This window comes from Dipodomys merriami, unplaced genomic scaffold (assembly GCF_024711535.1).
Source record: "Dipodomys merriami isolate MVZ:Mamm:240054 unplaced genomic scaffold, mDipMer1.0.p SCAF_6, whole genome shotgun sequence".
Lineage (NCBI taxonomy): Eukaryota > Metazoa > Chordata > Mammalia > Rodentia > Heteromyidae > Dipodomys > Dipodomys merriami.
In genome coordinates this window covers 11603760-11746649 of record NW_027206179.1, presented here as the reverse complement: position 1 = coordinate 11746649, position 142890 = coordinate 11603760, and the positions used below count along the sequence as shown (strand labels likewise).

The following is a 142890-nucleotide window of genomic DNA, read 5'->3' as shown; positions in this document are numbered from 1 at the left end:
CTCACTCCTATTGATTAGTGTCAACTGCCCATTACAAGCTTGCCTTTACTGATTACCTGCCCGGGCCCCTCCCAGTTCTGAATGGGGCTGTAGCCTCGGGTGCCACATGTCCAGTGTGTATTCTGGTGACGCTTGGCAGAGCCGGGAGAGGCCCACAGCAACTGTCTGTCCTTACATCGGGGAAGAACAAATGTGGCCTTTTCATCTTCAAGTCCAGGCTCGTGACAATGTGAAGGGCTGAGCACTTCCCAGCTCTCGTTAATGGAGGAAGCAGAAAGCAGGTAGAGCCAGTTCCTGGAATATTCTAGAGGGCAGAGTGTCCTCTGGCACAGATAAAGAGGGTGGCAGGGTCATGGCACGTGGCTGGACTCCACAGCCCTGCTCTTCAAGGACATTGAATGGCCTTGACAGACCTTTTAGTAGCTATCTTTCCTATGAGCAAACGTGATTTGCCCCTTTATTGGGAAATATCTGTGGATTGACATTAGCTGGTAGACTCAGGGTTAAAATTCATGGCAAAAAGCTAATGAACGTGCACTGGCCGATGGGAAAGTCCCGGGGGTGGGAGGCGAGGAGCGGCGGGTTAGGAGGGACACACCTGCCTCCTGGAGGCTTTCTTGACAGTCCTCATGCCCATCACAAACTACGTTTTGGACACGTGGTGGTTTACAAGAGCCTGATCTGTATTCTGAATGAAGGGCCGAACCCACAATTCTAGACAAGACTGTTTACAGAACAATCTCCTCACAACAGAACTCCTGATTTACAAGCCTTAGAGCTCAGTAATCCATTTGGTAGGTTCAAGCATGGTGAGTTTGGACAGTCCCTTGGGGCCCCTCCACTTATCATGAAATTCCTGGTTAGAAAAAATAATAATCCTGCTGATAGCTCTGTTGGAGACCAAGGCAGACACAAATAACACCTTTAAAACAAAACACTTGTGGTAGGATGTCCAGGACAAGTTGACTGGGTCAAGATCTCAGGCCCCTGGACAGAGAGCCTTTAGGTGGGCACACCGCTATGATGTGTCCATGCCGTTTTCTTGTTTGTGGAGAATGAGAGAGGAGGAGCGAGCAGCTTCCGGTCACTCCACCTCCTGCCTTGCTGTGAGCACCTCACCCCTCGAGTCTGGTTCCATGCTGGGATCTTTCCTTCCAAGGTTTTGCAGCTGGAAGTCAAATGGACCTGTGGTCCAGGCCGAGTCCGTGTGGACTTCAGAAGCAGAGTGTTCTCTTGGGGGAGACCCCCTCCTCCCTGCACCCTGGGGCCCCAAAGCTCATGGAACCCAGGGAGCGGCACTTCCAGTGTGCGAATGGAGCTGTCCTGAGCACTTGAAAATGCAGAGCAGGTATGGCTGGGATGCTGAACTTCCTGTCCATTTTGGTGCTACAGTCTGTCCTGGCTTGAGCAGCCAGCACCAGCGAACAGGTTGACCGTAGGCTGTGCATCCTGGCAGGAGCCAGGACATGTCCTCCTTGCCTGGGTGCCTACAGTGATCATTCTTGATGATCTGAGTCTTCATGGGAGGGGATGACAGGCACTGGTGGGCAGAACCGGGCCACAGGCTTTCCTCCCTTCTAAGAGGCGTCCACAGCCTCTGCCACACCACCAAAGAGGGGCGGCCTGAGGGCTGAAAGAGCAGCAGGCTAGGGGATCAGACGTGTGACCACATAGGGCGGCTACTCCAGAAACCTGCATCTCTGACCAGCATCAGAAACAAATTCAGCTGGGTGCCGGTGGCTCACGCCTGTAATCCTAGCTACACAGGAGGCTGAGATCAGAGGACCACAGTTCAAAGCCAGCCCAGGCAGAAAAGTCTGTGAGATTCTTATTTCCAATTAACCACCAAAAAGCCAGAAGTAGATCTATAGCTCAAGTGGTCGAGCAAAATAAAGCTGTGAGCAAAATAAAGCTAAGGTACAGAACCCCCGGCCCCGAGTTCAAGCTCCAGGACCAACACAAAAAACACAAACAGGAAACATTCTTTCTCCCAGAGGACTGTGTTTGGGACCTTTCCCACTGCCCCTGACCAGTTTGGTGACAGGGCAGGGGAAGGAGTCCAGAGGCTCTGAGCTGCTGCTGGTAGACCACGGGGCACCGGACACCCCAGCTTGCTCCTGCAGCAAGCTGCTGGGCCTGTCCTGCCAGCTGGCTGGCTCAGGAGAGCACTTTAGCCTGGGTCTGTGCTCCTCCAGCCTCCACCCCGCACTGCCATGATGCAGCAAGGCTGGCTCTGGACACATTGCAGAGTGTGAGTGAGGTCGTGTCCGTCGGCAGGAGATGCAGAAACCAGAGCTGCATCCTGACCAGTCTCGGGCCCGATGCTTCCTGTTTCTGTACTGAGTCTGGGATAAGCTGTCAGAGGACCTTAGTCCAAGGACGTGTGACCAAGGACGACTGTCACACTGCTGGGTGCAGCAGAGGAAAGCAGGGCAGTTTCCACAAAAAGCCATAAAGACTTTAAAGCTTGTTTCACACTGCAGGCGAGGTTTTTACAGCTGTGATGGCCTGAGCCCGTGGTGGTCCTGGGACTGAGTCCTACGAACAACCCACAGCTCAGCAGCTGCACGCTCTGGGGTGACTCTAGGAAAACAAAATGGTGAATGGGTAAAGCAAAAACAAGCAGCTCCCAAGAGCGGTTCCAACAACTCCAAGCAATGAATGGGGTTTACTTCTGAATGGGAAAGATCAACTAAGAGGAAGAGGCCTAAAAACTCAAGCAGGCATCTGGGCCTCTGTGGTGGATGGGCTGGACAAGAGTCCAGCCAGAGCTCCAGGCAGGCCTGGAAGCTGGCTATGTCATGGAGACAACTTCAGACATGAGTTGCAGGAGGCTCAGCCTTCTTGTGGTCAGCCCAGTCAGACTCTTGCTGAGATTCCCTTTTGCCTAGATGTGAAGCAGAAGTGCTCTGAGGTACGGCTCATCCGGGAGGCCTGAACTCCGGTTCCAAAGCTCCCAGATCCCAGAGCACGGATGCATCATTGTTAATTGGTCCCCAGGCCCCAGCAAGGCAAGACTGCTTTCTCAAAACCACCCAGGCTCTCACCGGAGGAAGATGAAAACTGCTCTGCTGAGACAAGAAACGCGGGCGGAACCCAGCTCCACTCCCAGCCTGCCTCAAAGCTAGCACTGAAGATCAGAATCTGACCTCACCCACAGGAAGCCCTTCGCCCAGCCCTCCACACCCAGGCCCTTCTCACCACCCACATCTTTGCAGAACCTTAGGGTTATTTCAGGAAAAAGAGTGTACCAAGCTCACAGTCTACCTAGTGGCAGTAAATCCTGAAAATCAAGCCCAAGCTTCCAGAAAGAAAGGCACAATATGATCATGCGTCTCTCATGGCTGATTGTCTATTCTGTGTGAATGGACCTGCAGCAGGTACCAGGGCTGAGCTGCACCGGAATGGCTGCGCTCTGGGCTCTTCCATCAGGAAGGCAGGACCCCTTACCGCCTCCTAGATGTTCCACTGGCCGGAGTGCCTGAGTCTTTCCTGGGCCTTTCCTTGCCCTGGGCAGGACCTCGGGAGCAGACGAGCTGCGATGGGGCACTTGAACCCTTCTTCCCCCTCCTCCAGTCCCAGGTAGTGGGAACTGAGGACTCAGAACAGGACCAGGCCCTGGCCTGTACTGAAACGCCATGCCTTCAACTTCCAGGGGATTTTAATCTTCCGAGAAGGTAAACAAACTTCCCCAACGACAACACAACAGAACTGTCATTGGTGGTGAATATGTCCTCTTTAGGGAAAGCACCGCACCCCTGTGCGACCGGTGATGTGCTTGCCAGGAGTCCCGAGGGCTGTCTCCCCAACCTTCTGCTCTGGGAATTGATCCAAGGAAAGAATCTGAAGTGTGGAAAGAAGCCCTGCTGACTCCAAATATCCACTCCAGTTCAGTATTGCTGGTCTTGGGGAAGAATGTAAACAAGCCAGTGGCCAGCAGGAGGTTAAGACTGTGGGAAATTCCCTGTGGGTAACCATAAAAAAGTGAAAAGCAATGATTATCAAGCATCAGTGTACATGTATCTATCCATGTGTATGGTAGTGTGGTCTGTGAGGTAACTCCAAAAGATATAAAATTGTGTATACATACATAAAAATGACTATTGTTTGACCTACAAGATACTCAAAAATATGGCAAAAAATCTCATGGTTTCTTTGAGCCACGTAATTCTAATGACTCTCCCCTCCCCTCCCCTTAGCTCCCCTTCTCTCCCCTCCCCTCCTGTTCTCCCTCTTCCCCTTGCCTATCTTTTTCTCCCTCTTTTTTTTTTTTTGATTTTTTTTTTTGTCGGTTGTGGGGCTTGAACTCTGGGCCTGGGCGCTGTCCCTCAGCTCTTCAGCTCAAGGCGAGTGCTCTACCACTTGAGCTATAGCGCCACTTCTGGTTTTCTGGTGGTTTATTGGAGATGGGAGTCTCGGGGTCTTTCCTGCCCCGGCTGGCTTTGAACCGCGATCCTCAGATCTCAGCCTCCTGAGTAGCTAGGATTACAGGCGTGAGCCACCAGCGCCCGGCTTTTTTCTCCCTCTTTTGTCCCCTCCCCTCCTTCTTCCTCCCCTTGCCTCTCCTTTTCTCCCCTCCCCTCTTTTCTAGCCCTCCTTGCCTTGTTCCCTCTTCGCCTTCCTTTTTCCAAATCCTATAATGAGCATATTATAATGACAACTCTTCTAAGGTACTGGCTTCCTTGTGCTCATGGCCTTCTGCTTTATCCTGTTGAATTCCATCATCCCATGTGTTGTTCTATATAGCAAGACCAAATTACTGCGCGAGCCTCACACAGACAGGAGAGACAGGAAGGTCTCTGTGCCGAGCACCGGTCTAGCTGTGGCTCCTCCTTGTGATTCCACCGGGTGAAATCTCTGTTCTTTCTGACCATCGTGCAGTTCCTAGGAGCATTGTCCACACATCTGGTCACACCCTGGAGATGGCCATGGGGCCACTTGCTGTAAGCACAGCATCAGGAATCTCTGAGCCTTGGTGCTGAGCAGCTTTGGCCATGGCCAAAATCAGACCTTTACAACATGGGTGCCTTTCTCCCCATGTGAGCACTTCCTAGGACATTCATCCACCATGGCTTCAACCTCCGGCCTGGGAGAGCGTGACACACCCATGCACCCATGTGGGTGGCAGGAAGTGGCAGGGGGACAGAGCCCAGGAGTCGAAGGGCACATGAGGGAGGAACCCAGCCAGGAACCCCGGATTTAGTACATCCACGAACAGGACTACAGGGAGGCATGAGGCCTGCACCGGACCCCAGTGTCTCACGGCAGCGACAAGCGCTATCCCGCTACCCTCTGGTCTATACTGAGAGCGAAAGTACCTGCTCGCCCACGGATGGGACAGGCGGATGCAACCAGGATGCCAGCCACATAAAGACATGTGCAAGAACCAGGCTCAGGGGCCCTGCCGGCCAGTGCTCTCAGTGAGCAGAGACCATGTACAGAGCCTCCCGGGCATGCAGAGACCAGGCACGGAGGCCCCTGGGCATGCAAGACGCTGGAGGGTGTGGTAGGAGGGCTGTGGTGGAAATGCAAAGGGCAGATGCAACAAGGACCCACTGCCCATGAGCAGGCGGACGGCCAGATTACCCCCACGGCGGTGTCTTCTGCCCCCACTTTCTCACAGCACCCAGAGCTACAGACATCTGGGCAGCAAGCATGTAGATCCAGAAGCCAAGGTTGGACGAGGTTGACTTGCAAAGGCTGAATGATGGACCAAGACAAGGGCTGGTGGCTCTCACCTGTAATCCTAGCTCCTGGGAACCAGTATTTCCAGTCATGGGTGCTTCTGTGGCATGCAGTGGCATATCCCAGTGGGGTTCTGGCTGCACTGTGAAAATGTTTCCCTGCACTGCCCAGGCTGGCCTCAGACTGGTGGTCCTCCTACCCCAGCCTCTGAGATTACAGGTGTGAGCCACCATATCTGGCCTACTGAGATTACAGGCGTGAGCGACGTACTGATATTTGACTTGCAGTTTTTCATCACAAGTGTGACTGACCATTTTTATGTGTTTATTTAGCATTTCTCTTTTATGACTATTCAAATCATTTGCCCCCTTCTTTACCGTGTTCATGGCCATCTTGTTATTGATCTATGAGCATTCTTCACCTAGACACAGATGCAGAGCTACCTACAAGTGTTTTCTCCACACCCATAAGTTCTCTAGTATGTTGTTTTTTTTTTTGTTCACTTGATGGTGTTTTTCCCAAAGCAAAAGTTTTACATTTATTAGGTTTTCCTTTTCTGATTTATACTATTTTGTCTTGTTTGGCTCATTAATATTATGGAATAACCTTAATTGATATGTCAGTATTGAAGCAGCCTTGTTTTCATAATGAATTCCACTTGGTAATAGCATGTAATCTTTTTAATATACATGTCAAGTTATAATGCTTTATTTTTTTGTGGTGCCAAGGACTGAACCTAAAACCTCACACTGATAGGTGAGCACTACCACTGAGCCACACCTTTGTATGAAGGGTTCGACTTTGCAACTTTCTTTTCCTCAGTATAATCTTTGAATGTGTTGATGTTCCATTACAGATTTCTGGCATGGTTCTATTATAGTCTGTGTTTTTTTTGGTTCTCACAGGCCTGCTGAGACTTGCTTCACAGCCTGGGGTGTGTGCCATTTGGGTAGTATCATTCGAGTGGGTTTGGTGGGTATCCTGCAAGTGTCCATTGGATTCTGTTTGTTGAGAGTGTCTTTGATGCCCTGGCTTGTTATTTTATCAACTTGTGAGAGAGGGGTTTTAAGCCTTCAGCTATAACTGTAGAGCTGACTACATTTCTTCCAGTTCTGTCCATTTTTAACACATGCATTTGTTAGCTCTGTTGTTAGATGTGTAGACATTAAGGGTTTCTGTGTCACAGTGGTCAGTTGACATTTGCATTGCTACGTGAAGTCCTTCTGTCTCTGGCAATTTTTTCTGGTCTAGAATCACTGTTATCTGATGTAATATAAGCACTTCTGGTTTCTTTTGGTTACTATTTCTGTGCTCATAGTGTACAACAGAGTGAGTTTCTTATAGCTACTCCATAGTTGGGGCATTGTTTTTAGTCCACTCCTACAATTGTCATATTCTAATTCTATTTAGGTTGCTTACATGTAATGTAGTTGCTGATATATTAGGACTTATGTCTTCCGTCTGACTTTTTATAGGTTTGTATCTTATTTTTATTTTGTTTCTTCTCTCTGATTTACTGCCTTTGTAGGCAATTTTTAGAATTCTGTTTTTGTGTTGTCTGTAGAGTCGTGTGTGTGTGTGTGTGTGTGTGTGTGTGTGTGTGTGTGTGTGTGTGTGTGTATCCTTATGGCTTTCTTGGTGGTTGCTATAGGCACAGTTAACCTTGACTTACCATGGCCCAGCAGGAGGGTTTCATGTAAAACTTGCTAAGGATCATGGAAGAAGAATTTGAGGGAAAGGTTTGGCAGTGGGAAGTGGCTGGGAGACAGATGTTACTTAGTGGTCATTTTCTAGGTCTCACCCCTTTGTCCTGAGTTCTCTCCTGAATGGTTCTTCCTGTCCCTTGCTGAGTCTTCTCCATGGCTCTGTCAGTTCCTGGCCAGATTTCCTCGTATCCTTGGATTCAAGCCCACTGTGCAGGGCACCCTCCCAGCAGTGATGAACCATGGCGTCTCTCTTCCCAAAATAAAGACAGGCCATCTGGCCCGAGTTGCTTAGTGCTGCTAACCTCTGGCATTTTGGTGGTGGACATATCATATGGCATAAAAGAATGCTTTCCCTCTAAGTTGTTCTGAGTTGGGGAAAATCCTCTCTGGACAAGTCTAGAGCACATTTCTCTATCTCATATGAATGTCGCGTCTTCTGTTCCAGAGTGCATGGGATCACAGCCTCTGCATAAGAGACTTCAGACAGCGATGTCAACATTTTTTCTGAGCCTGTCCACCTCAGGTTTGGACCCCTGACCCTGGTGCCCTGCACAGGTCTGGAAAGCAGGTCTAATAGACCTTTCTCCAAGCAGCCACACCCCAAGGAGGTCTGAGTCTGATGAGGACTTTGAAGCTACTGTTCATCCGCTGGGCAGATTACAAGGAACAGAGCTGGCTTTATCCTTCCATTTTGTCATCGTAGAGTCTTGACATATCAAAAATCTGAAGAGATCAGCTTTGAGGACCATAAAACCAACACTGTAGATTTTTCTTAATCCCTTTTTACCAGGTCTGTGCAAAGTGTGCTGATTGTGTTTGATGGAAGAAGTCAGGCTGGGTTCATGGAACTCTTAGTTGGGAAGAAGACGTCTCCATAGGGCCGGCTGCCATACTGATGGGCTGTCTGTCTGGGTGTGGCAGGACCCATCCCTCTGCAGCCACAGAGCTCCTCATGCCCAGAGCTGTGCTGCAGGCCAGGCCTGGGACTGTGTGGAGATTTGGGCACAGTGCCTCATGCTCCTAAGAGGCAGAATTACAGTTAAACAAGGTGATGTCACACAAACTTCAGAATGTGGGCCTGAGAGACTTTGGCTGTTCCTGCTTTTAAAAAAGCACTCATAAGCCGGGCGCTGGTGGCTCACGCCTGTAATCCTAGCTATCAGGAGGCTGAGATCTGAGGATCGCGGTTCAAAGCCAGCCCGGGCAGGAGAGACCATGAGACTCCTATCTCCAATAAACCACCAGAAAACCGGAAGTGGCGCTGTAGCTCAAGTGGTAGAGCGCTCGCCTTGAGCTGAAGAGCTGAGGGACAGCTCCCAGGCCCAGAGTTGAAGCCCCACGACCGACAAAAAAAAAAAAAAGCACTCATAATTTTGAAAATGGGATGTGAATTTCTCACCTTGCCCAGGAGGCTCAGACAGCCCCTCTTGCGCCTCTCTGTACACACCTGTGAACTCTAGTGTCAAAATCCTGGAGCCCCAAGCTCTGAAATCACACATAGGTGTAACAACTGCTGAGCGGTGGCCACTGCATGTGCTGGCCATGGTGTGTGCTGATGACTATGCGCTGATGACTGTAGGTTCTGGTGATGGCATGTGCTGGAGATGGCATGTGCTGGTGACAATGTGTGCTGCTGATGGTGTGTGCTGGTGATGGTGTGTGCCGGTGATAGTATATGCAAGTGACGGTGTGTGCTGGTGTGGATGTATGCTGGTGGCGGTGTGTGCTAGTGATGGTGTGTGCTGGTGATGGTGTATTCTGGTGACGGTGTGTGCTGGTGACGGTGTGTGCTGGTGACGGTGTGTGCTGGTGATGGTGTGTGCTGGTGACGGTGTGTGCTGGTGATGGTGTATGCTGGTGATGGGTATTCTGGTGACGGTGTGTGCTAGTGAGTGTGTGTGCTGGTGATGGTGTGTGCTAGTCATCCTGGGATGAAAATATTGTAAATCAGAAAGAACATGTACTACATCTAACCTATTAACCCTCAGAGCTTCACCTAGCCCACTTTAAATGTTAGATCACAACTGACAGCCATCTTACACAGCCTGTGTGCAACTGTTTGGATGATGCACTGGAGGTGAAAAGTGGAACATTGTAAAGGTGCACTGTCCTACATCTGAAACAGAAAACCCTACCTCAAACCGTCTCTAGCCAGGGACTGTCTTGGTATAGCCCTCCTTAGTTCCCAGTTTCTGACAAGAGAGATTCCAACCCCTCCTCCTCCATCCCCACCCCTTGTAGACCAAGGAAGTGATGGAGAGCTGGAGCCCACCCAAGATGCCCCGGGAAGGTTCTGGGCCCTGAAAGACCATAGCATGACCAACAGTCAGGGGGGTTAGGACCCCATCTTGGGAGGGCACAGGACACAGATAGAAAGTTGAGGACCAAGTTAATCACCAATGGCCAGATAGCTGCCTTGGAGTCACTCAAGACCCAGAACCTTCCAGGTGGGTGTGCCAACTGTCAGGAAGGTAGTCCTTCTGCTCTACGCTGGCCCTATGGGACGGGCCCAGCCTCACCCCATGGACCTCTTGGGTGGCCTTTCTGTGTCTTTGGTGGTAAACCAGGAAATGTGAGTGATGCTTCTGAATCTGTAAGCCATTCTAGTGAACGACTGGTGGACTGCAGGCACAGGTGCAGGGACAGAGACCCAGGCACTAGAAACAAGGCCTTGGTGCGACCCAGCACTTACACTCCCAGCAGACACAACTCCAGGGATTTAGTGCCGAATCGTACTGAACAAAGGAGAGTCAGAAAACTGGTTGTCATGGGAGAAAGAAAAAGCCTTCTATGGATGGTGTCATAAAGGTTGTAAGTGGAGAAATAGAACGGCAGAAAGAGAGGGTTGGTGGTAAGAGAGTGGAGGAGGGAGGGATTTGAGAAACAAGAGAGGAGGTCTTTGGTGTCTCTTGGGCCCCACTCTGATGATCTCATCAACACTTCTCTTCAGAGGAGAGTATGCGCACCTCCACCGTGAAGCTGGGAAGGGCGTCATTCCATCACAGCAGCGAGCATGCTGAACAGTGCTTGGGTTCCCATGGCTCCTTCTTCCTGCCTCAGCTTTGCCTCGGTGCTGGCTGCAGGGCTGTGAGGCTCACTCAAGTCCACTGCTTAAAGGCCACAGGCTGTCAGTAAGCCCCCACTTGTCCCCACTCAGGTGACAAGCATTCGCAGAGTGTGGTCTGGCCCCTGCCCAACCCAGGCCGCACAGGGCATGGGGGGACTGTGGCCATGGAGGCTTTTCCTGATGTAGTTATGCCCCATAGTGCCCAGACTGTAGGGAGGCCTATCATCCCCAGCCTGTCCAATATGACAGTGGTCCTGTGAGAGCTCAGAGATTTTTCTTAAGGATCATCACAGGGTGAGTGTGTAAAACAGCTTTCATTCTGAGGCCAGTTCAGAATGTGTTATCAGACTTGTTTCCATGGTCCGCTCTGGGATTCCCCGAAAGTGGTTATTAACCTTTGGGAGATAGATGAATCCTTTGCAGTGTCCGCCTCAGTCCTTGGTGGGGCTGCAGAGCTGCAGAGCTCACTCCCTGACTACAGTAGAAGCCTGAATAAACAAATTGCTCAATCCAACTCTACCTACAGGGCTGAGAATGTGGCCTAGTGGCAGAGTGCTTGCCCAACATGTGTGAGGCCCTGGGTTCGATTCCTCAGTACCACATAAACAAACAAACGAACAAAAAACCAAGCTACCAACAAGTAGCTGAATAAACAAATTGCTCAATTCAAACTCTACCAACCAATAGCTGTGTAAACACATTGTGTGATGGAATATCATTTCTCTATTTAAAAAAAGGAATAAATTCCTGCTACTAGTTACAACTCTGATGAACTTTGGGAACACTACACTATGCTCACTGAAGGAAGACGCTAGACACCAAAGTTCACATGTTGTACAATCCTATTTATAGGAAATGTACGAAACAGCCAAACCCACAGAGATGCACAACGGTGGTGGCTGGTGGCTAGAGAAGGAGTGGAAAGCGGTGGCCGAACGGTGTTCTCCTGAGGGGATGAGAATGTCTGGAGACTGGAGAGAGGCTGGTGGCCCCGGGAGCACACAACCATGTCTGGTCCTTGCACTGGAGGTGTTTACTTGGTGGTGTGCACATCACCCTGGGAAATGAGTAAGAAGCGGCGTCTCTGGGTGAGCCAGCCCCGTCCGCCCTGGGTGCCCAGCATTGCTTCTGACTGCAAAGCAAGCTGCCAGCCTCCCCTCTGCACTGCCTGCACTCTTGCTCTGCTGCCTTGCCTGGGAGCTTACAGACAGGGCCTCGGACAAACTTACCTTCCTGATCCGACCTGAGACTCGTCAGGGCACCTTCCTCTCTACATCTCCTCCAGCCTTCACCCTGCAGGCCTGTACACCACTGGCTTTTGGGGCTTGCAAGGGCCTGACTGACAAAGTGCAGCTCTACCTGCCCTGGAGGACCATGTGACCCCAGGGGCCGTATTCAATAGGACATCCAGAGAGAATCACCTGGCTTGTGGCTTGGGGCTCCGGGTGCCAAGGACAGCACCCACCAGAGCTCCTCATCAGACCTCTCTGTGGTGGGCCAATCAGTACCTGAAAGTAGACCCGTCAGGCCACCAGGCAGCAAATAGGGTCTGGAGGCCACTTCACCCATCCTCCTTCCCTCTCCAGACCCAGAGGGCAGCCCTTGCTTCTCTCTTCTGCCTTTGTCTTTGGGAGCCGCTCACAGGAAATGCTTGTTACCCGTGCCAGAAGCCAGGCTTCCCTACTAGGACCCACCTGTCCCCAGCCCTCAGTGGGTGGAGTGCTCATGCAGGCATCCATGCACGTCAGCAAAAGCAGAATAGTTAACGACTGTGACTCAGTTAGAAGGCTCAGTCATGTCTGGATCTGCCAGACTTTCCAGCTCACTGGCCAAGTGTGAGATGAGCTGCCTGGCTCACGTCTGTCTCCCTGGGGCCGGCTGTCCGTGGGCTTTGGATAGACACAGCCACTCCGGATTTTCAACTGTCAGTACCCCAGGCCATCTTTCAACACGTCTCCTCACGCACACTCACAGCCTGGAGCGAGGAGAGCCTCGCGGAGTGAGCGGTCCCTTTCTCTCTGTTGATAAAAGAATGTGGTGTGCAGGCAGTGACCCACAAAACCCCACTAGATTCTTGGAAGAGAAAACATTGTGTTCCTCCAGATGTGTTGAAACATTAACTCTAAAAGTAGCCAAAGTATTTTGGAAGGAGAGGGAGTTTTTGTTTTTCCTTTCAGGCAACAGTTATTCGCTGTGCCAGTTCCAGAACGAGTAGGGCAGGGGTCCTGCCCCAGGCTTGGGGCACAGACTCAGCCATCTGAGGAGGCGATTGCACTCCAGAGGTGTGAGGCTGGGCGTTTGTTCTGTGGGCTCTGTAGAAGCCAAGAAGAACTCTTTTCGTGGATTTAAACTGAGGTGCCAGAGGCGTGGGTGGGGCCGACTCATACTGGGACCGTGGCCCACCATCCTGTGGAGAGGCTTCACGGTGGCCTCCGGCCTCCACAGAGGCCTCAGGCGAGCTGGAACCTCACGGGACACCAAGGCACGAGCCTGAACTGCTCACGGGACACCGAGGCACGAGCCTGTCCCACTCACGATGGACAGGGTAGAGTCAGGGGGAAAGGATTGAAGCCCAAGAAGAGACAGGAAGCTCCTAGATGCCCCCAAGGGGGGCTGCACCTGCATCTTCAGGGTGCATCTGTCCCCCCCGCCCCCAGGTGATTTCACATCACCGCAGCCACAGTGCTCCACGGCAGCCTTTGTGTCCCCTCTGTGATGTGGAGTGGAAAGCAGAGCTACGCCACCCGGGGCGCCCCGGGAAGGCAGAGCCACACTGCCCGGCATGCCCCATGAAGCCAACCACCTGGGGTGTCCCATGAAGCGGTGCTGCCCGGCACGCTCTGAAGTACTCCTGGCACAGAAGGAGCACCACCCTCTCTGGCAAGCTGTTTTCATGCTAATCAGTCAGTTTCCTTTTAAGCCTTCACACATCTTCAGTACCCGGGGAAGGCCTGTTGCCAACTCTGACACCAAGCTCTCTGCCCCCTTTGCGCAGCCCAGCATGGGGCAGGCCACGCTCTTGCTCAGAGCAGCAGCTTTGAAGGATGGGATTCATCCTTGGCTGTTCTAGCTGGATCCACGGGCTTCGGACACCAGGTACCTGCAGCAGGGCTGCAGATCTGGGGGAAGCCTGACCCCGCGCGCAGGGGGGCCTATCCTGCAGCCAGGCCCCTCAGCCGTCTCGCATGGGGCTGTCAAACAGGGTGCACTGAGGGCACCTGACCCTGAGTGTCTGGGCAGTGGTAAGCAGGCCTCGAGAGAGGTGAACCTTCCTGCTCTGTCCATTGCATTCCCAGGCTGCCCACCTCCCAGCAAAGCACTGGGAAGGGCACTCACTCAGATGACTGGCCATGTGGCTCCGGAACTGGCTGGCTATCCACATCCCAGTTCTATCTGCACAGTCCCTGGTATCGCATACAACCACCCACCTTGTGCAGGGGCTCCTGCTGCCTGCCCGTGTCTCCCCACACGGGGAGAGGCACTTGGGCTACAGCCACTGTGCGGGGTTACCTCTTCCTCACCAGGTGCCCGTGGGTGTCCAGGAGGGCAGGAACCTGCCCGGAAGGCTGAGCTCAGCCCTGCTCCGGGGCAGAGGTCTGTGTGCTCCATCTGTTGGCTGCCAGATGTCTACATAGAGCAACCCAGGTGGTTCTCTGTGTGACATCCATGTGAGATGGGTCTTAGTGAGTCTTTGCCTCTGAGTCAGGATGCCCATGTCCCAGGGATGAGTCCCTGGAAAGCCCAGGCCTGGCCAGAGCGGCCTGGGAACCTGCCTTCCACTCATGTCTCCATGACCTGCTCAGTGCTAAGGACCTGCAAAACAGGCTCAGGGAGCCGGGATTGGACATGGTGATCCCGGGGTTTTTCTTCAGCAGCTGGCGTATGAGACTGGTGACTTGGGAGCCCAGTCAGCTGTTTGTGTTCTGGACAGAAGGGTCGGGTTCTAGGCAGGGGCTGGAGTCCTACGTGCACTGATCATGGGTCCTAGGCAGGGGTGGAGCCCTGTGTGCACTGATCATGGGTTCTAGGCAGGGGTGGAGTCCTGGGTGTACTGACCATGGGATCTAGGCAGGGGTAGAGTCCTGGGTGCACTGATCATGGGTTCTAGTCAGGGGTAGAGTCCTGGGTGCACTGATCATGGGTTCTAGGCAGGGACTGGAGTCTTGTGTGCACTGACCGTGGGTTCTAGGCAGGGGTGGAGCCCTGTGTGTACTGATTATGGGTTGTAGGCAGGGGTGGAGTCCTGGGTGCACTGACCATGGGTTCTAGGCAGGGACTGGAGTCTTGTGTGCACTGACCATGGATTCTAGGCAGGGGTAGAGCCCTGTGTGCACTGATCATGGGTTCTAGGCAGGGGTGGAGTCCTGGGTGCAGTGACCATGGGATCTAGGCAGGGGCTGGAATCCTGCATGTGCTGTCTACCCATGAGGAGGCATGGTGGTTGTTGTACCTTAGGGCCTGTCTTCAGTCATCTGAGAGAGGTGGAGGCTACACTCGTTCCCTTGTGTGTATTACCCGGGGTCTGTACTGATATGTCGCATAGGCACTGCTGACCAGCTCCATTAATGAAGATCTAGACTGAGATGGACCCCAGCTCCCTGGCCTTCTTAGGGGTAACCTAAATGCCAGGCTCTTGTGGACTCCCTTGCCCGTTCTAGACCCTGGGATAAATGGAACTGCAGTGAGGAGGTGCCTGCCACAGTTCCCTCTGGATAATGTAGCAAGATTCGAAACACCTTTCCTCAGTCGTGCACTCTAAATACTCCAGGTGAGGCATTGTGGCCATGACCTCCACAATGCGTGGAGGGGTGAGATGAAACAACTGTTTAGTAGGAGAATTCACTCAGGTGTGTGTGTGTGTGTGTGTGTGTGTGTGTGAGCGCGCGCACACTCTCGTGTGTCTCTGTGAACCACAGTCCACTGTGTGAAGGGTGTGTCCACTAATCACCACTGTCCTCCTCAGGGGACTCGAGCAGCGAGGGGTTAGCACTATGACAAGCAAACTCTAGTTCAGCATATTTTCCCAAGCAATGCCACGGACCCAGCCTGTCACTCTGCCAACCCAAGTCTGTCTCAGTTCGCTGATACCACTGGCTGTGCTTTGCACCTGTTTCCATATTTGGCACACAATGAAATGCCTGTGAGGTATGGTAACCATCATGGTCAAGATCATGACGTGTCTGCCATCTACAGAACTTCCTCTCCCTGGCTCCTTTCCTGTCCCTATTTCCTTTCTGTCACTTCAGAGCAATTCACAGGCTCTGGAATTCGATAAGAATGGCAGAGTACTTTCACTTCCTGACCTTGTCCATGCACTATCATTTTGAGATTCATTTAGTAATGTATTCCTGTTAACTGCTGCTGGATGAGCCACTTGTAACTTTAACCACTAGCCCGACACTGGACATTCTGGTTGCTTCCAGATTTTGGCACAGTAAAGCTTCTGGGAATATTTGTGTTCCAGTCTCTGTGTGGGCAAACCCAGAAAAGGAATGTGTAAGAGGAGAGCTCGTGTTCACCTTGTTAAAAAAAAACTTCCAAGTGATTTTCCAAGTGGTTGTTGCTTCACCCCCGGCCAACATCCTGGTCAACACTTACATGGTCTTGTTTGCAACTTCAGTCCTTTGGTCAATTTGCAATTCTCGTAATAGTTTTCCTTTGCATTTCCCTAATGACTAAATGACACTCGGCATTGTTTGTGTTTCATTGCTATCTACACATCCTCCCTGTTTCCTGCTTCTTCACAGAGCAACCTACCTTATTATTGGGTTGTAAGACTTCATATTTTAGATCAAAGTCCTTATTAGGGACATTCTACAAATATGTCCCCATGCAACTGCTGGCTTTTCTTTTTTTCTTTTTTTTAAAGAGTCTCTTGAAAGACCAAAGACTTAAGTTAGCCGGGCGCTGGTGGCTCACGCCTGTAATCCTAGCTACTAAGGAGGCTGAGATCTGAGGATCACGGTTCAAAGCCAGCCTGGGCAGGAAAATCCGTGAGACTCTTATCTCCAATAAACCACTAGAAAGCCAGAAGTGGTGCTCTAGCTCAAGCGGTAGAGCACTCACCTTGAGCTGAAGAGCTGAGAGATAGTGCCCAAGCCCAGACTTCAAGATCCATGACTGACAAAAACAAAAACAAAGGCTTAAGTTAATGAAATTCAGCTTACTGGGTTTTTCCATGTTTTACAAGCTGAAAGTCACTATGATTTTAGCTTATATTCATTTTAGGAGTTATATAAGCCATATGCTCAGATTACGCTCACTTCAAGTTGATCTTCACATTGAGAATGGGGATGTCTCAGTGGTCCAGCCTCTCCTGATTAATCAACTGCTCTTCCTTTTAAACTGCCAAGTCCCCCGGCCATGCACAGACGGTTCTGTTCCTGGGCTCTTTTTCTTCCTTTGTTTCTGTTGCAGTTCTGTGGATGGAATCCAAGACCTCACACGTGCTAGGCCAGCACTTCCTATGAGTCACATCCCAATCCTAGCTCTGTCTCTGATAAGCTTTAAAATCAAGGACAGTAGACTCTTGCTATCCATAGTATTTACATAGTTACAGGAGTCTGCCACTGAGGGAAAAAAAAAAAAAACCATGCTCAGGACACAGAGTTCATTCTGTATTTTGGTGATTGATTCATTTTTCCAAATAGCCCCAACTTCTGCTAAAGATATACCACCCATCAACAAACCTAAAATGTTCACTTCGGCATTTAAATGGGTGCCCTTTGCTCACTGGGAGCATTACCATAGTTTTGTTGGCAGATTTTCACAAAATGAAGGGCAGGGAAGCACTTGGCGGCTTCCCCAATAACATGAACACAGCTGATAGCACCTGATCGATTGAGACTGCCCAGCACATGTGTGGGGAGATTTGTTTGGAAATTCCTTTTTACCTATTTTTGCCATGCTTGGTCAGAACCATATGAAGTCTGTGAATAAGTTGTACTCGTGTATGTTCTTCAGCTCTGTTCTTCATGCTTGCTGAGTCACCCTAAGCCCTTCCCAGTTTTAGATAAATCTTGGAATAGCCCATCACTTTCCACAAGGCCTGCTGGGATCTGGGTTGGAATTGTGTTGTTCAGAGATCAACTTGGAAAGATTTGGTGCCTTCATAACTCAAGTTTTCATCTTGAACATGGTATGGCTTTCTTCTTACTTCTCAGCTAGCCTTTCAGTTCTTAGTGTGTGGATTTTGTGAATCTTCTCTCAAATATACTTCCAAGTGTTTTTTTTCTTTCTTTCTTCTTTATGGTGCTGGTATTGGAGCTTGAACTCAGGGCTTGGGCAGTGTCCTTGAGATCTTTTTCTTGAGGCTACTGTTCTACCACTTGAGCCACAGCTCCACTTCTGGCTTTTCTGGTGATTAGTTGGATGTAAGAGTCTCATGGATTTTTCCTGCCTGAGCTGGTTTCAAATTGTGATCCTCAGACCTCAGCCTCCAGGGTAGCTAGGATTACAGGTGTGAGCCACTGGTGCCTGGCTCCAAGTGTTTTTAACTCTGTATTTTTCACTAGTGACCTCATGGAAGTGGTAGGATGTTCCAGACAGGTGCAGTACCCCTGCACCCTGTCCCATGCAGCTTCCTGACAGGGCCTCACGTAGCACAACTGGCGAGAGGTCTTCCCGGAACACAGACTGGACGGCACACTCCTATCTCACCAGGACTGTGTATGCTTTCTGTGTTTATAGAGTCTCTGACACTGTACTTTGTGTGTGGGTTCCTGGAGCTGGGGCACAAGGCTGGACAGTATAGAGCACATGCCTATAATATCAGCTAAAAAGAAGTGTAGGTAGGACAACTTTGGCCTGAGATCACTCAGCAAAAATATGAGATCCCATCTGAAAAACAGGGCTGAGGCGTGACCCAAGTGGTAGAACACCTGTGTAGAAAGTGCAAGGCCCCGAGTTCAATCTCCAGTAATGTCAGCGGTGGAGGCCAACACCCCCCAGTCCTGGATGTCGGGCAACACAGCCCATCCCCCATCTTCTCCTGGGCCATTGACAAGGTCAGAGTTCCTTGTTTTCACTGGTCACCCAAGGCCTGTGAAGTCTGGCAGCCTCCGGGTTCTACCCAGGAGTTGGACAGCTCTGCAGGAGACCCTCCCGCCCAGCAGCCAGCCGGCTCCCCACGCTGTGCTCCCTGCAGAGCACCTCATCCCTGTCCTGGTCAGGGTCAGCGGCGCCTTATCTTCCCCGACACCCGGCAGAGACGTCTAGGAGACGCCTGCCACGGACGAGAGCCACCACAGTCCTGACGGGCCACAGCATTGCAGTGAGGTCCCACTCCAGGCCACAGTGGCTGGGGTCTCTAGGAGACAGGAAAGGTGTCACAGAAAGGGGACCTGTGTCCCCAGAGGGACCTTGCACTCCGTGTAGGACAGGGCACCGCATGAGTCGACATGCCGGATGCCTTTGAGGAAAGCAGGCTTTCCACACGGTCCTCCTGGATTCCAGGGAGTCACTCCGAAAAGCCACTTTCAGGAACAGGCCTCTGGTCCTGGCTGTTATTTTTGTGTGAGCAAACTTGGCAGACACTATTAAACCAAAAATGTTTGGCCTCTTCACCCCCTGCTGTGAAAGGCTGGGCTGGAGATCCAGGGCAGACAGCCACGGACTGGCCTCCCACGGGGCAGCCACCCGACTCCGCCAGCCCCAAGTCCTGCTGCGCTTCAAAGGTCCTTACTGGTGTCCCTCCCCCCCACCAGTTTCCCCTCCCTCCCCACCCCACCAGTGTCCTCCCCCCTCCCCAGACCCCAGGCTCTTTCCCTGCGATAGAGGCAGGGCATCTGCCTCCTCCTGTCTCACTGCAGGGTGGCAGTAGCAGCTAGCAGCACCTCAGGCTTCCTGTTACCCTTGGAAACCGCTGTTTGGGTAAATTGTGTCCAAGCCCTGGGGCTGGCGACAGCGTCCAGCTGGAGCGGGTCATGTGCTCTTGCCCTTCCTCCCTCTGCTCTGACCCCCAGCCTGTGGGAGCTGCTGTGTGGCTTTGAAATGGTCACATCTCCTACCTGCCACCTAGTGTCAAAAGCCTGAGACAACAACTCTGAAGCTTTGGGGGCAGGGGACACTTGTGATCCCACCCCTCCAGAGGCCGCAGGAGCATCATAAACTACATGGAGAGGTCTTAACCAACCAACCCACCCTGAAAAGGCAACTCTAAGCCACTGTCACAGACAAGCCTGGTGGTGTGTGACCTGGGCAATGCTGGGCTGAGTGTTGTCTCAGAGTTCAGAGGTGAGCATGGCTGAGCTGCCGGATCACTGGAACTCAAAGGCACTCACAGCTCACAGGGCTGGATGGGGGGTGCTCACCAGTTCACACCCAATGGAGACAAAAACATGCAAAGTAAAAACGAAGAGTTGACTTGGTATCTGGCTGCTTCCAGAAGCAGGAAGACCTCTGAAGGTACACAGGACTCCCGTCCTCATCTGTGGGACTTGGTAGGGGGTTCACATGACCTTCCAGGCACCAAGGTTCTCAGAGGGCAAACAGTAGGCATCAGGGCTCCTGAGGGCTGCCTCGGAGGGCTGTCTCGGCAGAAAGCCAGGCCCGTGCACTGCTGGGGGTAGGGGGTGCTCTTTGGAATTCCCAAGAGGCTGTGTGGTTCTCAAAGGTACATTCCCATTTTGCTCATACGTTACACAGACCTGATGCTCATAGAGGAAGCAGGCCAGACCCTCAGTGAGGCATGCAGGCAAACCACACAAGAGTTCATCCATCTGTCCCCCATCCAGTGGTGAAGCAGCTCGGGAGAAGAGCCTTCCAGCTGCTGTTCCTGGCTTCAAAGTCAAAAGCTGAGGGATAAAGCTGGAGGAGATGGGATATGTATGTAGTAGAAAAGAAGTTTCTCTCTTAACTGCACGATCAGGAGCACTGAATCTGGGGCTCTGGGAACGTGTATTTCCTGCATGACAGGTGCTGTCACAACCAACATGAAGGCCGTATTAGTCTACCCAATGAGGTGATGCTGGGGACCTGGGAATGCTCAGGATGGCTTCCAGGGGACCCAGCCTGAGCCCCCTGTGGCTCTGACAGCTGCTGCTGTCTGTAGCAGACACTTCCCTGAGTGCTGCGAGTTTAGTGAACCTGAGCTCACAAACTTTGAAGTCACTGGAAAGCAGCATGGGGTTATGGGGCTGTTTTTGCATGTTCGGTGTGAGTGGGACAGAGTCCCAAGCTTCTGGGTCTGTGGTGACAGCAGGCTGTGTGGAAACCAGCTCGGCTAAGGCTGGTGAGGCTCTGGTGGAGGCCCCAAGTGTCGAGAGCTGGTAGTCCCATGGTTCTCTCTCCTCAGCAGGTCCAGCATCGGCCTGTGTCCTTGGCTGTACACGCTCTGACTAGCCTTTCCAGGGGCCTCTGGGGTTTAGGCAAGGTTGGGGGCATTCCTGGCTACATTCATGGGTCTGTGCTGGTTACTGGTTTACCTTTTATGATGAAAAGGTCCTCTTCCTGTGCCCAGCCTGGGAACTGGGAGGATCACATTCTCCTTAGGAAACCATGCTGACAAGTAGAGCAGAGCCTCAAGACTCACACCCTGCAGAGCTGTCTGACAGATAAGAGCCCAGCCCCACAGCAGCTGACTCTAGCCTGGCAGGATCCAGGCTCTAGGCTGCCCCGGTGCATTCCACCTGTTCTTCCGAGACTGAGGCTCAAGCAGCTCCCTGGAGTCCAAGGGTTTCCATCTCAGGCAGCAAACTCAGATAGCAGCATGTGGGTTCCCTACCCCTCAGTCCTCAGACTCCAGAGGAGGTGGCCTGGGAGATTCTAGGAGGATCCTGGGCATGCCAGGGCCTGTCCTGCAAGTTTCTGTTGACCTCCAGAACTTCCCTAGTCCCTGAACACTTTTTTCGTTTTCTTTTTTTGCCAGTCCTGGAACTTGAACTCAGGGCCTAAGCTCTGTCTCTGACAAGGCCTCATGTACACCTGGCTTGGGCTAACAACCCAGCATCCCAAGTGTTTGCTCAGAGGTGAGGCAGGAGAGGCCTTTCCGATCTCACGCAGCCTGGTGCTGTGTCTGGCCTCAAGACTCAGTGGTCTCAGTCTAGTGAAGGCCACCAGATCTCAGAGATACCACTTCCACTCCCAGGAGGATGAAAATATCTGCTTGGGTCTAATAGTCCCTGCTTCCTGCCTGGGCACTTCAGTTTCCTCTTCTGTGAAGTAGGGAGCCCGACTGACACCTCAAACTTTGCTAGAACCAAACAGTTTGGCTGAACCTAGGGGTTCACTGTAGGTCAGCCTCCCACCCCCTGCACATGACTGCTCACCCCACCAAGCACCACATTCCAGGTCCTTTTATCAGAACTCCATGTAGCTGTGATATTCACTGAATCCCAAAAATGGGTCCCAAAGCTTGCACAGCAGACAGACCCTGAGATGCCCCTGCAGGTCATCTTGGGATCATCTCTTCCTGTTGTCCTCCCCAGTTAAGGCCAAGGTCTTTCCCTATACAGGCCTTGGTCCCATTCTGTCATCCCACAAGAGCCATAGACTGTCCTTGTGCCCAACATGCCTCCTAACAACCATGTACATCTCAAGGCCTTCAGCCCCAGGGCTGTCTTTGGCTCTGGGCCCTCTACACCCACACCCACCCTGGAACCTCAGGTATCCACATGTAAAGTTTTTTTTGTATTTTTTTTTTTGCTTTTTGTTCTGTGGGGTTCATGCGGGAAAGTGCTTTGGGGGCCCCTTACCACCAAGCACCGTCTGAGGAAAGGAGTGCCCAGATGAGAGTCTGCATCCCTCAGGGCTCGGAGGGATGCACAGTGGAGTCGTTGGCTGCCCTGAGCCCCAGCTGCAGCCCAGCGCATGGTCATTGATGGCTCAGCAAACACGTGTCACATTCTAGCTTGTCCTCTAGTGAATAATTCGCTGAAGAGTTGAAGTTCTGTGATTGTGACCACGAAGCTCCAGCCACCGACGTCCTGGATGGTCTATTCCTAGGACTGAAGAGAGGTTTGGGTAATCCTGACCACCAGGTGGCATTGTCGGACCAGCTGGGACCGGCTGGGAGTGTGCACTGAATGTGCAGAAGTGCTCCCTCCCAGAACTGCAGGAAAGACTAACTCAGAGCACGTGTCCTCACTCCATGAGCACCCAGGGGAACAGCTGACATGCAGACATGCAAGGCCTCTGTGGCTTCTAAGTCCCGAGGGTCTCATCACCTACATGCATGTGTGTATGGACTGTATAATTGTGGTAATGCATGAGAGCTGTGTATTTGAACCTGTCACTATGCACATGCCAACATGTACATGTTCACACATGCACACACATATTGCTGTACTCATGTGTCCACACATAATTGTGGACATACATGAGATCATGTATGCATACCCGTAAGTACAGATGTGTGGGTTCTATGTGAGTTGTGTGGCTGTGTGGCTGTGTGGCTGTGTGGCTGTGTGGCTGTGTGTGTGTGTGTGTGTGTGTGTGTGTGTCACACCACCGTCTGCCCTGTTCCCTCTTCCTCTGGGCCTTTTCCATGGGACATGGGAACCTGGGATCCCAGGCAGAGGGCTTTTAGGAAAGAACAGGGCCTGGCCAACCCTGTGCCCTGCCCCTATGCCCCACCCCTGCCCTCTCTGACCCCATCCCTGTGCCCTGCCCCTGTATCCCGCCCCTGTCCTCCACCCCTGTGCTCCACCCCAGTCCAGCCCTGTGCCCCGCCCCTGTGCTCCACCCCTGGCCCTCCCCCGCCCCCCCTCTAGATGCTGAGTACCTTCTCCGGGGCTGCTGTGCTGTCTCGCGCCCTCCTCCTCATGGGGTATGGGATGCAGCACACCCAGCTGGTCCTTGTCCTGGAGGCCGAGAGTGCAGGGGTGAGTAAGGCTGCCTGGGCGTCATTCCAGGGATCTCACCAGCACCCCAGGGCACCCTCCACCAGGGCTTCTCCTACTTCTGCCAAACCTACTCCAGCCCCAGAGCGTGAGGCTTGCCCACAGAGAGCCTAGGCGTTGTAGATTTCTCCAGAGTCAGCCAGACTTCTCTTGTCCTTTGTCCTTGTTCTCTGGCCAGAAGAAACCCTGGAAACACTAGCAACCAATGGAGCAAGCCCATTCCTGAAGCCCCAGAGCCTCAAGTGCAGGTGGTGAAGCACTGGAAACATGGTAGGCCCATGCTAGACCACTCTGAGTGGTGGCTCCTGGTTGTCTTCACAGTGCTCACCCTAGCTCGGGCAGAACCCGCCTGAGCGGGCACATAGCTGCAGCGCCTACCATCTGAACAGGCCTAGCTGGTAAAGTTGAAGACAAGAGAGCACATGGTGGTCAGGGTAGAGCAGATGAACCAGTCCCGTCTGTCCAGGCACAGACCATCCAGGTGCCTTCAGGGGACAAGGACATCTCCTGCCCCACCACACCGGACAGCTCTTTGCAGGAGCAAGCCCTGAGCAAACTCCAGGCCAATACTGAATATCGGCTTGTCTAGCCTCTGCAGTAGAAGGCAAGCTGCCCAAGCTGTACGCCCTGTGGCCAAATACAGCCAAGAAACAATGTGAAACATGCTTATTTGGAAGAGGCCTGCCAATCAGGTCTTGATCTGGAGACAGTCTTGATATCCGGTAAAAGCTAATGTGACCTGGTCAAATGCAGGAGGCCACAGAGACAGAGGCCTTCTGAGTGAAGATGGAACTGGGTTTCCCCACTGACTTGCTCAATGATCATACAAAAGTCTGAAGCAAGGTAATAAAAACAGTAATAATGTCTCAATAGTGAGCAGAATGCCAACCCTCCCGAGGCACCAGCACCATGGGCATCCCAACATCTAGAAGGCATTTCAGACATGGAGGAGAATGCACCCCATTTGTTTCTAATAAGTGGATTTGGGGGTGATTCCCAAACATTCCCTTTGTTGTGGTACTTCCTACAGCTTGAGTTCCCTCAAGATTATGTATCAGTTTTGCAAACCCAATAGAGCAAGTTTTCTTCTGCAAAAATGTATAAGACAAACTACTAATATAGCTATTAGCTCTCAGCTACTCATTTGGATAATCGCAATTTGCTCCTTTGTATGTATATTGTTGGAAATGAAACAAAACCTATCCATGGGCCTTTCTTTGTGGCCAAGGCCCTTGTCCTCAGGAAGTCTTGGGGTATTGCTAGTACATCAGGGTCTGCTTCAAAGGGGTGTGGGTGTTCAGCACCAACATATTCTCCTACCTTCAAATCTGAGGCCTCTTCCAGAGGGCCTGGGCACCAGGCCTGCCTTCCACAGCCTCTGGGCTGCAGCTAAAATCCCAAACTAAAGATGCAAGTACCACACACACAGTCCCCTTGGCTCATTCTCTGTCTCCTTCCCCGTCTGGTCATTTGCTGGCTGAGGATGTGGGGAGATGGAATGGTATGGGGCCCCTGGAGAATGTCCCTGGAACCCACAGAAGCTCTGCTTCCCCTCTGCCCCCAGCCCTTCAGCCCCCATCCAAGCTTGGTCTCTGCCCACACCCAGGGACCAGTGGAAGCTCAGCATCACTTACTCATCCTCCGACAAGTCCCCCGTGTCCACTTCAGGCCGCTTCTCTTCTGCTACGTCACAGACGAGCTCCTGTTGGGAGGGGGCAGGAGAGGTTCAGGGGGATGAAGGTGCCAATCTGTGCGATCTGCCCAGGTAACAGGTGGAGACACAGATGAGGTATGGACTTTATTTGGTCCCAGGCATCCCCCCACCACATAGGCTCTGCTGAGCATGAGGGTACCCTCACTGGGCACTCTGAGAGGAACTAACATTTGTGTAGGCCTCCAACTCTGCCACTGGCTGATGTCCTGGGGTCCTAAGAACTCAGAGCCATCCTGAGTAAGGCCTAGGGAAACTTAGTACGTCTTCTCAAGGGTCTGGTCTGAGGGCAAACCTGGATAAAAGGTATAATCTGAAAAATAACCAGCCCTTGGGTGAGAGCTTAAAATCACCCATAGATCAGGTCAAGAGGTTTGCAGGGCTGTGGTTGTTCACTACAGTGTGGATTAGAGGAAGCTCACAGCTAACTATGCTGGACGGGTCCAGACAGATGTGCAGTCAGCCTTATTTTTAGATAGTCATGATGGTAGTGATGGTGGTAGTGGTGTGATGATAGCCATTGTGATGGGGATGGTTGTGGTACTGTGCTTGTGCTGCTGCTGCTAGAAGTAGCAATGAGGGCAGCGAGGATGGTGATATCAATGGCGTGGTGATGATGTGATGTGATGGCAGTTCTGGTCATGGTGGAGATTATGGTAATGGTGATGCTGATGTAGTGATGATAGTGATGATGGTGATACGTAACACTAAGGCTTTCTGGGCAGAGCAGTGTTCTGAGAAGTCTATGCAATAACCCTGGGCTATGGGTACTGTGAGCTCCATTCTGCAGGGAAACAGCCAGGCAGGGGCAGTACACAAGTTTGTAAGCAGTTACTGACGGCGCTGACAGCTCCACCTCTGTCAAAGCCTGCTCTCCAGTAACCCAGTATACTTTGTCCTCCATCCCAGCACGATCCCACAGAGACCCAGGCTGGCCCGACATCTCTGCCAGGATGCACCTGCCTGTGTGGGGGCCTCTGGCCCAGCCCAGACAGTGCGGTGATCTGACTTTTTTCTCTGGGGTTTTGTCCGTACCTCCTCGACATGGTCTTCCAGGTCAATCTCCACAAACACTGATGGTTTCTGTGGGTGGAAACAAAACATGTGAATGAGAAGGAGGAAAAGACGTCTCGGGAGGGCCTGTCGACCCATGGCCTGTGGAAAGCCAGGTTCTAGCAGCTACCAAGGGGCCCACCAGGTGCTAGTGCTAGCAGGGGGGCGGGAAGGAGGAGGGGGAACAGGAAGACTGGTGAAAAGTCCATGGCAGCATGCAGGAGGTATCCATGGGGTCTGCTCTGGAGAAGAGCAAGAGAAAAACACAGCCTTCCCATTCCTCCCTATTCCTATTCACTGGAAGCAGTGTATCCCTGAGACCAGTCTCCATCATCAACTTCTGAGTGCAAGGCCTCCAGGAGACAAGGCAATGCTGAGACCAGAAGGAGCCTCACCTGCTCGGGCCTGCTCCAAGGAAAGCACTTAAGATTCTGCCTCTACACACCTTCCTGAAGCCACTTGGCATCAAGGTGGTGGAGACCCATGCTGGTTTGGGACAGACCTTGGCAGGCGGGCTTCCCTGTGGTTTCCATCTGGGCATCATCACTGACCCAGAACCACAAGGGCCCCCTGTTGTAAGCACTGGTGAACAGTATGCCCAGCTGTCTCCACCCACTATACTGTCTGAGAGGAAGAGTCAGAGCCACATTCCCTTGTGAGATGCTGTGGGAACTCCTATCATGGTGCTGGTGTGAGGCATCTGTGGCCAGCACACAGGTGAGCTGCTCTGGGGTATCCAGCTTCATAGGATGGTGCCTGCTCAGATGACACCCTGACTGCCTGAGAGAGGCCTGCTTAGCAGTCCTATGCATCTTCCTCCTGATACTAAAGAAAGCAGCTCTTGCTTCCTTTTCCAGAAGGCTGCTCTGCCTCCCAGACTCTGAATCTTGCTCCTCTAAGTCAAAGAAGATACCCACAGGTGAGCAGAGGGGACCCGTGCAGGAAGACAGAATTCAGAGCTGAGGGTGGGCCTGACCTCAGCCTCTGGGGTGCGTCTTCCCTTGAACTCTCCATCCTGCTCCTCCTTGGCGCTGGCTTCAGAATCACTCTTCTCACTCTCTGGCTCTGTTTTCCCACTCTTATGGTCTGGCTCCAGCTTTCCCCGTGTATCTAGACTTTTTTCTTTCTTGTCTTCCTCTAGGCTTGCCTGGCTGTGGGGGAAATATAGAAGGAGTGGTTTGGAGCAGATGGCACAGACAGAGAAAAGACTTGGAGCAGGGCTGGGAAGGTGGCTCAGTGGTAGAGTGCTTGCCTTGCGTGCTCGAGGCCCTGGGTTCGATTACTCAGCACCACATAAGCAAAAAGAAAAAAGTGGCGCTGTGGCTCAAGTGGTAGAGCGCTAGCCTTGAGCTGAAGAGCTGAGGGACAGCGCCCAGGCCCAGAGTTCAGGCCCCACGACTGGACCCCCCCCCCCATTAAAAAAAAAAGACTTGGAGCAGATGACACAGACAGAGGAATGGGCTGGAGCAGATGACACAGACAGAGAAGAGACTTGGAGCAGATGACACAGACAGGGGAGTGGTTTGGAGCAGATGACACAGACAGAGGAGAGACTTGGAGCAGATGACAGACAGCTTCAGGCTAACAACTGCTCTCCGTCTCCATCTTGGGCTCCTTCCTTAGTGTTTTGGGGAGTGGATGAACCTGAGGCTGTTGTGGAGATAGAGAAGGACCCTCTGGGAATAGAATAGCCTGGTCTTCCTAGCTCCCTCTGATGACCCATCTTGGCCACAGACACCCTGAACTCCCCATTTTTGTACTGCCAACAACATAATGGTTCACTGGGGCTTATTGCTCAACTGCCTATATGGTGAGCAAAGACACGGCTGCTCACCAGCAGCTGTGTCGCTCTCCACATGGAGACCTCTGGCCCTGGAGGGGGCAGACTGGAACAGGCCTGTCTGAGTGATTATTCTCCATGCGTGCGCGTGCGCACGTGCTTCATTGGTAAGGCCAAGACCAGAGGAACGTGGGGGGTGAGAAAGGCGGGACTTCCCCACCCAGCAACAGGGGTGTGACTTCTGACTTGGTGGAGGTGGACAGATACCTCTTCCCTTGGCCAGCCAGGGAGGATGCTCACATGATGTGCGGGTACCTAGTACAGCAGCCAACAGCGTCTCTGGTGGTGCTTCATGGCTCAGACACTCAAGAAGGACCACTTGTGAGGGCTGTGGCCCTGTCTTGTCTGTGGTTGGGGTGAATGGGATTCTAGTATCTGAGAAAAGCCCGTGTGTAATTCAGTGATTTCTAGCTTCTTGGTGGCAGGGTGAGTAGGTGGCTCCCATCTGGGGCTGCTCTTCCTTCTAACCTTTGTATGAGTATGGCAACTCAGCCTGGTCTAGCTGGGGATGAGAACTACACTGGACGGATGGGGTTGCCTGAGAGAGGGTGTGTCCTGAGATGCAACCAGGGGGCCTCTGTTTCTCTAACAAGTCTCCCCCAGGGTCCTCAGGCACCTTCCTCGGGGGCTCTGCTCCCTGGTCTGTGTGTGTTGAGCCACCGCTCCTGCTTACCAGATGATGTCCTCTACTCCACTTCTTGGGTCCTTCCCCAGGTCTTCAGACTCTGAGAGGCAAACACAGCTGGTCAGTCCCATCGGCACCCCAGGCCGTGCCAGTTCAGCCCCCACACTTACTCTGAGCTATACCACTCACCACCCCCTAGTGCACTGCAGGGCCCTGCAGCCACCCAGGTGGCCTACAGCAAGCCTCAAGGGAGTGGGAGCAGCACAGGGGTTTCTTCCCTCAGCCACTTGGTACCCTTAGCTCATGCACCTTTGTTTTTGCAGGTCCATCACCTTTCACACACAGGCTAGAGCCACTCAGCCAGCAGCACAGACCCACCCCTAGCTCTTCATTCTCTCTGCAGAATTCAGATGAGCTATCCACTGCATCTAATAGTGTGTCCAAGACCCCAAGGTCACAAATGCCCTCAGTCCATCACAGCTGACCCAGAAGCAGAGCAGGGTGTGGGGAAAAGGGACACGTTCCTGATCCTTCTCCATACACAGACAGAGGGGATGGCTCCCTGAGGAGCATCTCACAGTCCTCTTGTCCTAGGGGGCAGGAGGAAACCTGAACCAACTGCCCAAGGGTGAGGGCATCCTGCATGCACAGCAAGAAGCACAGGACATGAAGGTAAAGGATGCCTCCGTGGTAATCCTGGGAGACAGCAGTCTCTCTAGTCCCGTGGCTCCTCAGGGTGCTGCTTCTGCCTGCTCAGAGCACAGCAGCTGTGATTCAGCCCAACAGCTCTGAAGAGACAGGTGACTCCAGGATCTGTGGGGATCCCTGGGGGTTCTCCCAGGCTGGAACTCAGAACCTCTCCTGTGCCCCTGCTGCCGCCTGGGCCAGATCTGAGTCTAGAACTGCTGGTGTCACCTGCTACCTGCAGCAGCCCTGGCATTCAAATCGAACCTGGGGGTTCCAGAGCTTTCAACGAGGCTTTCATGGTTTAAATGGAGGAGCCTGAGCAGGAAAGGAGCCTTCCTGCGAGAACTGGCCAGGCCTTCTGTCAGCCTGGGACATGGTCAGCACTCGCCTGCTCTCCAGTCTACCGCTTGTGGAGAAGCACATCTCACGCTCCACACTTCACCTGGGCTGTGCATTTGTCCCCTTTCCCATGCAACCCACTGCTGATCTATCTGCTTACTGTAGTGTTGGACTCGCTTGTGGACCCCTGGCGGGTGGTAGCTTCTAGCCCACAGAGAACACAGGAGGCCCAAGTTGTTTGCTGGGGCCGTTAGGGGACTTTCACTACTCTACAAAGTAGCTTTAGACCTTGGTAGCTCTCAAAGGAGAGCTCCAAAAAGAAAAGGCAAGTTGCAGTCCAGTCTCCGCCTCATGTAAGCCCCTTCCAAGCAACAAGAAGCAACCAGCTTGTGTGTGCACATGTGTGGATGTGTCCTAAAACTCCTGAGTGGTCCCCAGGCTGATCTTCATAAGTACATCTGGTAAGGAGTGGGGTTGTCAGGACTGCAGACAGGGCTATGGCTCAGGCACTCCTGGAATCAGCAGCTACCCACCTACTCTTTGCTGGGATGCAGTGCCCATGGGCTCTGTCCCTCCCTGGCAGGGCTGGGCCTTCTGCCTGCCCTCCTGGCTCTCCAAGTATAAGTCCCTTACCTGGCTCTCTGCGCAGCTTCCTGACGTGGCTTGGAGGGTCCCCCTTCTGGTGCAGGCCACCCATGCTCCTGCTCCTGTGGAGCTCTGCCCCATCGCTGGCTGCCTTGAGATGTCCGGGGACCATTCCTGGGGGCAGGGCCCCGGGGCCAGGCCGGTGCCTCCTATGCGTGGTGGTATCCTTCTCCATCCTGACCCCACGTGGAGGAAGGCACTGCCAGGGTACCACCTCAGACCAAGGGCATCGCGGCCAGCCTCTCCTCACCTTGTCTCTTCTAGAATGTGCTCCAGGCCTCCGTTGCCATGGCACAGCTATGACGTCACCTCAGGCTTGAGGGTCAAAGGCTGGCCGCCCTGAGGCCCCTGCAGCTCAAGGGTTGGGGTCTCTTCTACTTGGGAGTCTCTCTTTTACTTCCCCACACTTACTGGTTTTTCAACTAGACAAAGGTTCCCAGGCCAAGTCCAGGCTGGGGTTTTCCATCAGAAACAGCCTCACGACTGCGTTCCTACCCAGAAGCTCTGCACTGTACCTTCATTCTTGAAGGAATTAGTGCTAGGGATAAAACTCAGAAAAAACAAATGATGGAGGCAGCCATCAGACTCTGGACCTAATCTAGCACTGTGCAGGGACAAAACAAGCAGGGGGGGGGGGCGGGGGGGGAACGGCTCTGGAGGAAGCCTTTTGGGAAGATGTGCATTGTCCAGCCACGAGAACCAGTCCATGGAGGACCATAGCTGGCTGGTCTACACCCGGGGTGTCTCGGGGGTCAGCTCCTCTCTTGGCCGCTCAGCATGTAGAGAGCATCTTCCCTATGTCCTTGCATGGTCACCCTGGCATCTGGGCCTAATCTTGTGGACACTGGCCACAGGGAGTCAGGCCCCCCCTAATGATCTCGTTTGCTTCATACCACCTTAAAGCCTCTCCCTTACCCCCAGCAGTGACCTTCTGTGATGGAAGGACTACAGTGTATGATCTGGGGTACAATTTAACTCCTAACAGAATATTCCCATCTACTGCTCTGAATTCTACCTTTACCCTCTAGGGTTTTGACTGGGGAGAGAGCTAAACTGACCTAAACAGCAGGCGAAAGTTGATACAAATTTAGTTTTTCTTAGGCACAGAAGCCTCATAAGGAATGTGGCTCAAAGTGACAAAATAAATGCTTGTCTTCCAGGTGGAGGAAAGCTTTGGACGATTGCACAACAGGTGTGTGTATGGGGCTGGGGTAGTGTGTGTCCATCCTCAGTGACAAGGCCATTCTTCTCCTGAACAGGCAGGGTGGTGGTCGGTGTGTGTGTGTGTGTGTGTGTGTGTGTGTGTGTGTGTGTGTGTGTGTGTGTGTGTGTGTGTGTGTGTGTGTGTGTGTGTGTGTGTGTGTGTGTGTGTGTGTGTGTGTGTGTGTGTGTGTGTGTGTGAAATTCCTCTGCTGGAAAGGACAGGGGCAGGTGAGAACTCTCCACATGCCTGCTGGTTTTTCCAGTGCCTTTGCTAAAAAAAAGCCTTTTTGCCAAAAGAGGTTTATTTCAGAGTGTGGAGGGCTGTTCTGTCCCTTCAGGGTACCTACTGGTGTGTGTGTGTGTGTCTCATTTCCTGACAGCAGTTTGTCCTGAGTGGACTCAAGAACACTCACAGAGAGGCAGGGTGGCCCCAGACATAGCCTTCTCTCCTTTTTGGTTGTTTTCTTGGAGTGGCTCTAGCATCTAGGCAGGGGCTGGCTAAAGCACCCAGCCAGCAGTGTTGGGTGGCAACCCCAACCCACATCCAGATGTACAGAGGGTGGGAGCCCAGGACGAAAGCCAGAGGTGGTGTGTGGAGACAGCTTCCTCGGTTCAAAGAAAAACAGGCTGTGTGTAGAACAAGAGGATGCATCACTCACCACTGTGACTGCTCACTGGAGGTCTGCATTCCCTAGTATTACCCTTTTTGCCTGTGTGCCTCTTACCTCCATGGGCTGGGCTCACCAGGCTCCCAGTTCCTGGGCTCCCATGTGCCCTGCTCCCTTGTGAACTCAGTGTTAACTAGGCCTGCTAAAATGTGAGCGGAGTTAACCAGGCATGCTCCAGTGAGATTTCAGTGTAACTAGGCCCACTCCCCTGTATGCTGCAGTCTAAGTTGAGTATTAACTTGTTATGCTTCATTGTGAGCTAGGTATTAAATTGGCATGCTGCAATGTATCCTGGTGAACTTACCCTCTGTGGTGTGATCTCAATACTGTCTGTGCATGCTTCAGTGTGACTTGAGTGTTAACTAGGCCTGGGACAGTGAGTCGAACGTTAAGTAGGCCTGCTCCCCCTCTGCTCAGTGCCAACTTCTTTTGCTCCAATGAATCCTCTGGCCCTGGGGCTGCCAGAGCTTTCATGGCTGCTTGGGTCTAAGTGCCTTGAGTGGCTCAGGACAGGTATCCGTGGGCAGAGCAGCCATCTGCTACTCACCTCTTCATTTGAACCACAGACCAGGAGGTGGGTATAACCTTCCCTGCCCTGCTCCCTGCCCTTCTGTGATGGAGGCTGGTGAGGGGCCCACTCCATTCATCTTACCTGGTACAGCTTGTGTGCCTGAGACTTTTCCTTGGTATGATTCTAGAAATGCTTACTTTGGTGTTAAAATCAAACCCCAGGCTTTCCTCCTATTGAGGCTAGTAGCTCTAGATGGAATTAAAAAAGAAAAAAAAGTGTAAACCAAATGGAAGACACTGTGAAAAACACTAAAGAAACGTCAGAGTGACATCACCTACATCAGAGAGATGCTGTCACCAGAGATGATGTCACCTGTAAGAGGTCATTAGTTATCAAAATACAGCCACCCATATTCCTACGTGTGCCCTCCTGTACAAGGACACCCCCAGCCCCTCCTGTGTAATTCCAAACACACCCCTCTAGAAAACAATCCAGCCATCACAAAGAATAAAACATCTGTTTTAATTGGCCAGTAAAATACATCGCAAATCATTAGTATTTTATAAACAGAGACATTAAGTTACAAATCCATGTTAAAAATTGCAGCTCAGTGCAGCAAATAGCTGTGTATCCAAAAGTGTGTTTTTCGCACTTCCACTTCCGCAGTGATGACAAGTACTGTTACTATATGCCATCTCCAGACTACAAGTCTGGACTGTAGTCCAAATAGGAGCAGAGACACGGGTACCAGGACCAGTGGAGTGTCTTCCGAGTGCCTTCAGGCTCTGCCCCGCGGGGAGACCATGTAGGATGAGGTTCCAGAAGCAGTGTGTGACTCAGCTGAAGTGGTCTGCTTGCCCCTTTTAGGACCCTCCTCCCCCCAATAAAAAGTGACCCAGCCGTCGCCCTGACCGGCCTCCTGGGGCTGAGGTGTAGGTGGACACAGCCTCAAACCCAGGTCCCTCCTTCTGAGGACTGCAGTCAGTCTGCTGGTGAGACACACCATTCCCTTTGTATTTGTTCTCTGCAGCATCTCCTTTCATGAGTACATTAAAGAGCTAGTTAAAAACGGTCCTTTAAAAACATTACAAAAAACAGCCTGAAAAATGAACATTTCTAGTTAAAAAGTCCTCCCCAAATTTCCATCCTAGTAGCTTAACATCTAGATTCTAGTTTTAAAGACACCGTGTGCTCCAGCTGGGGGGTTAATGGTCACCTAGAGATAACTAGACCTGCTCCCCCAGCTAGGGACTCTGCAGAAAGGGCTTCATTTCCCTGAAGACCAAATTTGAACTTCTCTGCCATTCTGTGTATCCATGCCATAAAACTGACCCTTCAGCCAAGAACAAAACCAACACAAGCCGAATGGAGAGGCTACCTGCTCAGGGCAGCAGAGACAGCAGGCTTGAAAAATACTGCTCTTGAGGTTCCAAATACAGTGAAACAGGGTGAGGGACAGAAGGCCACATAGGTGCAGGCCAGGCCAAAGGGCAACAGCAGGGAACAGAAGTGCACACACTGCAGAACGCACAGGGCTATGACTGGGCCGGCTCTGTTACCCAAGGAAGGGCAAGGCGGGGTTACTCGAAAGCCCACGCCGCCCCATCAGTCCATGGATCTCTGGATCCCCATGAAGCCAAAGTGAGTAAGAAGATAAATGACCGCATGTTCCCAAATGGCTCATATGGCCTGCCTCTGGCAGATGGGTGAAGTAAGTAAGGTGTAGGCCTCAGCAAGGGTTCTTGTGGGGGAAGGTTTCGCCCGGCTCACAGATGGCCCGCTGGGGCCTGCACAAAGGGACAAATGTGGAGCCCCTCGGTCCTCTCTTCTCTGCTCCCAGTGCCGTGGGTTTCCTGAAGCATCTGGTGGCACCAGAGACTTTAAATGGAATGGGTGGAGACCTCGGACTGTTGCCTGATGTAGTTCTGGAAGCTCTTGTCTCCAATGGGGTGCTCTCTGGAAAAGCAAGGGAGTGCAAGTGTCACGCAACACCTGAAGTGTCCACTTGTGCTTCAAAGGGCACTCTTACTTACTTGTAAGTATGTGATAAATATGGAAAACAGGTAATTTTTTACAAAAGAACTAAGCACAAAGCCTTCTATGGAAGTATCTGCTACAACTGTGATCTCTCATGCACACAATTACACATGGCATGTTGCACTATGTGTGCACATACATGCATGTAATGCACACACATATAAATGTGTATAAACTGCAACCCATGTGTTGCAGCCATGCATAGATAATGTGTGCATATATTGAAATACTTACATATGCAAATGTGTAGGCTATGTACACATGTATATGGGTTGTGCCTGTGTGTGCTACAGGGACTATATAACAATGACAGTGTGCACACTCCCAGAGGGCATGGTTCTGTCCTCCTGTGTGCTGCTGAGGCTCTGCACTGAGGGCAGCAGCTGGTGAGTCACAGCACCCAACTGCTGGTTTGGGACTATAAAGCTGACAAGTGTTTAATATCACAATGCAAGGTTTTTACAAGGAATCTAGGTTCCCCAGTTAGAGGCAGTCCAAAGGGACCTGCTGTGCTGCTGTGGTGGTCAGGAGCAGGGACAGGTGGGTCTAGGTTTTAGCGTTGTCCTGAAGCTCAGTCCTAGGAATGACCTGGTACAGTTGGGACGAAGGCCTCTCCACACCCTTCCGTGGGCAGATGTAGTGGACATGTGAGCCTTTCTCAGGCTATGCCACAGCTCTGTCATGGTGGTCCTGGGCATCTGCTAGATGGGGCCAAGGCCCCGCCACCTACTAACTTGGTACCAAGGCTGTTCTAGTTTCTTTGTAGAAATCCACCTTAATTTCCCCACATTCTTCCCCCTGTGTAGGCTGGCCTGCCCGAGGCCACAGTCTAGAGGTGGTAGTGGCTGGGAAGGCCCCACCTGGCTCGAGTCCCAATCTTTGCACACCCTGCATTTCTTTCTCATAGGACAAGTGTGCCGCCAGTCCAGGGCTGGCCTTGCTGTTGGCACCTTGGGCAGCCTGAGGAAAACAGCAAGGAGCATGTGACACCAAAGCAGACAGGGCGTGGCTCTGAGCCACCACGGATGCTGAAAGTCCAGAAACATTGGAGTGTGGAAAGGGACCACTTCCCAGGACCCTGGCTAGTGAGCCGCTTGTCCTAAAGGGGAGAGCAAGGTCTAACCTTGGCGGTCACACAGCACGATCAGGCCTCCAGCTGGGCTCCACTGGCACCCTCCTCTGCAGGACGGTGGCCACACAGGGAGGGAGGCCTGGGGGCCTGGCCCTGGGGGAATCGCCCACATCACACCCTGCTCCCACAGCCCTTGGCTTCACAGCACTCACTGGCTGCCATATCTCGTCTTCTTGAACTTATCCCTCCGGTACTGGGCATGCTCCTGTTCCAGGGTTCCCACCCCGGCAATGACCTGCTTCAGCGTCTTGTAGGTCTCCTGGGGGTCATCAATAATGAAGGTGGAGTACTCCTCCTGCTCTGGGCCATCATACACAGACTTGCTCCCACAGGCCTCTGCAGTACAAGGTAAGGGTCAGTGTGGGGAGGGGCCCAGGCTCCAGTGCCTCAGCCCTGATTTTGGTCATCTGTCCAGCTCACCCGCAGCACTCCCCACATCAGCCCTTTCCTGAAAGGGCTGCAGACAGAAACAGAAGCCACTCCATGGGCAAGTTCTGCCCAAACGGACCCTAGGAGTGCCTCAGGGAGGCGGGCAGCCAGAGCCCTGCCAACCAACCTCCTGAGGGCCTAAAGGCCCAAGCCGCAGCCCTTCCCCCAGCTACACGTCTCAAAGGTGCCTCATGCATCTGTCTAGAACCAGGAGAGAGGACTCTACACTTACATGTTAGGCTGGGCTAGCTCGAGGGCCCCAGTCCAAGTGGGAACCCAAGTGGGACAATCATCTATCCTACAAAGGGCAAATTGGCACTCTTACCCACCTACCTTTGGGTATGTTCATGGCCAGGACACACTTGCTCTGGGGACAGAAGGTCAGACAGATAACCTAGTAGTTTCACACCTATATCCTTACCCCATCCAACTCTGGAGGACATCACTGCTGGGGAAGGCTGTGCTGTGGTCTCTTGCCACTCACACAGCCCATTCAGCATGCCAGGAGCTGCCACAACCTGTCCCTCAACACCTGACCAAAGCTCCCCCCCCCACCCCTGGTCCCCAGGCATCTCAGCAGCTGCCACCTGCTCCCAAACACTGCCAGGAGCTGCTCATGGGGCCCATCATGTACCTAGGCTCCAGAACCCAGGCCTTGCAATTCTGAACATGCTGTAAATGGAACATTTCACCCCAAATCCACATACTGATTACCTCAAATCCACATACTGAAATCTTAATTCCCCAGGTATTGTAGTTAGGCGGCACACACTAATGCATTTGTCCATATGCACACGCAGACACAACACACTCACCATCACATGTTCACATGCATTCTCACAATGTAGACACACAGTGACATGATACACATGTGCACCTGTTTATACTTAACCATGGACATACATGAACATATGTGCCCACATAATGCTCATGTGTCCATCCCTGTGCATACTCACATTTGCCTACATGCTCACATATACTCACAGAACACACTCACACATGCCCACTCACACGGGTGTATATATATACACATGCATATGTATACATGTATGTATATGTATACATATACATACATATATACATATATGCATGTATATATACATATATGACATACATTCATAAAAGTGCCCCATGCACCCATGTGCCTCCTATACATGTACACAAATTTCCACACTTATACTCACACAATGACCACTCACATAATTCATGTTCAACACATGCCTACAACCACACAAGTGTCCACACATACTCATGTCCATGCGTATACATACATACACTCACACATGCACCATACAAAGCATGCTCAATGACATATACATATACATATATATTTACACACCTGCTCACTCATATCTACTCCAACAAAATGCACATTCATGAACAACAGAACATTATGAATCATGTGCACATCCACACATACATACCCCAGGCATGTGCTTAAACATATATATATATATATACCTGCAAACATGCACATGAAATACACACATGTCCACCTTACTCATTTGTGTACCCCTCCCACATACACACATCCACAAGATGCCCACATACATGTATATACATGTGTGGACATCCCCCACGCATAGCCATACCCACACATATCTACACATACATGTACACTCACACATCTCTCTATGAAACAAGAAAATCCTGTCTGTAGTATAAAAAGTTATTAAGAGTCTTTGAAAGAATTTGGCAGCTCAGAGAATGAAAGTTACATTTCACCTAAAACATCAATATAATAACATGTTGTCAAACTGCTTTTCTCCCAGTTGATGGCCTGTGTGAAACTTCCCTTCAGTGGTATACCAGACTCCTGCAGGGGCTACAGGGCCCCAAAGCTCTGGGCAGTATCTTTACTATTCTACGTCCCAGGACCTTTTCAGAAGCCATGGCTGCAGCTCCCAGGTGCAGGGTCTGGGCTGCACTCACCCTGCATCTTCTCCAGCTTGCTCATGTACAGGTTGAAGAGGGAATAGATACGTTCTGTCTCTCGGTCCCCGTCAATGTCCAGCTGGATGTTTGCAGGGAGGCCACTGTCCAAATACAGCAGGAACAGAAAGATAAAAACAGTTGCTTAAGCTTTTAATTATGTTGTTTAAAAGAGAATCACTGAAGAGAGAAAGTAGAGAGACCTTAATTAAGACCTCACCCCAAGCTGAATGCCAGTGGGCTCACTCCTACAATCTTAGCTATTCATGGTTCCAAGCCAGCCCAGGCAGAGTAATCTGTAATTAACTAGCAAAAAGCCAGAAAAGGAGGAGTGACTCAAGTGACAGCATCAGCCATGACTCTGGAATCATCCTCAGGCATAGGTCACTGACAGGCTGGCTGTCCCAGGGGACAGGAGGCCATGGGCTCCAGCTTCTGTGCCAGTTTGATAGAGGGGCCCTTGATCCTTTCCTAGCTTGACAGGCAGCTTCTCTTAAGCTTTGGCTTCTGTGCCAAAGAAGCTGGGTACAAAAGCGGCATCTCCTCAGGTTTGTGACAGAGCCTGAGAGATGGATGACTGTTGACACGCATGAGGGTGTTACCACTGCTGTCATGTACACAGTCACATGAGGTCTAACAAGGGCACCCCAAACCCCAGGGTATCCAGTGAGGCTTGGGCACCTGGTCACCTTCCGAGACTGGTAGAAACGACAGAATCTCAGTGACTGCAGCATGTCAGCTGGCAACAGGGCCAGGAGATAGGAGCTGCCTCAGTCTCTGAGGGGGGTAGGATCGAAGCAGTGCAAGGGAGGAAACCAGGTGTCTGTAAGCAGATGGCACTCCCAGGAATCGGTGCCATGTGTCCAGGCTCTCCTTGGAAGAACGGCCTCTGACCTGGGTCCCACTTGGCACCAAGCCCCTTCCTCCCTCCCATCACCAAGGACAGCCATGCTCCGGGAGGACCTGCTAACCTAGCAAAAGCTTTAGAGAGAGCCTGACCTAAGGTTTCCTAGGTGGGACTACTTACCAAACAGCAGGAGTCTGGGCTACATTCAGAATGCATATAGCTCTTGGCTGAACCTCCCTTTCAGTGCACAGTTCAGGTGACTGTGGCTGGTGAACAGGGACTGCAGAAACACTTACCCAGTGCAGGGTGTGCAGCCAGGGGCTGTGTCGGAGGAAGCCCGGCAGCACAGCCAATGACCATTCAGGTAGGCAGATGGGTGGAAGACAGTGAGGCGCTTCTGGTTACACTGGCTCACTTTGGTAAGGGTGTCGATCCAGTCCTTGGCCTCCACACAGTTGTTGGCCTGAATGTACAATGCACGCTCGGGCTGGATCACCTGGAACATCTGAATACACAGGATGGGCTCAGGGGACCACAGGGACCTCCTGCTGGACTAGAGTCCAGCAGGTGCCAGGCCATCAAGGATGCCGTCAGAGGGGCTTCCCAGAATTCTGAAGCTGATGCAGGCCAGGTTGGCCTGGGTCACAGCCTGGCACTGGCTTGATGTTCTGCAGCTCTGAGCACAGGAGAGGCAGCCATGGGTGCCGAGGGTTTATGCACCCTTAAACTGAGGGCTGAGCGGGACGGAGGAGGTAAAAAGCAGTCTCGGGGTTAGGATGGCCAGGGAACTTCCTATCCTACACCTCACAGGTCTCCATCAACATGTTCCAGAGGACCTCACACCATCTGAGCTCTTACAGATAGCCACAGGTGTTAGTAACATAGCGTATGCCTGAGTCTTCTTGTGTAAGCCATCAGGAGGCACTGGGGCCTAAGCGCCCACCTCCACAGCCTCAGAGCCCAGGCACACAATACTCTCACCATACAGCAGCTCTTCTTCCCCCCAGATTAGCCAGAGTCTTCCTCATACCAGGTGTAACTTCCTCATAAGGCCTCTTAGGGAATGCATTGCCTTTGCCATTTGTTGTTCATGCAACAAACGTTGCTGAGGGCCAGGTACTGTCCTAGGTCTTGAGGACAGTATGGATCAGAACCTTTGTCCTTTGAACTTCCAGACAGCAGGAAGACAAAAGTGAACAGAAAGCACAAGTGGCTGTGTAGGGGTAAAAGCCTAATGGGGCTAGGGGTAAAAAAAGACAGTCCTGTAGCCAAGCTAATATGGGGAACTAAAAATTAAGTATGTAGAACATGGGAAGTAGGTGATGGAAGGTGTCCAGGCAGAAGAGAGTCCTGGGGCCAGAGAGGTAAAGTAATTGGGAGGAGCAGGCTGGGCTGCACACAGCAGAGCAGGCCTAGTGGAAGCCAGAGCCTGGGAAAGACACAGATCACACTGCCCAGAAATCAGGGAGTAGCCAGGAGTGAGGACTTCTACAGTTGATTTGAGGGGCTCAGACTCCAACTCCCTCGGGAAATAGCTGGGGCCTCACCTACAGGCCCCAGGTGCCTCCCTGAACAGCCCAGCAGGCCACAAGGCCCAGAGAGTGGTGCAGGGCAGTTACAGGCTGGGAACAGAGAAGTACCACATGCAGCCTGTGCCTGCTCGTGTGACTGCAATGCAGGGAGCTGCACAGGGTGGGTGGACATTCACCTGGTCAGAAGGTATGGACGATGCAACGGCATTGTGGTTCTAAAAAGAATGCCTTTGTTTTAGGAATGTGCCTGAAAGGACACAGAGATCACATACTGGGGGCATGGAGGGGCCTGCTAGCTCAAGCCAAGGGGACAGAAAGGAAGGGTCTTGACTGCAGAAAGCTGCCAGGGAGGCCCCAAGTGCTTGGGCCTGGCTTAGGGCCTGGGCAGGGTATGAGGCTTGGATGGACAGCACCTAGACACCAAGGAGATTCAATTTGGAGACGCAGGGTGGCTGGAGGGCTATGCTCGCAGCCCATGCAGAATGGAGTGTGAGGACGGTTGCCCAGAACAAGCAGGGCCATACTCACGTTTTTCATTCTGAAGGACTCCTCCTCCAGCCGCTCCACAGCCAGGATGTTCTCAATGGGGATGCTGCAGAGGGGCTGGTCTCCTGCCGCAGAGAGGGTATGAAACTGCACTTGGCTGCAAGCTGTCCTGTGTGCTGGGCTCTCCACAGCATGGGCCCCATCACTACCACTGGCCCAGGAGGTGTGCCTCCTGGGTGCATGGGGAAACTGATTTCCTAAGACAGTCTTCCTCACTCAGGAAAGGTAGAGGGAAGAGAATAAGGTCCCTGGGCGGCCCAGCTCACAGGGCCTGCTTGTCCCCTGCTCCTGGGGCTGCAGCTGGCCTGAGCTAGCACTTGGAGACAAACACCTTTTCTGGCATTCCTCAGAAAGCGGAACTCCCCCCAGAGCTGGACGGGGCTCTTGACCCTCTGAGTGAGGCAGCATGAGGGGCCCATTACCTTTGCTTTTCTGGTAGGTGAACTCATGGTTTGTCAGGCGAAACCATCTCTTCTTGAAATTCTTCATCCCAAAGCGTTTTCTTCCTTGTGCCCTCTTAATCATAAACCTGCCATGAAGGGCACATGGACCAGTGAGTGTCCTCAGCTCAGGGTACAAAACCCTCTCCTCCTGCCCCAGAGGCAAGATCACATGCTTCTCTTTTGTGCGTGTAATCCTAGGGTGGGTGGGGGTGCTCAACCTCTTCTTGTTTTTTCTTTTTGTCAATCCTGGGGCTTGAACTCTGGGCCTGGGCACTGTCCCTAAGCCTCTCTGCTCAAGGCTAGCACTACCACTTTAGTCACAATGCCACTTCTGGCCTTTTCTGTATATGTAGTACTGAGGAAATGAACCCAGGGTTTCATACATGCTAGGCAAGCACTCTACCACTAGGCCACATTCCCAGCCCCTCTTGTTTTATTTTCTAATGACAAGAGAAAACTTGAAGGACACATGCTCTGCTTGGAGAAGTATGGCCTCCTATAGGTGCCCACCTTACACTACCAGAGGACTGACATGGGCTTCGGCAGACATGTCTCCCTTGCCCTGGGTGCCAACAGAGCAATGTAGAAAACACCAGCAGACACACTCAGGAGGATGTGGTACCGCAACTCACAGAGCATGAGGGCTTGTACTGGGAACTAGAAAGGTGGGCCGGCCGAGAACAGGGAAGACATGGCACGGCTTGGGAGGCAGGGGGATAGGAAACAAGAATGCAGCCCAGCTGGGGGTGGGGGGGGTGTCAGCTCAAAGGCTTGTCACATGCTAAGAAGCTGGTGCACCCCTTTATCCAACCCACCTGGGCTGCTACTACCAGACCTGGTCCCCCCTACTCAGGAGATCAGAACTACTCCTTAAGATCCATGGAGAATGAAACTCCAGTTCATCATCGTTAGTGTGGGATCTTTAATTGATCTAGTATGTTGAGCAGAAAAAGAAGAAAAGAGGAATAAAAAAGAAAAGCAAAAGCAACAGAGAGCAGGGGACAGGTAGAAGGGAACAGAAAAGCAAGGTTGCAGATGAATGTTCTGCTGGGAGGAATGTGGATGTGGAAAACCATGCTAAGGAACTGAAAGGAAAGTTCTAGAAGGAAGCAACCGGGCCTCACAATACAGGCTGTAGAACATCTTTTCCCTATACTCCCAAGGGCCACAGAGCAAGCCAGGAGTAGCACTCCCAGCCACTGTTGGGGACTCAGCTTATGGCCAGCACAGATGGAAAGCTGCATGTCCCCCCACACACATGGGCAACCTGGTTGTGGTGAGGCTGGCAGCTGAAAGCCCAGCCTGGAGGCGTTACCTTCAAAAGCCAGAAAACACTTACGGAGATTCTGGATCATGCAACAGCTGAGTTAGTAGGTGGAGAGTCCTAAATGTTTTGACTACGATTTCTTGGAAAAACAATTTTTTTTACAACTGTATGTACAGTTGTACATACAGTACAATACTCATACATACTGTATGTACATGAGGCCTTGTAAATTCTAACTGTACACACTGCAAACTCTGCATTACTAGGAATTCTAGTCCGGTGCACAGGGAGGAACTGCTGTAGTGTAGTTACATATAGAGGATTTGGAGCTCTCTAGAAAAGGGATTTATGAGAATTCATTTGCTCAAGACCTGGCTCAGGCCCAGTCACTCACTCATTAATGACTTGTTTCTATCATCACCCTTCACCAATGGGAAAGAGGAGGTAGGAGTGCGGGGCTGGGGCAGAGCACCTCTGGCTGCAAATAAGGCATTCTGATCCCATGTTCACAGAATGGCTGAGCCTGACACACATGCTAAGCTCTGTGGCTCTGTGTCTTGCCAAGTGTGTGTGTATCTTGGGACATAAGCACCTCTACAAACATCATCAGCACCCTGAGTAAACCTGGATGATCAGGTAGGATATGGTGATCCCTCAGAGCCAAGATGACAGATCTGTTTTCAAGATGCCCTTCAGGTTGCCCCCGCTGGGCTGATCATAGCTAGGGACACAGATGGGAGGCAGAGGAAGAATCAGCAGATCAATGTGAGGAAGAGGCTCAAAAGTATAAATGCCCAGGACGCCAGCAGGAATGGCATGTGGTGCCACTATTTGGAAAACCAGTAGGATCTCAGCTGTGTTGGCAAGGGCCCAGGAGAAACCACAGTCCCATGCTGGCCAGTCGTCTGCCATGTATCGCTGCATGCATGTCCATAATTCTCTATACCCATAGGTGATCTGAGCCAGGTCCAATGACTCATGCCTGTGTTCCTAGCTACTGAGATCTGAGGATCGCAGTCTGAAGCCAACCCATTCAGGAAAGTCTGTGAACCTCTTACCTCCAACTAATTACCAAATAAAGCTGGATGTGAAGCTATAGCTTAAGTGGTAGAGTGCTAGCCTTGAGCAAAGCAGCTCAGGGATAGCACCCAGGCCCCAAGTTCAAGCCCCAGGACTGGCACCCCCCCCTCCAAAAAAAAGCAGATGGTTAGGGCAATCTAGTGCTGAGCCAGGAAGGTCTACTGGGGCCCTAGAGGAACGCTGGCTAAGCTGAGTGAGCAGAGCCCTGCTGGAAGATGGGAACAGGGCCAGGGACAGGACTGGCAGTCATTGATATTCAGACAAGGGGCAGATTATTCTGATGTTCTGGAAGGAAACCCCAGTGCTCAGAGGCAGGACACGGAGTGGTCACAGCGCATGGACTGCCCACCAACAAGGCCACCAAGGTTCAGTGGAAGACCTCAGGGTGCAGGAACCTAGGCGTGGTTTCCATTGCCGGGTAAGTCTCTGACCCTGGCTGGCCACCAGTATGACTCACCATCCCCACTGTCTTTCCCCATCCAGCAGGACTCGCTGCTTACCCTTCTTTAAGCAGGATTGGCTGCTCTATGCTCTTGGGGTCCCTTCTTCCCGAAGATGAAATCAAATCCAAGAACTGAAATGGAAAAAGGCCAGACTCAGGTGGGAAGCATATAGGTCCCTTTGTTCTGATAGAAACAAGATGCTAATGCCCCTCTCTGACACAGTGGAGAGAATGTGGGGATGTAGGGACCTGAGTCCTGTAAGAGCTATAATTTGAAGTCCTCATCTCTACCCAACAGCCCACCCAAGCCCAGTCCTACCAAATCTCTATCGCCCAGGACCTCCTGAGGTGCTGGCAGTGCCAGACAGGACTTCATAGGGAGCCCATGTTGGCCTCTGCTGGCGCAGCCAAGGTCAGGAGGGGAGGGGACTGATCCCGCCAGCTCTCCAGGGTCACAGCTGTTCCTTTCTTGGGCTCTCTGGCTTGGCCCAGGACTCTCCCACTCTAACCGACTGTCTCGAGACTTCTTTGGATCCTCCTGTCAGTGAAAGGCTACTCCGAACTCCAGTCCCTTCCTTCTCTTCCTTTCAGTGCTTTTCCAGTTTCTGAGAGAAATAGTGGGGACTGCTTCTGATCCGTAGAGATCAGACTCTCCCCATGCACAACCCTAATGTAGGGCACAGAGAGGGTGTTTGGGACAACCACTGGGTACCCAAGACACAGCAGGGCTGCTAGGACTGGAGCAGCACACGTGGGCCTAAGGCCGTGGCCACAGAGGACTGAGGAGGAGAAAGCCTTCAGACACCGACTCCAAAAGGAGCCACATCCTAGGGGCACAAACAGGGTTGGGTTTGAAGCAGGCTTCTGGGATCAGAGAAGTTGTCTAACAATACAAACTAGGTGATGAAGTTCTGGGAAAAGTGCACTGACAGTCTCATACTTACATTTTTTACAGCATCAGCATACTTCTGCTCATTGAAGAATTCGTAAAATGTTGCCATATATGACTCCTTAAAACTTGCCTAAAATGAAACAAGTCACTGATGATGGACAACTGGGCCTGAAAGTGCTAGTGTATATGGGGGAAGACAGACCCAGTGCACAACAAATGAGGAGACCCTAGTTCTTGTGGATAAGCTAGAAGATGCAGGCCCATCCCAGGGCTTAGCCTGAGCCTCTGAACACTGCACACTACAGGATGCCATTAGAGGTTCAGAATGGACATTTCCTTTGGTACAAAGGACCCAACATGTCCCTGTATGTCACCAACATCCGAGCTCCAGGTTTACAGAACCACATACAGCCAGCCTACAGATGTTGACTAGGGTCTGGGGCCATGAGCCTGGCCAGGGCTGACACAGAGCCCTGGGAGTGGCTGGGAGGGTGGTGCCCCAGGGGATGCCTGGCCTACATACACACCAACAGAGTTGGATGATAATGAAGAGGAAATGAAGATCCCTTCCCCAGCATCCCAGCACAGACACTGGAGGCTGCACACAGATGAACTGCTGGTTGCCTTCTGGCACTATGGACATACCCTGGGACGATCAAGTGCCCCCCTGGCTGTCTGTGGTTAGGAGTTCCTGGAGCAAAGGCAGCTTAGGACACTCCTGAGGAGACATGGCCACCCTCTTCATCCACTGAAAGAAAGTCAGGTTGGCCAGTATCCCACCACAGGGAACAGCATGATCTGTGCTCTTCCCAGAGCAGAAGCAGCTGGGAGATGCTTGAATGACCTGTGTCTGTAGCCAATTGGTTTATCGTTAGACATGTGTTGAATACACACTTCAGAGTTTCTGAAGAGATCTATAAAAATCAGTGTTACTAAAAAAGACAATGAGAACAGACTTACTGACTTTGACTTGGACAAGCTTCCAAGAGTCTGGATTGTTTTTGAGATAAGTGTCAGGGTTCTGGATGTCTGTGGATCCTAGAAGATGAGAAAAAGAGCAATACTGGACTTGATTCAGTCCTACAGGGATGCTGTAACAATTCCAGGGTCACAGGTGACAAGACAAACAACATCATCTAAAGCTGTCACAGTGTGAGCACTCGGAAAAAGAGTAAGTAGGATTCTGGAAGGTCCTTGGGGCCAGACCCTACCCGACTGGCCCGTAACAGAGAGACTCCAGGCTCTGCTCAAAGTGAGCAAATTGCTGCCCAGCTCAGCCTTCCAGCTGACACACAAAGGCACAACTCAAAATGAGAGGCATCTTGCAGGGCCACAGCGGAGACCCTACCCAGGCTATTAGAGAGCTGGGAAATTTAAACTAGAACCAAGGAAAACACAAGTATGCCATCCTGCATGCATATGCAGACACCCTTACCAAGGGCGATTTCTCTCCAAGGGGGCTCTTGCTGGCATACCTATCGGGGATAAGGTGCTCTGTTAGCCTAGCAGAGCTCTAGCCTCACAGGCCTGGCCTGTGGCAGGTGCTAGACAATATTTTTCCATGAATAGACAAATAACCAAAACAGGATGAGCACATTGCTTTTCTCATGTAATCAGCCACTTAGGCCCTGGTCAAGCCATTCATATAGCCTTTAAAAATAGTATGCTGGGTACTGGTGGCTCACGCCTATAATCCTAGCTACTCAGGAGGCTGAGATCTAAGGATCACAATTCAAAGCCAGCCTGAGCAGGAAAATCCAAGACTCTTATCTCCAATAAGCTGCTTGGAAAAAGCCAGAACTGACACTGTGGCTCAAGGGAGTAGAGTGCTAGCATTGAGCGCAAAAAGGCGTAGGCATGGTATCCAGGCCCTGAGTTCAAGCCCCAGGACACATATACACACAAAGTATAGTTTAGTATGGATTAGTATAATAACTTAGCTGAGGGGCTGGGAAGGTGGCTCAGTGGTAGAGCACTTGCCTTGCATGCATGAGGCCCTGGGTTCGATTCCTCAGCACCACATAAGCAAAAAGAAAAAAAAAGCCGGAAGTGGCGCTGTGGCTCAAGTGGTATAGCGCTAGCCTTGAGCTGAAGAGCTGAGGGAGAGCACCCAGGCCCAGAGTTCAGGCCTCATGACCGGACCCCCCCCCCAAAAAAAAATAACCTAGCTGAAAGAACAGAAAGGCTAATGAACCAAAGTGAACAGAGAAGGGCCGTGCTGGCATGTTCAGGACTGGCTGGCCGGGTCACTTACCGTGTGGTGAGGTGTCAGCTGGAAGAGGTTTGGGGACAAAATAGCAGGAGCAAAGAATCTCAGGAAGATGAAGCTACTCACAGCAGTGTACCTCACATCCAGGTCATCTGCAAGTAGATAGAGGATTCATTTCCACTAGGAATTTCAGTGCTAATGTATGGGAGCTCCCAACCTTACCCCGCTGCTCCTTGGGGCCTCATAGAGAAGTGGGGTTCTGGTTTTGCCTGCCTCCCTCTCCCTGCCTTCCCTCTCCCCCATCTGCTTTTCCCTGGTTCTGTTTCTCTATACATGCCTACATGTCTTCTTATGTCTCTCTCTGTGTATTTTCTTCTATTTCTTTGACAGTATTTCTCCATCTCTCTGTCTTCAATTTTTAAAAAATGTTTATTCTTTGGAGGTACTGAAGTTTAAAGTTGGGCTTTTTCTTGCTAGCCGGGTGCTATACTGTTTTGTGCTGTTTCTTTGTTGTTGCTGTTGTTTTGGTCCAACACTGAGGCACTGGTGCCTGAGCACTGTCCCTGAGCTTTTTTTTTTTTTATCCAGTTGTTTGGTGATTAACTGGAAATGTAGAGTCTCACGGATTTTCCTGCCTGGACTGGCTTCCAACTGTAATCCTCCGATCTCAGCCTCCCAAGTAGGTATGATTACAAGCATGAGCCATCGGCACCCAGCTTGCTCTGGTTAGTTTTAAGAAAGCGTCTCTTCTTACCTAGGCTTTCTTGGTCCACAATCGTCCTATTTTAAGCTTTCCTCCATAACTGGGATGACAGGCACAGATTACCATGCCTGGGTTCTATGCTGAGATTAGGGTCTCAAGAACTTTTTGTCCTGGCTGGCCTTAGACCACCTTTTCTACCTCAGTCTCCAGAGGACCTAGAATGATAGGTATGAGCTGTTAGCTGCTGACCCTCACTTTATTGTCACCGCAGGGCACACTGTCTAGTGGCTTGGGTCACAGAACTCTGGGTCTGTCTAGGGACTCATTATGGAGTGGCCTGGTCTCAGCTGGGTTAAGATGACAGTTTTATCATTTGTTTCCTTCCAGTGTTTCCCTTGGGAACTGCATTCTTGACCCTCTGTACTTGCTGATCCAAGGCTCTGGGGACAGGGCTGTCCTGGGGCTGGCAGGTTCACATCAACCCAGACTGCTAAGCCTGGGAGCAAGGAGCCTGCTCTGCCTGAGAAGTGACTCTAGCCTGAGTGAGTTGATCAAACTTGTGCCCTGCTCAGCAGGACGTCTGTACGGGGTGGGATGTCTGCTCAGTGGGATGTCTCTACAGGGTAGGGGATCCAGGGCTGGGAGGTCTGTGTGTAGTGAGGTCCTGGAAGTCAGGAAATCCCATGAGGTTGGACCTTGCACCCCTAGGAGCCACAGGAAGCCCTCCTTTCCTAGCCCTCTAAGGTTCGAGTCACTTGGTGGGGGAAAGCTTCCCTTAGAAGGAAAGGTCTGTTAAAATGGCTCATTTTGACAAACATGGCACAGTGTTCGTAACCCTGAAAAAGGAGCTTCAGGGGAACAGGCCCACACCAGGGGACTGATGTTCCTCCCACGAAGCTGGCAACTCTGGAGCAGGGCGGTGCCCTCTGTGGCCTGGCGGCTGCGTGCCAACTTGGGCCCTGGCAAGGGGCTCACCTTGGAAGCGCTTGGCAGCTGCCTCCCTCAAGGAGAAGAAGATGTCACACATGACAGTGGGGCAGCTCACCCCTGACTTGGTGATGACGGTGAAGATGCGGTCCACATACTGCCGAAGGCTCTCCTGTAATGGGTGTATAGTTGGTCTGGAGTCTCCTGAAGGCCACAGCAGTGCCAGCGAGCAGATAACCCTCCGTGACATTTTTTTTTTTGTTGTTGGTCGTGGGGTTTGAACTCTGGGCCTAAGCACTATCCTTCAGCTCTTCAGCTCAAGGCAAGCGCTCTACCACTTGAGCTACAGGACCACTTTGGTTTTCTGGTGGTTTATTGGAGATAAGAGTTTCACGGCCCATGTAATTGTAACTCCTCTGTATGGTAGTCTCACAATAAAAAAATAATAATAATAAAAAAGAGTTTCACAGACTTTCCTGTCCTGGCTGGCTTTGAACCGCGATCCTCAGATCTCAGCCTCCTGAGTAGCTAGGATTACAGGCGTGAGCCACTGGCACATGGCTCCTCCGTGACATTTATAAACAACCTCCCTTTAAAAATGCCTGTACAGGGCCTGGAAGGTGGCTCAGTGGTAGAATGCTCGCTTTGCATGCACAAAGCTCTGGGTTTGATTCCTCAGTACCACATACACAGAAAAAGCCAGAAGTGGTGCTGTGGCTCAAGTGGTAGAGTGCTAGCTCAGGGTCAGTGCGCAGGCCCTGACCTTAAGCCCCAGGACTGGCAAAAAAAATAACAAATGCATTGAACAACTCATAGTGAAATAATCATTGCCTTGTCTAGAGGCATGGGCCCCTCTCCTTGGACAGCACAGAGTGGACTGAAGTCCACAAGGGTGCACCTCTGAGGGTTAGAATCTGCCTGTTTACAAGCACGACCCAAATAGAGTCTGAGCTGCACGAGGGTACCACAGGAAGAGATGAAAATGCTAGCTTTGTGATCCCAGCTCCGAGCAGCCCGAGTGCCTGTGCTTTTCCTGAGAAGGAAGCTGCTGGGCACACTGGCCAGGTCAAACTTTGGGAGGGCAGCAGGAACTGATGGAACTAGGAGGTGAGCGAGGATACAGGCAAGCGTGACAAGTGTGTTCAGGGCTGTGCACAAGGCCAAGGGTCAGGAAAGCAACTTGGTGCCCAGTAGTCCTCCCCTTCCCCCTGCCCCCACCCCCACCCCAGATCTCAGAACAGCGTCCCAGGGGCTGCTGGTGGAAGCCAGCTGGAAATTAGCTTTGAGAAGGGGCCTCACCATGTTGTTCTCAAGATTTTCGCCATCTCGCAACTTGACTGGGTCGATTTCACAGGACCTGTGGCTCTGGCAAATCTGGAAGGTGTGATGGAGATGGCATTGCATACATTGCACACAGCGCAGAACAGAGCCCCAGGGTTCTTGAGAGAGCAGGCTTGTTTAGAAGTGTCTGCCAGCAGACTGTCCAGCCAAGGGCACTGTGTGTGTGTGTGTGTGTGTGTGCGCAGACTGTCCAGCCAAGGGCACTGTGTGTGTGTGTGTGTGTATGTGTGTGTGTGTGTGTGTGTCCCAGCTAAGAATCCAGCAGTCTAAGGAAGGCCCTGCCTCACGCAACACAACGCAGCAACGCAGCAAGAGACAGCTGGTCACCTCTTTCCAGATGGCTGAGAGGAACCCAAAAATGTGGACAAAAGCCAGGGAGTGCAGCACTGTATCACAGCCAGTGAGCTTAGGACCTTTGGACACACAGAGTATAGAAAAGGGTCCCTGGGAAGACCTGGGTTCTCTTGAATGTCCTTTCATCTTTGGCAGAGTAAGGGATTTTCTTGAGTATTTTTTCCCTTTGAGAAAGTTAAGATTTTGGCGCTCATGTAGAATATTCCCTCTACAAATCTAATAAAGGGAGTCCCCATAGAGGGACCTTTGCCCACTTCCCTTATTTGTCTTGCACAGAAACACCAGCCACCACACGGCGATGACAGACTGTCTCACCTCTTCTATGGTGGACTTCAAGGTGACATGTAGGTAGTGCATGCCTGCCAGCTTCATTGTCTCATCTATGCACTTGGATGTCAGTGAGTTTCCTCGGAAGATTGTGTTGGGGTCTCTGGAAAATACCATCAGGGAAAGTATTTATCTCCTAGAGGCACTAAGGGAGCAGAGCCTCCCCCGAGCGTCCACTCACCAGATGGAGACTCGAGTCCCCAGTGTCTATTTCTCTGAGTGTCCACTCATCAGATGAGGACTCGAGTCTCCAGTGTGTCTATTTCCCTGAGTGTCCACTCATCAGATGAGGACTCGAGTCTCCAGTGTGTCTATTTCCCTGAGTGTCCACTCACCAGATGGAGACTCGAGTCCCCAGTGTCTATTTCCCTGAGTGTCCACTCATCAGATGAGGACTCGAGTCTCCAGTGTGTCTATTTCCCTGAGTGTCCACTCATCAGATGAGGACTCAAGTCCCCAGTGTGTCTATTTCCCTGAGTGTCCACTCATCAGATGAGGACTCGAGTCCCCAGTGTGTCTACTTCCCTGAGTGTCCACTCATCAGATGAGGACTCGAATCTCCAGTGTGCCTATTTCCTTGAGCATCCACTCATCTTATGAGGACTCGAGTCTCCAGTGGGTCTATTTCCCTGACTGTCCACTCATCAGATGAGGACTCCAATCTCTAGTGTGTCTATTTCCCTGAGCATCCACTCATCAGATGCAGACTTGAGTTTCCAGTGTATCTTAAACAGAACCCAAGGTACAGGACTGTGCTGTGAAAATAACCCTGTCCCAACAGTGTACTACTGTGCCATGGGTCACCCCCAAGCTGTCTCTGCCCTCTGCAGGGTGGCTTCTTCACACCCCAGCCTTAAGCAGAAGGAACAGTGTCCCCTTGTGCTGGTCACCATAGGAGCTCTCACTCCTGACTTCCTGACCATCAGGCATTAATGTGGAGGAAGCAGCACCCACAATCCATTTGTGCTGTAGAGATGTGGGCTCTGGAGACCTGGAGTTCTCTAGAGCTGGCAGGGTCAGTCCCTAAGCCCCAGAGCCTGTTCCCTTTCCCTATTTCTCCTTTGATCTCTGGAGAAATAGTACTTTCTGACAGAACCCGTATCTGTATCTGTGCAAAGGCAGCAGGAATCTACAGCGCCCCCAGAGAGCCCCATCGTTTCCACGGACTCTATACTTGGTTGTGGTTTTGGAGGGAAACATGCTACCCTGACAGCCCTGCTCCTGAGGTCCAGCTTCCCATTGTGGTAGGGGAACAGCAGGAAGAAAAGGGAGAAGCATGGGGGTGGGGGGTGTGGTGGGGGGCAGAACAGGAACAGAGACACAGGGAGCAGGGCTGTGAAAGATGTGCAGCGGAGACAGGCACAGAGGGAGGGGAGACAGCAGCAGGGTAGGGTGTAGTCATGAGAGACAGACTCAGTGAGAAGGGGCACTGCAGGTGGGCGTGGGCCCAGCAGGGTAGGGTTGAGGCATACTCACTGGGTCCTCTTCACCTCTGCACTGGCGATGGCGCTGATGAAGGGAACCACCTTGCCATAATGCAGCAGCAGCCGCACCAGGGGGATGGCTGCCTCCTGCTTCTCTCTGCACACCTCACCCAGGATGTGAGCGGCTGAGGCTGAGACAGGCTGGGGAAGAACAGGGTGAGGGTCAGCACCCTGGGCACTGCTCCACTCCTGGGGTGGGGGTGGGGGTTGGGGCAGAGGTGTCCACTGTGAGGGCCAGCACCCTTGGCACTACTCTACTCCGGGTGGTGTCCAGTGTAAGTGGGGCACAGCAGGGTTACCTGCCAACCATGCTAAACAATGCACAGTTCTCTGCATTTTTTTTTTTTTTTTTTGGTCATGGGGCTTGAACTCTGGGCCTGGGCGCTGTCCTTCAGCTCTTCAGGTCAAGGCTAGTGCTTTACCACTTGAGCCACAGCACCACTTCTGGCTTTTTCTGTTTATGTGGTGCTGAGGAATCAAACCCAGGGCCTCATGTGTGCAAGGCAAACATTCTACCACCAAGCCACCTTCCCAGCCCAGCTCTCTAAGACAGGGAAATACGACTTTATGAATGCCTACACCAAGACCTCCAATGTGTACCCTGTCCATCCATGCCTTAGGGTGGGGCTTTTGCTTCCTCCTGTCAACCCCAAAATCCAGCAGTTCTGAGGCACCTGGCAGACAGTCCCATGATGCTGAGCCACAGCCAATCACAATGAGAGGTCTGAGAAGGCCAGGTTCCCATGGCCCTAAACTGCATGGGGCAGGGTGTCCTTGCCCAGCAAAGGGCAGCAAGCTTGGCAGGAAAGGCTCCAGGGAATATCACCAAGGCATTCAGGGGCCACTAGCAGGTAGACAAGGCCTGGACAGGTATCAGGAGAGTGAGTGGTACTAGGGTGGATGACTGAGTGTGGTCTGACAGGTGAGTGGGCCTGATAGGTGTCTCAGAAGCTAAGTGAGCAGAGCAGGTGGGCCTGGACCCCCATGACACCTCCCCCCACTGTAAATGGTGAGTGTGATTCCCACAGACACCTCCACATTTGCAGACTTTAACAGCAGGTCCCGCAGGGGGCTGTAGTAGTCGGAAGAGAAGACGTGGTCCTCGGTGTAAACTACATTCAGCCTCAAGGAGCCCAGGTCATCAGGCTTTAGGCTCTTGCTGCCATTGTCCCGTGGCTGGAGGAAATACCTGGCATGGAGGGAACACAGGGAGAACTGAGAATAGTACCATCCACAGGCATTTCAGGGCATCTTCAGAGCAGTGGAGCACCTGTGCTCAGTTACCCTGCCTCATTACTGTCATGTGGAAAAAGGCCGGGACAGCAGGGCCATTCCACAAGACACTCCAAGGTGTGACCACCTTGGCATTCACAGAGCCACAGACTAGGAAGCCAGTTGATGAAAGAGGGATAAGAAGTAGGTTAAAAAAAAAAAGAGCAAAATGAACCTAGGAAGAAAGATGGGTTAGAAGGCTAGGGAAACTCTGCTGTCGATGTGATTAGTTCCGGACCACAGCACCCATCAGCTCAAAATCTGAGCAGCTCTGACAAGTGTGGGGCAGGTTGGCTTGTACAGATGCCCAGTGGTCACTGTGTTCTGAGTGGAACTCTTCCCTCCTCCCGTCCAGTCTGGTCATCCCTCTCCACCAGATATTCCTATCCAGGAGGCTAGGGCAGAGCCTCCTCCGAGGCCCTGGACATGGTGCTCTCTGATGATTTTCAGAGACTGCCTCTGACAAGTATCACGGCTTGTAAGCACTGCCGGAAGATGGATCTAGAGGAAAGCCTGAGGGGGTACCACCCTTGTAAATGGGGAAATGAGTGACACAAGAGTGACACAACAGCACGCTGGGCCATTGACCAGACACTCAGCACCATGCACCTGTGCTGTGAAGAAAATGTATGGACTAACCACGAAGTACAATTACATTTCCTCTGCCAGATGCAAAATCTGGAGAAAAATTAAGGTGCAAGTTTCTCCTGCACTCCAGTGGGCCCCAAGGCAGAGAGAGGCTGCACACAAGGCAAGCCTAGGATGCAAGAATGGACAATCTACCCTGCCAGGGACTCAAGAACTAAGGTGAAGACCATCCACAGGGCCTACCCTGATGATAGCTGGGGAGACCCAGCTCTGTCCAATCTTAGTCTGGTGTTTATCACTCTCCTGTGTTTCTCTTAAAGCTCTGAGTGTCATATCCCTTGCTCTCAATGTGCTTGCCTGTCACCTTCCCTCATCTGCTGTTTCTCATGTGCTGCGAGAGCAGAGACTTGATCAACAAGCTCAAATAAGCCCAAACTACCAACCAAGTAGAAGCAGGTGGAGCCAGGTGGGGCCTCGGCCAGTGTAGAAGTGTCGTCCTGTGGCTCAAGACCACCTGTGGATACTCTGTCCCCATCATGTGCACCTACCATGCTTCATAGGAACTAGACTGTCGCAGCACTTTGAGCGGGATCCTTAGCTCCCCTAAAAATTCGTCTCCAAACTTCAGGTTGCTGGCATTCCAGAGGTCAACTCTGAAAAAGATAAGTGTACTCCAGTCAGCCTGATGAAGGAAGGACTTGGACTGTGCCAGCCTCCAGGTTGGGGAGGGGGAGGGGGAAGGGACACAGCAGAGTCCTCCGGTCAGGCCATGTCTGGTCATTGGATAGGTGGTAAGAGACAGGGCTCTACATCTGGGTCTGGGGAATGGCAACAGGGACACAAATGGCCTGGTAGTAGAGAAAACTACTTAGCATGCCATGCACAAAGGAGACAATGCTGCCCCCACTCTTGGCTATGGTGGCTTGGGTTCCTTTACCCAAAAGAAATCAATGGTCTCCACGTGGACAGGGGTCAGGGATGCACACGGGGGCTCTGGGTGCCTCAGCTCTGCTGTAGCACACAAGCCTGGCTCTTTAGTGTGGGCTCAGCATGGTGGATGGGGAAAAAAAAATCTCAACCCCAGCAGCTCCCTTGCATGAAGCTGCTGTGTGGCAGGGATGGCTGCCACACTCGCTATGTTTGACACACGTAAGAGGACCAGTGGGTTACTGTGATGTTCCTGCCGGGACACTGAGCCCTGCTTCCCCTGGCTCTGGGATTGACCTGCTGGGGTGATCGCAATCCTCGGGCATTGCCCATGGGTAGGCCAACTGCAGCTGAGTTCCAAAGAGCCAGATGCACCTAGTTGGTGGCATCTGCACAGTCCAGCCCTTGCCAGCAGGATAGGGCCATGCATTTGATGCTTTTCCCAAGGGGAATGTCTAGTACTCTCACATGTGGGGCCATAGAATTATCTGCATCTGGCAGTGACATATGCTGTCTGTCAATGGTAGGAAGTGCTGTGCAGGTTCTACCACTCTGGCTGTCAAAGCATCAGTCAGTCTAGAAGCCTCCGATGGCCCTCCTGAGGCTGTTCTTCCTCATCAGAGTGTAACACTCCACTAGGAAGAGAGGCCTATCTGGGGATAGAGATGGCTGCTGCATCTTCTCCTGATCATTTCCATACTGAGGAGCTTGATCATGTGATGACTAGCACATTCTCTAACAACAGACTAGGGTCAGGCCACAAACCAGGCATGGAGAGAGGCCAAGACATAGATGTCCAACATGCTCGCTGATGCGTCCATCCTGTCCTTTCTCCTTTCTCCAGTCCTATTCCTTTCCTTTCCTCTTTCACATCCTCTTCATAGTGAGTGGGAGGCTTAGACCTGAGCCTACCCCATGTCATTGTCCTACAGATCCAGCTTCTGGGATCTAGGATGTCACATAGCAGGGCAGAGTGCAGGGGAAGGCTTAGGAGGATAAGATAGGAAAGACCCACACAGAACCTGCAGCACGGGACAGGACAGGAGCTGTGCTGAGAAATCCAGCCCCCTGGAGGCCTGGCTTCATGGACATAGGAGGAGCTGTGAGGAACAGACCTGCCAGTTCTCAGTAGGAGCCCCCAGGGACAGTACTAGTGGTAAAATGACTTGATGGTTTCAAAACTAATCCTGGATCTTTGATAATGACAAACCCAGGGTACACACTAAGGGTTTCAGGAGACCCCAAACCACCCATGGCTATAATGTGCTAAGGCCACCACTTTGACAGTTTGGGTTGATAAGGATGGAGTCTCATAGATGCCAAATTATAATCTCCTAATGCTCACCTCTTAGATGGTGCAAAGTGAACCATGATGCTACACTGGCCCCAACATTTAAGTGTGCAGGAGTTCATAACACAGAACATTCTGTTCTAATTGTTACCAATTCTGGTGCTGAACTAGTCAAGAAAAGGACATTCATCTCTATCTGTACCTCTACTTTGAGAACAAGACAAAAAAGCAGATAACAAAAGCTTGAGTTCAGATTCAAACTGTTCAGTGGGAAGCATGGGTCCTGACTGCTCACTCACCGAATTTCAAGTTTGTCTACATCTTCCTCTTCAAAGTCAAAATGGGACTTCTTGCTGTAGCTGCAGGGTCTGGTGACCTGGAGTGAGACAAAAGCTGGGTCAAAGGGCCACAGGGAGAGGGTGGGCTACAGGCCCATGGGGGTCTGACAAGTACACCACATCATAGCTCTAGTAATTATCTAGGGCCTTAATCAAGGGAGTTGGGACCACTTCCTTGGCAAGTGAATAGACATGTACCATACAGAAACACGGCCTCCCTCGTGAAACAAACAGGCAAAAACAGATGGAGGCATCCAGCCAAAGAGAGGCCTGTGTCTCATTGCTTGCTGTGTTCAAACAGCATGGGAGGGAGATCAATGGAAGAGGTAACACTGATCAAGATTCACTGACGCTGGTCAAGATAAACTGATATGCTGAATTAAACCCCTTTGTGCAACTACTTAAAGATGATAAAAATACAAATAAAAGTTAAAAACAGGGATCCTCTGGCCTGAAGCACTCCGTAGCCCACACAGGAAGATGTTGCTGGTTTGATTCACCTTTCCTACTCAAGCATTCTCACATTTTCTGACCATGGGGACTTTCCTGTTTTGGAGATACTTGAGGTTAGAGTGAAGCCCAGCTGCTTCCTGCCTGTTTCTGATCTATGAAACCTTCATCTCTGCTTGGCTATTAAGGACTTTCACAGCTGCCCAGGGCACAGCTCCTTCCTGTAGTATCGGTGAGCCTTCTCTGAAGACCTGCCTCCAGACCTATCAGCTGTCTCTCCCTTGACCTGACCCATGATCTCTCCCTTCCATAGTGCCTGTGGTCACCCACAGGCTAACCACAGGGCCTTCACAGCGGACACACACCTGTACTGCATCCTTCCCTCTTCAACATGTCAGCATGAGACGAGGCCTTAAGCCACTGGTGCTTGTGGCTTTCTCTCCCTGTACAGGGCATGTTCTGAGGAGGGGAGCTGAGGTCTTGCCCACATTCCCTCCCAGTGCACATGGTCATTAGGAAGAGCTAAGGCCCAGAAGGAACCTGGCTGCCTGTATCACAAGCTCGTGGCTGTGTAACCACAGTCTACCCCACTGTCTCCAGCCTCACCCACCTGACTAATGCCGGCTCCACGTTGTACCAGGCAGCCAGGGGACTTCTGAATCATTTCCCCCTGTGTTCAAACCCTCATTTCCAGTGAAAGGAGCCTCTCCCTGCTCAGGGACGCTGGGGTGAATAGCCAGAAAAACAATCCGAAAACCTCTAGCACAGAGCCCCTGTCTAGTGGTTTGGATGACCCTGGCTCCCCATCTCCCCATGCAGTTGGAGAAGTATCCTTTCTCTCCAAGGAGGAAAACCCTGGGGAACTGGCTTCCTGTAGATCCCCGCAATGGGGGTTGGAGGGGGAGCATGAGTTGGTTCAGATGGAGACTCTGACCAAGCCTTGGTGCTGTGTTCTAGCATCACCACTCAACAGCACCAACCTCAAAATAAAACACCTCATCAAACTGGGGGTTGTTGGTCTTCTTCTTCACTTTTGTCTTCTTGGCTTCCGACCTTTAGTCAAGAGAGGAAAGGTTAGGGTTAAAAACAACCATTGGCTCCAGAGCTGTTGGAAAATGGAGCTATCTCAGCACAGTGGTTTATTGCCTTATTTATCTTATAAGTATTCCTGCTTGTCTCCTCCTCCAGATGGTATGCAAATGAGGAAATGTTATGGAGGCCCAGACAACCCAGTGAAGACCAAAATGCTTTGTTTCACAAAGCAATTTTAGAGCAATAAAGGAAACAAACAGGAGCTACAAAGCGCATCCCAGCCCAGCCCACATTGTCCACACCCCAAAGGGCTGCCGGCCTCTCGGCTCACAGGGCTCTGAGCTTGGCCTGGAGAATCCTGTGCCTCAGAACAGATGCGAAACCCCACAGGACAGGACGGGAGGGTAACTTGCCTGAAGGGTCCGGCCAGGGTCACTGTGGCATAGGGGTCACACTGCCCGTTCACAATGGGCAGTCCTTGGCACTCGAAGATGCTGAGGGATAAAGGAGCATCGTGAGGTGCAAAACACATGGGCTAAGGTAACCCAGCACAAGCCTGCTTCTAGTTGTTCATCTAGAAGAGCTGGAGAGGGATGGGCCACCACAGGCACGACTCCCCACAACACCCTGGCTGACTGCAGTGATGCCTCACTACTACAGCCCCTCATATACACATCTCCTGCTGATTCCCTAACTGCTGCAGTCAGAACCCATGTTGAGGCTCATAGCTGCCCTACATTCTGGAACAGTCCCTCCTGCTACCCGCCATGCTTTCCAGTTCAGATCATGTCCCAGCTGACTCTGCTGGTTTTAGGTCACACTTCCCACTTGTTGGCATGAGGTATGGGCAATTACTGGATACTGTGAACTTTGTCTCCCACTGCCATTTGTTGCTGTCTAGTAAACAATAAAGATGACAGGAGAAGCCTGTCGGCTGGACCACAGGAAAGGTTTCAGCTAAGCATATCAATTCTTGTTTTAAAGGATTTTCTCATACAGGGATAGTCTAGCCCTACTACAAAGCTGTGCCCTGTGCCCTGCATGCCCTGGCTGATAACAAGGCTCTCGCTGTATAGGGGGATCCAAGGGGCCCTTTGGTATTCCACATCCACTTGAGCTTTCTCCTCTGGAACTTACCCCAATGCTGCAGACCCCCTGAACCCTGGCCAGCCTGCTAAACCTCTTCCTGGCAGGAAGAAGAAGACCTAAGAGGAGCGACGTCACTTCCCAGAGGGGCCAGAGCCCTGCCCAGGGAGTCTACAGCTGAAATGGTGTGTGCACATGGAATGTTCTTGCCAGTAAGGGTCTAGTGCGGTGACTCCATCACTTGGAAGCAGGAACTTCAACCCTCAAACTGGTGTTCTGAGCTTACCATCATTCCTATCAGCTTCATCCTGTACTATTCAACTGTTTCCTCTGATCTCTGGAGCAAGTCTGCTTATCTTCCACACTGCCTAAGTATCTTTGATAACCTTCTATCCCTTCGTTAGTTTATTTACTAGACAATTTCACTTGTCCCCTAACACACCCATTGGAGACGTATCTGTCCAGCTCTTTCATCTCTAGGCTACACTGGGAAGAAAACATAGCAGAGCTGGTCAAAGCCAGCTCTGTAAAGTTCATGTCTGCTTGGCTACCATGCTAAATGTGAGACAGTTGTAAACATCACAAGGTTATCCACGTTGCCACACAGAACTGTGTGTAATAAGCACAAGGAAGGAAACAAACTCAACAGCAACATGGTGGCCAACCTCTCAGGGTGGCTGAGACCTCTGAAGGAGAGGAGGTCCAGGGTGAGTCCCTCCCAGTAGGTCAATCTGACACAATGTTTAGTGAGACTCAGCTGGGGGCAAGTCTTGGGCAGTAGGCATGTGTGAATTTGATGTCCTGGGAGGGAGTGGCCTCACACCCCTCGGCATGGACAGCACCACTCAGCTCTCATGTGACCTGTGCAATGCTAGCATCCAGGTGTGTGTGGTTGCTACAGAGAGCCCAGGCACCGATCTCTTCTCTAGTCCAGTAGATTCTTCTGCAATGGCTGCACAGACATGAGACATGTCAGAGCAGACAGAGAACCTCTGGCAGAGTGCAACTGAATAGCATCTGTGCTGGCCTCCTGCACTTTGGTTGCATGATGCCAGGCAATAGCCTCTGCCTTGCAGCTGTGCAGCCCTCGAAGATGAGCACTGGGGTCACTTGAAATCACAGAGAGCCAAGTTTAATCACTTGAAAACAGGGATAGTCACTTATAACACTACATGAAATAAGTTCCATGAACAGAAAGGCTGACAAATGCGCAAACAAGGGAGTAAAAGGTCTACACTACGTTTCTTCTCAAGCAGCAGCTGATGCCCAGGAACTCTGGAACACATCAAGTCATTGAATCTGGACTCTGAAGTACAAATATAACATTTTGTATTTAAAAGTTTTGATATTCAGCCCCAAGACAAGGTTTTGTTTCCTGGCCAGGTCAAGAGCTGCGGCTGCTGTGTGGTTAGGGAGTCCTGATTAAACTTCCTTCCTTTCCTCTTCCACGAGTCTGTGCTGGTCTTTCCCTGCCTGCCACCAGGACAACATGCTGGAGCCTCCTGAACCGGGATCTGGAGCCCAGGGCCAGTAAGTACATGCTGTGTGAAACAATGATACCACCTGATACCTCTCCCATCACTGCCCCTCCCCTTGTCCTGTGAGAGTCTCCAGAGGGTTCAGAAGGGCAGTCACAAAGCCTTAGCACTCATTCTCTTCAGAACTGCTAATAGCAGGAAACAAGCATTATTTGGTTGCAAGTCTGAAAAGGGACTTCTTATTTTGTCTCCTCTTCACTTGTACTCAACTCTGGTGCTCTCAGAAGCACTCTGTTCTCTAGCTCAAACCCTAAGACTGCTTTCTCTGGGCCTGGGAGGAGAGCCTGGTGATGGCCAGGGGTTAGCTCTATGACTCAGGATTGCCCCCAAGACTCTCTCGCCTACAGGTCAAGCTTGCACTGAAAAGACAGCAGAGCTTGGTCCACAACAAAGTGGATCAGGATGTCATGAGAAAGACCAAGCCAAAGGTGATAATAGAAGCTTGTTCTCCAAGTCCTCGTCCCAAGCAGGTGGAATGTACACTGCTATCTGTTTCTCACACACAAAATCACTTGATAATGGACCCCTAGGCTTGTAGCAGTGTTTATAAATAAAATCCCTGTTATCATTAGCCTAAGGTTCTTTTGTTAAATTGGAAAGAGATATCAGAAATAGGCAAATATAACCTGGATGGGGCTTTACTGGGGTTTATACTTGTACACAGGGAGACAGCACAGTAGACAGTTCTCAGTCAGACAAAGAAGAAAGCTGTGTAGTCTCAGGTGTTCACTGTCACCACCAAGAATAGTCAAGAGCTGGACATTCTTTATGTTAAAGGAAACAGGTTAAATAAACAGGGGATTGGGGGGAGGGAAAATGATGGAGGGGGTAACAAGTTTGACAAGAAATGTACTCACACCTTACATATGTAATTGTAACCCCTCTGAATATCATCTTGACAACAAAATTAAATTAAAAGTAAGTAAATAAACAAGGCCATCCTAGGATAGATAATCTACCTTTTTTTTTTAGAAAGACAAAAACATAATTGAGAAATGAACCTTTCTATGTCCTCTTCTTGTACCTTCATTCAGGCAAGTGGCCAAAGACAGATATGTGCATTGAGCCAAAAAGTGATTGTCACCTGCAAATGACTACCTCATTCAAACCCAAGCCACTGGCTTCTCTGTGTCTGGAAGCCACCACCCTGCAGACTTTCCTGATAATTTCCTCAACTAACATCCAGAGTGATACATCTATGTGCAGGCCCAGTATGAACATTAGCTCCAGGAGGGTTAGCATGTGGTAAGGTTCATTAAGGGGCTGGGTTTGCTCAGCCAGGAAAGCAACAATGATCCTCCTGAGTCTATCCCTTAGTCCCTTCCCCTTGCGTAACCTCATCTTATAGCATAGACTCTGCCCTCTCTCCACTATATGTTTTAATGTTATAAAAGTTGCCTCTAGCTGGGCACTGGTGGCTCATGCCTATAATCTTAGCTACTCAAGAGGCAGGATTGTGGTTCAAAGCCAGCCTGGGCAGTAAAACCTATGAGACCCTTATCTCCAATTAATCACCAGAAAACCAGAAGTAGAGCTGTGGCTCAAAGTGGTAGAGCACTAGCCTCAAGAAGAAAAGCTGGAACAGGAACAGCACCTATGCCCTGAGTTCAAGTCTTAGGATCAACCAAAAAAAAAAAGTTAACTCACTCCTGAGATAATGTCCCAGTTGCTCACACTTACACATTGTGCCTGCTGCAAAGGCCCCAGGCCAGAGTTCTCAGCTTAGCTCATATCTGCATCAGCCAAGCTCTTGTTCTATAAGGACCCCAGCCAAGTCCAGGGACTAGCACTCACACTGACCGTGTGTTCCTGGAGGAATCCTGAGAGTTACCAATGTGAAGTGCCATGGTTGGGGTGTTCAGCAGGTATTTATTAATGAACACATGAGATGTCTGACCTCTGGAATATGCGGTCATTGCTGATCACCTCCTAAAGATGGCATCCTGTCATATCAGCATGTACATACACACACACATGGACCATGTGGAGGGACAGAGCCATTGAGAACTGAAAGATGACAAGGCAGCTCCGAATGGTACAAACAACCTGCCCGGCACATTTGAGGTCACAGCCCAGAGGTCAGGGCCAACCCACATCATGTGCAAAATAGAGTAGAGGCATCAGCACTATCCTAGGGCCCACAGCTCCCACCAGATTATTACAGGGGCCTGTACACAAGGGGGCCAGAGACCTGAAGTGAACTCTTGGAACTAACTTTAGCCAGGTGTAGCACATGACCAGGCATTTCGCCTGCGTGGAAGGCCTAAGTTCCAGCCTCCGGGTCCCTCTTCTCTAACACCTGAAGTAGTACCCACCTCTGCGGAAGTGTGGCATGACTAACTGGGCATCTGTGAGAGTCACACGCCACCCGAGGTAGGACTTACCGTGCTGCAAGCTTATGGCAAACAATGCCTGTGTCAGTGATGACCTCACTCAGCCTCAGCTCCAGATGGACCTTGCCCTGCAAGGCACAATGACAGTCTCATGAGATACGGAACCTGGAAGACTTACCTGGTCTTAAAGGTGTTCAGCATGTCCAGAGCATTAGGCTCCAAACTGGCCTCAAGCACCATGAGGGCCTCCTTCAGGAGACCTGCCATGCTTCACCGGCCTGGCCCACTTCAGAGGTAGGTACCAATGTGTTAGCGAATGATACTGGATACACTAGTGTCTACTCACAACACCATGGCCAGGCGTGTTCACCTATAGCCTCAGCAGGGAAAAGTCTTCTGCAAGGTTTCCTATAACCTGAATTCATGTCCTGCTTGGAAGGTCAGAGGCCTGGATTCTGTTCCTCAGCCAGGAAGTTGACTACCACAGATGCATCTAGAAGAGCAACAGATGAACACAGCCTCCAAAGTCCTGCTGAGTTCAGATAGCAACTGAGTTCAGAAAGGCAGCAAACAATGAAGGGCTCAGCCTGTAGGTAGGACACAGAGGGGCCTTAGAGCCCATGAGGGACTGGGTACATGTTCATAGTAAGATATCTGTTACTAGAAAGGGGAGACGGAACTGGAAAATCTGAGTTCCCTTCCAACTAAAAACCCTAGACCCTCCCACTGCAGGCCTTCAAACACAGCCTGCATAGGAAAATCAAGGACCTGAGGGAACCACCAGGGAAGAGGCACAGGCCTGTTTATAGTAAATGACAACCAGGTCGAGCAATGCCTGCAAAGAAAGGCTGGGCAAATGGCCCACTATCTAGAGACTCCAAACCCATAATGACACTGTAGCAATGCTGGCACTTCAGGGAAGGAGGCTGCCTTCAGAAATGTGTTATGACTGAAGGGCGGCAGACCTGGGCTACATCAACCTGACCTTAGGAGAGAGAAAACTCAAGCCCTCAGCCTCTTCAGAAAGTAGATGCCACATCAGGTTTGGTGCTGAACCTGGTATGTGGTACTAAAGCAAGGACTGTAGCAAGGCCTGTCCAGTTCTGATCTAAATGCACCTCCTCTTTCAGTGTTATCCTAAGGCCACTGTGCCTTTCAGCATCTCCTTTTCTGCCCCATGCAAATTAAAGCCCTAGAAAGCAGAGGAAAAGAAAGAGTAAATTGAGACCAGAAGTCAGTGAAACCACAAACAGGAAATCAGAGAAAAATCAAAAACCCAAATCAGATTGTCTGATAAGATCAGTGAAAATGATCAGTCCCTTAGCCAGGCTGATCAAGACCAAAACAGAAAAGACTCAGCTTTCTACAGCCCTGGCCCTGAGGCTGAGCCTGGTGAGTCAACAGCCAGCTCCCACACAACACTGAGGGCAAATCTGAGGCAACTGGATAGGATCCCAGGAGTTGCAAACTTGGCTCTGCTCAATTTCCCTAAAAATGTAAAACCCTCAAAAAGTATAGCTTATTAATTAAAACAAAAACCCCAGGTGGTCCCTATCTATTTCTCAGAAGGTCATTCCACCAATACTACCTGCAGAGCCGAGAACATGCCTCCAAGAGTGCAGGTGAGAATAAGCAGCATCCCTGACCTGCCCCGACTAGAGTACCAACACGTCTGAGAAGCCACATGGTCAGGGTAGGCCAGAGAGGAGTCTGGATCCAGTAGCAGAGGAGACAAAGTAGAGGAAAAAGAAGACAAGTAGAGGAAAACTGAAGACAAGAATGGCAGGTAGACAGGCAGGCAAGGAGGGAAGAAACCCACCTATAATTCCGCTTCTGAGACACTGTAAACCTTCCAAAATCTGAATACCAGGCCCTTGGTCACAGAATACACACATACACACACACACACACACACACACACACACACACACACACACACACACACACACACACACACACACACACACATATACACAGACACCCCACACACCCTGGGAGCTGTGTGACAAATGGGTCTGTCCTCTGCCCTGAATACAGCATGCATTTCACAACCAGCTTACAAACAGCTTCCTGGAGGGGAAGAGAAGCCAGGATACAGATCCCCTCCACATTCAGAGCCATAAGACCCTGAAGACTTCAGAGACTGGGCAACCCCAGCCCCTACCTCCTGGGTGGGCCCTCCTTGTATCCAATCATTGTGCCAAGTAAAGTGCAGAGGCAACTGACTGTACATAATAAACGGGCTTACCAGAGCCCTTTAAAATCATTCATTCCAAGCCGGGCACCGGTGGCTCATGCCTGTAATCCTAGCTACGCAGGAGGCTGAGATCTGAGAATCACAGTTCAAAGCCAGCAGGGGCAGGAAAGTCTGTAAGACTCTTACCTCCAATTAACCTCCAGAGAACTGGAAGTGGTGCTGTGGCTCAAGTGGCAGAGCACTTGCCTTGAGCTGAAGAGCTCAGGGACAGCGCCCAGGCCCAGAGTTCAAGCCCCAGGACTGACAAAAAAAAAATCATCAGTCCCAGGGGTCAACAGTGGCTCATACTTACAATTATAGCTACTCAGAAGGCTAAGATTTGAGAATGATGGTTCAAAGCCAGCCTGGGCAAGAAAGTCCATACGACTCTTATCTCCAATTAACTACCAAAAAACTCTGGAAGTGGAGGTGAGGCTCAAGTGGAAGAGGCCCTTGAGAAAAAAAAGCCCAGGGACAGCACCCAGGCCCTGAGTTCAAGACCCCAGACAGGCATAAAAGCAAAATAAAATAAAACAAAAAACACATCAGTTCCAGAAGAAAGCTAAATGCTTCTAAACTGTTTTTTCTCCACTTCTATAATACAAATTTTCTCAAGTGGGCCCTGTTTGCAATGCTCTTTCCTGATATATGTCAATTTCAGAGCCAACTACAGAACAGGTAGATCTCGGAAGCCACATGCTGACCTCTGCCCTTCCAAAAAACTGTAAATATGACATTTCAAAATGTATAGCAACTATGGAGCAAAGATGGTGGTTGAAAGACGAGGGTCAGACTGGAGGGGGACACTGCCTCCCTGTCTCAACCACTTTGTAGATGAGAAACTTCCAGAGCTATGCACACCAGAACGGAGCTAAGTACAGTGCCCACTGGGGCCACAGGCATCGTAAACTCTCCTTCCTCAGCCTTTTAACAGCAACTTCATTTCTTTCACAATCTACATTCCCAGGAGGCCGGACAGAATCTGGGGTCAGAATCTATACTCACAGACATGAAAGTCACACTGCTCCAGGGAGGGACTCACCCCTACACTAGCTGCCTTCCGGCATTAGTTAGGAAATTCCCCTCCAGCTGTGAGATTCACATGTGCATTCTTACTTATAGCTTTGTGGTGACAGAAGTTTTGAATCTTGATAATGGTTACACAAATTTAAACATGGGATCAAGTTGCAAAGAATATCCAACAGCCAAACGGCAGTAACTGTTACTCAGCTTTATGAAGGTGGAGAAGCCTGACACATGCCAAATACCGCGCTCAGTGAAATGAGTACCCTCTGGTACTTTTTCCGCTTCCATCAGACATGGGAAGACATAGGTCTCAGGGTGTGCTCCTGAGGTCCTAAGAGTAGCACTCTGAGACAGCGCATGTAATGGGGATGGAGCTCCAGTTGGAGAAGATGAAAGAGTTCTAGAGCTGCCTCACAGCAGGGTGGAGGCGTGGAGGGCCTCTGGACTGTACTTGCCAGTGGTTAAGATGGCATTCTTTGGAAATGTACATTTCTTCACAAAAAAACATGAGCTTGTGTGCGTGTAAGCTGGTGAGATTGGAGTCTGCCAGGTACAACGAGAACATACGAACTTTCTGATCTCTATTCCCCAAGAAATAAAAATCAAGTAAAAATATAAATGAAAATGCAAAGGCTATGCAATGAAATGAATAAAATCCCAATAAAATCAAACAAACCCACAAAACAAAACCAGAAGAGATCTAGGTGGTCTCTCTCAGGGAGCTGGGAGGAACAGATTATAGGTCTGCAATCAATGCCGCACACCCTCCTGCCTCTTCTCAGAGGAGCCAGGGGAGGGAGGGTGTGTGGTGCTGCTGTGCTAAGGTGACCTCTGGCGCAGGCTCTGCTCTCCTAGCTGGTTGCTTATACTTCTTCTGCCAGTGGTTACAGCATCTCCTTAATTCTCACAGCACCAGGGGCTCCAGGAGGCTGAGGTAATCTGTAGGGAGGGCAGTTAGATGCTTCCCTCTAGGCCCAGGGAGGCCCCATCCTGGCTCAGGCTCCACATATCTCCAGAGCCAGGCACACCTCAGCAGGGGGAAATTCTGAAGCTCCGACCTGTGTCCACCCTGATGAGGAGGAGCTTAAGGGAATGATGTAGGCAGGCCTAACAGCCTACTGCCTAAAAGTGCCTGGACATAAGGCATGGAGTTCCATCAGGGGCCCAGCTGTGGAAGAGCTTTTCTGATCTCAGGTCCTATGCTCCTGGGGTGCCTACTGTGAGGAGCATGCCCCAGATGTGATTAACACACAGCAGTAATTCCCCCCACCCCATCAGGTACACCTTGCTTCTTCTTATGTATACTTCTTCCCAGCCTGCTGGAGGCTCACATAACAAAGGGGCAAACAGGCATGGGAGGGGAGCCTCACTGCTGCCCAGCTCACCACTGTTCTCGCTCACCTCTCTACGGCCCAGCTCACAGCTATGCTCACCTCTCTACTCTAGACATCACTGCTGCGCTCACCTCTCTACTCCTGATTTTACTGCTGCGCTCACCTCTCTACTCCAGACCTCACTGCTGCGCTCACCTCTCTACTCTAGACCTCACTGCTGTGCTCACTCACCTCTCTACTCCAAAACTCACTGCTGTGCTCACCTCTCTACTGCCCAGCTCACTGCTGGGCTCACACATCTTACAGTCATTACCTCAATGCCCTTCCCTATCTTTTGCATTTTTAAAGCTGCTTCCATATGCTTGAAAAAGTATAGCAATAACCAAAAGAATGGACTATAATTGTAATTTGGGCAAGAGTAAGTAAGCATGTTTGCTAGGCCTCCTTCCCTGCTGAGGCCCCAGGACACCGTGATTGTGCCCTGTCCAGGACCAGACCTGCCTGGTGCCCGAGCCTCACCTGCACCTCTGAGTCCGCATCTACATGCTGCAGCTGGAACCACGTGTCCCTGTTGTGGTACTTCTGCAGGTCCTCCTTCTGGATGGCCACCTTCCCTGCGACAAAGGCAAAGCAGGTACACACATCATGGAGACAGGTTCACAGACCCAGCAGACACCACTCAATGAGGTAAAGATGTCATACTCTACACTCCAGGGCTGACTGAGATCAGGAACCAGCCTGCCTGCACAGGAGGGGCTGCCTAGCATGGTGGATGCATACGAGACCCCATCTTCACAAACATGCCCTTTCCTGCCTCACAGGTTATCTGAGGCTGCTGTGGAGGTCAAACAGAAGGGGTCAGCTTTGTCTTCTGTGGCCAGAGGCTCAGGATCTGAGTGGCACAGCAGTCAAGTCCTCTTTGCTGCTCTCTCCTTTCCACAAACTATAACAGATAGTGTCAGAACTCACTTTGTAGATTCAGGGGTTTTGGTGACATGTGAATTTAGCTAGGAGATTTAGTAAGGAGCACATGTTCAGCTTCAGTTCATATGATACATGTGTCTGTGCGGGTGCAGTGGCTTTAAAGGCTCATGTGGGCATCCAGTTTATTCAGAGAAAGGCAGTGAAAGTCAGCTGGAGCAAACTACCTTCTCACCATGGTTGTGTTTGGATCCATGCCTCACCAAGTGCTTGGCCCCAAGGGTCCTTGGGATAGTAGGCCAGTGTGCCCACTATGCAAGGAAAGACAGCAGCAAGGGCTGATGTCCACTGAGGGGAACGTGTGCCACAGGGCTGTGGCCTCGAATAGAACAGCTGCACAATCAGGATGTGGGCGGGCACACCTGAATATGAACACATATCACAGGATTTCTTATACCTCAAAACAGAATGAAGAAAATATGTTTGCAGTTCTGGCACTTTCTATCTGCACCCAACGACTTCTGCCTTCTGCAGGATCACATCTACAGCAAGAAACCCTGCGTCCTTCCAGCCTGCTTCCCTCTGAGTGTGGCCCTGGCTCTTACACCAGCAGCCACCCTGTAACTCCGGCATGCCAAGAGTTCTCTTTTCAAAAGAAGGTTTTTTATTAATGCTTCAGAAGTCTCAAGCCTTCACAGACCCATCTGCCCAAGCCCAGCAGCCCCAGTGTGGCCTGTCTCTCTCTCCAGCCTGTTCTGTAGTTTCTAGAACATTCTACCTGCCATCTCCTAACATCCTTCAGTGGTCCTGGATGGGCAGAGGTTATTATACAAACACCCCAGTGAAGAAATAGTGGCTGAGTGTGGAGAGGTCTCCGCTGCCTCTTTCCACACATTATCTTACAGTGATGCCCCTCTGGTTCCTGGAGGGCAGCACGGGGCGCAGACCCCTCTGCCCCAAAGGCTGACAGGTGTGAGCTGCACAGAGGCTCGCTGTCTGTCCCTCCACAGTCAGCTTCCACCATGTCTGAGGACTTGACTGGTCTTGTGACAGCCCTCTGTTCTGGCTTCAGACCCCAGAGGTTTCCCTGTTAGGAGGGGCCTCATGCCTATGTGGCATGGGGGAGGTCTGGAGGGTGAAACGAAGTGCAAGTAATAAGCTTCCCAAATACCTGAGGGTGGCCCAGATGAAGCACCTGCCTTCAGGCTTTGTGTACTGACATTTGTGCCACTGTTCACCACCTCATTCTCATTCTGGTTTATTCTGGTATAGTGTAGAGAGGCAGCTAGGCCTCATACGTCTTCACTGGGAAAAACTCTAGAACAACCTCTTGTCTCAGAGATTCTAAGATTCATGGCTTAGGCAAGGGTAGCCATTTCACATGCCTATTCCACTTGGTTCAACACAAGGGGCATCACAATCGGCCATGGTAAGCCTGTGGCTCAGCTGCTGTCTGTCACATGCAGACTCTGGGGCATGGAACTCTGACAATCACAGCTATTAATGAATCCACCAGGCCCCTGAGAGCTGTCACAACTTGTGGGAGAGCTGAGTGTGAAGCAGAAGCAAGATGCAGGTAGGAGAAAGACACCATCACACCCATACAAGCCCACTCACCCACCGTACCTCGTTTTCTCCAAACGGAATCATACAAGGGCCAAACTCCCCCATGGCTCCTCTCCTCTCCTCCCACCCTACTTTCTCTACTGGGTATTCCTTGTATTTCTCCATCATTGGGCTCCATGACCTTTCACCACCATCCAAGCTATTCCAGAAGGCACAGAGCAATCCCTCCTCCCCACAAATAGCCACATGGCTTTTGCAAAACAGACCTTACCCCCAGTGGGACACAACTTTTGAGCCTCTCAGGAACAAGATGACTTGAAACAAGTTTCTTAAGACTGAGCTGGGTAATATACTTCTGTGAAAAGGGATAAGGAAACCTCTGAGTGCTGGGATTCATTTGCTGAACTGGAGGGTTGCCTTTTCTAATGGAAACGCTATTTGCAATGCTGTTGTTTGTGTTTTCAGTGGCACATAGCAGACATACAGTGAATATTCATGTGAATCTAGCACCTTACACACCTCGGCCATCTTTAGTTTCAGAAGTTCTTCGTTTAACTTTTAGACAGGCCATACAGAAACAATGAACAAAATTCAAAACATTCAGAAGTGTAAAACACAGCTGAGCATGAGCCTTTCCTCCTGGCCTGGTTCCCAGCTGTTGCCCAGCTCCGCTTGTCCGCCTCGAGGTCTCTTGGAGGGTGCCTCTGAAGGGAGCAGAGTCCCCCACGTGGGATGGCTGTATGGCGAGGTGCCCATGTGACTGGGCTCATGTGCCCCATCTACACATAACTCATTCAGCTCCCTGCCATGCTGTAAGGCAGCCAGGGCTTCAGCAAAGCCAGCACCCTGCAGCTCGGACTCTCCACCTCTTCACTTATATGTTCCTATCACAGGTTTTTGGTTATAGAACCAAAAATGAGCCAGAGCATGACACCAGCACTGATGATCTGGGCAGCAGAAGCAATGTAGTGATTTGGGAACAAATAACTCTACAATACCAAATGCAGCTAATTAAACATCTAACTGAAGCTCCACAGATGGCAAGACCAGCCAAAGATCTGGCATTTTTTGGTTTGTATTCTCTCTTGTCAGCTTCAGAGGATATTTGCTTGACTTGTTAAGAGTCATGTGGAAGGTCTCACACTTTTGCCCAGCTGGCCTGGACTGCCGTCCTGCAGTCTTCCATAGAGCTGAAATGCTCAGCTTATGCCAGCATGACAACCTTATTGGTTGAGATGGGATCTCTCTAACTTTTTTCCTGGGCGGGACTTGAAATACAATCCTCCTGATCTCTCTTCTCCAAAGTAGCTGCGATTACAGGTGTGAGCCACTGCACCTGGCCTACAATTTCATTTTTAGGCTTTAGCAGTTCTGGCATTCCTGACATGTGTTCCTGTGGCATTAGAGGTTTTATTTTGTCAGGTATGTTCTTTTATACTCTTCCTTTGTAAGGTATGGCTTGTTTATACTCTTACTGTGTCGGATGTAGAGATGTATGTGTGTGCATGTGCACACACTGGTCCTAGAGCTACATTCAAGCCCTGGGCACTGTTCCTGAGATTTTTAGCTCAAGGATAGCACTCTACTACTTGAGCTGCATCTCCACATCCAGATTTTTGGTGAATAATTGGAGATAAGAGTTTCACAGACTTTCCTGCCTGGGCTGGCTTCAAACTATGTTCCTCAGATTTCAGTCTCCTGAGCAGTATAACAGGCGTGAACCAGCCACTGGCACCCTGCAGGTATGCCCTTTTTTTTCCTCTTCCTTTATCAGAAATGTCCTTTCTTCTTCTTCCTTTGTCAGGTGTGTCCTTTCTTCCTCTTCCTTTGTCAGGTATGTCCTTTCTTCCTCTTCCTCTGAAGCTTCTGCTACGAGATCTTGCATATCACTTCTAGAATGCAACTGAACATACACGGAGCCTCTGCTGTGACCAGACTAGGCTCCACAGGCTCTTCCCACTAAGCTCTCTAACAGATGAATAGACATAGTCTGTGCAAGTGAGACATGTTCAGTCCTCACAGCCAAGGGAAGTCAAACCAGATCCAGGGGCAGCCTGCTCAGATAGCAGTCAACCACATTTTTTTTTTATACACTTGAGTGGCATGAACTGACACTGTGCAGCAGCTAGTGACAGAACCAACATCCAAGATGGGCCTCCTTCTCCCCAGGACTCTCTCCTTAATGCTGGCACCACTGTGAGAGCACCCTAGAACCTTAGACAGCACCTTGAATACTCCACGTACCACTAAATCCTGAGGTGGGAAGCCCTAGTACCTTAGGACCTCTAGACCTCAGAGATATCCCCTAAATCCTACAACAGCACTCCATTTGATTAGGGGCTAGGCCTGACAATAGTAGTCCAAGCTTTGTATATCACCAAGAACAGCTGGAAGGAACTGGTCATCCAAGTGCTGATGCCCATACTTAGGAGGGTGGCTTACTTTGCTGCCCACTAGACTTGGGTCTAGACCATGTGCCCAGTGGAAGAGTCACCTGGACTTTTCACTCAATTATCACAAGAATCTCCTTGAAGCTGGAGGGAAATGGAGGCTCAGGGACCTAAGGGGATCCACTGATCTGGGTGCAAGTCTTCTTGGCCCCAACACCTCTCATAGCTCTTCTGTCTTTACAATCACTGGCTGGAGTCAGGGACAAGAGCAGCCTGGAGGCAAAGAGGAGAAGCTTCTCCTTGAGGGACCCTGGAAGGAATCCATCTCAAAGGTTGTCTGGAAAAGGTGTGGGACATGCTATGCTCCAGCCTTGAAATGCTGCTTAGAAACTGTTCTGAACTCTCTGATATGAAATCTTGGTAGAAGCCAAGATTCAGGAAGACATGGGAGGCCACACACACTAAGACAAGATGACAGGCACCACCATACTCCTGCCAGGGGCTACTCGACTCCACATGCTCACCCTAAAGGCTCCAGACTAATACTGACAGTCCCTCTAGGCATAAGAGTAGAGGGTACTTGGAAGAATATAGAAGAACAAGAGGAGAAAAACAATGAAGGAAACAGCCATTTAAGTACCTACCTATGATGGAATCCCTCCGGAAAACGTCTCTATCGAAAATGTAAAACGAGAGGTGACGAAAACTCCGAGGAATTTCACAGTAAAAGTCTTCTCCATAAAAGGGACTAGACAAACAAACAAAACAAGCATTGTTAGAACCCATGCTGCAGTCAGCTTGTGTTGGCTGAGCAGCAGCCCGGCCTCCCTCCTGGCCAGCCCTGCTCTCAGGAACACATCAGCAGTCCTATTTTCACATGTGCCATGGGAACAACCATTCTGAGTTCCACTTGTGAGATATGAAACTGGCTCAGAAAAACAGACTGCCCCAAACCCTGGTGGGGTGGCTGAGCATTCCTCTCAAAGAATGAACCTCTGTACTTGGTTTAAATAATCGAGCTCAAGAATCACAGTTCAGGAATCAAGAGCTCAGTGTGGATCCTGGCCTTTAACAAAGTGCCCATGCTCAGTGCAGATCCTCAAGACAGTTACAATGTTTTAAAGGCAAATGATTTAGGTAAAGGGTAGCAGTACTCAATTACACATTTAAAGGAAAAAAACATACAATTCCAGTCTCAGGCACACTTCTCTTTCCCTTCCCCCCATCAAGATCTAGTGCAAAATCTACCCAAAGCACTGTCTTTGATTCTGATGGGGAAAGGTCCCTACTGCTCTTGTGGCTCACAGCCTATGTGTGAGTCATTCCACAGCTGTGGCAGCCTTACACTTAAAATAAATGAAAGCTCTAATCAAGGGGCAGAAAGCCAGTGGGCTGTCACTAAACAAACCTCCCTATTGTCTTGGAGGGGTACTTGGAAATATCAGCTCTTGACATCACAAAGACACCAGTGGACCTGGTGAGCTGCTTAGGAAACCAAATGACCACTTCAGTACAGACACTGATCTAAGTTGCCATTAGATGCTTCATGTACATTTCTGGCTAAATTCCAAAACAGGAAGCTTGATTATTCAAGGAGGAAGTAAAGCAACGTGTCATGTTCTGAGGCAGAAGCAGGAAGGCACCCAGCACTGGGCCTTGTCGGGTGTCTGTGTGAGATAGCCAGAAGCTGGCCACTGTCATAAACAGAACTAACTCAAAACAGATCACACACCACACGTGAAGGCTGGAATCATAATGCTCTCAGAAGATGGATAAATCTGTAACCTGGAGTCTTATAAAGTTAAGCCAGATGTCATCAAACTTTAAAATATAAAACACTTTTTGGGGGGGGTTCCAGTCATGGGGCCTGAACTCTGGGCCTGGGTGCTGTCCCTCAGCTCTTCAGCTCAAGGCTAGCGCTCTACCACTTGAGCCACAACACCACTTCTGGCTTTTTTCTTTTTGCTTATGTGGTGCTGAGGAATCGAGCCCAGGGCCTCATGCATGCAAGGCAAGCGCTCTACCACTGAGCCACCTTCCCCAGCCCAATATAAAACACTTCTATATTTTAAACAACACCAATAAGAAAGTAAAGACAGACTTGGGAAAAATATTTGCTAGTCAGTAATCTGTCCAGAGTATACAAAGGACCTTAACAACTCAGTGAGAGCACATAATTTTAAAATGGGCAAAAGATTTGAACAGACGCATTACCTAAGAGGATAAACGGGCAAGCATATAAAAAGTGTATGAGTGTTGGATGCCTTTGGCTCCTGCCTATTAGCCTAGTGACAAAGTAGACTGGGATCTGAGAACCATGGTTTCAAGCTAGCCTAGGCAGATAAACCCAGAAGACTCTGATCTTCAATTACCAAAAAACTGGAGCCGGATCCATGGTTTAAGTGGTAGAACTCCAGTCATTAGTGAAAAAGCTGAACAGCAGCATCTGAGTGAAAGAGTTAAACAAGAGCATAAGACTCAAGCCATGTACACACACACACACAGTGCATGAACATATACTGTGGACACAGCTGTGATTCCATGTGTGTACAAACATATACATGTATGTGCATAAGAACATGTGTGTGGGTTTGTGCAGGTATCTTGAATGTGTTTGTGTGTACACAAACCAGCTAGTGTGCAAATGCCACAGACACGTTTATATGTGAGTGTGTATGAATATTTGGAGCCAGAACTATGATTCAAATGTAGGAGGTTGGTGAGCTGCTCCTGGTCACTCAGGCGTGATTAAATGAAATGGGCGAGACCCCTTAATTAATTAATTCTTAGAATACCTGTTTGTACCTGCAAACAGACAGCCATTCTGATATCTGCCTAAAGGACTAGGGTGAGCATCACCAAGATACCACAAGACCTTAGTTGTGGCCCTGGCTCTGGGGGCATCATTATTATCCACACACCTATAGAAAACTGGGCTTGAAGAGGTTGCTCACTGCTTACTGTCTTCCCACTCTGCCTGCCAAACAGGTCACAAACTAGACTTCCCACCCCTGCCTGGGCACCAACACACAGCTACCAGCCATGCTTGGCCATGGCTGGGATCTGGGTTGAGCTCCCTGTGTTGGAATTTGATCCTCATTGTGGGAAATTAGGAGGGCAGAAATTTAATTCAACTCTCATGTTTGGAAGGGTGCCTTTGGATGGTGACTAGGGTTAGATAAAGTAAACGAGGCTCCATGGCTCATGTCTGTAATCTCTGTTACTTGAGAGGCTGAGATGGGCAGACTGAGAACTAAGGATATCCTGGGCTACAGAGAGAGACCCTATACCTCCCAAAATTTAGTTCAGGTTCTCAGGATAGACATCCATGGCCAAGGCTTGGGTACAGGCACAACAGCCAGTAAACATACACATGTGCTCACACACATGGATGCTTATTACAGTCATAAATGTGATGTCACATACCTATACATCCTTATACACATGTACACATGCTCCATTCTATCCCTAACATGATACATATACCACAAGATAGCTATCAGCAGATGTGGCTCTCGGCCTTGGACCAGAATGACAGTCTGCCTTAAGTATTTCATAAAACACAGTGTAGCTACTTCATTCTAAAGTGATTAAAATTAATTCTATTCAAAATTCAGTTCCTCAGTTTCACCCACCCACATGTGACAAGGGGCTAGCAGAGTATACAGAACAGGTAGAAGCTGTGTCCAGATTTGTGTAAAGTTCTGTAGAATCTGCTGGCCCTAGAGCAAAGGGGCTGTGTGTTTATTTGAGGTACAGACCCAATTCTACCCTGAGGAGAAGAGTGGCTCCTTCTCTCTCAGGGTGATTTGAACCCTTGCCTTAGTGTGAAAACAATATTCTCCTTCTGCAGGCCCTGCCAGGGAATGGCAGGCAGGCCCAGACCTATCTGGCCACTCTTCCTAGTTCTATCAATAATCTGCATCTCAACCACACAACCGTGGTACTAGAAGCAACCTTGGTGCCCATACACAGATTAGGCCCTAACAATGGGGTTGCAGGTGGAAGAAGAGTCACTGTTCTAAGCTTTGGGGAAATGCCATAGAACCCTCCAGAAATCTGAACGGATTCACATCTCACCCCAATGAGCCTCACCAATATGATAAATGTACTTGGCTGGGAATGGCTCAATGGTGGACCATTTGCCTAACGTGCAAGAGTACCTGTGTTCTACCCCCACCACCACCAGCACCACAGCTAAATAAATAGACTTTGCTATATGGACATCAGGGAAGGATGAAAGGAAGAAAGAAGAAAGGGAGGAAGAAAGGGAGGAAAAGAGAGAAGGGAGAGAGACAGGGAGGAAAATGTTCTTAGCTTGCCATGTTTAAGTTGAATCCTAGTACTACCAGTATTGTGTGTCTACAAGCTTGTTAAAGCTTTGCATTCTATTGAAATGCCTGGGCTGTCTTCTATTAGCACGACCACTCTTCTCACACTCAGGATATTAATCCCCTGGGAATTGTGTGATACAATTGGAAAGAGGACAATTTACAGGGCTTAAGGAACCTTTTCACACCATAAACTCCACACATTTGTTCAGTTACCCTCACCAGCAGGCAAGCCTATACAAGGGATCCCTAGATTCTGAAATAGCTCCCTGTGTTGGACGAGAGCCCCTGCACCTGATAGGCCAGGATGTCCAAACTGACCATAGCGCCGCCCCTCTGGGCAAGGTGGCCACTGGGACCAGCCAAACATCATGCACACGCAAGGGAACAGCAGGGTGTGGCCGCAGCACAACAGTGGAAGTTGGGAAGAACCCTTCCAGGCTAAGGAGGACAGGACACCAGGTCTTCTCCTCAGCAAGGACTGGGGCAGGTCCAGAGCGGGAGGATGCAGGCACACGGCCAGCCCCAGCTCCACACCTTGTGTCCTTGTGTCCTATCATCACAGAAACTCTGCAAGTGTCTCTTACTAGGCAGCAGAGGGCAAGTATTTTCGCACAGAAAAATGGAAACCAGCTCAACATGAAGACATTTCTCCCCCTTGTCCTTCCCTCTCACTTCAGGCTGCCCTGCAAACAATGACCCCTTTTTGCAGAGCTCCACGGGACATACAGAACCACACTCTCCTTCCCAGAGCAGCTCAGCCCCGGGTGTGTCCAGCACAGGCAGGCTTTGTCCAGACTGCAGCCAAGGGCAGTAGATGCATGAGTAATGGGGTGGACAGGCGGCCCCCACCAGCAGCCAGAGGGCTCCAGAACCCTCTTCCAAAACAAGAAAGTCTGCAGGGAAGGGCTTGGCTCCTCTCAAATACTGCTGTTTCACAAGAGGAAATGAATGCAGCCTCTGCCCAAGGTTGCCAGGGTGGCAGATGAGCTCTTTTCACTTTGTATAAAGAAGCCAGTGGAGGCTCAAATGAAGCTTCACAGAATCAATCAAAACCTTCATAAAGAAAAAAGAAATCCTCTTAGAAAACAGTCATCTTCTTTAAGTGATACTTTCGGTACCCCTAGTTTTCTCTTCCTGCCTCTCATCCTCGGCCCCTCCTATAGCCCTCTGAATCCCTCTTCCTTCTCCTCCCTCCCTTTCCTCCTCTAGAGCCTTCTGAATCTCCCCCCCCCTCCTGCTTTTCCCATGAGAGCCTTTGAACCCCTCCCTCCTCTTTCCCCACCCATTGCCCACAGAGTTCAAGCCCCACTTGGGTCTTGCAGAGAAACCACCAACCCACCCTTGAGTCATTTCCCGACATCTGCTGGAGGCCGAGGCGGCCCCACCCTACCCCAGCTGCTGAGTCCCGTGACAAGCGGCACTGGTCATGAGAAAGTGACATGGCTGGGTCCCCAGCGCCCTCCTGCAAGCTCCCATATCTGGGGTGTAGGGTGGGTGGATTTGGGGAGAGGGCAAGGGCTGTGTGAGAAGGGTGAAATCCCAGGGATATTTCCATAGGCCTGGTCTTTGTGTTCCAAAGACTGAGGAGCCAGACAGACACACAGTCAGGTTCAAGGCCCATTTTGGGCAGAGGACACATGTGGTTCCTGGTGGCTTCCAAGGTAGCCGGTGGCCCTACAGGTGGGGAATGGCTCAAGAAAGGTCACTATGTTTCTCAATGGATGAATTTTCAGCTAATGAAATATGCACATGATAAAGTCATTAACTAAAAGTTGGATTGAATTTGCATTAAAGCAAACACTGTATCAAATGTCCACAGGAGCGGGCTGCTCTGGGATGTCAGGCCGCTCACTGTGAGTTGCCACATTCCCCAGAGCAGCTCCAGGCTGGGGATGTCTGGAGACTTCTCCTCCTTCCTCTCACTGGGACCCTAATGCTGTCTGCACAACTCCACACTGTGAGCTTCCACACAGGCTGCTAGGAGACAGCTGTCTCCCGCTCGGCCGTGGAATCACTGCCTGCATGCTCCCCTATGGGGAACATGCTCTGACACCCAAAAACGACACTATTACCATCGGGTCCCTAACAAACCTGCTAGGGAGACCAGTGAGGACCTTTGCACTCTCCTGAGGCAGTGGGGACCTGAGGTCAGGTCACAGTTGCTTCTACCAGGGCAGGTTTCCTGCCCTGGGGCCCCAGGGTTGGGGCAGGAAGCCTGCAGCACTTGCTGGGCTGCAGGGTACCTCTGTGTGGTTTAAGACACAGGGTGGGGTTGTTTATTTTGAAATGTGGGCACACAGAGCTGCACATTTTCAAACCAAACCCAGAGACCTGATGAGAAGAGCAGAAGTGCTGAGTGGAACAGGATTCAGTGTGGCCCGCACTGAAAGCATCCTCAGCCCAAGGTCCAGCAGAACAAGGAATACCAACCAGGCTGCCGTGCCAACCTGTTCCCAGGCCCAGGAGGCCCCTGCCCCCTGTGCCACTGCCCTTGGGAGCCTGGTATCAAGCCGGTTTCAGGACAGAATGGGCACACCATGGCTGGGACCAGAAGCACTCATCGTCATCTAGATACAAGGTGCTTCCTGGTCTAGATCCACAAGGTCATGGAGCCATAACCTCTTCCCTCTGAGACTCCATTTCCCTGTCTGTACAATGGCAGCAAGAGCCCACTTGGCACAGAGACTTGTGAGTGCTAAGTATAGCACTGACCACACCCTGTGGTGCCTAGAGTGCTTAAATCTCAATTTTTCCTTTTATTTCCACAGCCTATTTCCTCTATCCTATACCATATCCCAGAGAGAAATCCCAAGTCCCTAGAAACATACTAAAATTGAAGTCTAGCTACGATGCTCAAGAGGACAGGAAGAGGAATTCCTGGGAGAAATACCAAGTCAGATGCTAGTTAATCATGCAACCAAAAGGCCCTGCCAGAGGACACGGTCAGGAAAGGACTGCAGTCTGGGAAGAGGTGTTCCACAACCCCCAAGAGGAGCAGCAAGAATCCCAGGACAGAGGAAGGTGACATAGCGGGCCAGGCTTCCTTGTGTCTTGTGGGAGTAGACCTGCTATCCCACTCTACAGTGTCCCAGCCACACCTGTAGGTACCACATGCGGATTAGCTCCAGCCTAATCTGCAGTGACTCACTGAGTGCAGAAGTAAAAAATAAATGAAACGTAAAATCCATGCTCTGATGTGTGTTCCTGGGTTGGGGAAAAATCCTCAGGATGCTCTGGTGAGTGAGGGTTGGATCAAGATGTTCCACTGGCTTCCCTGCGAGTCTGACAGTAGCTGCTCACTGTCAAGTGTGAGACACCAGAAGCAAATACATTGTCTGAAAGTGTACCAGAACTGGCAGGCTGATGGTGACACATATCCCTCCTATCTGGGGCCAAACAAGATGAGAGACCGCTACTGTAACTGTGAGCCTGGACCACACTGAAAGTAGAGGCAAAGGGCTCCTTGATGCAGGGTCAGCCACAACTGATGTCCATGAGCCTGGCAGTGTGTGTCAGGGACCCTACCAGGTCTGGCCCATATAGCGACCACACAGCACACACGTGACCCCTGAGACCATCAGGCCTGGCCCATACAGCCACCACACAGCACACGAGTGAACCCTGAGACCATCAGGCCTGGCACGTACAGCAATCACACAGCACACATGCGAACCCTGAGACCACCAGGCCTGGCCTGTACAGTGATCACACAGCACACACATGAACTCTGAGACTACCAGGCCTGGCCTGTACAGTGAGCACACAGCATACACATGGACCCTGGGACCACAAGGCCTGGCCCATACAGCAACCACACAGCACACGCGTGAACCCTGAGGCCACCAGGCCTGGCCCATATGGCGACCACACAGCACACATGCAAACCCTTAGACTACCAGGTCTGGCCTGTACAGTGACCACACAGCACATGTGCAAACCCTGAGACCCCCTCTGTGAATGAGAAAGAAAGCTGGGGGAGCCTATCTCTGGCATCATTTCTGTAGCTCCATGCTGAGGGCAGACAGAACAGCAAGAGTGGGTGGACTCTACAGGTATTGCTCTCTAAAAAGACCCCTGCAACTCCCCCTCCTCTGAAGACTAGTCTACCAGGGAACACCTAATGTCCTTTCCAACCATTTACACCTTACACAGTGACTTTGCCAAATAAACCAAGCTTTAAGGGCAGGACCAAAGCTGGAAAAGCAGTTTCGGGAGGCTGCCAGGGGCACACACTGTAAGGGCCACAGCCACCTGCACAGAGCAACAGCTGTAGTTAGGCTGCAGTTTGGTGTCCTGGCCTGGGCCAATTGCTCTCTCTGTTGTCCCTCAGCTTGTTCTTCATTCTCACAAATCATTAGGACTGGTTCTCCTGCCCTTTGCCTTTATTACAGCAGATACTCCAATTGCCTCTGCTTCCACAAAACCCACACAGGCCTCCTGAGAGAATCCAGCACCTATGTACCCCTATCCCTCTTCATACCTTACTCCGCTTCCTACACTCCCCACGAGGCAAGCTGTGCCATGTTTGCTTCTTCAACCTTTCTAACTCTCTCTTTCTTGATCTTTATATTTCAGGTTTACCTTCAGTTTCCCATTTGGCTATGGCTATCAGCTTAACTCTTTTAAATCTTTAGGCCCTTGTAGTGTTCAGCTTTAGAAATTTCTCTTTTAGATAAAAATGGCAAAGAAACACATGAAGAAATGCTCATCATCCCTGGCTGTAAAGGAAATGCAAATAAAAACAACACTGAGATACCACCTTACCGCAGTCAGAATGGCTCACATCCTAAAGTCAGCCAACGACAAATGCTGGAGGGGATACGGAGAAAGAGGAACCCACTGCATTGCTGGTGGGAATGTATACTAATACAACCACTTTGGAAAACAGTCTAGAGATACCTTAGAAAGCTAAATATAGACCTCTCCTATGACCCAGCCATACCACTCCTAGGCATCTACCCTGAGTAACAGGGACCAGTATACCAAGACACATGCACCTCCATGTTTATGTAGCACTGTTCACAATAGCCAAGATTTGGAAACAACCCAGATGCCCCACTACTGATGAGTGATCCAAAATTTGTGGTACCTATATACAATGGAATATTATGCAGCCATTAGAAAGGACAAAATAATGGCATTTGCAGGGAAATGGATGGAACTAGAGCAGATTATTTTGAGCAAAGTAAGCCAATAACAAAGTGACAAACGGCACACGGTCTCCCTGATTTGTGGATGCTAAAGCCAAAATACAAGAAGATATGGCAAACATGACTCAAGAAACAGACAGCCACCCATTTTGTCATATCATTGCTAAATGACTCCATGTTCTGGACCATATATATGGTAGATATATGCACACAACAGAGGGAAGCCAGGAGGAGGAACAGAATAAGTGGGAACAGCCTACACTAAGCAAAAGGAAAGAAATATAAACATCACCTGATGTGGAAAAAATAACTTGTAATGTCAAAGCTCATACAATTCACAAACTGTACAGACCATGATAATGACAATTTGCCATGTGAAAATTAAAATGTGTGACTCTAAGTAGCATTATTCCACAATACTGTGAAATTTATGTAATCACCTAATCTCAATTTAAAAAAAAAAGTGAGAGAAGGGATGTGTTTAGAGAGATGAGTGACAATGTTGTCACACACTTTGTACTCATATACTGTTTTGTAGAATGGCAACTTCTTTGAACAACTACTTTAATAAAAAAAATTTAAATTAAAAACAGAAATTTCTCTTTTGTTTCACATTGGCTTGGTGATTCTTTATGACTTTTTATCCCACTCATGTTTTTAATCTTGTGTCTCATTACTTTAAACATGATCAACTTAAGCTAGGCACTAGTAGCTCACGTCTATAATCCTAGCTACTCAGGAGGCTGAGATCTGAGGATCACGGTTCAAGACAGGAAAATCCATGAGATTCTTATCTCCAATTAATCACCAAAAAGCCAGAAGTGGAGCTGGGACTCAAGTGATAGAGCACTAGCCTTAAGCACAAAAGCACACGGATAGTACTCAGACCCTGAATTCAGCCTCAGGACTCTCTCTCTCTCTCTCTCTCTCTCTCTCTCTCTCTCTCTCTCTCTCACACACACACACACACACACACACACACACACACACACACACACACACACACACACACACACACACACACACACACACACACACACACACACAGGGGCTGGGAAGGTGGCTCAGTGGTAAGAGTGCTTGCCTTGCATTCATGAGGCCCTGGGTTCAATTCCTCAGCACCACATAAGTAGAAAAACCTGGAAGTGGCGCTGTGGCTCAAGTGGTAGAGCGCTAGCCTTGAGCTGAAGAGCTGAGGGACAGTGCCCAGGCCCAGAGTCCAAGCCCTACAACCAAAAAAAAAAAAAAAAATAGTGATAACACACACACACACACACACACACACACACACACAAAATCAACTTCGTTTCTGAGAAAAGATAAAAGCTCAGAAACAATAATTCTAACTCTCTTTCAAACACACACACACACACACACACACACACACACACACACACACACACACACATGCTTAACTTTGTGCACTCTCTCTTCTGAGCTCATGGTATTCATAACTTCATGTAGGAAAATTCTTTGAGACCTGAACTGAGAGATGACTGGATTTGCCCTGACTACCTCATGGCCTCAGTAGATACCACTCACTACTGACCCAAGGCACACCAAGATTCATAAGATGAGGCTCTGGACCACACCTGTGTGGAATGCTCTGCACTAGGCTGGACAACAAGCTATCCTACCCACTTCTTTCCTGAGTGGTAGGTCACTTGCTGTTGGTGCTTGCATCACAATGGAGTTTGGGGTGCCAGCTTTCCAACCCCCAATATGGGGAGGGCAAATGGCCACCTACCATAGCCAAACATACATGCCCTTTTTAAAGCAAACTTTGACAACAGTTTTGTCTGTGTGCATCTGCTCCTTTGCTGTCAGTGTTCTACCTGTACAGCCTCTCCTTGGACCTGGCACACACCCCCATAAGCACTCTGTGAGAATCTCTGAACCAGTCAATACACGAGCAAACAACAACCCAAGCCTAGTAAGATTATGAGGAGTTGGCTGTGTGGTGTGTACCCAGGTTCAGGGCTCCCTTTGTCTGTTAACTCCTGGAGACCAAGATCATTGCTCCCATCCTCCTTTGCCTTCAGCCTTCTTTTCTGCTCCAGAGGCACAGTGCCCAGGGACCCACACAAGAAGCCATAACTCCTATTCTCTAAACCTGCTGATGTGTCTGAAACACAAGGACACTTTCTCACCTCACTGGATGAGGTGCCAATGGGTGCGCTTCCATGGCCTCCAAGGAGGAGTCTGCAGGAGCCAAGCCTAGAAAACAGCTTCCCTTATCCAGGCCCACTCAAACCTAGAAGGCCTTGCTTAGGTGACACCAACAAACTTGCTAAGTAACATTTTGTTCCTCTTTTGCAAAGTAGAAATTATCACCCCACTGTTATTTTCTTATTCCATAGACGTTCTTCGAAAACAAACAATTCCTGACAATATGTCTCAATCTACTCACTCTCAACAGTTTACTTCAAGGAATCTAAGAGTATGTCAAGTAATACAACCAAATTATTACTCAGCCTCAGTGGGCCAAGTCTGTTTCCTCATTAGGGGCAGGCCTAATGGTTTTCTAAAAATTAAACTTACTAGGTCAGCAGAACAAATTGTTGGTTCCCATGTAGAAATAGCAATAGGCAAGGATATAATTCAACTGCTAAAAATGTCTTCAAAATCAGAATAGCTGTTCTGAAGCCACATGCACCATAATTGCAGACCCAACGGTGGAGTCCCTGGCTCAGAGTTGTCTCCTTTGATCCACCAGTTGGCTCACCATCCAAAACCACTGAGGAAGCTGGTGTGCTCCCAACACCGAGTACCCAACAAGCATCCAGCAACACATCCGCTGGTTCTCTACCTCCTCTCTTGTTTTCCTCTTCTCTGACACCTGAGGCATTGCCACCTCCTATTCCAACAGCTGCCAGCAGCAACTTTGGCTCTCCTCAGATCAGGAATCCATTTGGAAGGCAAAGTCCCTTAGATACCCGGTGACCCCTCCAGTCCTCAAACTGTACCTATAAATGTTTCTAAGTCTCTCTCTTCAGTAAAAAGTCAGCTCAGTTACCTTGGTGCCCATATACATTGAGTCTCTTAAGAAACTTTAGAGCCCAGTGTAGTGGCCCACACCTTTAATCCCAGCTACTTGGGAGGACTGCAGCTCAAGACAAGCCCATGCAAAAACGTCATCCAACAAATAAACTAAGAGGTGATACTGTGTGCATATGATCCCAGCTACATGGGAAGTAATACTGTGCACATATGATCCCAGCTACATAGGAGGTGATTCCAGCTACATGGGAGATGATACTGTGTGCATATGATCCCAGCTACATGGGAGGCATAGGTAGAAGAATCGTGGTTCAAGACTTGCTCTGGACAAAAAAAATAAAAAGTAAGATCTTGTCTTAAAAGCAACTAAAGCAAAAGGACTAAAATATCTGTCTAGCAAGCATAAGGCCCTGAATCCAAAACCTCAGAACCACCAAAGGAAAAAAAAAAGATGGTTTAAAAATTTAAGTTTTAAAATATACTTCCCCTCCCAAAACTTTAACTTGAACTCTTGTTGCAGTCATCTCTAAAAGAGTTCCTCCTGCCTTTTGGGGAAGAAAGTGGCTCTGGGTGCCTCAGTGCTCAAGGGTCCTGGACATCTGGAGTACCAGCAAACGTCAGCATCCCTGCCAAGACACATCACCACCCACAGCCAAGCCCCATGGGTACCACCTCTTAACCAAGACATGGAAAAGGGCAACGGCCACACAGGGCTTGAAAGACATCTGGATATTGATTCAGAACTAGGGAGAACATTAGCAGAAGTTACCAGAGTGACTTTTCCACAATCTTGGTCCGGAAAACCTCCTCCTGGTCCAGGTTCACAGTACAATAGCAATCTCTCATCTTGTTTGGCCCCGGATAGGAGGGAAGATTCTTGGCTTCACCTAAAAAGCAGAGGTGACACATATCATCAACTCAGCAGCCTGCCAGACCTGGTACATGTCCAGACAATGCATTTGCTTCGTGACCAGGTACCTGCTCTTACATCTGTACAGTCACTTACACTTCACAGCCTTGGTTTTCTTCTACCAGTGAAAATACTGACAAAACGCCATCTGTACTGCTGACTCACAAAGTCACATGCAGCATCAACTTCTGGAACAAAGTGATGAGAGCAGAGTTCAACCAGCCTTGGAATTTATTTGATTTTTGTTTTACTACCCACATTAGTCCCTTTAGTTCTCAAAATTTTAATTGTGATAAAATAAATACACATAAATAAACTGCACCTCCCTTGCTACCTCTAAAGATAGTGGTAAGTACCTTCCCACAGGTGTACACTGTCATCTCCATCCACTGACTTCATCTTCCCTCCGGGGACCCATGCCCAATGCAGTACTAATTTGCATGCCCTACCCTAGTACCCCGATCTGTCTTCTGTCTCCAGGACACTGGTGAGTCTAGGGACCACTTGCTCTTCTGCACTGGTTTGCCCACTCACAGCAAGGCACGGTGCTCTGTATAGGGGCTGGCCTTCTTGGGGAGGTGAAGCCTGGAGGCAGGGTCAGGTCATTGTGGCCAGGCCCTTTAAAGAGTCCATGAGACTCCAGCCTTTCTCCCTCTTTTGCTTCTAGGCTGTGAGTGCTAAATGGACTGTTCCACATATGCTGCTACCACTGCCACTAGCAAGCCCACCAGATGCCCAAAACCTGGGTCCACCCAGTCTTGGACTGTGGACTGCAACCTCCAAATCCGTAGCCAGGATAACCCTTTTTCTGTTTATAAGGTAATTACTTCAGGTATTATTTATTGTCACAAAAAGCTAACACACAGCAGATATCAGAATTTCCTTCCTCTTAAGAGTGAATACTATTCCACATTTATATAGAATACATTTTCTTTATTCGTCTGTCAAGTGCCTTTTTATTTTGAATTTAACAGTATCAGGTCAAAGAATGATATCAAGGAGAAGGGCTCTTTTTCATTGGCAAAATTAAACTATAAACTCTGGCTGCTGAGAGCACAATGTGATTTGCAAGTTGGGAAAAAAATCTAGGAGAGACCTAGGATGGATCTCAGTCTTTTCTCCTATAGGCCCCGCTTTGTGGAGCCTCAGAAAGATTCTGACCACATTTGGAATAAGTGGGAGCTCCTGGTGTAGCCAGTTTCGGATGGACTCTGCAGAGACACCTGACATGATTCTGTACAGTGGTCACTGTGGAGCAGCCAACAGCACAACCTACAGTGGACAGTGCTGCTTGGCCCTGGTGGTCAGGTTGGCACTGGTGGTGGCTTCCAGCTCTGACACTGACACGTACTTCCATGGCAGTGAGGTCAAGGGAATCAATGTCAAGATGTCTCATTTGTCTCTGAGCTATTCTGACTTTCAAGGCAAGACATCTAGTAATAAATGATAATACACACACACACACACACACACACACACACACACACACACACACAGAGGAAAAGTGTAGAGACACAGGGAACCCATAAGCAAACAAAACATAAGACATGCTGATGCCTGTCCACACTCCTTGGGTGTGTTGTCTTATGTATAGATCCTGCAGAGCAACACAAATGGCCAGAATTGGGGCTGGACCAATCACAGCTACATGCCTGCTAGGCACATCCAATAGGGTATAGAAAACAAACCATCCAAAAAGATGCTTTTTGGCATTTCTGGCCATCTAGTTTGCAAACCAGCATCTTTTTGGATGGGTTGTTTTCTGTACCCTATTGGATGTGCCTAGCAGGCATATAGCTGTGATTGGTCCAGCCCCAATTCTGGCCATTTGTGTTGCTCTGCAGGATCTATACATAAGACAACACACCCAAGGAGACTAGATGGCCAGAAATGCCAAACAGCAGGGTGAACTCAACTTGATCTTTTTTTTTTTAACTTTTTGTTAATGTTGTTAACATAAGAAAGTCACTGAGCATATGAGCAAATTAATAGAAATCCTTTTCAATAACTGGGTGATGTCTTCTATGTCAGTAAATTTCTGATTGCCAAAGTGCTGGTATATAGCACCACCAGCATAATCTACCAGAACTATCTGCAAATGTCTCATGACCATTTCCCGCCCAGAGGCAGCACAAGATCAGACAACAGAAAGTAGCTATCTGGGGCCTCTGGTCTGGACGTGTCAAGTTTAAAGGCCCTGGAATCAATGACTACCCGACTATCCGTGGTGAAGGCAGTTTAGCCATTACCCTGGAAACACTCCACATCAGAGACACTGCAGAACACCCATCTCTATCTGTGTAGACCACACCACCAACCTCCTGAGAGGTGGTGGAGCTGAGGCGTGCCCCAGAGCTTCGGAAGACAGGGCAACCTGTAGAGCTTACAATGAATTCTCAGGCACACAAGCAGGCAATGAGGCTTGAGGGCCCCACAGGGAGAAGGGACAAGATGGCCTCATGGGGAGAAGGTGCTGAGGTGGCACCCACACACATCTGCTCCCATAGTTGGTCTGAGAGACACAGCAGCCCCTGGCCATGTTGGGAAGCACTCTTTCAACCCAGTTCTGGTTGGGGACTGGCATCTCTCACAGTATTCACAAACCCTAAGCCTCCAAACCAGTCCGATCAGGCCTACACCTTTACCACAAGCATTAGGGCTGACCCTAACCTTTGAATTTTAACTGATTTCCCATTTTGGGTTTTTGTGAGGATTTGTTATTGCTGCTGCTTTATTTTGCCTTTTAAACAAATGAGTGTAGAATGCCAATAATTAGCTCCAAGTACCTGTTACTTTCTTTCTTTCATTTTAGATGTTTTATTTATGCCTTTTGTCTTTTGTCCTGAAAATGTTCGTTCATAATAACATTAACAAAAGTGCTCATTTGAAGATGTTACCACATCCACAGGCTAGTTTGAAAATAGCAGCAACAGTACCAGTCCTTCCAGAGGGCTAGACATTCCTATCCATTTAAGAAAAAGTATTATTAAGGTGATGTACAAAGGGGTTACCATTACACAAGTCAGGTAAAGAGTATATTTCTTTTTAGACAATGTTATCCCTTCTCTTCTTGCTCTCTCCCCACTTTTTCCTCCCATCCTCACCCACAGGTTATATTTCAACATAGTATCTAGGGAGTACTACTGGTGCATTTGTTCACCTTTTGGTGCCTATATCTTGAAAGAAAAAAATGTCAAGGAGTCTTTAATTGCCTGCTCCCCATGCAGGAAATAGTTCTCTCTTTTTCTAGACCTCTCTACTTTAACTGTATTATACCTAAATAAATCCTTGCTAAAACTAAAAAAAAAAAGTAGCCCTTCATTATTTTGAACATGTCAGCTCTATTTTGTTGGAGCCCTGATAAAGGTTGGTGATCCAACTCTGGGCCTTGCAGGTGTTCAACAAATACTCTACCACTGAGGAGAGCCCTGACTAATCCCGGTGAGACTGCAGACATCCCAGTTACGGAGAGAAAGTTCAGGGCCAAGCTGAAGACAGATTCAGAAGCAAAGATGCCCAGAAGAGGAGCTGACAGGTTCCTGCACAAGTAAAGTCAGCACAGCTACATTAGGAAGCAGGGGCCCCTACGTGGGAGGAAGAGGCATGTAACAGAACTCTGCACACAATACACAACGTTCCAGTGACTCCAGCCACATCCATCTGCTGGCCTTCCAGCTGCTGAGTCCCACATGAGTACAGTACCTGGAAGAAGTAGGAAGGGGAGAGTTCGGGTAGCTTGGCTGGGAGAAGGGAGTAAAAGTCTGCCAGATCCCCCTGAAATACTGGATTACTGGAAGGCCTTTGTTCCCACTTCCCTTTGGGGAACAGAGGGAAAGACAGTAGACAGTCAATACATACGCCTGAGGTGACTCTTAAAAGTCCTATGGGAGACAGATGGTCTTTGATAGAACAAAACAGATTTTGTTCCTCTTTATTATCCAGAAAACCTCAAAACATGAGCAGCAGCAGATGACACTTTGTTGAAGGGTCAGGTCAAAGAAACAGTTGTGACGCCTACTGGTACTGTGATATCTAGTCCCACACAGCTTTGCATCCCACCAGGACTGCCCTACCTGCATGAGAGTGGAAGTATCTTGGTTGCTATGACAACAGCAATACAGAAATGTAGCTGCTTAGTCTGAACCAGGATTAAATAGGCCTCTCAGACCAGGAGGACCAAACAGCTGCCACGTGTGCCTGAGGTCTTCCCCTTGCCACATCCCTATCACTGGGGGCTCCATCTGGAAAGAGCCAAGAACAATGTTACCTTAACTAAAGACTTGGATGACTGGATCCAGCTAGACAGGCTGCAGGCCTAACAGCTTCCTAGAGGGCCAAAACCATTTTGGCTGCAGACGTCTGAGTTCCTCCCAATCATATATCACCACACATCATGGTGTCTCCTCTACTCCCTCCTGACTGCACTTTGCGGGCTTCATTCCACGATCCAATTTCAAAACTACAATGCTATTAACCATATTTCCAAAACACATGGTTCTCACTAACCTGTATTACCTAGTAAGAAACAGATTTTTTTGTCTTTTCTTTTGTCTTTCCTTTTTAGTAATAGCACTAAAGTTTGCACTCTGCCTTGCACTTGCTAGGCAGGCGCTATCTCATTTCAATCATACCCTCAGCCTGTTTTGCTCACGCATTTTTGCCTGAGGCTCACTCAGACCAGCATCTCCCTACCTATGCCCCTCACGTGGCGAGAGGTAACATATATAAGAGTGTGTACCATAGTGCCCAGCCTAGGAAACAGGTTTTGAGCTGAAAGCCAGGCCCATCCTCGGGGCACTACAGGAAACAGTTCTCAGCTGCTCAGGTCTGAGAGGTTCTAGAAGACAGTCCTTGGTGACCAGGCCTCCTTGATGGGCAGAAGGCTCTAGCGCTAATATGGCCCATCCAAAAAATCTCCCAGGCACAAGGACCAACATCTTCAGAGTCCCAGAAGATACTGGTCTTTGCAGAATGCCTATTAATATCATTATTTTCCAGAAAAGAACAGTTTTGTGATTAAAATATCCCACCTCCTTGAATAGGCGGCTTCACTGCCTTACCATTTAGTGTTTAGTATTAAATTGAAACATTTATAAAGCTAGATTAGAATGAATTTCTAAGTCACATTTTGCATAACCTCCATCCACACTAGACTAGAGAACCCTTTGCAATCATCCTCCTCCTGGAAGAACCTTCATAGAATGGTCACTGCCTACACCTCAGACTCCTGATCTCCATAAAGGACTCGAAGCACATTGGAGTGTAAAAGACAAGTTCAGAATAAGACTGTGAGAGTGGAAACAAGATCAAAACATGACAAAAGGAAGAACAATTATATCTATCCAGCCCCAACATGTGTGACTCAGCACTCAAATGAAGCAAGTTTCCCAGCAGCTAACAATGGAAATATGGTGGGAACAAAACTTTCATAATTTGTTGTAAAATAGAACACACACCAGCTCTCCAGGAAGAAAAAAAAAACAACTTTATTGCCAGATGGCATAAGCAAGAACTAATGAGTGATGAACCAAACTATCTTCCATGATCACTGGCAGATTCACAGTGTGTTCTAGGAGGCCCCGTTCTCCACTCTCCTACAAACTCCCAGAAAAGATTTTGCTACATAAGAGCTGGCACTAATCAGAATTGCAATGTTTTCAAGAAATTCTGATGCATCTTCCCACTAACACTTTGTCTCTTGGCTGGGCTCCTAAGGACATCAGTAGTTAGTGCTCTGTTAAGGTGAAAATGCTATCAGCAGACCTTCTCCTTCCTCTCTCCCCCCCCCTCCCCGCCCCGCCTACCCAGCTACAGCAAAGTCCTCTCCCAGCCCACCTTTCACAGATCTTCCTCCTGATTGAGCACCCTGGAGACATGACTGAGCCTCAGCTCTTCTTTGAATTCCAACACCCAAGTAGCATGTGACCAATGAAGGGCTTCCTGCCTGTGGGGAATACTGAACTCTTTAGATGTGGAAAGAGCACCACTCTGGGAATCCATCAGGAATGTGGCATGACAAGCATGTGGCCACTTCTAACTGTTCCGGCTCTTATGCACAAGCACAAATGATAGTACACAAAGTGTATCCGTCCACGGCGACAGATGAGCAGCTGAAATAACGGAAAGAGACAAAAATCACAGAACCAAGCACTTCTTCACAGACAGTGCCTATCAGGAGACTCAAACACAACCTGAACATCTTCAAGCACAACTCTGCTGCAGGCCAAACATCTGGGGAAGTTCTCAAAATGTCCTAATTTAGGAGCTCATGAATACAGGCTAGAGACACCAGATTCTGGATCTGAGAACAGAGGATTTTGTTGTGGAGGCTGAGGTTCAGCCTATGCCTGTTCCTAGCACCAGCATACAGGGAAGTAGCTAGAAGCCATAGCTAGAGGTCCCTTCTTAGACAGAGAGCAGAGGACAAAGGGAACAGGGTCTGTTCCCAAGCCCCCCAGAGTTGAAAGAAAAACAGCTGTATGGCTGCATCAAGCCTCAGGAGGCAGTGAAGAGAACATGCCCTCAGCCTATGCTGAGAGGCAGTGAAGAGAGTATTTTCCCAATCTATGTTGAGGCCTAACGGAGCCAATGCCTGCTGGAAAGGGAACTACTTTGCTAGGCTACATCTCTACCAGCAGAGCAGCTGGCAGTAGGAAAGACAGGCATACGTGGGTTTCCACAGTTTATCATACGTTGAAAAGGTGTGGGGGGGGGGGGATTATAACACACAGTTTGCAAGTACTCATGAAATCCCACTATTTAAATTCACAAGGCTAACTGGTTCTCAGGATGGCTTTACTCCTTTTCTCCATGGCCAACCTAGGCTGCATGTAATGGAACTTGTACTTGGAGCAAACGTGCCCATCTGGTCACTCTTTCCAAGAACAGGTATCCTGAACCTGTGCTGGCCTAAAATGGTTGGCCATAAACCTCTTCTAGCCTTACCCTAGCAGGTTGGGACTTCACTCATTTGTCAGGGTCCCAAGTGCCTTTTTTTTTTTTTTTTGGGTGCTACTACTAGGGCTTGAACTCAGGGAGCTGTCCCTTAGCTTTTCACTCAAGCCTGAGCCACACCTTCATTTCCTTTTTTGTTTTTTCCCCCCCATGGTTCAGAGACGAGAGTCTCGAAGGCTTTCTTGCCTGGACTGACTTTGAGCTGCCACACTCCAATCTCAGGCTCCTGAGATAGCTGAGATAGTGAGTCATGGGCACCCAGCTCTCTAAGTGACTCAAGTCTTAAGTTTTAAAAGTGGAAGATTTTCTCAATTTTCTGCGCTATATACTACATGACAGTTTCAGGCATGATATTTAATTCACTTTATTAACAGTTTCTCCATTGTCTTCTTAAGCTTAAGCCATAAGCAAGCAATCTGCCTAAGAGCCTGATTTGCCTACTCCAGCACCTGCTGGACTATGTGGTGCAGATGTTCTTGATGGGCTTCAAGTGTCACGATAGCCCAAAGAGAGCAGACTATGCTGTCTGCGACCTCAAATCCTTGAGATGAGCAATGATATGCAGAAGTAAAATCACTCAAGTGCACTTCCCTCAATACAGTGTGTATAATTAAGGCTATAACGGTGTGCTCCTGAACACAAAAAATTCCTGCAGATACTGACTGGTGGAAACCACTTGTGACCAGATGATCCAGGGGCCTCATCATACCCCTAAGTACAAGAAGAGCATTTAAGTGAGAAGTTAGGTACATGGTGTATAGCAAAGACCAGCATGCTGAGAATTATGCAGGCACCTGTAGAAGGCAGAGGTGATGCCTCTTATGGACAGCTTCATTGGAAAAGCCAAGGTTCTGTCATTACTAACCAGCTGATAGACCAAAGAAGAGCATGTCCTACTGAAGAACCAATACCACCACATCTATCACCAGCTACCTAGAAGGAGAGGATGGTAACCTTCCTTTCTGACTTCCACTGTCAGCTGACCACCCCAACAGGCTTGCTGGGCAGGCAGTGGGGACCATATATATCCCGACCTGTGACCCCAGATGGAGGTGCAAGGAGAGGGCTCTGCCAAGCTGTCGGAACAGGTAGTCCAACGGAGCAGTGTTAGCACAACCAATCCTCTGGTCCTCATATCTCATCTACTCATTTCCTCCTCAGCTCCGCAAGGCACAAACCTGAGTGAAAGGCACTGACCCAAAGGCTTCCACCTACACACACAGGAAGCGTCCTGACCCTGAACCCCTCACAGAACTGTCTTGAGAACTCTGTTTTACTCTGGTCCCTGTATCTGCAAAACAAAAAAATAAAGGATAGAAAACTAGATGTTTATTTGTTTCTAGTCTGGTTACCCTGTGTATCTACTATTACAACACCCTACAGGAAAGTCACAGGCCTCCAGGACCTGCAGCCAGGAAGGTGAAGCTGTTAGCAGTGGTCCTTGAATGCTCACTGTATTGGGATCCAAGCCAGCTGCCTAGCCACCAGACTCTAGCACTGAGAGCCAGGTCAGCTGCCTGACCTCCTTGGGCCTCAGTTTCTCTCCCACAGGGGAGAGTAGTTAGTGCCAGGATCTGAAGTTAGCCCTGTAAGTATGTTTGAAGCCTTCAAGACATACCCTGGTTCCTTTTATATCCTCTTCAAGCATTTGCTATTGTCAGTGACACATGGGGAAGCCATGTGCTGGGAAATCCAAGCCAGTCTGCAAAGGTCCACATAACTCATCACTTCTCATAAGTAGGGTGCTCATAATGCTGGACGCCGGGGTTTACACCTGTAATCCCAACTACTCGGGAGGCTGGAATCTGAGATTTGAAGCCATACTGGGCAGGAAAGTACATGAGACTCTTACCTTAGTTAGTCATCAAAAAGTCAGAAGTGGAGCTGTGGTTCAAGGAGTAGAGTATCTGCATTAAGCAAAAAAGCTCAGAGACAGTGCCCAAGACCTGAGTTCAATCCCCAGGACCAGAGAAAGAAAGAAACCGAGAAAGAGAGAGGGAGGGACAGAGGAAAGGAGGGAAGGAGGGAGGGAGGGAAGGAAGGAGGGAAGGAAAGGAAAGGAGAGGAGAAGAGAGGAGAGGAAGAGGAGAGGAAGGGAGGGGAGAGGAGAGGAGAGGAGGGGAGAGGAGAGGAGGAAGAAGTGAAACTATCCCTTTTTGCAGATGACATGACCCTATACTTTTTTTTATAGTTTTTTTTATTGTAAAGATACTATACAGAGGGTTACAGTTACATGAGTAAGGTAACGAGTACACTTCCTATTGAGCATTGTTACCCCCTCCATTGTTTTCCCCCTACCATCCCTTCCCTCCCTACCTTCCCCAGGTTCTTTTTTTTTTTTTGATTGTGATTAAATAATTTCCCGAATTTCACAGTATTGTAGAATAATGATGCTCATTTAAAGTCACAAGTTCATTCTAACTTTCCTGGAGCAAATTTTCTATCACAGTCTATAACATATAACAGTGTACACATGTTATACACCATACATGTGATCAGCACATGGGGATATTTAGTAGTGGTTCGACCAGATGAGTGAGAGTTCTTTGTTTCTTAAGTCCTGTTAGTTCTGTCGTATCACCTAACATTTTGGATTTAGAATCCACTTATCAGGGAGACCATGTATACAGTTTGTCTCTTTGCTCTTGGCTTACCTCGCTCAACATGATTCCTTCTAGCTCCATCCATTTCCCTGCAAATGCCATTATTTTGTCATTTCTAATGGCTGCATAATATTCTATTGTGTATAGATACCACAATTTTTGGATCCATTCATCTGTATGACCCTATACTTAAAGGACCCTATAGACTCCTCCCCCAGACTACTACACGTGATTTAAAACTTTGTTAAAGTAACAGGTTATTAAAATCAACCCACAAAAATCAGTAGCTTTTCTGTACACCAACAATAAGAATTGTCAAGTAAAGTAAGTCAGGCCCAGAGAGACAAAGGATGCATGTTTCCCCTTATATGTGGAATCCAGGTTTAACTTAAAAACCAGTAAGTGAATATGTTTGGTGGTATGCAAGTGTATACAAATGTATTAACTGAAATACAGTAGATTCAAGGAAGATCTCAAATAGTGTAATTCCTTAGAAAGGCAAAATCAAAGTTCAGCAAATAAAACACCAGGAAGTAGATACTCAAAAGTAGTTGGATGGGGTGAAGGGAAAAGGGTAGGTGAATGAAAAGGAGAAGAGGGGTAGAATGCAGACAAGAATCCAATCTAAGACTGAGATTGTGGCTTAGTGGTAGAACACTTGCCTAGCATGTATAGTCCTGGGTTCAATTCTCACTACCACATAAACAACAACAACTAAAAGTCATTAAATAAATCATAACTTAAAAAAGAAGAATCCAACGCATTGTCTATAAAATGAAGAAGAGTGAGGGAAGTGGTGGGCAGGAGAGGAACGGGTAAGAATGCTGAAAGGAGTAACACTGATCAACAAGATATAGTGTATTCATAAACTGCTGTGTTCATGGTAGCTCCTTTGCACAACTACTTAAAGATAATAATCAAAATGAAAAAAGTAATGTTTTGGAAAAACAAAGCATTAACATGCCCTTGAGTTAGAAACAGCTATTGTATGGGCTTTGCTTTCCAGACCAGGATGCCTTTGCGGTCCACTGGCATCCCCGCCCACACCTAGCTCCAGCCTAATAACATGCCTCCGCTCACCTCTTGCTACAGTGGCTTCCCAACTACCAGATGTACTTGCTTCTGCAATTACATTGCCCTAAACTGCCTCCTTCCCTCTTAAAGCCTAACCCTTGAAATGATCAAGTGAGCAACGGCCTCCACACCCCCCAGAGAGCCACAATCATCACAGGCAGAAGGCTATGATTTCCAAACTACTTCCTAAAAGCAACAGAGAAGCATCTGAGAGAAAATAGAGAAATGTTTAAGAAATAAACAGAGATTGGAAAACAGCAACTCCCTCCTCAGTCAGAAACAGTAACACCCAGAGCATCTGTGCTCCTTGTGCCTTCACGCTTCTCTCGCTCCTTCAAGCTTTGGTTTTCAGTAATGGCACAGTTCTAGTAGGTTTATCATTAAAGGGCCGGGATGAGAAGCCCAGGGTAGCTAAGAAGGGTAACAGAAGAAAGGAAACAGATATCAGGAGTTATTACAAGATTAAAAAGAAAAACCCTTACAAACTAAAGTCAAGATATTATAGGCACCCCTGAAAATGTGAAAGGACAGTGATTTGAATAAAATCTGCTCTGCCATGGAAGTCTGCCTTCCCCTAAAACAGCTGAAGGGTAAAGAAGGGATAGGAAATGCCCTAAAAGCACAGGCTCTAACAAAGGTAAGAATGCCAGACAAGAACAGGAACGGTGTGTGTCCTCACAGTTGGACAGGAAATTCAGAGGGGAGAGGCCTGCCATCACCCCACCAGAGGAAGCAGAGCAGGGGGAGACAAAGGCTAACCCCACAGGTACCCAAGACCTCTGCTCTCCATGATTATGGTGTTTGGCATGTGAGTGTGTGTGTGTTTCTTCTTAAGCAGCTCTACTGAGAAAGCATGTCAACACTGCACAGCTCAGTCCAATGGTTCCCAAAACACTCAAAGGGTTGTGTAACTCTAATACAGCCAACGTTAAGAACATTCTCATCTCCTGAAAAGAAACCAACCCTGCGGGCCACTGCTTCCTCTTCCCCACCCTGGCAGCTATAGGTCAACTTTCTGCCTCTGCAGATTTGCTTGTTCTGGACATTTATGTACCACAAATGGAACCCTGTGCCATGTAGTCCTTTTATCAGTTTTCTCTGCTTACTCATATTCTCAGGGCTTACTCACATTATGGCCTTTGTTGGGTTGCACACCTTTTCACGGCTCCATAGTACTCCACTGCCTGGATGGGCCGCCTCATCTTCACTGACTCCATACCTGGAGGACACTTGCTTTCAGCTGCTGCAAGCAGTGCAGCTGTGAATAATCACCTAAACATTTTTGTGTGGATGCAGGTTTTTTATTCTCTTGAGAACTTGCCTAGGCTGCTGGCTCATGGGGTAAGTTGATGTTTGCTCATAGTAAACTGCTGCGCTGCTGTTCATGGCTTCATGGTTCTACATGTCCAACAGCAGCACACAGTGTTACAATTTCCCCCAAGTCCTCAACAAAACTCATTAATCTGTCTTTCGATTATACATTTTCTTTAAGTCAGAAATACTTGTCTTTAGACTTTCTGTTTTATGTTGACACAATAGAGGATGAGGGTATCAACAGCTTTGTGAAGAAACCTGTATTTCTGGCAAAAGATGAGGCACATAAAAACTCTGTCTGGGGGCTGGGAAGGTGGCTCAGTGGTAGAGTGCTTGCCTTGCATGCATGAGGCCCTGGGTTCGATTCCTCAGCACCACATAAGCAAAAAAGAAAAAAGCCGGAAGTGGCACTGTGGCTCAAGTGGTAGAACGCTAGCCTTAAGCTGAAGAGCTGAGGGACAGCACCCAGGCCCAGAGTTCAGGCCCCAGGACCGGACCCAAAAACAAAACAAACAAAAAAAAAACCAAAAAACAAAAAACTCTGTCTGAAGGGAACAGCCTGATGTGCCTCCCCACACAACCCAACTCCCTGTGACCTCCTCCCAGACGACAAGAGCCAACATGGCTGCCTCCTCTCTGCCTTCTCACAATGGGTAGATCAGTGTGGAGGGGAAGACAGGGATCTGGGATCCTGAGGACAGTATCTCAGGCAATACTGTAAGGACTAAATAAAGTGGTTAAAAAAGAAAAGAGAAGAAAGCACTTTCACTCACATGTCTGATAGGGTGTAGTAGTATCTACAATACACATTTTTTTTTAACTTTTACACTGAATAACAACAACAAAAACCAGCTAAAAGAACCTGAAGATCCTTCCAAAGAAGACACACACATTGTCAACATCAGTAGTCATTATGAAAATGCAAATCAAAACCACAAGATACCACTTCCCACCCACAAGGCTAGCTAAAACTTAAAAAAGAAAGTAGCATGTGCTGAGGAGGCTGTGGAGTAGCTGGGATGCTCCAAGGTTGCTGCAGTGACTCCTCAAGACGTCACACGGGAACGACCACAGACTCCAGCAGGCTACGCAGGTGTCCGTTCAGAAGAACTGAAAACAGGTGCTCAAACAAAAAACACGCACGAAACGTTCACATCAGAGCTAGTCTTCACCACTTGGAGATGGGAACAACCCAAGCGCTCATTGACACACAAACCGACAAAATGTGGCTTGTCATCAGGGTGGAGACGGATGTGGTCACTTTAAGGGCACAGGGTGTTCTACATTGCTTAATATGTTTTAAAACTAGAAGCCAGGTGTTGGTGGCTCACGCCTGTAATTCTAGCTACTAAGGAAGCTGAGATCTGAGGACCTAGGTTCAAAGCCAGCTCAGGCAGAAAAATTCCTAAGCCTCTTATCTCCAATTAACCCTCAAAAAGCCAAAAGTGGAGCTGTGGCTCAAGAGGTAGAGCACCAGCTTCGAGGGAAAACAAAAACAAATACAAAAAACAAACAAACAAACAAAAAACAACTCAGAGACAGTGCCCTGAATTCAAACACTAGGACTGGCATCAAAAAAAAGTTTTAAAAATAGAGAAATGTATAGTTATACAACATTGTAAGTTCTTTAAACATCGATGAAATATCTCAAAAATGACCACAATGCTAATTTCATATTGTGTATTTTGCAGCAATTTTTTTAAAAACAGAGGTAATCATCTACGTGTTGACAGAGATAATCATTGGAAAATATGATTCCATTACAGTCCACTACATCCTTATAAGGAACAAGAAAGGGCACAAACACTTCTTTTAGAGTTTATACTTGATTTTATTATTGTTCAGTAACATACTTTTTGTTGGGACATGACATGCATTTGGTAAACTCAGCAGTATATTCAGAACAGCAACCAAGATGCTGACAGCACCAGTGTGTTCTTTCTCTAGCTCAACATACTGCAGAATCGTAGAGGCAGCTATACTTTGCTCTTCATACATCCAAACAGCATGTCAAATGGGACATTAACACTACCTTTCATTTCAAGTTGAGGTAGTATGAGGAGCCCCTCCTGTACATTAGTAACCCACAGTGTGGCTCACAAAAAGAGTTAGGATAAATGATTGATCACCCCTTTATTTGCTAGGTTTGCTAATGAAGACATGACTCCCTGTCACTCTCAGAAGGTGAATGATCTGGAGATTTGTCCATTTTCTTTTTCTTTTTCCAAGTCCTGAAGCTTGAATTCTGAGTCTAGGAACTGTCCCTAAATGCCTTTTGCTCAAGGCTAGCACTCTACCACTTGAGCTACAGCTCCACTTCTGGCTTTTTCTGTGATTTAATTGGAGATAAAGAGTCTCATAGACATTCCTGCCCAGGCTGGCTATGAAACAAGATCCTCAGATATCAGCCTCCTAAGTAGCTACCATTATAGGTGAGCCATCAGCACCCAACTAATTTTTAGTTTAGTTTTTTTTTTTTTTTGGTCGGTCATGGGCCTTGAACTCTGGACTTGGGCGCTGTCCCTGCGCTCTTCAGCTCAAGGCAAGTGCTCTACCACTTGAGCCACAGCGCCACTTCCTAATTTTTAGTTTTTTAATGAGATGTTATCTATACAATTCACCCTTTAAAAAAAAATACGACTGAGTGGGGGGGAGTGGTCTTTCCTTTTTCATTGGATTGTATTAGTTATACAGGGGGGACTTTCATTGTTATATCTCCACATATGCTTACACTGTATTACAATTAACTTCACTGATTCTATCACATTCCCTGTCCCCTCCCTAGTGTTTTCTCTGTGAGTGCACATGTGTGTGTAAGCACCAATTCTAGGACTTGAAGTCAGGGCCTGGGTGCTTCCCTGAGCTTCTGTGCTCAAGGCTAGCACTCTACCATTGAGTAAAAGCTCCACTTCTGGCTCTTCAGTGGTTAATTGAAGAGGAATGAATCTCATAGACTTTCTTGCCCAGGATGGCTTTGAACTGTGATCCTCAGAGCTCAGACTCCTGAGTAGCTAGGATTACAGTGTGAGCCACTGGCATCCAGCTCATTTATTTTCAATATGTCATGGAGCTATGAACCATCATCACAATTCCAAAGACCATTTGTCAGCTAAGAAAGAAACTCCATACCACAAAAGTCAGACCACATCTACAAAACTCAACTTCCATACTGTCTCTACAGATTTTCCCATTTGGACATTTCAAAATCATGGATCAGACATGTGGCTGTTCTATATAGTTTCTGTTACAGAGCTACGCTTCGGAGCTCTTTGGTGTCACCGCCTGATCCACACCTCACTTTTTCTGGGTGAATGACCCTGACATTCACCCAGCCAACACCCACAATCCCCATGGCACCAAGCCACAGAGAAGAGACACGGGGAAAAAACTGCATCTGACACCATCTGCTTCTGACCCACCACTTGATGGAGTTTTGGGTAGACTCCTGCCTCTTAGACATCACTACCATGAACCCATGAGGCAGAGGATTCCCACCTGGAATGACCTGGTCTTCACCATCCCAGCACCTGCTCCCACCATATCCCACAGCCTCTTCCCACCCCATCCCAGAACCTCTTCCCACCACATCCCAGAGCCTGCATCCACCATATCCCAGGGCCTGCTCCCACCACATCCCACAGCCTGTTCCCACCACATCCCACAGCCTGTTCCCACCACATCCCACAGCCTGTTCCCACCACATCCCACAGCCTGTTCCCACCACATCCCAGAGTCTGTTCCCACATCCCAGAGCCTGTTACCAAAACTTCCCAGAGCCTGTTCCCACCACAATCCAGAGTCTGTTCTCACCATATCCCAGAGCCTGTTCCTACCACATCTCAGTGCCTGTTCCTACCACATCCCACAGCCTGTCCCCATCATATCCCACAGCCTGCTCCCACCGCATCCCAGAGCCTCCTCCCACCACATCCCAGCACCTGCTCCCAACACATCCCAGAGCCTGCTCCCACCACATCCCAGAACCTGTTCCCACCACATCCCAGAGCCTGCTCCCATCGCAGCCCAGAGCCTGTTCCTACCACATCCCAGTTTATGTTCCCACCACATCCCAGTGTCTGTTCCCACCGCATCTCAGAGCCCGCTCCCACCACATCCCAGAGCCTGTTCCCACCCTATCCCAGAGCCTGTTCCCTCCACATTCCAGAGCCTGCTCCTACCACATCCCAGAGCCTATTCTGTATATTTTTAAAATAAAGCATTAAAATCTATTTTAATTTAATTATAATAGCAATATATATTCACTGAATTTGGCTGACTTCCTAAAAGCATATATAATGAATACTAGTCCCCTCCTTTCAACCAGTTCCACACACAGAACAACGAAGCTGACCAGCTGGCTTAAAACTGTGTCCCTTTCTCTTTAAGCACACAACTATACAAAGAAGGACTTCATTTACAAATGAGAAGGGGAGTTCAGAACTTTTTACTAACGTTGTATCATTCTGATCTATTGAGCTAGCTCTTTGTTCTCTAGATTATGGGGGAAAAAAGTACTCTGTGTTCCTAACTATAACTTGCTCTGAATACTTCTTAAGAAGCACTATGTCAAAGACCCCAGATACCCTGAAAATACTACAGGAAGGGATAGAGGAAACACTAGCACTCCTTGGCATGGGTTGAAACTTCCTAAGTAAAGATCCAGAATCACAACAAATCAAAGAAAAACTGAATAAATGGTACTGCATCAAACTGAAGAGTTTCTGCACAGCAAAAGACAAGATAAATGGAAAGCCCACAGAATGAGGCTATTAGCTATGCATCAGACAAGGGTCTCATAGCTAAAATAATACTTAGAGGTCAAAAAATTAACAACCCCCCCAAAAAAACAAAGCCTTAAAGAAATAACAACCCAATTAATTAAATGGGCTAAAGACTGAAAGAGAGACTTCTCAGAAGAAGTAAGAAGGGCCAACAGACACATGAAGACATGTTCAACATCTCTGGCCATAATATAAATGCAAATCAAAACAACACTGCAATTTCACCTCACCCCATTATCAAGAAAACTAACAATAACAGACACTGGCAGGAATGTGGCCTACACTGTTGGTAGAAATGTAAACTTGTTCAATCATTCTAGAAAGCAGTATGAAGGTGCCTCAAAAGACTGAACATAGAGCTTCCTTGTGACCCAGCAATCTCACTCCTGGGCATCTATCTATCCAATTGACCACAAACTATGCAACACTAAAGCCACCAGGACAACCATGTTCATTGCAGCATTGTTTACCACAGCCAAGATATGCCTCTAAGTGGACAAACGGGTCAAGAAAATGTGGCATATAGACAAAACGGAATTCTATACTTCTATCAGAATGAATGACATTGCCCCATTTGTAAGAAATGGAAAGACTTAGAAAAACTTATATTAAATGAAGTAAGCCCAATCTAAAGAAACATAGGTTGCATGGTTTCCCTCACTTGAAATAATGTCTCTAAATCTACAAGTAAACTTGATGGACAGTAAAAGACAAAAAATTACGCTTGGATATGACAAATTAAACAGGGCTTTAAACATTCACACAGTGAGACCAAAGGAGGATATTCTTAGGAGAGAATCACAGGGACTCAATAGCTATGTGCGTGTGCTCATATAAAATGGTAATTATCAAAATAAACTCTAAGGTATGAAAATGAGAGTTTTTTTAGTTTACTCTTTGTGGTTTTGTTTTTGTTCTTTTTTTGTTTTTCCCCTTTTGTAGCTGTTTTTGATTTCTGTACCTTTTGTCTTGTACGTACGTTTATCTACTTTGGGGAGGGGAAGAGGAAGCACAGAAGTTGTGGGACAAAGAGTGAACCAATTCAGCAGTGATACTAGACATTATCTTGAAAATGAACTATACAACTTATGGGGGTTGAAGAGTCAGGAGGAGAAAACTGTGAGAAAACAAGGGAAGAGGTGACACTTCACTACCTGACTTATGTAACTGTAACCCCTCTATACATCAACTTTACAATTAAAAAAAGAAGCACTATGTTCTATAGGATGACAGTATCAACCCATAGTAGTCATAGTATTCATATGACTTCTCTACAAACAGTATCGAAATCACAGTATAACTGCCCTCGCAGTCCCATCTCTTCAACAGATCCTGTCTCAAAGGCTGTTCTGGGAACTACAGCAGCCACACACCTGCCAATACTGTAGAATTGTGCCAACTGTGCCATTGGAACCCCCATAAACATCTCATCACATGTGTGGTGCATGTTTGTACCCAGTGTGACGGGGTTCTGGGTCATAGGCTATATGCCTCAAATACTGTGGGATCTGTGCAAAAATATTCCAGGGCTCCCTACATTTCCCTGTGTGTTTCTAGAATATGTGGTGGGATCAGATGAGTAGATTAAGGTCTATATCATACAGGATACAAGCCTCCATAGGGCTTGCCTTAGGGAGGTATATGTCACCAGTTCATGGGACTACAGCTACTATAGACTACAATGTCATTTAATGTCTTGTAATACATATATTTTTAATTTTTGTATCTGTGTCTGTGTACACGCATACCAGTACTAAGACTTGAACTAAGGACCATGGTATTGTCCCTTAGTGGGTTTTTTTTTTCCCCCGCTCAAGGCTGGCACTCTACAATTTGAGCCAGACCTCCCTTCAGCTTTTTGCTGGTTAATTGGAAGTAAGAATTTCACAAACTTTCCTGCCCAGGATGGCTTCAACTATGATCCTCAGATCTCAGCCTCCTAAGTAACTAGTATTACAGGGGTGAGCTACCAACACCCCGCTGTGCATGCACTTTAAATAGTTATACATAATACTCCTTCAGAGTCCATTTGAGACACTGTATTTGGGGCCCGGTACAACGTCCCTCCAGAAACCAAAATCTACAGATGGTCAAGTTCCTTCTATAAAGAGTATAGTATTTACAGGTTACCTACCTCATTTTCCTGTATACTTTAAATCATCTCTAAAAGACTTAAGAGTCTACGCAGTGCAAATGCTATGTAAGTAGCTGTTGCACTGTATAATTTATGGAATAATGACAAGAAAAGGGTATACATGTTCAATATAGATACTTCTTTTTGTTTAGTGTGTGAAACCCATGGTCAGGTATAGTGGAGACCAGATCTGCCACATTTCCTTCCTCTGTTTTCTAGTTTTCTCTTACTTGAAGAAATTTCTCTATGTTCAGAGGCTCTACACAACATTCTCCAATGTTTTTTTGCTGATATTTGTTTTGTACTTTTAGATTGTCACCTTTAATCCAATGGAATTTGTGTTTTATATAGGTTTTTTGTTGTTTTGGGGGGGTAGGGAGGCGTGTGTGTGTGTGTGTGTGTTTGGGGGGGTAGGGAGGCGTGTGTGTGTGTGTGTGTGTGTGTGTGTGTGTGTGTGTGTGTATGTGTGTGTGTACCTAACTTGGGGCTTGAACTCAGTGTCTGGGCACTGGAGTCTACCACTTAAGCTATAGGTCCACTTTCAGCTTTAGGGATGGTTAATTGGAGAGAGGAGTCTCACGGACTTTCCTGCCTGGGCTGGCTTCAAAGTGCAATCCTCAGATCTCAGCTCCTGAGTGACTAGGATTTCAGGCCACCTTTTATATAGTTTTTATGTGTTTTATACAAAGTTTTACATAGTGTGAACTAAGTGTAATGCCTGCTAAGGATTACAGGGAGGCCATGAAGTCACCTCTGTTTATAAAATTCACTCCTTTCCTCAGTGAGCTCAGATGTAATCTCCAGCATCAATCAGGCTCCGTGTGCATGTGACCTGCTTCTGCACGTCTAGGGTACTTGCTGGCCACCACAGGTGGGCATCCCTGATGGTACACACACTGCACGCCACCTGTCTACTACTAACCCCCTTTAAGTTTCCCTAAAATAACCATGTTCGCTTTTCCTTATAATAACCTTGTGTCTACACATTAAGGTACACAGTCCTTCATCTTCTGAATATTTTTCTTATTTAAATTTAGCTATAGTTAATAACCAAACTTTAAAATGTCACATTTGTTCTTAAATTACTGAAATTTAAAGTAGCCAAAAGAACAATCTATATATGGCAAATGAACAGACAAAAGAAGAACTATAAAATGGCTAATAATTTCATAAAGAATGTTTAACCTCCTTAGCCAAAAAGGAAATGTGAATCAAAATACCACTGAGATTCCATCTCACAACATTCAGAATGGCCATCATCGATAAAACACAATAAATTGTGGCAAAAATGTCAAGGGAAAAAGGACTCTTATATACTCTTTCTGGGAATGAAAGTTGGTCTGGCCATTATAGAAATCAATACTGAAAGCTGGGAGCTGGTGGCTCACGCCTGTAATCCTAACTACTCAGGAGGCTGAGATCTGAGGATCGTGGTTCAAAGCCAGCCCAGGCAGGAAAGTCCATGAGACTCTTATTTCCAATAAAAACCACTAGAAAACCGGAAGTGGCACTGTGGCTCAAGCAGTAGAGCACTCTCCTTGAGCTGAAAAGCATAGGGACAGCACCCAAGCTCAGAGCTCAAGCCCCACGACAGACCAAAAAAAAAAAAAAAAATCAACACTGAAAGCCAGGTGCTGGTGGCTCACGCCTGTAATACTAGCTACTCAGGAGGCTGAGATCTGAGGATCTCAGTTTACAGCCAGCCTGGGCAGGAAAGGCCATGAGACTCAGGCCCACAGTTCAAGCTCCATGACCAACAAAAATAAATAAAGATTCTGAGGATTCTCAAAAAACTAAAAATAGAATTACCATATGATCCTGCTATATCACTGGAGCATATATACAAAGAAAGTCAACATATAATAGATCCATCTGTATACTCATGTTGATAACACTGTTTACAGTAGCCAGGCTATGCATTTGGTCCAGGTGTCCATCAACTGATAAAGGGATAAAGAAAATGTGGTAAATATATACAATGGGTATACTATTCAGCCATAATGAAAAATGAAATTATGTCATTTGCAGAAAACTATAAATTAGCATGTTAAGTTAAATAAGGCAGAGAGAGAAAAACAAATGTCACATGTCACACACAGAATACAAAACTAAAAAAGAATGACAAAAGTATAAATAGGAACTGTTTGGAAATGAGAGCCAACAAGAACAGGGAGGGTAACAGAAAAGGGTGAAGAGGAAGTGCATATGATTGAAGTACTTCATAAGCATGCATGAATGGGAAACCAGAGAAAACAGATGTTGGTAGCTCATGCCTGTAACCCTAGATGCTCACAGGCTGAAATCAGAAGATCATGATTTGAAGCCAGTCTGGCTCGAAAGCCTGCAAGATCCATCTCCAATTTTATCAGCAAAAATCCAAGCTGGAGGTGTGGCTCAAGTGGTAGAGTGCCAGCTATGAGCAAGCCAAGCAATAGCCCAAGGCCCTAAGTTCAAGCCCCAATAACAGCAAAAAAAAAAAAAAGTAAAGGAGTGAATATGATCAAATTACCCTGTTAAGTATATATGAAAATATCACAATAAAACCCCTTTGTACAACCTATCTGTATGTGTGTGAAAAATCACTTTAATAAAAAATAAACAAGTATTTACTGCCCCTGAATTTAAAAAAAGAAGAAAGGAAAAAAGAAAAAGAAAAAAGCAGAGACATTCACAGGAGTCTCCGGTGCACTGGCACCCACCTTCCCCGAAGCTCTGTGCCCACATGTCCACTTCTTCACCTTGCGTTTTTGCTCCTTAGAGTTTCCTCTCCAGTTTAATCCTCCACTAAGCTACTTTTTTTCCTTCAACTTCTATTTTTAACTCCAAGAATCTGAGCCTTTAGCTGGTGGTTGACTGCTCACTATCCAACCAAGGGCCAATTGTTGATCTTCCATGGATTAAAATAAATTGCCCTCACAGGAAATCCCAGTCTCCACTTCCACCACCATATCTAAAAACTGCAAAGTATACAGAGCAACAGAACCTTCTCTGGCTCCTCTCTGGAGCCTGACAAAGGAGCCCAAGCTGCAGCCGAGGACAGGAAGCACAGTATGTATGAAAAGAGAAAATCAGAAAGGAGATACTACATCTAAGCTTGGGACCAATTCCCTAGAGCCCCCAGCATAGCTCCCATACGGCCATAGGTCGCTCTAAATCATCCTGGTAGACAGGTGAGGGGGGCCAACTTCCATCTTCCCACCCTTAACTGTTAGATCCTGTAGGGGTATAACACACCTTTTTAACACCTCAGATTAAAGGGCATCTGCTTCCTTCTCCACAGCCCCACCCTCAGCCTTCAATCCTGTCAAGAGTTTGAAGGGATGAATCCAAAGAAGCAGCAGCCAGCTTTAGCAAGGCAGGGTGAATCAGTCACCACAGGGGAGGAGCTCGTGTTACAGCTGCCCTTTCCAGAGGGAGCCACAAGAAACCAGCAGCTCAGAAGCAAAGGTCTGCAGCCACTGCAGGGTACTCGGCCCAGTATGCTTGCTGCTGAGCCACCATCACCAAGCAGACACGAGCCTCTCTCAGCCCTAGCACCTACCATTAGAAGGAGACCTTCCTGGCTTGGTTTTCAACCCACACCTCCAGAGCCATGAACCAGCCTGGAGCCCTGTGCCAGGGGCCACATGAAGTTTCACACACCTGTGCCCATTGTAGAAATGCGGGAATGGGAGAAATCCTCCTCAGTAGACCACAGCCACAGCTGGAAGAAGCACCACCTGAGCTCTGGGAGGAAATACCACCTGAGCATAGGAAGGGAGCTCCACCTGAGCTCTGGGAGGGAACACCACCTGAGCACAGGAAGACAGCTCCACCTGGGCTCTGGGAGGGAGCTCCACCTGAGCTCTGGGAGGGAGCTCCACCTGAGCTGTGGGAGGGAACACCACCTGGGCACAGGAAGGGAGCTCCACCTGGGCACTGGGAGGGAGCTCCACCTGGGCTCTGGGAGGGAGCTCCACCTGGGCTCTGGGAGGGAGCTCCACCTGAGCTCTGGGAGGGAGCTCCAACTGAGCACTGGGAGGGAGCTCCACCTGAGCTCTGGGAGGGAACACCACCTGATCTTTGGGAGGGAGCTCCACCTGAGCCCTAGGAGGGAGTACCACTTGAGCCCTGGGAGGGAGCTCCACCTGAGCTCTGGGAGGGAACACCACCTGAGCCCTGGGAGGGAGCTCCACCTGAGCTCTGGGAGGGAACACCACCTGAGCCCTGGGAGGGAGCTCCACCTGAGCTCTGGGAGGGAACACCACCTGAGCCCTGGGAGGGAGCTCCACCTGAGCTCTGGGAGGGAACACCACCTGAGCCCTGGGAGGGAGCTCCACCTGAGCTCTGGGAGGGAGCACCACCTGATCTCTGGGAGGGAACACCACCTGAGCACTGGGAGGGAGCTCCACCTGAGCACTGGGAGGGAGCTCCACCTGAGCCCTGGGAGGGAGCTCAACCTGAGCCCTAGGAGGGAGCACCACCTGAGCACTGGGAGGGAGCTCCACCTGAGCACTGGGAGGTGGCATCATCTGAGCTCTGGGAGGGAACACCACCTGAGCACTGGGAGGGAGCTCCACCTGAGCACTGGGAGGGAATACCACCTGAGCACTGGGAGGGAGCTCCACCTGAGCACTGGGAGGGAGCTCCACCTGAGCACTGGGAGTGAGCTCCACCTGAGCTCTGGGAGGGAGCTCAACCTGAGCACTGGGAGGTGGCACCACCTGAGCTCTGGGAGGGAGCACCACCTGAGCACTGGGAGGGAACACCACCTGAGCACTGGGAGGGAACACCACCTGAGCACTGGGAGGGAGCTCCACCTGAGCACTGGGAGGGAGCTCCACCTGAGCACTGGGAGGTGGCACCACCTGAGCTCTGGGAGGGAGTTCAACCTGAGCACTGGGAGGTGGCACCACCTGAGCTCTGAGAGGGAGGACCACCTGAGCACTGGGAGGAAACACCACCTGAGCACTGGGAGGTGGCACCACCTGAGCTCTGGGAGGGAGTTCCATCTGAGCACTGGGAGGTGGAACCACCTGAGTTCTGGGAGGGAGCACCACCGAGCACTGAGAGCTGCCTATGACTGTACAACCATTTACACTGAACAAAAGAAGCATCTAGACGTATTTACTCAAGACAGGTACTGGTCAGTTCATCTGAGAGGACCACGCTACTTCTAACAAACCTGGGGAATGACAGCAACCTTCTAACAAGAAAAACACACTGGCAGCATTCACCACCCGAATTCCAGACCCGGGAACAGTAGATGTGAGAGATCAGGCAAACTTAACTCACCTATCCCTCAAACGCTTGCCCTGCATTTCTAAGTTCTAAGCAGACACTAAGCGAGGTGCTGGAGACTAAGCAAATGAGACATTCCTCATCCTCGCTGAGCTGACTGGTTTCTGTGCTATTAGTAAGTCAAACCACAAATTTATCTGTGGACCTTAAAATGAATTTCCTCTGCCATGTGCTAGCTTTCTATTCTGGATTTCCTGAGGTTTCCTTTATTAGACCCAAGTCCAAACCTATCTTGGAAAGAGCTCTAGTACATCCGGGCCTCACATGTCTCCTGAGTGAAGAGAAGGAGGCCTGGAACAGACAGATGAATTAATCAGCATTTCCCAGCTCTGACAGCCAGCATGAGCTCCAGCCATAAAAAGTAGCTGCCCACTTGCCAAATGGTACACAATGAGTCCCAGACCTCATTTTACCCTTAAATTTATAGATAACACCGTAAGCCACAGTGGTGAAAATTAATTAATCCTAATTAGTAATTTACTTATCAAGGCAACTTTGGTTCACTTTGGTCACTTGAATTAGGATTTGGCCATCAGTATCCCTACTTACAAAGCATCAGTGAAATGATCCAACTAGTCTTGGAGAGGAGGGAACAAGCCCAGAGGATGCCAAGTACTACTACTCAACCCTGGCTATAAGCAGTCAGTAGGCCTGAGCAAGAAAGGAGACCTCCACAGACAGGCTACAGAATGAGGCCTGGAGAGAAATCTGGCAGCCTGAAAACATCTGCATTCATTCGCAGCAGAGGAGTAGCATCAGCTTTGCCCCTGTGCAAGGAGAGTGTCTCTGGCATTCTCCAGCTGGGACAAACCAGTCAGCTTTGCTGGAATCAAATCCAGCAGATGAACACAACACCTCGATGGAAGGCAAACCAGCTTCCCAGGGTATGATGCTGGAAGCACGCAGCTGAACCCTCATCTGACCTGACTACATAATACCCAGTGTTCTCTCAGGGAGGCTAGCTGCAAGATCGTTTCCTATAGTCTGTTAGATCATCCAGGATGTGTTCGTACTGGTTCCATTTTGGAAACTCCAGCCCATGGTCAGTTGGCCCACGGCTTGCAGCCTGTTGCTGCACCTCATGGTAGAAGTGTGGGAGGTGTGAGACTGGGAATGAATGAGCAGGACAAGGCTGGAGTCTGTCTCCTTTGAGGGAAATCTCCAATGACTCCAAGGCCTCCAACTCAGCCACCTCCTAATGGCTCTGAGACTCCCTAGTTGTGCTAAGATAGGAAGTAAGCATCTAGCCCATGAACCCTTGGGGGTCATTCAAACTACCTACCACAGCACATACCCTCTTCCTGTCACAAGAGCCACAGAAGAGAGCCACTGGATGGTCTAGCAAAGGGCACAGAGCTGAGAACCAAGCTGAGTACCTTAGGGGCCACCTGGAATGCATCCTGCCCAGTGGTACTATAGAAGCCTGTCTTTAGTCACATCTTGTGCCCTGTGCTCTGATTTACTACGCCTATACCAAGTGTCCATCACCAGCTGCAGCAAGAACCAATGCCAAGTTCCCAGTCAAGATCTGGGGAAAGTGGCCAATGATGCCTGCACACCCATGCTTACTCCCCCATCATGCTGCAGTGCATCCATTAGAGGACATTATGCCCAGGATTCTCCACTCAATTAATATTTTACTTACTGTCATAATCAGCATTTTTGTAGCAGTAATTTGTACATCCTCCAGGAGGAAGTGACACAGAAGCTCCCTACAAGGCCAAGGCCCACTACATTCCAGGTCTGCTTGGAGACTGTCATCAGCCCGGTAGAACGAGTGGAAACCCAAAGCCCAGGCAGCCAACACACAACAGGTGGGGCACATACAGGGCCACAGTGGCCCCACAGCCTGTGCCCTCCTGTCCCAGCTGAGATGCACTCCTAGAGCTCATGAAGAAAATAACATGTGCTCAAGAGAAATCTTTTCTGTTAATTACGTCCTGAGTAATGGACAAGCTCCATACTGCTCCTGTAATAAGAGTAATATTCTCAGAAATGGGCATGGAATTAACACCCAACCTTTTAACCAGCCTACAAAGGAGCAATTTTTATCAACCTCAATAATGACGCTAAAACCTAGAGAACTTAAATAACTCTGGCAAAGGTCACACACAGCTAGTAAGCTACAGGGTTAGAGTTTACACCAAGCAGACTGGCTCCCAATGTCTGCCACTCAGCCCTAAGATCAGGACAGTCCAGTCCCACTGGAATGGTTAGTAGCAACTGTGCAGTCTACCATCAGACTATTTTCTCCAGAAGATATGCACAGAACCTGTTTGTTCTCTACCCCCAAAATGTGACTGACAGCTCCAGAGATCCCATTTCCTAAAGAGAAGTTGAAAGCCACACCCTCAATACTCCCAGAGTCCAATGCTGTTGATTCAACAACATCCAAGAATGTCACTCAACAAGGGCTTCTCACCCTCAGCACTACATACTCTGGGGCTCTCTGGGGACTACTGTGAGGAGTATGGGGTAATGAAAAAGTGCCCCGCCCTCCACCAGTGGATGTCCATGGTATACCCTCCCAACCAATGCAGATGTCCTCTGGGGAAAGAAGGGACCTGCCTGGAGAGAACCTGTGCATAAAAATAAAATTAAAAAAAAAACGTTAAAAAGTTGCTGGTCTGGAAAAGCTCCCTCCCTGGCTAAAAGGTCTAGAAGACCAAGGCAGATGGCCATGCTTATTCTGCATCCACAAGGCCAACCAGCTCTCAAGAGCTGGGATGGGGAGCTAGTCTCCTGAGGACAAGAACTCAGGAGACACTAGATGGTCTCTCTCTCCCTTCTTAGTCATCTTCAGTTCTTTTTGTTTGTTTGTTTGTTATTTTTTTTTGGGGGGGGTCCGGTCGTGGGGCCTGAACTCTGGGCTTGGGCACTGTCCCTCAGCTCTTCAGCTCAAGGCTAGCGCTCTACCACTTGAGCCTCAGCGCCACTTCCGGCTTTTTTCTTTTTGCTTATGTGGTGCTGAGGAATCGAACCCAGGGCCTCAGGCATGCAAGGCAAGCACTCTACCACTGAGCCACCTTCCCAGCCCTCATCTTCAGTTCTTGACATTAGGAATGACTTCTGAGCCATGTGTACCAAAGCCAACAAGCTGGGATGATAGGGCTCACAAAGCTATCAAGCCCAGCAAGAGTGGCAGGTAACTTGGCCACCTACTAAAGGTGCTTTTCCACCTCCCAACAGCACCAACTTGGGCGCTGACCCTCTAACACAGAGGCCTCTGAGGATATTCAACATCCCAACCACAGCACATTCCTTCTTCTTGTCAAAGGAGACAGTAAGCCAACCAAGGGTGACAGGACCCTACAAGCAACTGCAAGTGCTCATGATCAGCATAACATTGTCCTATATTGCCCTTTAATTGCCCTTGTGACAAGGACCCTACAAATAAGTGAGCACCTTAAGAGAGAGAAGACAAAGGCCAGAACATGAGCCACCTCTGCCTGTTTTCCCTGGGAGACCAACAACTGAAACACATCCAGAATCTGAACATAGAGAACTGCATCTGCATCATCACTCCCTACGTCTACAGACGGCCTCCATGTCCATGTTTTCCTACACAGCACAGGCAGACCCTTCCCACATCACTGGTTCAAGGGGAACTAGGGAGCAGGTGTGACTGTGGCTTGGGGCGGACATCTGGCCCCTGGCCAAGCAGTGCCAAGTAGAGCTGTGGGGAACACAATCACACTGTTCTTGGTGGTGGTGAATGGGAACAGCAAGGAGGAGGCAACGCCAAGTTTGACTCAGGAATAATAACTCTGCATATCCCTCCAGCCTACTCATTCCTCCAAACCCTCCCTCCTCCTGCTGTCTAGAGGACCCAGAAAGAAGACAAGGAAGAGAGAGGATACCCTGGATAAAATATGGAAGTATACTTCATTACACAAAATAATTGCAAATCAAGTCATTCAGCAAAGGCACAGTAAAGAATATTTTTTCTTTCCACGTGATCCTTTATTTTCACTCAGATCATGCATAAACACATTCTTGGGTCCTAGTGCTGAGAAAAGCTCTCCAAACACTGAACACACTGCCGGCTAGGAGCAGGAAATGATGAATGGCAAAAGGAATGCCACAGATCACCAACAACGGATGGGGACAGGGGGGGAGCCGGAGAGCCGCACTGAGGGCTCTGACTCCACCTCTGCAGACCCTGGAGAGAGTCATCACAGCCTGCCTGCAGCCCAGGGACACCAAAAGCATATGCAGCAGCATGCTCAGAGGACTGAGCACTTCAGCAGGGCCCTACACATTCTGTGCCAGCAAGGTCATCTTCCAGGAGTCTATATCAATGAATTCTGGCCTGAAACAAGCCCTAAAGAGAAGTCACCCACAAGCCTGAGCCAAAGTTACTGATGCGGGTACATCCACCTGAATTCCAGTACGACTTCCTGGGTACAGCCTGGGCACGGGACTGGCCTTAGATCCTACTAACACACAGGTGGAAAACAAATACAGGAAAAAGTCATGAGAAAGACCCTAAGGGTGGGGGGGGAGGGTCCTTAGGGCATAAAGTACTACGTAAACACAAAATATTTAAAATTCAAAAACAATTGGTGCGGTGGGAGGGAAGGAGGTACTTAATGGTAGAGTGCTTGCCTAGCATGCATGAGGCCCTGAGGCCCTGGTACCACATAAACAAACAAACAAACAAAAAACTGGGAAAAGGCCTCAACTGCAGACAGGAGAAGGACAGGTACACCCAGCTCAAAGCTATAGAAGCAGGGACCAAGATATCTTAAGCAGGCTCTCAAATCCCTAAACATACACCTAGAGTGATCCTAAACACACACACTGTGGAGTCAGATCACATGACCGGAAGTGTTAGGTGGCCCAGCCATGTTGGAAAGAAAAAAAAGATTAAGGGTTATGCTAGAATCAAGGGCCATTTTTTACTCCACGTGGCTCACAGGGCCAGGACTGACCTATTCCTACTGCTGTGGATCTCAGCAAAAAGGGACCCAGTGGGAGTCACCCAACTATAACAGTACACACAAGGGCATGCACCTCTATCCTGAAGATGTCCTAGGATGTACACGTGACATGTGTGCTGTGCATGAGCAGAGCCTATAAAGGTTGCAGATGGTGTGTCCACGTTCTTTATGGATGTATGTGCATATTGTGTAGAGTACCTGAGTACATGTACGCCGGTGAAGGCTGTGTGCATGAGCACCTGCATATGCGGTATTGTGTCTTTGTAATCATATCACAAGTAAATATTGGTAAAAAAGGAGAAAAGAAAGACTGGCACTTGCCTTCACCTCGATGCCTGCCTCAGGGTTGCAGTCCAGTTCTCTTTCCCTACCCCACTTCTTCACAAGCCCTATGGGTACCAGTCATCAGGTAATGCCAGGTGTGCACAAAGCAATGAGAGCTCTCCCTGTGAGCAGAGAACACAGTTCCCATCCTTAGAACTCAGCCCAAAACAGTAGATAAAGTACCCTGTTATGTGGTCCTAGGGTAAAGCCTATTCACAGCTGTCAATGTCATTCCTGGGGGTCCTGGAAACTCGGGAACAGATGTCTTTGGAGTCCTTCCTGACTTAAAGCTGGGAATCTACTTGCCTCTGCTGTGCACTCAGCCCATGTCCACACCTGCAGGCTAGGCAGCAGAAGCACATCCTCCCTGCAAGAAGCCAGCAGAAGGCACATGGGCCTGTGCTCTACCTCCAGCAAGCAGAACAAGCACAAACCCTCAAATCCAGAAGTAGGAATCTGAGAGGTCAGCCAGGGGAATGAGAGATACAACTCTCTCCAAGGGCCCTGGCAACAGAACTTTCCCAGGATTCCAGTCCCACAGCAGCCAGCCATCAGCCATCAGCTCCAGGTCAGCCCAGAAGGACTTCCGGAGAGGGCTGAGCTTGCCAGCTGCAGTACTGAGGGTCTGGAATTCCCCAGCTCAGCCCTCATCCCAAAGATCATGGGAAAACCAGCCTTGTCCTAGCACCCACCCCAGACTAGGAACAGAAGTCCATCCCGGCCGGGGCCCCTGGGGCTACACACAGATCAGTTCTGCAGAAGTAGTTCATGTTCTTGGATCTCTGCTAATAACCCTGACCCCAGGGGGCCTGTGGACTTGGGCTAAATCACCCTTTAGTATGCCAGTTGAGTTACCCCTCACCCTCCCCACCTCCCACCTGTCAGAGCCATCCTGGGGAACTGGAGCTGAGAGTGGGCCATGATCTACCCAGAGAAGAAAGTCAGGATGGAGGGTGACAGCCACTTCCAGAGGAGCCCCACCCTGTGACCCTGGTCTGAAGGCTGTCAACACAGACCGCCCCAGGAAGCACTGTCTACCAGACAGTGATCAGACCAGGCCCTCACCCAGAGCAGTGCTCACAAGCAGTAACTCCTGAAATCGACTCCTCAGCTCTGTAGCTACAAGAGCTGGTCACCCTAAAGGCTGAACTCTGCTGACGCGGCCCCATGAAGGTTGCCTTCAAGACGTACCAAAAAATATAATAATAACGGGCCATAGTCTGAGGGGAGTGGAAGGACACTGAAGAGTGAAGGGGCTGGAAGTTCACTATACACATGCTTGAAAAGTGGAGAAGGAAATGAAAATTAAAAGGGTGTGTATGTTCAAAGTTCACCGTACACGTGTATGGAATTACCACAATGAAATCCCCTAGTATTATTAATGTTAAAAAAAAAAAAAAAGGCAAAGGATTGGTCATCTGTGGGAAGAGCATCCACTGCTGTCAGAGGCAGGGATGTGGCTTGCTGACCACAAGATGCCTAATGTCAGGCTCCAAAAACTCATCAGAGGACCACTGAGTGGCATGGCCCTGGGTGTCTCACCCTGACAGCAAATCTTCTGCTGGGAGCATGACACTGGGAAAGCCACCTGGCTTCTGCAAGCCTACGACAAGAGGAATTAAAAATACCTGTCCTATACGCCACAGTCTGGACTAGTACCAACTACCGCACCACACCACAAGGTGTCTGTGTGTCCCTGGCTGGCGTGCCGGCCTAGAAACCAGGGCCAACGCTGAGGCAAGGGAAAGGTGGAGGACATAAAACCAAAGCAAATCTTCCACAAGTGGATTTGGAACTAGAAAGAGAAGCCTCAAGAACTTTTAAACAGGAAAGTGAACATTTTTTCCTCAGGATTTTTTTTTTAATGAAGCCAGAGAGAAGATTCTGAGGCATAGTAACGTCCTCAACTACAAGAGGGATTCAGCTGTCTTAACAGCGATCTTCCAACAACAGCAGACCGGCAGACCAGCAAACAACTGGTCCAGGTCCAATCCATGCCTATTTCTCGTGTCTGGCCTCGGCTTCACTCATTCTTCAAAAAGCAGACCACATGTGGCGGTAAAATCACTCTTGCAGCCTGCATTTACATTATTTTGTTCCTACTTTTTTCTATTTGGTCATTGAGCTTTGGAAATGAGTGGATCTCAGGGCCTCTACCCTGATATCCAGATCCCAGCTGAGATGGTTAGTTGTCAGGCCCAAGTATCCCTGACTCCTGTTCTAGCCCTGCACTTGCTGGGGAGTGAGGCTCAGTCCCAGATCTCCTCAACCAATGTTCAACCTACTGTCTGCATCTATCAATTCATGGTCCCTTCCTACCCTCCTGATCCCTAGCAAACCAGAGGAGGAAGCCATGCTGTGACCTGACAGGCAGCATTCAGAGGGAAGGAAGGCAGAAATTCCAGGCCAAACAAAACTGGACAGTTCCTTTAGTCTTTAGGCAGACTGCATTCTATGGGCTTCCCTTCCTCCATCTCAATCTCCTGAAGTTGAGGATTTAAACAAAGTGAGATGATAAGACATGAATCTCTCACTTAAAACTTGCACTTCTCACCACCCTTGACACACAGCAAACCCAACCACCTCCGAGACTGCACCTGAGATCTCAGGCTGACGCCACCCTTGCCGAAGCTTCAGCCTCCACAGGTGCCAAGTTCTGCACTTTAGTCCTGAGCAGCTAAAAATAGTGCAGACAGCTTAGCTGAGCTCGGTTAATGGAATACCCAAGCTAATTTTAGCATCAAAGAGTGCAGGAGAATTTAAAGTTTCTGACGCCAAGGAGCACACATGGCTAGCACAGCACACTCCCACCCCCAGACACTCTAGACACTGTCACATACCTGAGGTAACTCCATGGAGTAACAGAACAGCTCTCCTCTACCACTCTAGCCTGGCCCGGAAGACAACCTGTCCAAATGTGAAGACAAAGTAGACCTGGCTTCTTCAGGTCTACTGCCCGCCCTCTTGCCTGCTGTGATCCCCATCTCAGCCCTGGCACCCAACTGCCACACTCCAGGTAGAGCTGAACCAGAATCCCGTGCTTCTAGACCATACCTAGAGCTGTCACTAGCCACCTGTTCACCAGGTGACTGGCCAAGGTACCGCTCAATGACCCTATCTTGTACTTGTGTCTGTCACCACCACACCTGTCCTCTTCTGGTGAGATTTTGTTTGCCATCAGGCAAGCAGCCACTAGGCAAGAGGCCACCAGTCCTGGCCTGCAGCTCCCCAAGTCCTCCTGAATGGAAGGAATAGCTCTGACCGCCAATGCCCTTCCTCACCACAAGTTCTAACCTCTCAATAAAGGAATGGAGCAGCAGATACCAACAGCCAAGAAAAGCTTACAGGAGTGGCTTAGGGTCTGAGGGCAAAGGAGATAAAGCCTGGCTTTCCAGAGATCCACAGGCTCTCAGCAGGCCTGACTTCTGATAGCACCTCAAAAAAAAAAAGGAAACCAGTCACAGCTGTTCAAGAGGACTTTTCTGCTCTAGGAATGAAAGGTTAGGAGGTTTAAGTTTTATTCATAGCAGCACACCTTTTACTGAATGTGTTTATCAAGATAACACAGCACTTTTGTAAAAAAAAAAAAAAAAAAGTAGTAAATATTACACAAAAGGAAAAGTATGAATGGAAAATAAAGCCATACTGAAGGCCTCAGAAGTGCCAGACCCAAAATAATGCTGCTGAGCAGAAGGGCTTTCACAGTGGCTGTTCCCCAAATCATGGGTCAGTGCTGGTGGTGGAGTCAGACCACACACTTCCTCAACACAGAAGCCTTCAGGAAGCAAAGATCAGTCACATAGGACTGCTGAGACATTGCTGTAACAAAGAAGTAATTGTTACCAGAGATACAATGTTTAAGATTCTAAGGGTACAGGAGAACACATCCAAAATAACCCTGCAAAATTTAAATGGGGAAGTAATAGATTCTTCAACACAAGTACTCAAAATGGTCACAATAGAAACACCGTACTTCTTTTTCCCCTCTATTATCCTATTTGCAAAATGTTGAAGGAACAAGAATTCAGAAAGAAGAAAGAGGAAGATTCTCTATTTTCTCCAGTTAGACTCTGAAGAGAACAAATCCCATATTCTGAAATCAAAACCAAAAGCAGCCAAGCCCCATAACTGAAACTCCCCCTGAAAAATAGCCTGCCTACTACTTTCCTAGCAACAGTGTAGCGATGCAGTTCATCTGTAAGATTTTAGGGACAATTTTCTGCTGTCTGCCCCCCCCCTTCCCGCCCCACACACATACACATTTTCTTGGGGAAGGCCATTGACTAAGCCTGAACAACACTGCCTTGTAAACACCCATCAGATGAAGCAGGCAAGGACAGCCTGCCATGTGCAGATGAGAAAAGGAGGAGGTGAAGGGGAAGAGGTTTGCCTACATTGTTCAACAAGTCACTAGCAGACTTGGCCAAAAGTCAGCAGCCTGGAGACAAGGCTCCCAGGCAAATGTGAGAGCTGAATGGCACCGGGGGCACCTGTGGGAGTGGAAAGAGTAAGGTACTTCTGCTCTCCTTAACTCCTACACCACCTAAAGCCAGGAGCTCTCACCTACAGCAATCCCAGAACAGTACAGAGAAGCATACAGAAAGTAAGCCCAGCAGGGCACCATGGCTCACACCTCTAATCCTAGCTACTTAGTAGGCTGGGATCTGAGGATCACAGTTCAAAGCCAGCCCCGGCAGAAAAGTCTCCGTGAGCTTCTTATCCCCAATAAACCAATAAACTACTCAAAAAAGCTGGACGTGGCACTGTGGCTCAAGTGGTAGCGCACTAGCCTTGAGCACAAAGAGGCTCAGGGACAGCACCCAGGCCCTGAGTTCAAGATCCAAGACCCAAGAAGGGAAAAAAAAAAAAGAAAGAAAGAAAGAAACCTGGAACCTTGGCCTCCGGTGTGCACAGAGCTGTGCTGGCCCCAACACCCTAGCCACAGAGGACATAGGTGTCAGGCCTGACCAGCTCTGCAGGTGAGAGTACTTGAGAGGAAAACAGGGGCCTTGGAGCCAAAGAATGAAAGGGGGATTCGAGCAGCCCCAGCTCAGGCCCTTCTACCCTTCTCACTGCCACTGCCCCAAAATTTCAAATGCTAAAATGTTACCCAGCCCTCATCTTATTGGAATGAAGACATGGTGGATGCTACAGTCAGTGTTTCAGCACAGAGCGGAGGACAGACTCCTAAACCTGCTGCCTCCCAAGCTGCCACTGCCTATGGGCACAGATTCTTTTGTGGCCCACCAGTGCTTCTATACTGAGCACCAAGGCCTTTTCTCACCCTCTGTCTCTCTACACTCTTTTAGAGATAAGGAAATCGTGTTTGATTCCACAAACACACAAAAAATGACTTCACAGGCAGGCTGAGGAGCCAGATCTCTGGGCCTTTGCCAGGCTTTGTGACCTGGAAGCTAGCTTCTCCCTCCAGCCACTCCTCGCCCAGGAAGCCTCAGCTGCTCCCTCGGATGGCCTGGCACCCCGTGGGGTCACTCCTCCGGGCAGAGATGAGGATGAAAGACCCTCGCTGCTGGCTGACGTGCCCGGTTTGACATGGCAATGGGTTCTCCTACCAAAGCGCACTGCTGGAGCCGAATGTCACATCCACCTGCAGTGCTCCTGTGCCTCAGGCCCAGCCGTCTCCTCAAATAAAGCAGACAGGAAGCAGCACGCTGGAGCGGAGTGCTCCGCAGCCTCGAAGGTCACCAGCAACCAGCTCCTTCCGAGGAGCGCCCTCAGGAGATGGCCCGGGATGCCGGCCGCAGGATCCGCGCGGAGGCCGGGCCAGCCCTCCCCACATAGCCGAGACGTCCTCCCTGCCCGCCTCCCCGCCCAGCCGGGCCGCGCTGCCAGGCCGAGCCCGGCCACGGCCAACGGCGGCCTGCGGTCCAGGCTCCCGCGGCCGGCTCTCCATGGAGGGGTGCGGAGGCTCCGCGGGAGACCGGCCCCGGGGAGGGGGGGGACCAGCTCCGGGAGGAAGGGAGACCGGCCTGGGGGAAGGGAGGGGCTGGTCCGGAGGGGGGAGAGACCGACCCTAGGGAGGGGGGACCGGCCCCGGGAAGGGGGTCCCCACCCCCAGATGAAGTTTCCGAGGGCAGACAGGGCGAGGGCAGAATGGGCCCCCACACGGGACGCCCAGACCCTCGGGCGCGCGCACATGCATGACACCGGTGCCCAGCGCGCGCCCACCGTCCCGCCACGCGACCACCCGCGGGCAGGCCCGCGTCGCGCGCTCACGCACGCCGCGGCCCAGGCGCCCAGCTGCGGGCCCACCTCCGCCGCCGCGCCCCGACCCGGGCCCGCTCCGGTGGGCCCGGGAGGACGCGGAGCCGGTCCCGCGGAGCCGCCGGTCCCCGGGACGAGGGCGCCTCCGAGACGCCGGCTCGGGCCGCGCTGGCCGCGCAGGACCCGAGCCGCGGGCAAGGAGACCCTGGAGGGCCGCCGGCAGCCCGCCGCCCGCTACCCGCCGCCCGCCGCGCTCACCGATCTTGATCCGCACGCTCTGGAAGACCCGGAGCCCCTCTTCCTCCACCGCCATGCTGCCCGAGGGAGCACGCCGACCCTCGCCGAAGCGCGTCGGGCCCCGGGACAGCGCGGCCGCGGCGGGCAGGGGCGGCCGCGGCTGGGGCGCTCAGGGGAAGCCAGCGAGGCGGAGCCGACCGAGACCGAGCCGCAGGTCCAGACGGCGCAGCCGAGGAGCGGCGTCGTGAGTCCCCGCGCTCCGACAGCCGCGCCCGCCCGCCGGCCGACCCCGCCCGCCGGCCCCGCCCTCGCGCCCTCTTATTGGTCTGGGAAGCTAGAGGCTCCGCCCTCTTCCAGGATCCCGCTTCCCATTGGTTGAGATACAGAAAGGGACGTGAGTGCGATAGTTCCGCCCACAGCCCAGGCCCAGCTTTCCATTGGCCGATCCTTCGAGGGGGCGGAGTCTGGCCCGGAGGCGGGATCGGAAGGACGGACTGCGGCGAGCTGGAGAGCGGCACCTCCGGTACGCGCGGGAGTCCCTTGCGCGCGAGGTGCGGGGACGCGGGAGCTGCCTCCCGCCGGGCCGGAGCCTTTAGGGGTCTGTTCCCTCACCAAAGTGGTTGCTGCCGATAAGGTGCCCACGCCGCAGGCTTCCGACGCTGGGACTGAGAGGTTAATTAACGTTGAAACCCTAGACCGGGAGAACCCAGCGTGGAGACCCCAGAGCCCCGGAGGTAATCTACCAGCGGCCGCCCGGGAGTCCGGACGTGACACCGCCAGCTACCGGGAAGCCGGGTCTGTTTGGACCCCGCGCCGCAGGTCTACCAACCCGTCCTCGGCTGTCCGTCGCGGGCCTCCGGCCACCCTGGCCTCCTTTCAGGCCGGCCGCCCTGGCCTGCCGGCCGCCCTGGCCTCCATGGCCGCCCTGGCCTCCTTTCAGGCCGGCCGACCTGGCCTCCCTGGTCTCCTTTCAGGCCGGCCACCCTGGCCTCTTGGCCACCCTGGCCGCCCCAGTCCCCCCACCCCCCCCCCCAGCCTCTTGGCCGCCCTGGATGCCCTGGCCTCCCTGGCTGCCCCTGCCGCCCTGGCCTCCCGACTTGATCGCTGCAGGGCCTGCCTGTACAGTGTTTGCTCGAAGTCCCTGCACCCTCTGGAGTGACATGTAGTGTGTCATCCAGAACCCCTCTATTGAGAGACTTTCTAACAAATGGGGTCAACAGGAAAAAAAAAATTTTTTTTTAAGTGTTAAATCCCTGGAATGCAGGGCTGGTCCCTGAGCCTCCAAAGAGGGGCTGCTCCTGTCTGCTCCTTCCCTTCTCTTATGGGGCATTTCCATACCAATTCCTCACACAGGTCTCTGTCAGCCTGCTTCTGGGAAACCATCTTCAGGAAAGTGGAGCCCTGGTGGGCCCCAGGTGGTAAGTGGGGCTCCTCTCAGCCTTGCTTGGCCTTGAGGACCCATCCCTGCCAAGGGGCATGGGCATGCCTGCTGTACACAGCTATGAGCCAGGAAGGAAACAAACTGGCATTAGGAAGATTGGGAAAATAGGGACTGCATGACAAGTGGCCTTGCCTTATGGAGGGAAAGATAATGAAGAAACCTCCACACCATATGAAGACATTGCCACATCCTGCAGACAGGGAACACACACACACACACACACACACACACACACACTGTGGACAGGATCCTCCAGGAAAGTAGCAGAGCTGTGTCATCCCACCAGGGTTACCAAGGGTAGACTCTGATTTCAAGGAGAGGAGACACTGGATTCATGCACTCAAAATTCCTACATGCCAGATTCCTCCACATCAGCTGGGTGTCAGAGGTCCTATGGCTCCTGTACAGGCGTATGATCTGTGTTGAAAGCACCCACACCTCTGCAAAACAACATGGACATTCCAGTAGTCCATCAGCAGTCTCCGCTGTACTGGACCAGCAGCATCCAGCTGAAGCAGGGCAGGTTAGGGGAGAGCCAACAGAGCTTTAGGGCAGGGAGCACAGGCGGCAGAAGCTGGGGACAAGGCTAGATCTAAACTACATCTGAATGGTGTCAGGCAGAGTCCACCAGGCAAGTAGTCCTTGACATGCACAAGACGTAGCACCTAGCTGCTAAGATGAACTTGTGAGGCTTTTGAAAAGCAGTCTGCCCAAATCAGAAGTAATAGAACCAAATTATCATGGAGGACAACAAAAGGTGTCACATTACTCAGAGTAGTGGCATGCAAGAGGAGGAATAGTCTTGTGAGATTATAACCCAGGTCCGACAAGACATTCCTATAACAAGGTGACAGGGATATGCTCAGGGTGGCTGTCCATGGTAGGAATGGGCTGAGGGAGAGATACTGTTACAGAACTGGGCCCTCTGAGAGCAGCAAGGACAGTCAGACCATGCACTGAGAGAGGCCAGGTGATGGTAAACCGTCAGCAGCTAGGCTGAAGACAGAGCAGCCAGAAAGATCCCAACTAAAATGAGCCACAGAAATGGATTCTTGAATGAGGTGCTTCCAGGAACAAGGTAGGGAGACAGCCAATAAGACTTACTTGAGTTGAGTGTATAAAACCAAAGGAAATCATATGTAGACATCAGGAGATTAAAGACAATTGTTCCCCAAAAGTTATGATCTCTGTCCCACTTATAGAGCGAGCCATTCCAATACACATAGCCTGATGTGTAGAGTGAGTGATCTCTGGATGGATGGACATATGTGGCACTGTATCAGAAATGCAGGCTGACCCCCAGGAATCATGAAATGTTCAGCTGCTTGATGTGGGCAGATGCACACCATTCAGCCAACAACCTCTGCATAGTCTGGCCCTGGCAAAGGACTCCCAGCCTTCAGGCTATTCCATAACCATTATGAACATTATGAACTTGGTTCTGAGATAGCCACTGAGAATGTTGGCAGGACCAGCTGCTATCTATCCTAGGCTGTAGATGGTACTGGCAGGATCTGATGTGAGCAGGATTGGGACATGATGTACCACACCATCTGAGCCCCAGGATTTCTGCCACTTTGGACCAGAGCATCTCTGTCTGGCCTTGCCAATAACTAAGGCCTACAATCTCCCCAGCAGCAGAGCACTTGCACCTGAAGGACCATTCTGTGCTCATCACACACTTGTTAAGCTGGTGCATGCTTGCCCCCCAGACCTGGGGCTATCTGCATTCCAGTACTGAGAAGAGCGAGCAGGTAGCCAGAACACCAGGCAGCATGTCTCTCCATGTGCTCCTCCTCTCAGTCTTCTGTGCTTTACTAAACAGGGTTTAGGGTGATCTGTCATAAACCTCCTTTTTCTTTTGAAGCATCAAGGCCCAAGAAGCACAAGCCCAAGGTCCCACAGGGGCCTCTACTGATGACTTCTTTTAGAGATAAGATATGATGTGAACACTAGGAAAATAGCAAAGAGCTAGAGGAAATGGTGATGACTCAGTACAGAATTCCTATAATTTCTTTATTCATAGCTCAGTTACTCTTTGCTCTTTGTTATAATCTCCTACACCCTCCCCAAAATGTTTCTTGAGGGGTATTAATCTATCAAGTAGATATTTCTTGCCCAAACAACATTACTAGATCATTTGTTATTAATATATGATTGGCCTGCTTTCAAGGATTTGAGGAAACATAAAATAAATAACCAATATATGAAAGAATATGTTTTACAAAAAATATACTTTTTATAAAATAAAAAATTAAAGAACTTGTGGGGAGAACCATCTCAGTTGAGAATGGCTATAGTAATGATCATAAAGGTCAGTGATAAGCTTTCTGATACTCAAGTTGAAGTTGAAAAGGAAATATAGAGATAAGGTACCTTATACAAGCCACTTTGTCGAATAAAAGGAAGTAAGTCCGTTTTTTAGAAAAGTTTTTGGCTAACAGCAACACAATGTTTTAGAGAATTATTTTTAAAGGTGTGTTCATTACAAAGTACTTTCAATCTGTAATGACATTAGAGCACTGGAAAATAATACTCAGTGGCTTCTTGCTAAATAAATATCTTGGTTTGTTACATTATTTCATGAAAAGGTGGAAACAAGACAAGGAAGACTGTTTCCTAGTAGCTTGAGAGGCTCAGGGACGTAGACAGAGAATAGAGACATACATAAGCAGTGTGCCACTGGACAGTCCTTCCCAGCTGATGGCTGTTGGGCCAGCTGGAAGGTGAGGGTGAGGGGTCTACATCAGAGACACCTTGCCCAGAGGCTGGGCATCTAGTAGAAAGGAGACCCTATGTGGACTTGTTTGACTGTCTACTGCAGCACCTGGAGGTGCTATAAGCAGTTTGCCCTTGTCCTCAGGGGAATACAAAGGCATATTTCCCACTTCCTCACAGCTATACCAAGATGTACACATGGAGGAACCTCATTCTGAAATGCAGAGAAAGTGGCAGCCTAGATTCCTGGTCACCACATGGCCACCGGCTCCCCAAGGGCACTGAAACTACAGGTGTCTCTGCAAGTGAGAAATGAGCTTCTTTGTGTAAGTCAATGAAACCTGCCTGTCACCAGTGTGGCCAGGCTTGTCCTTGCTAACAGAGTCCCCCACAGCTTACCCAGAGAACCTCTGAGCATCCCAGCCCCCAGCAGGCAAGCCAATGGAAGAGCCCCAGCTGCTTGGAGGGCTGTGCGTGTGGACAGCAGGGCCATCTTGCTGATTATGAGGATGTGAGCAGGTTCTCACAGGATCATCGTTTGGTTTTTTACCAAATGGAGGTTTCATTTTTGGTTTTTGAAGTTATTTCTTAAATTTTTATCCTCATCAGTCAATTGTCCAAATGCTTTTGAAACCTCAAAATTGCTGAGTGGAACAATTAATTCGATCCTGAGGCTTTGCCTCCTCAACAATGTCAGGGGGGTGTGCCTTTTTTCATCTAAACTCTTCATGGAATTATTTCTGAGTTTTAAAAAGACCAGGGGACAGGAATTTACTGACAGAATTCCACATGGCTCAAAGGAACATGAGGACCCTTGAGCTGTAGGAAGCTCTGGACTGACTGCAAACACATCCAGTCCAAGGAACCAGGTGCCGGAAACACAATGAAAAATGCAACAAGTCTCAAACTACTTCTAAATACAGTTGGATATTGTAAAGGCCAGTACAAGCATCTCGTTTGGTAAAACCTTAGATTCAGGGACCCACCATACAGTATAAACTACTTTAAGGAGGCAAAATCGTGTGCCCACCACTGCAGTACTAATATTTTTATTTCTTCTGTTTCTTTCAAGGTTCAATAGGTTTGTACTATTTTCCTTTTTGACAACTCATTTAGTAAGCCTCTACTAGGCATGTAGTTATATCTATAACCTGCCAGCTGGGAGTGGCCCAGCATGGTGTGTCCTCATACCTGCTCTCTGACATAGTGGCCCTGGGCTGCAGAGCTCCTCTCCAGGGTAACTGAGTGGACTATAGTGGAGCACCACAGTGCACAAAGGGAAAACTTCAGATATAGCCCCAGCAGCCACTCGCTGTGAGGAACCAAAGGCATGTGTTCTCAAAGACACAGGCTTTGAGGAGATGAGGACATCATCATCAGTTGTATCACATCCAGGCCTGGGCGCCACCGCCTCCTCCTCAGCCACTCCTCCTGGCTTCAGGATCATTGGAGGATGGAGTGTGGAGGACATTTTCCACCCTTGGTGTCCTCTGTGTTAAGCAACAGAATGGGCAAACGTATCCAGGTGTGTGCCTTGCCTAAAGCTGGCACCGTGTGGGCATTAATAAATTCCACTGCACTGACAAAGGAACAACATGTGGGTGTGAAGAATGGATGATAGACATTGCCTTCAGTTCATTCAGTCTGTGCACAACACATAAATTATCTTTTCTTCTTTGCAATAATGTGGAGTAAATACCACTCCCCTCTGAGACTACCCTGAATCTGTCTTAAAGTGGGTCTTCTGGTTGTGGCTGATACTGGTCCTTAGTGTGTGCTGAGTCCCTGGACCAGTTGTGGCTAATGAGAAGCAGACACTTGCTGGAGCTTTAGCAAAGTAACAATACCATTTCCTTTCCTGAGAGCCAGGGTATCTCTCCCCTCTCATCCTCCTGATGGTGCCCATTGTGCTGAGCATAGGTAGGTTTGTAGATCTCATACCTGGTCATGGGAGAAGATGGTGAGGCACCCACAGCCATCCTGTCTCCAGAGCTGTACCATGCCCAGGAAGCTGGCATCTTTTCCAGGTTCAACCTCCTCCAAGCACGGTGAAGGTTCTGTTCTGAGAGAGTCTGGCTGCCTCTCCTCAGCCTCCCTGTGCTCCTGAGACAGAGGAACGTTGACTGGAGAAGCCCTTACACCCTCATGCCCAAGCCCTTCCCACAGTCTGTTCCTCCCTCTGCAGAGAGGAGATGCCCTTCAAAGACATATGTACACACAGTGAGGTCATCGCATCATTGCAAAAATGGCTCAACTGGAAATGACCTTGGATGGCTCCTTCAGCAGGTGGATGTTTGAGCAGACAGAGAAAAACACTGCTTAGCAGGACACTCAGAGTATGGGGACAACTCACAATGACCCTGATTGAATCAGGAGTGACTATCAGGGGCAGGGAATGGAGCTGCGGCTGCAAAGAGGGGCAGGTGGGACCTGGAGGGATGGAAATACCCTACATCTCCACCTGATCTATATATGTGGTGAAACGGCTCAGGTCTAGTGCACACATGCTCATACACACACATCTCAAAGGCCTGGTGGGCAACCTGAGCAGGTGAATTCTGGCAGTGTTTTGCATTGTGTTACCCTTGAGAGAAGAGGGACTGGGGTCTGTTTCACTGGTTAAAACTGCATATGTACCCATGCTTGTGTCAAAACAAAATGTTCAAGAGCCAAGGACATGTGGAGATGCTCACTGATGGCCCAAAGACCAAGGTCTCTCAGGAGGAAACCAAAACTCTCAACAGGAAGGGTGTGGTCTCGTGTTTACTCACCTTACAGGGCAGAGCCCAAGGTGAGAGCTGCACCTCTACGTCAGGGAGGAAGGCTGAGGTCAGGAGAAACCACCAAGGCTGTGGGCACCTGTTGCCCCAGCCCTGAGGGTCTGATCAGAAAAATGGGGACCCCCATGGAAACAGTTCTGGGCCAGGGGCTCCTAGCCAGGCCCCACGTTGCCTCTCTCTCTCTCTCTCTCTCTCTCTCTCTCTCTCTCTCTCTCTCTCTCTCTCTCTCTCTCTCTCTCTCTCTCTCTCTCTATTTATCTATCTTTCTCTCCCCTCTCCCTCTTCCTCCTCTTTTGTCTCTCTCTGTTCTACCCTTCTTCTCTCCCTTTTCCTCTCCATTCTCTTTCTCTTTTTCTCTTCCTCTCTGCCTTTAACATCAAGTCATACTCTTCTTTCTGAGACTTTGGACACTAGGTCTCCTGCCCTGGATAGAAAATAGCTGACAGCATTGATTTGAGGAAGGATCACAAGCTAAATGCATTTAGATCATAGCCACACAACACACACACATACATACACACACAGTGTTACATTCAACTATTGTATCCTTAGTAACCACAACACAACCTAATATTTTAATTTTATTCTAGACTCACTTACATGAATCTGGCTTATGAAATGTTAAAAACTTTATTTCAGGACCTTCAGTTCAACTGAGAGCCACTGGTATGCCAGAGGTGCTGGCTCACGAGCCTGGATCGTGATTGCCCAAAGGTCAGTTATTTAAATTAAATGGTGTATGTTTTCAGAAGTCATAACAGTATTTAACTTACCCTCAAGGGTACCGCTTCTCTGGTGTGTGAAGGTGACACATGGAACGGCTGTGGTCATCTCCCTGCTCCCCACCTCCTCGAGCCCCACTGGCCTTGGAGTCCCATGGCTAAGCATGCTGCAGTGCAGACGGTAGAGACGCATTGACGTTAGCCCCCACTTTACCCCACCAAGGAGTGGCTGGGGGCAGGCTGGGGAGCACCCTGGGTGTGCGGGTTGAGCCTCTTGGGGCTCTAGAGCAGGAACAGGCCCTCTCGTTCCATCCTGAGGCTGGATGTGAGGAGGGCAGGTCCTGTGGGCTTCCCTGGAGCTGGTTTGCCCTGCGGAGACCAGGCCAGGCTCCCCTGGAGAGCTAGGTGAAAGCATAGCCAGCCAGCCCTCAGAGATCAGGGCCAGCAGCTTGCTCTCTGTCCCAAATAGTTGATATGACTTTGCACTTGTGCTTTTGGGGCTTTTTAAACATTTATTAGCATATATTAGTTGTGCAAACAGGTTTCATTCTTATTTCCAAATATGTATATGATATACTTTGATCAAATTTACCCCCATTACTTTTTTTTTTTTTTTTTTTGTCAGTCATGAGGCTTGAACTCTGGGCCTGGGCGCTGTCCCTGAGCTCTTCAGCTCAAGGCGAGTGCTCTACCACTTGAACCACAGTGCCACTTCTGGTGTTCTAGTGGTTTATTGGAGCTAAGAGTCTCACAGAGTTTTCTGCCCAGGCTGGCTTTAAACCATGATCCTCAGATCTCAGCCTCCTGAGTAGCTAGGATGACAGGCATGAGCCACCGACACCCAGCCCCTTCCCCCCTTTTAAAGAGTAATTGTAATCGATTTTAATGTTTTCATATATGTATATAAAGTACTTTTTGTTCACTCCGTTATAATTCACCCATAAAAATTTGAGGAGAGGGAAGAGATGAGAGTAAGGACAGACTAGGAAGTGGAGTACCCCGTCCTTGATGGTCTCCCTTCAGACTTGTCCACTGGGGAAGAACGCGTTGCTCACCTGCAGAGTCCTCACCCCTTGAAAAATGTGTTTCACAGCAGGATTAGAATTTTTCTCTCTTCACCAATTCCAATCACTATAAAAGCAACATGGGGCTCTGAGCCTAGCTCTCCACAACAGTTGCTCCCACATTCAGGCCCACTTACACGACCTCATCCTCCCGCTCCCCTTGCTCAGGATTGCAGCCAGTCCCAGCCTCGGGAGCTCTGTGCTCTCCCTGGGAGAACTACCGCTTGCCAATCTGTAGTGGGCACAGGAATCCAGCGGCCACCCACCAAAGCTGGAGAGCACTGGCCTGGGCTCTGCCGACTTCCTTCCTGTGGCAGAAGTGGGAAGGCAACTGAAGCCTTGATTCCACCGCCAACACGGCTCTCTACATGTGTTTTCTCAGTTTGAATCAAAGCAAATAGTTCCTCTCACGAGCTCCTAGCCTGATTGTTTGGCATGTGCCTGCTTTCCCTGCCCCAGCTGGCTGCAGGGCTTATTTGGCCAATGGTCAGCTGCAGATACAAGCAGATGGCATAGCTCAGAGAGAAGGTGGAAGCGCACCCAACTGGAGGGCCAACAGGCTGAACCATGTCTGGGCTCTGGGACAGCCTGTGGCCATGAGACCCTCAGCTGGATCATCATAGCTAGGTAAGTTCTGGCTCATTGTGAAGGAAGGGATCAAGGTATAAACGTGAAGTGGTGAGTTAACTGGGCTTGGTAACATCGTACTGGCCCTCTAAGGGCCTGGGGGCCCTGTCTCTGTTCTGTCTTCCATGCAGGGATGCTAGGCTTTTATTTTTTTGAGACTCTGTTTTTATGCCTCCTGTTGCCCTGTTTCTCTGGCCTCCTTGCTGTTCCTCTTCTCAGTACTTCTTGGTAACATTTGTCAATTTCTGCTCTATTTCACAGTTATTTGATTACTTATGTCCACCTTTCCGAGCTTCAAGGAGTAAAAACAGTGCTGTCTTTTAGCTGTATCTCAGTTCTAGTTAGCTTAGTAAAGAGGCATCTCATTCAGACTGTTGATCCTTCTTAGTTTTCTTCTCAAATACTTGAGAACTGTTCCATAGGTAATGCCTAACAGTGACAGTGACAGTACTGAGAGATGGAATGCTGGCCCTAGGCAGCATGAGAGACTCCTTCTCAGCCAGTGGCCAGACAGGGTGGTACACACTGCCATCCCAGCTTCCTGGAAAACACAAATAGCCAGATTGCAGTCCAGGTATGCTCGAGTGGAAGCAAAACACTATCTCAAAAAAAGTGCAAAAAGGAACTGGATGCTTGGCTTAGCAGTTTAACACCTGCATAACAAGTGTGAGTTCCTGAGTTCAAGTCCCAGTACCACAAGGAAGGAAGGAAGGAAGGAAGGAAGGAAGGAAGGAAGGAAGGAAGGAAGGAGGGAGGGAGGGAGGGAGGAAGGAAGGGAGGAAGGAGGGAGGGAGGGAGGGAGGAAGGAGGGAGGGAGGGAGGGAGGAAGGAGGGAGGGAGGGAGGGAGGGAGGGAGGGAGGGAGTGATAGGGAAGGGGAAAGAAAGAAAAAAGAAGGACCAAAGGAAGAAAGAAAAGAAAGAAGGGAGGGATGGAGAGAGGGAAGAAGAAAGAAATGAAGAGGGAGGGAGGGAAGGATAGAAAGAAAAAGGAAGGAAGGAAAGAGGGAGGAAGGGAAGGAGGGAAGGAGAAAGAAAAAGAAAGGAAAGAAGAAAACAGAGGGGGAGGAGGACACAAGTCAAGCAAAGAAAGAAGGCTTAAGATCTTTGGTATAGAGTCACAATTGAGGGTATTTGCAGCTCAGTTGCAAGACCAAGTGGCCAGGACCCAATCTATATAGTAAATTAAGACCATGGAAGGTAGCAGTGGGAGAGGGTCTCAGTGCTGAGGGCCAGGCCAGCACACAGTCTCCTCCCTGCTGGCTCTGGAGGGAGCAGCCTTGCCTGTAGAGTTTCCAGAATCCCCTGTGGTCCTTGGTACAGAACCATAAGGACAATCTAGAGACCTAATGTAGTACATGTTCAGGATTATTCTCTAAAACTTCAGGAGGGTTCAGGCACAGAGCTGAGGAGACAAGAAAGTAGAGGGGGCTGCCCAGCTCCAAAGAAGATTCTGGAACCAGTGTTTCATTCCATCTCTCCTCACACTTGCTGACAGACAAGCTCCCAGGCATTTTTACAGTGCCCTTGCAATGGACTTTCCTGCCAGACCAGGCCTGGAGGCTGCCACCTGGGCCCAGTGTGTGCGGTGATGTGCTCTGCCCGCTGCCTGGCTTTGTGCACTGCGCAATGTTGGCTTCATTCACCAACTTTGAAGCAAAATTATTCTACTGGTGACATCACAAATCACCACCAACCTAGTGTCACAAAGTACAAAGCATCATTTCTCACGGTCTCGAGGTTGGGTAGCTGGTATGAGGCTTCACAGGATAGGAGTAGCCAGTCAACTGCTTTCACTTACCTACCTTAGAAGAGCAACTCAGCTTGCTCACCCATTCACCTCGTAGCTGAAGGTTCCTCAAACAAGCAGGCAAATCCCAGACTACCAAAGTGGAGTTAGCAAAAGAAAAGAGACGGGCTGGACGCTGGTGGCTCATGCCTGTAATCCTACTTACTCAGGATGCTGAGATCTGAGGATTGCAGTTCAAAGCCAGCCTGGGCAGAACAGTCTCCCTGAGACTCAGAAACTGGAAGTGGTGCTGTGGCTCTCAAGTGGTACAGCACTAGCCTTGAGCACAAAGAGGCTCAGGGACAGAACAGTGCCCAGGCCCTGAGTTCAAGTCCCAGGACTAACAAAAAATAAACAAAAAACTAAACATGGAACTACCCTATGATCCAGCCATACCACTCTTGGACACATATCCAGAATACTAATAAGTCAGCATACAGTAAAGACTCTTGCACATGTTTATTGGTGGTATAGTCACAATAGCCAAGTTATGAAAACATCCCAAATGTCCCACAGTGGCTGGGTGGATGAAGAAAACACGGTACTATACAATGGAATTTTACTCATCTAGTAGAATGAACAATATTATGTAATCAGGGAAATTGATGAATTTAGAGAAAAAATGTTAAGCCAGGCACCAGTGGTTCATGGCTATAATTCTCACCACTGAGGAGGCTGATATCTGAGGAAAGCAGTTCAAAGCTAGTCTGGGCAGGAAAGTCCATGAGACTCTTACCTCCACCTAACACCAGAAAGCCAGAAATGGAGCTGTGGCTCAAGTGGTGGAGTGCTAGCCTTGAGCACAAAAGCTCAGGGATAGTACCAGACCCTGAGTTCAAGCCCCAGAATTAACACCTGCCCCCAAGGGAAAAAAAAAACAGTCAATATATGAAGACACTGATTGTTCGAGTTTGCTTGCATCCGTTTTTTCCTTCAGAGTCTTTGAGGATCTGAGCCTCCTTTCCTCAAACTTTTGCATTTGTTCCATGCTCAAGAAAAATATCTCTGCTTCTTATCTGTTATAAGCCTTCCTTATGCCCGTCTCCTGGCTCTAGCTTTTACATAGTTTAATTTCTTTACACCATTTTAGTGAGAAAAGAACCAGAAAACTGAGCTGTCATAGTCTCATTTTGTTTTATCCTGTTACAGATACTTTTCATTCAAGTCTCACAAATACCAGCCACAAAATTTAAACTGTACAGGAAGGTCTGTGTCCCAGCTCAAGACTGCCCTCAGTACCGGTACAAAACCCATCTGACCTGAATGGCCATACCTGTTCTAAGTGTTTATACAAATGCCAGTGCATACCACACCCCATTCTCTACCTGGCTTTCCTCCCTTGGCTGTATTCTCATGATTTAAACCACTGCATACAGGGCTACCATACTGAAATCAAACAGCTGCAGTTCCTTCCGTGGCTGCCCCTAAATTGACCACTTTTCTAAAGGTGGACACCTACTCCTCCTTTTACAGGCAGAACTTCCCAAACATACTCACTTGCGTTCCTTTCTCTTCAAGGGAAGCAGCAAGGTGGTATGCCTATCTCACCCACACGGACAGCTTGGGACGAGGTTCAGCATGGCTGCAGGTGTCTGTCTGTCTGTCTGTCTGTCTGTCTCACACACATGGACAGCCTGGGATGGGGCTCAGCGCATCTGCAGCGTGTCTGATTGTACTGTCACCTCCCTGCCCGGCTGAAGGGAAGGGTTGGGGACAGAGGCCTGGCTGAGGCCTTACCGGGAGAAGCACACACTGTTCCCACTCGTACTCGTTAGCAAGCTGACCAAATGACTGCTAGCAGGGTGGGGACATGGAAATACAGCTGACCTCGACACGGGGGAAGCAATGGGATGATAGCTCCAGACATAATTCAGATTTGTGTTTCTTCTTGTCATTAATCCTTTTCCAATTTTAAGGACTGTCTTAGTCCTTAACAGAATAGTCTCCACGTGTGATTGATAAAGAATAGAAGTTCATTTAGCTCATAGCTCTGGAGGCTGTAAGTCTGTGATCAATGGCCGTCTCTCCTGAGAACCTCCTGTTGTCGACAAGGATGAGTAAGCACCAGTGGAGAGATGACACCCAGCCCAACAGACTGCCCACTACTCCTTCCTCTTGACCTCATCCCCTCCTTTATCTCTCTGTCTCCCTCTCTGTGTCTTCCTTCCTCCACTCCCTCCTCATACAGTCTTGATATTCATCCCCGCCCTCAGATGTTTGGTCCAACTGCCTCAGCCTCCCAAGTGCTGGATGGCAGGCCAGTATCACCAAGCCCAGCTTCCTGTCACCTCTTCAAGGACTCACCTCCCAGCACTGCACTGGCAATTACATTTCAACCTGAGCTTTGGAGAGTTCAAACCACATGGAGACCATGGCTAGTGAATCACATTCTCCTTGCAAAATGTCTCCTCATCTTTGCTCCCATTCTTCTTAGTGTGCTAGTGTTCTTGTCTATTAAGTAGCCTTTGTCTATGATTACAAGTTGGAGATACTTCCTTTCACGTTTTTGGTTTTTATTATTTGTTTTTTCTCTGATATATTCTATCTTTTAAATCTTATGGCTTATAATTTATCAAATGTAATAATCCTATGGTTTCTGATTATTTTTACTTCTCATTCTTATATCACATGTGGAAAGAGCTTCCTCAAATTGCTTTTTAAATCTTTCATTAAATCTTTCATTCACTGCTATTACTTTCTCCATTCAGGTTTTTACTTTACTAAGAATTTATTTGGAAACAAACTTTACAACTTTGGTGCGGGGGGAGGGAGGGGAAGATTGGGTGGGGGTTCAGGGGAGGATTGGAAGGGCTGGGAAGGGGAAACAAAGGAGAAGGCTACAATGCTTGATAAGAAATGTACTCATTATCTTGCCCATATAATTGTAACCCCTCTGTACAGTATTTTCACAATAAAAAAATCAGAAAAAGAATTTATTTGGGTATAAGATGTAGGGTATAAAACTAAACACTGCATTGTCTCAAGACCTTGCATAAACTATTTTCTCTAATGGGTAGAAATATTCTTTTGCTAGTAGAGTCCTGTGTACATATATTTCTGAGCTTCATAATTTGCTCTCTGGTCCATCAGTCTTTGTTCCTATACCACCTTTACCACTGCTAGACCTTTTCTTTTTTCTGATTTTGGTTTTTTACTTTCTCTAGTTGAAACAAAAATACATGACAAGTTGTCCTTCTCCAGGGTCACCTGCTTGCTTGATTGTTGCCCTTCTGTTACAACTCCTTCCAGTGCTTTCCTTGCTTCAGAACTCAATGTGAGTCTTTTCACTCTGACAGAAGAGTCAAGCTCACTGATTGGCACATGTTGTAGGAAGGGTGCTTTGCCAACACAATTTATTATGTTTTCTGGCTTTTGAACTCCATGTGAAGAAATCTATAGTCTGTCTGGGTACTGTTGTTAACAGAGCCTCCATGCAAGGCTCCTATGGTGTGGCTGGCTTCATTTCCCTCCACGATTCTATGCTTCTGCACTTAGTCTTCTTGCCCTTTCTTTACTCTTACCCTATCCTTGTTTAGATTATTCACTGGCTGTGAGTGTGGCTCAGTGGTAGAGTGATTGCTTAGGGTACCTGAAGCCCTGGGTTGGATTCCTCAGTACCATACCAGCAGAAAAAGCCGCACTGTGGCTCAAGAGGTAGAGTGACTGCCTTGAGCAAAAGGAGCCTGGAGACAGTGCTCAGGCTCTGTGTTCAAGGCCCAGGACTGGCCAAAAAAAAAAAAAAAAAAAAAAAAGATCTTGCACTGGCTTCCTCCTTACAGTGACTCATCTATGAGTCGATCCCTCCATAGACACATGTTGATGGAGGTTCTGGGGAGTGCATAGGCTAGATTTGACTAGTCAGAGCCCCTGTGACAGTTAAGGTGACCCAGACAGACAGGCTGTGGGCTGTTCACAGTCCATGTCCAACTCCATGGCCTGCTTCCTTTAGGCAGCTTCCTGAACCTGTGTTTCACTGGGGACACATCTTATTGTGCTGGGGCTAGAACATAGCGCCTCCTACGTGCTGGACTAGAACTTCACCCCTGACAAATATCCCCAGCCTAGCTTTACTACTATTTTGTGTGCCAAAGAGGTCCTAGGAAATGCATGGTGCAACCCACACTCAGCTCCTCCCCAGGGCTGTGGCCCCTCCACCTGCTCTGCCTTGACTGCTCCTCTCCCCTGGGCCACGGCAGGTCCACAGGTGTGGCCTGTTTTGTTTTGGTTTGTTTTCAACTGGAATAAACTCCTCTTTTTTCCTCCTTTTTACACAGCAGTTTCACATTACGGCCTTGTAAGGAGGTGGTGTCTTCCAGCAGCTGCTTTGGGACGTGGCAGGCCCCAGCCTCCTGTCGGGGGAGGTGGGGATTCTTGGTCTCCATTCGCTGAGGTCACCTCTGATCACTGCCACGCTCTTCCTCGGCCTCCGTGGGCTGGAGTCTGATGAGTCACATCTTCTTTCTGTCCCGGGAATGTTGCCTCAGTTATTTTTAAATAATCACTCACTCTTCCGTTTTTCTCTCTGAAACTCCCATTAGTCAGATGTTTCATTCCACTGCTAATTATCTGTAACTCTTATCTCTCCTTCCGTACTTCTCCATGTTTATTTTTTTGTGTGCTATGTTCTGAAAGACTTATTTGACCCTAGACTTCATCTTTAATGTGGGATTTGAAGTTAATCGGTCTTATTTCAAGCATTCTTCAGAAGTGGAGCTGTGGCTCAAGTGGCAGAGCACCAGTCTTGAGTAAAAAAGCCAAATGAGAATACAAGACGATCCTGAGTTCAAACACCAGTACTGGCTCTTTTTTTTAAATTTAATTTAATTTTATTTGTGAACTTACTGTACAGAGGGGTTACAATTACATGGGCAGGATAATGCGTACATTTCTTACCAAGCATTGCACCCTCCTCCTTTGGTTTACCCTTCACATCCCTTCCCAGCCTCCCCCATCCCCCCCCACAGTACTGGCTCTTTTCCCCCTGATTTTGATTTTTTTTACCTTGTCTATTTTTAAAAAACAAGACAGGTTGTCATGGAATACACAAACACAGACACACAGACATAGACACACAAATTGTTACTACCTGTTCTTAAATACTATCCTGTTATTATGGATATACAATTTAAAAAAATCATTCTGAGGACAATACTCACTTTTAATTTTCTTTTGTTTTCCAACTCAGCTGTTTCCTTTAGAGTATGGCTCCTCATCATTTTCTATGCTACTGTTTCCTTTGTAAAAGGATCAGTTCTGAAACACTGCCACGAGTTTTCTGTAGCCTTCTACAGAGAGACCTGAGGATTTGTGTCTAGAAAAGCGCTGTTGACTGTGCTTTGTTTAGGATGAATAAGTGAAGGGCTGGGACATCAGCAGGCAGCCCTCCTTCCTACATTCAATGAACTCTATCCAAACCCAAATACGTATCCCATTCTGTTCCAAAACCATGCTCAAAGCCGTAGCCTAATCTGAGCGTTGAGTCAGGCTCTTTGAGTGAGAGCCCTCTTCTGTCTGCTCACTGGAACTTGCCTGATGAAGGAGACTAAGACAGAGAAGCTGTGGAGCACTGTGGCAGTGTATGCTGACAACTGCTTTCAGCTCATACCCACACCCCTACCTCCCCACCCTCCTCCCCACTAGGCCCCTTCAGCAGGAGTCTGACTTCTGCCCAGAAACCCCCACCCCGTCAGGCCCTTTCAGCAGGAGGCTGACTTCTGTCCTCCCTGTTTGTGCCCACTGCCCTGGCCACTGCTCCTTTCTCCCCCATACACTTCCAGAAAGCAAGGTGTCATGTAGCCCCACTGCAGCCCTCTTCCAGTGCCCCCATCATGGGCATGTGCTATACTTGATTTTTCCGATCCAGGGGCCGAGGAGGGAGGGTGTGCTCATGCCGAGTCCCACAGCTGCTCCCTACTTGTGGCTGGAGCTCAGGATATCTCCCAAAAGTCCACAAACACACGGGACATTCCACAACTTCATAGTATTCCCAACATCCTTAAAATATGGAAACGAAGCGATATCTATGAGAACCCTAAGTGTGGAGGGTTCTCACCATGCTTAGTCATGTCTTTTAGCCTGCTGTGCTTAGAATACCAACAGCTCATGTGGGGCCTGGCCTACTGGTTTCTCTACACATGCTCTACGGAAGCTGCTACCACCGTCCCATCTGATCTAGTGGTGAGTCTCCATCTTGTGAAGAAAGGCATAAGTATTTTGTCTGAACATGCCTCCTTTGTGCTGTTGATGATCACATTTTTGGATGAATTAATTTTCTGGGTAAAGATACATCTCAGAGTGACACATACAGGGGACTTGTGAAGAGTCTGCACAGCACAGTTCAGGAATCCTGTGTCAGAGCTACCAGACCCCCTGTGACCACTCACCTTATCCTCTCATACTGCCGCACAGGATGCCGCAGGCTTCCTGAGGTCGCAGGCACCCTGACCTCTACTCATTGTGCACTGTCTTCCTGTTTTGCCATCTCATTCCAATTAGAAGAACACTTCATGGTGTGAGTTAAAGCCTGACAGCTTCAATAACACACTGCTCCTCTACACTCACTTGTAAAGAGAAAACACAGCATCTCACCCACAATATGATCTGCATGTTTCCCTAGTCCTTTCAACTGACCAGCATCATTCAAAGGCAAGTCTTACAAGTAAATTAGTATCCCATGTTTCTGGGCAAAACGTCATGTACATTAAGTGTGTTTTAAACTCTACTATTTAAAATACCATCCATGGAATATTTGCAACTGTAGGTTTTTAGGATTTATGAACTCTGGAACATTTTCTTTAAAAAAAGCTATACATATGTATATATATATATGTATTATATATATATATATATATATATATATATATTTCAAGAAGAGCTACTCTGATGGAGGATGAGAAGTAATCAGATGCTCACTTAGCTTTCCATCCATTCCCCAGTGGCTTGGGCCAGTCTCAGGGGACACTACGGGGGAGAAAGGGGGCTTTGGGGTCTGCAGAGTTTGGACTTTCCCAGCTTCGTGAATTCATGCCGGAGAGAGCAGCATGGTCCTGGTCCAGGAGCAAGCAGAGTTGGGCATATGCAAGGAGGGGCAGCACTGGGGAGAGAATGGAATTCTTGGATCTGGCAGTGAAGAGGAAATGTTCACAAGTTCTTGTCAGTGTGGGTTCTTATGAAGTTTAGAGGTCAGAGACCTGCTGTTGCTAGTTGTCAGGAAGCTCTGGCAGTCTTCAAACAAGGTCAATGAACTTCAGACCCACAGCCTCTCTACTCCTCTCCTGCTCCCCCTCAGGCCCAGTACCCACATCTTCAGGATGAAACCCACCCCTGTGCCTCATCCCCTTAGGAAAGCAGCTGCCTCTTGCCTTTAGCTAAATGCCTGGTGAACCTCTGCCAGGTGTGTCTTTGACACCAGGACCTCTACTGTAATGTCCATTGGAAAAACTTGATTATTACTCCGGGATGCCTCAGTGAGCACACATCACAGCCATAAGGGCCTAAGTGACTGGAGGGACATGCCACTGGACCAGTCATCAGAACCTGGGATGCCTCAGTGAGCACACATCACAGCCATAAGGGCCTAAGTGACTGGAGGGACATGCCACTGGACCAGTCATCAGAACCTGGTCTATACCATATCCACATACCAGGATTCGCTCCTGAGCTTGAAGGCCATTGTCACACACACACACACACAAAATAAGTAAATAAGGTAGCAGGTGACATTGTCCAAAAGAAATGTACTCATTACCTGATTTGTGTAATTCTAACCCCTCTGTACATCACCTTCATAATAGCAATGAAAAATAAAATCACCTGGTACCAGTAGCTCATGCCTATTATCCTAGCTACTCAGGAGGCTGAGATCTGAGGATCACAGTTTGAAGCCAGCCTGAGAAGTAAAGTCCATGAGACTCCAATAACAACTAAGAAGCCGGAAGTGGAGCTGTGGTTCAAGTGGTAGAGCACTAACGCTAAGCAATAAGCTCAGGGACAATGCCTAGGCCCTTCATTTAAGTTCCAGAATTGGCACACAAAAAATAAATAAGTAAGTCAAGTGACCCAAGAATACTTTGGGTCCAAGGATAGCTACAGATCACACTCCTGAACACAGGCTCTGTTTTGTCTTGGAAAGCAAGCTTTAAAAAGAGCAGTGAGCAGCAGGAGAGCAAAGAATCCACAGGAAACATGAAGGTCATGTTTACAAATCAGTACTACTGTGTAGGCCAACAAATGACTGTTCGTAGATCCAGGCTCTGAGGACTTTGTTAGAGAAAGCATGCAAAGATTGATGTAGAGGAGAATTAAGGAGATGCAAGCAGACTCAGTTATATTAAAGTAAAGCAAAGTGGGGGCAAAACAAGTGTACCCTCCAGAGGGGAGTAGGCAAGCTCCAGAAGAGTTGAGCTGAGAGTCCCAAGAACCCCAAGCTTGTATTGGAGCCTACAGATACAGTCCATCCCGGAAAGCTGGATGAGTGTGTCATCCATCTCTGGAGACCTGCCTGTGTGTCATCAACGCCCACAGATGGGGGAGGGGGAATTCGTGGCCTTGGATTGTTAGACCAAAGCTGTCCATTTTTTGCTGGCTGGGGTAGGAACTGAGGTTGGCTAGACCCTGCTGTATGACACACATCGTTCTTTTGATGTCGGCAATTCAGGACATGATTCCTTATCAACATCCAGGCTGTCATTTTCAGCCATCAAGTTTCCTATCTCCCTGCCTAACTCCTGTATCACCACAATAAGCCAGTATACCTGGGTTTCTCTCCCAGCTCTGGCTCTGTTATGGAGGCACACAGCATATTGTCCTCAGTAGTTCCAGAAACTTCATACCAGGAAATGGGCTTCAATATCTTGCAAATCTGTCTGAGCTTCTCTGGTGTGTTGGAAAGCTCTTGCTAGAAATTTTAATTTTTGTGTAAACAATGTAAAATATGCAGCATTTGTCACTTGGGAGTGACTACAGGTAGAGACAGCATCAGTGCTGTCTTCTCATCTGACTAGGGCTGCTCACATGTCTCTGACCATTTCATACAGAACAGAACTAATTAGGAAGTTCTGGAGTCTGCCATGAACCCAAAGGGATGTGGCTTCTTGCAGATCTGAAGCCCTGCAGGAAACAGCCCTGGGTTTATGAGTGACTCAGGACCAGCTCTGTGCAAGTCTGACTAGCAGCAGCCAGATGCCAGTTTCCGTTTCCAAAGAGATAATTTCATTCACTGGACTGACAGGGGCTCAGGCTAGGGTAAAGGGTGGAGTCCTGTGAAAGACTTTGACAGGCTAGATATAAATAAAAAGCCTTCAGAACCTACTTATAAGAACATGATTGAAGCCGGTTGCTTGTGGCTCACACCTGTAATCCTAGCTACTTAAGAGGCTGAGATCTGAGAAACATAGTTTGAAGCCTGCCCCAGCAGAAAAGCCAGTGAGACTTTTATCCCTAATTAACCAACAAAAAGCTGGAAGAGGGCTGGGAAAGTGGCTCAGTGGTAGAGCGCTTGCCTTGCATGCATGAGGCCCTGGGTTTGATTCCTCAGCACTACATAAGCAAAAAGAAAAAAGCCAGAAGTGGCACTGTGGCTCAAGTGGTAGAGCGCTAGCCTTGAGCTGAAGAGCTAAGGGACAGCGCCCAGGCCCAGAGTTCAGGCCCATGACCGGA

The 142890-nt window shown here is 49.3% G+C and overlaps 2 protein-coding genes across 4 annotated transcripts; both read right to left on the bottom strand.

Moving 5' to 3' along the window:
- Positions 1-22082: 22082 nt before the first annotated feature.
- LOC138813475 (uncharacterized protein C13orf46-like) lies at positions 22083-30448 on the bottom strand. Of its 2 annotated transcripts, none has more exons than XM_070001916.1 (7): positions 30186-30448; positions 28575-28626; positions 27038-27212; positions 25972-26091; positions 24932-24999; positions 23180-23258; positions 22083-22403 (listed from the first exon to the last, which is right to left on the bottom strand). In XM_070001916.1, exons 1-7 carry the CDS (start codon positions 30370-30372, stop codon positions 22398-22400), a joined length of 687 nt encoding a protein of 228 aa, XP_069858017.1. In that variant the 5' UTR covers positions 30373-30448; the 3' UTR covers positions 22083-22397. The 2 variants fall into 2 exon arrangements, with proteins under 2 accessions (XP_069858017.1, XP_069858018.1); XM_070001917.1 differs by having other exon boundaries at positions 22085-22403; positions 26044-26091.
- A 2634-nt stretch (positions 30449-33082) lies between these two features.
- Positions 33083-122313, bottom strand: LOC138813947 (ras GTPase-activating protein 3-like). 2 transcript variants are annotated; one of them, XM_070002554.1, is made up of 24 exons: positions 122116-122313; positions 86085-86202; positions 73476-73579; positions 68474-68568; positions 63410-63486; positions 58815-58895; positions 58350-58422; positions 56881-56957; positions 54912-55016; positions 53536-53692; positions 52496-52644; positions 51008-51122; positions 50297-50371; positions 49046-49169; positions 47413-47519; positions 46119-46196; positions 45211-45288; positions 44325-44398; positions 41457-41563; positions 41017-41099; positions 39253-39461; positions 38110-38213; positions 35901-36084; positions 33083-34535 (listed from the first exon to the last, which is right to left on the bottom strand). In XM_070002554.1, the coding sequence occupies exons 1-24, from the start codon at positions 122168-122170 to the stop codon at positions 34460-34462; spliced, it is 2505 nt and encodes an 834-aa protein (XP_069858655.1). In that variant the 5' UTR covers positions 122171-122313; the 3' UTR covers positions 33083-34459. The 2 variants fall into 2 exon arrangements, with proteins under 2 accessions (XP_069858655.1, XP_069858656.1); XM_070002555.1 differs by lacking the exon at positions 122116-122313 and adding an exon at positions 86322-86389.
- Between the last annotated feature and the right edge of the window lie 20577 nt (positions 122314-142890).

What these genes read in the sequence shown, in the direction of transcription:
- LOC138813475 (XM_070001916.1), bottom strand. Translation starts at nt 30,372, where the DNA reads ATGGAGAAGGATACCACCACGCATAGGAGGCACCGGCCTGGCCCCGGG. An exon ending in GAAGCTGCGCAGAGAGCCAG is followed by an intron (nt 28,627 to 30,185) that starts GTAAGGGACTTA and finishes TTTGCCTCTCAG; the next exon opens with AGTCTGAAGACCTGGGGAAG. An exon ending in GACGCACCCCAGAGGCTGAG is followed by an intron (nt 26,092 to 27,037) that starts GTCAGGCCCACC and finishes TTCCACCCACAG; the next exon opens with AAACCATCAGTGTTTGTGGA.
- LOC138813947 (XM_070002554.1), bottom strand. Translation starts at nt 122,170, where the DNA reads ATGGCGGTGGAGGAAGAGGGGCTCCGGGTCTTCCAGAGCGTGCGGATC. An exon ending in ATTGTGGAAAAGTCACTCTG is followed by an intron (nt 73,580 to 86,084) that starts GTAACTTCTGCT and finishes TTGTTTGTCTAG; the next exon opens with TCCCTTTTATGGAGAAGACT. An exon ending in AGCTGACACCTCACCACACG is followed by an intron (nt 46,197 to 47,412) that starts GTAAGTGACCCG and finishes CTCATCTTCTAG; the next exon opens with GATCCACAGACATCCAGAAC.